Source organism: Lampetra fluviatilis, chromosome 33 (assembly GCF_964198595.1).
Source record: "Lampetra fluviatilis chromosome 33, kcLamFluv1.1, whole genome shotgun sequence".
Lineage (NCBI taxonomy): Eukaryota > Metazoa > Chordata > Hyperoartia > Petromyzontiformes > Petromyzontidae > Lampetra > Lampetra fluviatilis.
The window spans coordinates 625,389-768,294 of record NC_136307.1 but is presented as its reverse complement, the minus strand read 5'-3'; the positions used below and the strand labels follow the sequence as shown (position 1 = coordinate 768,294).

General features: G+C 53.9%; 3 protein-coding genes across 6 annotated transcripts in view; 1 reads left to right on the top strand and 2 right to left on the bottom strand.

Annotated features, from left to right (window-relative positions):
* LOC144943905 (apoptosis-stimulating of p53 protein 1-like) overlaps positions 1-33,395 on the bottom strand; it is a 34,688-nt gene extending 1,293 nt beyond the window's left edge. Inside the window, exons 1-19 of one of the 4 annotated variants that reach the window (XM_078871754.1) lie at positions 33,311-33,395; positions 32,659-32,747; positions 23,513-23,660; positions 22,862-22,984; positions 22,240-22,319; positions 16,835-16,936; positions 15,842-16,043; positions 15,114-15,361; positions 14,128-14,292; positions 13,556-13,868; positions 12,727-12,767; positions 11,510-12,152; positions 11,285-11,405; positions 10,054-10,843; positions 9,521-9,658; positions 8,702-8,835; positions 6,061-6,227; positions 4,247-4,518; positions 1-3,101 (exon numbers count right to left, since the gene is read on the bottom strand). The exon at positions 1-3,101 is cut by the window's left edge and continues 1,293 nt beyond it. In XM_078871754.1, coding sequence (XP_078727880.1) covers positions 3,060-3,101; positions 4,247-4,518; positions 6,061-6,227; positions 8,702-8,835; positions 9,521-9,658; positions 10,054-10,843; positions 11,285-11,405; positions 11,510-12,152; positions 12,727-12,767; positions 13,556-13,868; positions 14,128-14,292; positions 15,114-15,361; positions 15,842-16,043; positions 16,835-16,936; positions 22,240-22,319; positions 22,862-22,984; positions 23,513-23,660; positions 32,659-32,667 — 3,738 coding nt within the window. In that variant the 5' untranslated portion in view covers positions 32,668-32,747; positions 33,311-33,395 and the 3' untranslated portion in view covers positions 1-3,059. Of the gene's footprint in view, positions 3,102-4,246; positions 4,519-6,060; positions 6,228-8,701; positions 8,836-9,520; positions 9,659-10,053; positions 10,851-11,284; positions 11,406-11,509; positions 12,153-12,726; positions 12,768-13,555; positions 13,869-14,127; positions 14,293-15,113; positions 15,362-15,841; positions 16,044-16,834; positions 16,937-22,239; positions 22,320-22,861; positions 22,985-23,512; positions 23,661-32,658; positions 32,748-33,124; positions 33,158-33,310 lie in introns of those variants that run through there. The other 3 variants (XM_078871757.1, XM_078871756.1, XM_078871758.1) reach the window with 3 other exon arrangements.
* A 5,612-nt stretch (positions 33,396-39,007) lies between these two features.
* Positions 39,008-53,413, bottom strand: C33H14orf119 (chromosome 33 C14orf119 homolog). The gene is made up of 2 exons (XM_078871774.1): positions 53,212-53,413; positions 39,008-44,690 (listed from the first exon to the last, which is right to left on the bottom strand). Exon 2 carries the CDS (start codon positions 44,676-44,678, stop codon positions 44,322-44,324), a length of 357 nt encoding a protein of 118 aa, XP_078727900.1. The 5' UTR covers positions 44,679-44,690; positions 53,212-53,413; the 3' UTR covers positions 39,008-44,321.
* Positions 53,414-67,361: 13,948 nt separating this feature from the next.
* LOC144943904 (spectrin beta chain, non-erythrocytic 1-like) lies at positions 67,362-142,070 on the top strand. The gene is made up of 41 exons (XM_078871753.1): positions 67,362-67,678; positions 97,544-97,695; positions 102,387-102,560; positions 103,662-103,753; positions 103,863-103,943; positions 105,222-105,337; positions 105,565-105,677; positions 106,021-106,208; positions 106,845-106,962; positions 107,760-107,918; positions 108,572-108,874; positions 111,531-111,684; positions 112,511-112,764; positions 113,182-113,573; positions 113,678-113,956; positions 114,572-114,709; positions 114,938-115,157; positions 115,569-115,766; positions 117,539-117,637; positions 118,119-118,358; positions 119,069-119,271; positions 119,757-119,847; positions 120,281-120,427; positions 120,690-120,953; positions 121,858-122,112; positions 122,480-122,569; positions 123,682-123,972; positions 124,224-124,354; positions 124,926-125,130; positions 127,304-127,530; positions 128,672-128,822; positions 129,681-129,925; positions 132,957-133,095; positions 133,337-133,421; positions 134,205-134,401; positions 135,148-135,278; positions 135,821-135,884; positions 136,685-136,824; positions 137,529-137,702; positions 138,478-138,520; positions 139,128-142,070. The coding sequence occupies exons 1-41, from the start codon at positions 67,453-67,455 to the stop codon at positions 139,413-139,415; spliced, it is 7,257 nt and encodes a 2,418-aa protein (XP_078727879.1). The 5' UTR covers positions 67,362-67,452; the 3' UTR covers positions 139,416-142,070.
* The last annotated feature ends 836 nt before the right edge of the window (positions 142,071-142,906 follow it).

Sequence of the window (142,906 nt, the reverse complement as noted above, 5' to 3'; positions counted from 1 at the left end):
CTCTCGCTCGCCAGCGAGGGGATGCCGTCGCAATTCGCCGAAGCGCCGACTTGCCGTGCGGCCGAGAGAAAAACCCTCGGGTACAACAGAGCCCTGCGTGCGCGCTTTATCCGTTGGGGATGATGGGTGAAATGAATACCGCTCTGTGGAGTCAACGGTGGCGATGAGACGAAGGAAGTAACCTCTGCTGGTCTGTCGCCCAATTGTTTGCGTGTGCAAAAAGACGTTGGCCTTTCAGAGAGATTCTTACGATGCTTGTTCCACTGTGTAATGTAGTTGAAGAAATTAGATTATTTCGGTGATTTCCGCAGTAATTGCCCGACAGAGAAACTTTACGTTGGGCTGGAACGCTTCTAGAGTCTGCGCCCGAGTTGAGACAAACTGACCTGCCAATCCCAGTGCCCCACGCCACGGGCAAACGCAGACTTGTCATGGCGAGAGCTCCGCTTGCTCCTTACAGAGAACGGAGACGCGAACGTCCGATTTTATAAATCTGTACAATCCACAGAAGACTTACTTCGCTAAATCTTAAACAAAGAGGGTAGTTATTCGTCACTTCAAATCATGCTGTCGAACCTGCTATGTCTCAAATATTGAAAAACCACGCTGGGTCAAAGTACAGAGCAAGAGCTGCTGCTGCTGCACAACACACACTTGTACAAGGTAATAAAAACTCTACAAATCCGGTTATATTTGCAGTTAAATGTAATATCAACGTTTGGAGTGCAAGGGAGGCCTCACAGCCATGAACAGTTTGTCTTAAAGCTGGCCAGAGACTTGCATTGAACTGAAAATGCAACTCTGCAGCCAGGGGCAAGTCGCAGTGACGTGCACGAGGGTGGATATTGGAAAGGTGGCCAGAAGAGGCAGGGCCCAGCACTGCCGCACTGCCGCTACACCATGAGGACTAAATTACTCTGGAGCATGCACACTTTAATATTCCACACGCGCACAGTCTGCACTTTGTCTCATCCGCCCCTTTCTATTGAAACTGGCCTGTCACATCTGTAGTACCATAACTTGATTATACTTGTTATTGCGAGCCATCACAACGCGTTACATTTCGGAAACAAAGCAAACGCAACCCTTGCCGACTGCCACACCTCTGATGCTTCACCCATCTCTCACGCTACGCGGGGGATCACCGAGGTTAATGCTCGTTGCAAGGCTTGGTTTACTATATGTACAAGTGAAAGCACACAGATATAGGAATAGTGTCCTCTATCCAACCCTCGAGGCACAAGTGTATTCTACGTAGCGGCGACGCAATGCGCCTAGCTGCAGTGGTACGTGATTAGAGGTACGAGGAGCACTTGGGACAGCGCTGCACCCCAGTGAGATGAGCTGGAGACAAGACCTCTCCACCGTGTTGCAATAGAATCCCCACCTCAACTCGACACAACCTCTCCACTCTGAAACGGATGAGGAAGTCCCAGCAAGAGACGAGTCCCCTTCTTCGAACTGGGTCCGCGTGCCGGTGCCACGGGGACCATGGCAACGCAGGACCCTGAGGGGTGGCGGTGTTGGCTTGACGGCGGATGATAATGAGGAATCCAGTCGGACAGACACTTCGCCTTCTCGATCATTTAAACATCTGTGACCAATCATGTGGCTCTCCGTGATTCTGAACAGTAAAGCAGCAGAGAACGTAGTCACTGGGGGCTGGGTTTGGGCTGCGCTGTGGCCTGTTGAACTCCGCCGCGCTCTGCGATGGCGGCCTGGCCGAGCAGGCCGCGCTAACAGCAGCATCGTCGCAAATGAACACCACGACACGTGTCAACCTTCCGCCCCGTTCCTCCGCTACGGCATCTCCCGGCGTGCGTGGTGCGGCAGCGTGACCCTTGCAGGGCTGAGCCCTCACGTCAAGCTCCACTCCTTCCCCACGTGCCCCTCTTGTAACCCGTGGCGTACATTACAGCATATGTGAATTGCAGGATATCTATGGTCGTGTTTTTTCATTAAACATTCATATTTTGTCAACGGAAAAATTCTACAAAACCAAAAGCTCAGCACATCACCTTTTGACTATAATTTACATCTACACAACAATGTGTATCGCTACAGAAAGCAAGGTAAACTATTTGGCAGCTACAGTATAAAAGTAACGAGGAAAGGATTCACCCAGTCATATCTACAGGCAGACGAACCGCAATAAAGAGGAGCATGCTCTTGAGTAACAACAAACGTCACGTGCCCAAGGCAACCCCTCCAAACATGAGAATACATCGTTAGCAACCTACACTGACCACCGTGGTGAAGTATGGTTAAATAATCCCTCCAACTGACTTGGCGTGGGAAGACCTATATCCCAAGGACTGACATAAACTGTTTTTTTCACTTATTCGGTGACTGCATTGTCTCCTTCAACAAAACGTGCATACACGTTCAAAGTGACAAGGTCTAGGTAGCTCCCGCCCGCACAGGCGGGATCAGTACCACCAGCCGAGCCTCCCATCCTTATCATTTGAAAGATGTTAATTTGACAAATTCTTGTTCTAGGTCATCAGCCTATCATCCCCTCCGCGGTCTATAAGATAGTACCACTTTGTAACAGAGCTTGTCCTATGGGAAGCTGGCCCCTCCATCACAGGAATGTGGAATTTCCCCCACAATGCACTGGCTGCTGCCAGTGGGGAGGAGCAGCCCACCGCGGTTGTGACCGAGCACGTCGGCCTGTGCGCTGGCGTCACCTGCACTCAGAGCAGAGTCCTGCGAGTAAACACCTACGGGGATTTCCACAGTCGGCTGTCGCTTACACAAAATGTGTTTGGAATGCAGCGGTGAACCCATGCTTTAGGGACGTGTACTCAGGCCGTGTACTCAGGCCATCGACGTCCGCAATGTTTGTGAAAAAACGCCCAAGCAACTGTTGTTAAACAAGCATACACTCCACTTTGACGAGGCGCACACTGCTAGAAAGACACACGCACACTCGAGAATATTTCACTTGAAGCTGCTGCTGCTGCAGGAGAATGACGCTGGCTCTGCAGAGCAACGCAGCCAAATAACCAAACCGCAGGGGCAGGCGTCACAACACCGCGCAGCCGGGCCGGGAGCCGTCACGCCAAACTCCTGCTCTTCGGTTTGATCCGAGGATACAACTGAGACAGACAGACAAACAAAAATGCGTTTCAGAAGAGACACACGGAACTTTAATTTGAGTAACAGCAAGGAATGTGTATTTCACGGTTAGCAACTTTCAATAAAAGTAAGCCTGTTATTTTTACATATTCTCAGGTTTTTTCGGTAAAGTCACGTAGGTAAAAACATTAAAATTAATGAAAGTAAAATAAAACAAAATAAAAATAAAATTCACGACGTTTCGGAGGCAACACAAGTCTCCGTCATCAGGTGGGACCGTCACAGCCGAATTAGCTGCATCACTTGATGCAGCTAACCGAGCACGTCACTTGATGCAGCTAATTCGGCTGTGACGGTCCCACCTGATGACGGAGACTTGTGTTGCCTCTGAAACGTCGTGAATTTTATTTTTGTTTTGTTTTATTTTACTTTCATTAATTTTAATGTTTTTACCTACGTGACTTTACCGAAAAAACCTGAGAATATGAATCATTGCAGTCACGAAAGCTTCAAATCTAGAATTATTTTTACATACTTGAATGTATAGTGTTGGTGGTAGCGATGAGCGTGCGATCTTGTTTTTAGCCTTATAAGGCCAAGATGTGCGTACGATTATAGTTGTAACACCGCTATCATTCACAAATGCACAAGTTAAGTGATGTTTCTTGAGGATACAATATAGCGTCTAGAGCTTCTACACAATAAAGACAGTCACAATTTGTTTTAATTGTTATCTTAGCATGTTTCCAATAGCATAACCAGGTAGGCTTATTTGGAAATGCCTTTCCATTGCTGCAAGATAACAGAGGATGGGTGGAGACTGGCAAAGTCAGGGACCACAAGAACGGCACGCGACTGGTCAACCCGGGTGCCCCATTGATAACAGGTAAAGGTGCAGCGCTGCAATTGCTGCACACGCTACGAGAGGCCACTCTGGAGCGGCCCTGTAGAGGGTGCACCCTTCTCTTCCACGCCGGCCAGGCATCTCAGGAGATGCGCGAGTTACACCACCCTACCCCCACCGCACGCGGCCGCACGGAGGCGGCGGGAGAGATTTTAAGAACCGTGCACCACGGCGTGAACCTGCCGGGCCAACGCATCGAAGCGGCGCCCCCCTCCGGCTTGCACGAGGGACGGAGAAGGCGACCGCGGAGCGCAAACTCACCCCGAGCAGGTTGCGCGGGACGAAGCCCTCGCGCTCCCCGAGGCGCGCCCACCACCACTCCGTCTCCGCGCCGCCACCGTCATCCGCCTCGCCGCCGCCGCCACGGCCGCCGTTGTCGTTGTCGGCGTCGTCGTTGGCGCCGCCGCCGCTCCGGCGCAGCACGCTCAGCGAGTCGCCTTCGCGCACCGCCAGCTCGTCGTCCCGCGTCGCCTCGTAGTCCCACAGCGCAAACACCACGCACTTGTTCATGAGGCCCAGCTTCTCCTGCACGCCTGCAGCGGCACGTGGGGGCACCGAATGTCCGTCATCGCCGAAGATGCGTGTGTGCGTGCGTGGTTGAGCGAGTGTATGTATGTACGTAGAACTTCTTTCGCACCGTACGTAGCCAACCGTGCTCATCGGAGGTGAGGGGGGAATAAATAGGCAGGAGGTGCCGAGGGTTTTGGGGAGCTCGTGGTGTTGAAATCGTGCGTCGTGCTGCAGCTGCCCCTCCTCCGAGGCGAGCTTCTGACTCCACTTGGGTTGTTTTATTTAGAAGGAGCTAAATATTTAAGAAAGTAAGAAAAAATGCTCCCTCAGTTGAAATTGATTCTTATAACCTCACAATACGTGCATCGTATCACGTTGCTGAGAATTAATTATTAAAGATGCATTCTAATTAAGTGGAAATTATATGCCATGTGGATGTTGAACACATCCACATGGCACATTTTAATTATTTCATCTTTAAAAGTTGTAGCCTTAGTTTGATTTAAGTTTCACCTTTGAAAGAACGTTAAATAAAAAGGCAAGTGATTTGGGTCCAAATGAATACTGTTCAACGTGCGCAGGATCACCAAGTCCATGGCCACAACGTTAAAAATACATTCACATTCGAGGGAAAATGTCCACATCATTATAAGCCGACCTCCATGACCTCAAACCTCTCAAAGCAAACCGTAGGGAAAATGGCTTCCTTCTAATTTAGATTGCAAATGATTCACGGGATGCGTCAATACTTTGCATTCACATCTCTTCAGAATACTCCCACAAGGGCAGCGTTTGCTACGTCGTATACTCCGTCAATTCATCAATAATAGATTTCCCTTATGGGCGCATTTTAGTTGGGATATACAGCACACGAGAAGTGTGGTTATGACACAGCTGGATCTCTGCTCGTTTTGACAGGAAAATGTCAGAGCCGGTGGTCCTGCATTAGGTGAAGCGACGCATCCCTCACTGCGCACAGCTCCCACTGCACGTGGGACCACACTCACGAGCGGCGCGTCATGGCAACCGGGTCTCAACCGAGCACCTCCGAGAGGAGTGGAGATGGGCGCAGAGCAGAGATGCGTGGGGTGAGGCGTGGGACGCATCCAGAGGAGGGTGACAAGTCGGGTGAGAGGTGGGTGATGAGAGAAGAGGTGGGCGATGCATGCAGTGAGAGGCGGAGACGCGGCGCTGCAGAGGTGTGGAGTGGTTTCACAGCCTTCCCACATCCCCAGATTTTTTGTGTTTAGTTTGTTGTCCTTCCCCCGCACCTCCAATTAGCACGATTGGCTACGTATGGTGCAAAAGAAGTTCAACATACACACGTACATAGAAAACATAGACACATACGTATATACACACACATTCACACGTATACACACACACACATTCACACGTATACACACACACATTCACACGTATACACACACACACATTCACACGTATACACACACACATTCACACGTATACACACACATTCACACGTATACACACACACACATTCACACGTATACACACACACATTTACACGTATACATAAAGCTGCGGCCCGCGGCCCGCCCTACCGTAGAGGAACTGCGAGCACTGCTGGTACCCCTCCTCCATCTCCTCGCACTTGTCCGCCGCCGTCTCGCTGTCGCTGATGGTGACGGCGAACACGGCCGCCCCGGACTCCACCAGGAACTTGCACAGGTGCACGTTGTTGCACGACGCCGCGCAGTGCAGCGGCGTCCTGTGGACAGGAGGGGGGGCGAGGGACCGACGTCACGCTGCTCGTCACCGAGTTATCGCGCGCCAGTGCGTCACGCACGTGGTGCGTGACTTGATGGTGGCGGGTTTAACGACACATTTATATTAACGCGATTTAACCAAAAAAACCTGTATTATGGATGATACTGGTCGCGACAGCCCACTACGTGTTAAACTGGCGGGAGGCAGGACGATGAGGTTATATACCGGGACTTTTCAATCACCGGTGGTGTAAACATCACCGCTGGGGAGACAAAGGCAGCTGTGGCGTGGCGTTGGCCACATCACGCCCTCGTACACTGTCCGGGCCTTCATATGTGCTCGCTAACGGCACTTGCCCCAGTAGTCTGATAGACAGGGGATCTTTGTCTCTGGGTGGTACGTACTTTTGTGGCATGAAAGAGGAGACTCAAGCCATGTCAAACATTGAAGGGTATCATATCAATTGAGTAAATGTAAAATCTGTAACAAAAACGTTGTGAAATCTGCCTTTTAAACTATAAACGAAACAATTTTTTATATTACCAGGTAAGGCCCACTGAGCTAGACATCTTTCTTTTCAGAAGCAACTTGGTCACAAATGATAGCTCAAGGAAGAGGCTTATCGTGTGGAAATGTATATCAGACAAATACTCTAAACACGTTCCTAAATGTGAAGGGAAAATCTTGAGGACACGGAGAAAAATCCACGCGACCACGGGGAGAACATGCAAATTCCTAATATACAAGCATCAGGATCGGGTAGGAACCCACGACTTCCTGTATTACCAGGAGGTCGTGGGTTCGATCCACCTCGAAGGTGCTGTGACCCACGAGGCAGACCGCCACCATGACAGCTTCTCCCACTCGCTCGGTTCACAAGCACACAAAGCAGCTCCCACAATGCACTGCACGTGCTGACAGAGCCAGGGTATCGGTGCTCCCACTGGCACTTTTTTACTGCCTGCAAGGAAACGTTCGTTGAATTCCACGGCACATTTGGACAAATGTCAATTGTATAATGAAACTACAAGGATGGCGAACCACTGTCATTTATCTATAATGAAAAGAACACGGGGCCGAGGATTGAATACTTGGAGAAATCTTGTTGAATGACAGGGAGGTCTGAAATGGGGTGTCCAGATTTGGCAGGCTGCCTCCCTTACACGCTCTCTTCTAATCTATTATCCTTTCCCCAATAACCGTCCGATTATGCTGCTGGCATCACGCCAAGGGAAGGAAGACATTTCCAATCATGATTCTTGCGGCAGGTGAGAGAATGGCCGAGAAAAAGATGACAGCGCAAAACTACTTGATGAAAGGGCACTTCAGCAAGCCTCCTAATCCACATGACACACCGCTTACATGGCCTGCAAAGAATGTTTGTTGCATGGCCATCAAATATTTTTTTTCTAATTCTCTTAGCCTAAAAGGAAAGCTCTCATGTCGTTGTGTTGACGTGAGCTGGAGACTTGGTGAATGAGAAAAAAAAATACTTTAAAGTCACTATCAGGAGTGGTGTTGTAGCGCTGGAGTGTAATAACATAGTGTGGCTGGCGAATCTTATTTCTAAAAGGGTAGTACTCCTCCAGTAGACACTGAAACTACGAATGAAATACCGGTAAACTACGCCACTGCCCCGACACGTTCTCGCCACGTCCCGAGTCTGGTGAGCACATGCAGTGGTAGCAGCAGCGGTGGCAGCAGTAGCAGCGTTAGCAGCAGCAACAGCGGCAGCAGCAGCAACAGCGGCAGCAGCAGCAGCAGTAACAGCAACAGCGGCAGCAGCAGCAACAACAACAGCGGCAGCAGCGGCGGCAGCAGCGGCAGCACCAACAGCGGCGGCGGCAGCAGCAGCAGCAACGGCAGCAGCGGTAGCGGTAGCAGCAGCGGCAGCAACAGCGGCAGCAACAGCGGCAGCAGCAGCAGCGGCAGCAGCAGCAACAGCAGCGGCAGCGGCAGCAGCGGCAGCGGCAGCAGCGGCAGCGGTAGCGGCAGCGGTAGCAGCAGCAACAGCGGCAGCAACAGCAGCAACAGCGGCAGCAGCGGCAGCAGCGGTAGCAGCAGCGGTAGCAGCAGCAGCAGCGGTAGCAGCAGCGGCAGCAGCGGCAGCAGCAGCGGCAGCAACAGCGGCAGCAACAGCGGCAGCAACAGCGGCAGCAGCAGCAACAGCGGCAGCAGCAGCAGCAGCGGTAGCAGCAGCAACAGCGGCAGCAGCAGCAACAGCGGCAGCAGCAGCAGCAGCGGTAGCAGCAGCAACAGCGGCAGCAGCAGCAACAGCGGCAGCAGCAGCAACAGCGGCAGCAGCAACAGCGGCAGCAGCGGCAGCAGCAGCAGCAACAGCAGCGGCAGCAGCAGCGGCAGCAACAGCAGCAGCAGCAACAGCGGCAACAGCAACAGCAGCAGCAACAGCGGCAGCAACAGCGGCAGCAGCAGCAACCGCAACAGCAGCAGCAGCGCGCAGACCATGCGACTCACCACCCGTCGCTGTCGGCGGCGTTCACGTTCACCGCGGTGTGCACGAGCAGGCGCACGATCTCCATGTGGCCGGCGCACACAGCGTTGTGCAGCGCCGTGATGCCCTCGTCGTTGGGCTGGCTCGCGTCGCGCACCTTCGCTCGCAAACAGGAACAATCGCGAGGGGGGGGGGGGGGCGCTTTCAGTTGGAGCAGCGGACTTCGTTATCGCACGGGATGGCTCCCAATGGCTAATCGGGGTCCAGGAAAAACGCAACTCTTGTCCCCAAATAAGAATTTGTTCACCGTGGGAGAGAAGATCTGAAAGCCCCCTCCGCCCCGCTAAAGCCATGGCAATAAGTGAATCACAACACGAGAAAAGGCTCGAAAACGAACAACACAAATGCACCTCCCATGCCCGAGGGGTTTAACCGGAACACGCAGGCTGTATGTATGTTCAACTTCTTTCGTACCGTAAGTAGCCAAGAGTGCAAATCAGAAGTGCACCGACATCGCAGGGATAAGTTAGCGTACATCTTGATGCTCAGTCAATGGGCACGCGTCGACAGAATCTGCCTCACAAATTCGACTTTCCACAACATTTTTTAACTGCCGGGCTGTGGTACGCAACAAGGCCTGCACAGCATCTCACTACTCCCCGTAGTCAACCAACGTCACAAGACACCACTCTATACGGGAATAGCGCAGATGCGACTTCACATCTTCTGATCGATTCGAAATCCAATTTTCCCCCGGATCTTCTGAAATTTCGCATGAAGCTCGATCGTTTGATTGAATATTTTCTTTTTCAGATGGATGAGGGTCGGAACGACATCCCTACCTCGCACAGGACGCGCTGCACCAGTTCGTAGTCTCCCTCCAGCGCCGCGTCCAGCAGGATGGCCAACGGGTCAAACTTGACGCGCATGCCGTGGCCGATCCGCTCCGAGCCGTTCTTCTTCAGGTTCGTGCGCTTGCCCTGTGGCAGGGACAGAGAAGGTCACCGTCGCCACCCCCGGGCACTCGGAGTACACGGCCAACAACACCGCCACACACAACTGCACCACGCCTCCAATTAACCGCTCCCAGCAACCCATAAAGCCACGTCATACGTAAGCCATAAATGAGAGCTCACGTTAAAGCCATACCATGCTAATTATGTCATGAATGCGTTTTAAAAACACCACTTACGATAATGACTGATGGTACGATAAAGTTGTCTTTATTAAGCGTGCGCATCAATTTTGGATTAATGTGGCATGAATGTGGCACACCGGGGGATTGGGTGGCCATCAGCACCCTTGAGCTAAGACAGCACGAGAGGACAGGGCGGAGGATAACTAAACAGCAACGTCTCCTTGCTCAAAGACTCACCGGTGGCAGAAGAGCTGTGGAGCTAATGATGGTGGGCACCCTCTCCTGCTCCGCCAAGGAAGGGTAGGGTGGTGGCGGCGACATGGGAAAATCGTCGTCCGCCACGTTCCCTACGAACAATCCCCCCACTTGGTGCATCGCCGACACCATCACGTTGTTGTTCTGGTCGTCTTCGGCGACGGAATTTGGCGAAGGCAGGGCGGCCTCTTCTCTGGCCAGCGCCGAGTTCGAGTCCGCCTTGGCACCGGCCCTCTCGAAATTTCCGTTCGCAGCCTCGTCCCCAAAGCGGCCCGGCAAGCGCGCATCTCCCGCGTGGCCCGTCCCCGCGGCGTGGGCCGGGCCGTGCGAGCCATTGGGCGCGTACGCCGGGGGCCACCTGGGCTTGTAGAAGGGCGCGGCGGCGACGCCGGCGCCGGCCGCCGAGCCGTGGGCGGGCGGTGCGGACGCCGTGACGTCGGTGGCCGCCAGCGGGTTGTAGCGCTGGTAGAGGATTTTCTGGACGGCGCCGGGGCCGCCGCTGCCGGCGGGGCCGTCGTCGCAGTCGGTGATGGAGCTGCGCTTCTTGAGCGGCCGCGGCGCGTTGGCCAGCTTCCGCCGCAGCGCTTCCAGGTCGGCCTCGCTCTGGTAGCGCGCCGACGTGGGCAGGGCGTTGAAGGGCAGCAGCTTGGTGGGGCTGAGCGGCCGCGCTGCCGGGGAGACCCCTGCCAAGGCGGCCGTCGCCTCTCCGTCTGACCTCTCCGTGCCTTGATGGCAACCGTAGGAGCTGCCGGAGTTCGACGGGGGAAGTCTGCTGTAACCTGAAATTCACGATAAAATCATTAACAAAAAAACTAAACGAGCGTGGTTTTCCACTGGCTATTTGCCATACCGAGACAGAAAGAAAAATCACGATAAGCTGGCCTCACAATGTATGTATGTTGAACTTCTTTCGCACCATACGTAGCCAAATGTGCTAATGAGAAGTGCACCGACATCACAGGGATAGGTTAGCGCACATTATGCGCTGTCAATAGGCACGATTCGACAGAATCTGCCTCGCAGATTAGACTTTTCACTAAATGTTTCAATTGCCGGGCTGTGGTACGCAAGAAGGCCTACACAGCATCTCACTACTCTCTGTAGTCACCCAACATCTCAAGACACCACTCTTTGTGGGAATAGCACAGATGCGACATCAAAAAAAGTAGTTGTAAAAAATCTGGCTTGGGGCCATGCAGGGCCAGGAGCGAGCCTAATGACGCGTTCGTAGCGAGCGACATCGGTCAGCAGAGAGAGGCCACGGTATCGCCGCGCCATCCATGTGCGCCTCGACTCATTCGCCGCGCGTGACGTCGGCGGCACGGTTTTGGCTTCTGCAATGAAAAAAATAAAAATGCCACGCTGGTCCCGCACGGCCCTGACACGACTCGCTCGTGCAGTGGAAAAAAGAGGCAGCCCATCACACGCGTCGGCTCACCGTTCCCGGTGGTGCCGGAGGACCGGGGGCCGGGCCCACGCCGCAGGCTGAGCGCGTCGAGCACCGCCTGCTGGAAGTTGCGAGGCGGCGGCGCCGCCTGCTGGGTGTACATGGAGTAGATGGAGCTGACCGTCTGCGAGGTGGGAGCCTTGCGAGGGGACTGGGGCTTGTGGGACTGCCCTTGGCCAGACATCGACACGAAGGGCCTGACGGCCGCGGACTGCGGGCAGTGGTGGTGCAAGAGCAGCGAGTCCGCCCCAACGGGGGACGACGGGTTCGAGTGCACGGACAGCGGCGACAGGGGCGACAGGGGCGACATGGGCAGCTCGTCGACCGTGGGCGGCACAGAGATCCGCTGCTGGATGTGGTGCGAGGTGCGCTGCGGTGGGGGCGGGGGCGCTCCACCCTTCGCCTGAGTCCCCACCGTTGACCGCTGCCTGCCCGCGGCAGCGCCGGCGGCCCCGGTGCTCTCCCGCAGGCGAGCTCCGTCCCCCCCCCGCCAGTCTGCGTCCATCCCGTCGCTGCCAGGGCCCGCGGTCGCGCAAGGGCTGTCCAGCGTCTGTTTGCCGGAGTACTGACAGGAAGGCATCTTGGGATTGTCGGAATCGGGCGAGATGGGATTTGTTCTTCCGTTGACGGTCGGCTGCAGAGACAAAATTCTTCATGAAAAAAAACTCCCTTTTCTTTAACCTTGGTTAGAAGAACAACCCCAAGCGCAGACATCGGACAAAACAGTGTGTTCTGATGTTTCACTGGTCTCCACTATCTCCATCTCTGTTACACACCCTCTCACTGCCAATCATCACTTTAACAATGTATCCATGCCCTTCCACAAGCCACCTCATTCTGTGTCCCGCATCTCTTCTCACCCCGGCAGGCACGCGACCCCCCCCCCCCCCATGCGTCTCGTCCTGTGTCCCAGCCCCTCCTCTCTCAAAAGATAAAATAGCGACCGCTTTGCGTAAAGCGATAAGTGGTATTGTCCCGTGGATAAACGTGCTCCTGATAGAGGAATGTGGAATTTCCAGCGCTGTGGAGAGGAGATGAGCACTGCCCCATGCCTGTTTGAGCAGAAACTCAAACGTTGCGGTGTAAGTACCGAGAGTAATCGATGTGTACATGGAGTGTGATGGTGCTTGCACGGTGTGTTAATGGTGTGTTAATGGTGTGTACATGGCGTGTACACGGTGTGTGACCAGTGTGTGATTGGTGTTTACCTGCTCAGTAACATCTTTCTTTTCAGAGGCTGCTGTATTACCTACAGCAACATATAGCACTTTATTAGCACACACTTTATTAGCACACACTTTATTAGAAGGCAAAGAATTTCACCAGAATAAGGAAACAATATTTTACTTGTCGTGCAACCCTGCTTAAGGAAATCGGACAATACTTGGCGTTTATGCTTGGTTCTCAATAATAGTTGGGGGAAAATGTATGTGTTTCTTATTTGCCACAAAACTAAAGAAATCCCAACAGCAAAGTGTGCGTAACCACTTGACCTCATGTAGAATATTCATAGTTCAGTCTTAAAAATCCCCTAACGTCTGAACATACTTCACCGCACTCGTCAATGAGAGTTGCTGGGAATCGAACTCAGGTCACCGAATTCATAGCTCAGTCTGCTAACCATTGTACCACCACTCACAATTTACATATGCACATCTCTCAAAAACTATAAACTGCTGTACTTGCATAAAACAATGAAATAAGCATGCTAGGCATGCTACAATAATCCCCCCCCACGATTCAATGACTGATCACAAGTCAAGTTTGTTGCAACTTCAGTGAAAAAGTCACTCCGAGTTTGTCTCCTGTTGACCCTCTCATTTCTATTATTTCTCATTTGTTCCATCATGGTTCACTACAATACATCGGCGTTGATATATTAACCGTTGTATGTACGCGTGTTGAACTTCTTTCGCACCGTAGGTAGCCAACCGTGCTAAAACCGTTACGTGCCTGCTAACAACCGTTCCCGGGAAAAAAGCAACACCAACCCAGACCAGAATTATTGCAGCAAACCCAAGAGGCTCACGCACTTACCGTTGATTGCCTGGGCCATGGCTGTACCCTGGGGTGAGCTGACGTCTGGACCAGCAGCAGCAGCGGCGTGTCTCAGAGGGGAGCTCGTCTCAACGAGCAAGGAGCTCGGCTTGACCGGCCCGTCCACGGGGGTGCCGCAACCACCGTGCGGGGCTGTGCTCTTCATGGCGCCGTTGGGTTTTGCGGGCACGGCGGGGCCCCGGTGCTGCGCTGCGGCCGCGGCCGCCTGCGACTGTACGATGGGGCCCACGGCCGCCACCCTGCCACCGGTGGCGCTCGCGTGTCTCGGCTGAATCGTGTCTCCGACGTTCACCTGTGCAGAGGAAACGTCAGAGCGACGCGGGCGTCAGTTGTCTGGCAAACGAACGGAGCGCCGGTATTCCTCCGTGAAAATCGCTTGTAAAATTAATGTTCAAGAAATCCACGGCCGTCGGAGCGCTCTCGATGCGTACGCGGCAAGTCCTGCGCGCACACCGCGACCCCATGGCGGTGTCCACGAGCGCAACGCGGCGGGTCGATGGTGGGCAGCGCCGTCCCCGCTGGAGGCCGCGCGGTGCCTGCGGGCGTCTTACGGGAATGTTTTCCTTTTGCTGCGCCGCCGCTTTCTTCGACCGCAGACGCTCGCGCAGCTCGCTGATGCGCCTGTCCATCATGACCACCTCCTGGTTGCGCTTGTTGAGCAGGTCCTTCTGCTGCTGCAGGCGCGAGTTCTGCTCCTGGTTCAGTTTGTTTCTCATCTGCACGGCCAACGGTTACGTTCAATCGTCGACAAAAAACAAGGAGCCCCCGATAGCCTGTTAACACTGTTGGGGAAAGTGCTGTTAGTGAGGACCTGCATGACACACAAGAGGATGGTGTTACCAACACCACGTTGGCCGCCTTTGTCTTCCCAGTGCTGATCTTATACACTGCACAAGGTACTTGTTGAAGGCCGAGTCTGATGTAGCGTGTCAATGGTATTATCTGCGACTGGGAATAGAACTACGTTTGTAGCGCAATGTGTCAAGTACTGCACCTCTGCTCCCCGCACACCCAAATGTGACACTCCCCATAGAAACGGCGCTACGTGCGTCGACATCTGAACAAAGGTTTATACTGCAAACTCTTAGTCCGCTAACTGTACGAGTGTAATTGGCATTCATCCCCATCTCCGATCAGCACAAACACAAAGAGAGCCAGCATCTGACATAAAGTTAAAAAAATACTCTTTTAATCACTGGGGTTGGCAACGGCTCACGCACAACACAGTGCCACCCCCCAGCGGTGTACTCTTACAAGCACCAAGTGCAGACCGACGCGTTTAAACCGAAACATCAACATGCGTGGCTCCAAATAACGATCTCACGTACGTGACGGTGTTTTTTTTCTGGCTCAAAACGGCAACTGCGGGCGATGCGTTTGTGCACTCGATCAATCCCTTTAATGTGCGACTCACGCTCAAGCTCCGGTAAAGGCACAAACAGTTTCTTGACACCGGCTCACGAGGTTGCGTTCGTCGATTTAACGAGGCCTAGAAGTAGTACCCGGCGCAGGAGCCTACGCGTGGGAGTCTCCTCACCTGCAGCTCTCTGGACAGCCTCTCCAGCTCCACGGCGGCCGGCGAGGGCACGTGGCCGGCCTGGCCCACCGCGGCCGCGCCCTGGAACCCTCCCGCCGTGCCGCCGGCCTGGGGGTTCCCCGCCGCCTTGCCGGAGGAAGCGCGCAGTTCGTCGAGCTGACGCGTCAGCTTCTCCACCTTGTGGCTCGCCACGGCCAGCTCCTGCTGCTTCTCTAAGAACAGCGCGTTCACTTGCTCCATCTCCGCCGCTGCGCAACGCCGAAGCGGAGACAAGAATTCCCCCGCGTGGCCTCAAGAGACGGTTGGAGGAAGTGCCGACGGCGCGAAAAGGGGGGGGGCGGCGGTGGCGTTGAGCACAACGAGCCGCCTTTGTCTTCCGATTGAACCCAGCCAGGGTCACATCCCGATTGCCAGTGGTGGGCGTTCACAAGTGGTTGAAACCAGGTAACCGATTCAGCTGGCTTTAGAACTTAGTATGCACAGTTTATGAACAGGGCTCGAGAAGTTGGAGGTATTTCTACAATGTTGACGATGAAAAAAAAAAGAGAGGTAGATTTTTTTTATAATCACGATTTAACCAAACGCGGTAAACTCACGGCCAGCGCGTCATCAATCCCTGCCGGCTGTAACTACCCATTTACACAATGATATGATAATTATATTTCAAGTTTGTAATATAAATTAACCAAAGCTTTAGTCGAAAGAATAACAAATTATTAACAAATTACCGAGGTTCTTGTTGGTGTGACGCGCGTTGTCCGCCTGGCCCTTAGCCGCTCGGATCTTGCGGAGTTTCGCTTCCTGGCTCTCGATCTTCTCCCGCAGGGCTCGCAGCTTCTCGCCGTCAACGCCCGTGCCCCCCGCCGAGTGCTGCTGCTGCTGCTGCTTCTGTCTCGCTTCTTGTTGCTTCAGGTACAGCAGCCTCTGTTCCTGCGGCAAAGGACACGAAAACGCGGATTAGAGGCGACACGGCGTGCTGAAGAAACGCGCTGCGACGTGCAGTTTCTGGGCAATGTTATTGTAGCAGCGTGAACACGAGGAGCCCGGGATGGTAAGACTCCACACCCCGGTGCCAATAACTGTACCAACGTGACCTAGCACAGAGGGTGACATGCTAAAGAAATTATTCACGCGCCTTTGTGAATCCATAAGCCGGCTGAAGGTCGGGCCGGCGGCATTCCGCTCACGCGGGTGGTCTGACCATACTTCACCTCTCTAGTCAGTGTGCGGGTGGTGAAGGGAGGGCACGCAGGACAGGTACAGATATCACTCGCCACCGTTGTTAGCCGTGACCGTGAATCTAGCTCGGGGTTCTAAACTCGGTGCACCGACCCCCGTGCCACCGCTCCCCGTGCGCTGAAGAAGAGCAGGTGAGATCTTGCCGTAAGAGATGTTACGCCAACGCCATGGCAGGAGGGGGGCAGGGGTGGTAACCCTCTCGTGCCAATCATACAACACGGCTCAACACCGACACCACACACTTAAGAATAAAAAGTGAAATGGGATTGGTTGAGAGTCATGGAAAGTTCCAGAAATGACGGCGAGGAGAATAAAAGAAGGGGTAGAAGGGGGTTCCGGTCGGCGCCTGAACAGAGCCATTTCCTGGTGCGTCACGTGCCGAGCAGAAGGCGACGTAACAACGACAGAGGTTCAAAGCTCTCCCGGCTGGAACTCCGATACACGACGAACAACAACCGCTTCACGACGAGCCGCGCTCCTACCTTGGCGACCAACAACTGCTGCTGAGCCTCGATCTGCTGCTGCTGCCTCGTTGCCATCTCCTGCAGCTCCTCCAGCGTGAGCTCCACGCCGGGACTCCCGGCCTAACGCACAGCACACGCGGCACTCAAGTCAGCCGGCGAGTTTTCCTTGAGGGTGTTGCTTGGATGTGGATGTCTAAGGTTGTCATCGCTCGCGTATCACCTGCCACCGATGTTATCCGCGGCTGGGAACTGTACTTGGGGCGACAACACTGTTAACGTAGTGGAATATAATTAGATTTTTGGTAATGTTCACGCATAATTCAAAAAGTTAAGACTGTCCTGACAGCTGATTCAATGGTGCTAGGTCACACACACACACGAGTCTCTGTAATACTTAGCTGTTCCCACGCCCTATAAAAAAACATTGCGTGGTACTGTCGAATGCTTCCACGTGTGTTTGCGCGTGTGACGGCTGTGTTTCGTTAGTGCCAAGCACTTTAGTTACACGACTCTAAATTGAAAGAGGAACGAGAAATAACGCGAAAAATTCAGTTTCGATTTTCACTCGGTGGACATGTCACTATGTATACATGCACAACTTTCCATCGTAAATAACATCAGAGATTAACCCCAGAAAATCCATGTTACAAGCTTCCTATCATCTACACACCTCAAACTATGCACACCTTCCCATTATCTGCGCGCTGCATCGCTCCTCTTATCCAAGCACCGGCGCGGACGGATTCGTCACCGAAACGTGGTCTCCCAGAAATGCCGCACTCATCCCACCGGAGTGACCCAGAAGTAACGGCATCTTCTTACAACCGGCTGAGCCGTTGCACGGAAGAGAGAAAGTGACCCGGAAATTCCAGAAAATTAATCCGGTTATCGTATTATGGAAGCCTTTGCCAAGCGAGTCACCGGGAAGTAGTCTCCCAGAAGCGCGCCGTTCTTCCGAGCAAGCCGCACCTCCACACGGATAACACGAGCGAACCAGTGGTGGTGGCGGGAAAGCTGTTTCATTATCCGTGGCCCCGCACACTTTTTTGGTCGAATAGAGAGAGAAAAAATGCGCGCCTAAACGGGGAAACAGATGTGCTCATCGCACCCCCCGCATCCAAGCCTGACAACAGCAGCGTTGTTGTCATAAGACGTTAATATTGTGGAAGGCTGTAAGAGAACCAGTAAATCTACACTGCACACACGAGGCAAAACATCCATGCAATTTATGAACGTTGAAATTATTTCGCAACGCACGTAGCCAACCGTGCTAATCGGAACTGCAGCCTGGCTCGCCGTGTGAGCAAGCCGCCTCATCACGTGAACGCGCGCACAATACAGCTGGGGATCGTTCACGCATGCAGAAAAGTGATGGTTGCAAGAGGACATCAACTCTCTCAGGGCAAGCACTCAAGAGTCGTAACGGTGACATGTTCGTTCGACCCGCGTCTCTCTCTACTGCCCCCTGTTGGGGGTTCCACGGCATTAAATGGCTCGTACAATGGTCTCGTGATTTGGTGATAACTGCGTCGCAAAGCGGAGCCACAAAACATCATGCGGCCAGCAACGAAAGATGCTGGCCACTTTCAAAGCTGTCATAGATAACGGTGTGACACGTTTCTTGAATTGAGCAAGGTTATTAGAAGAGCCAGGGGGGGGGGGGAATACGATGGGAGGGGAATTCCAAATTCGAGCAGTGCGAGGGAGACGCACAGCGAGAAGTGTTGTCCGTAAATGAGTTGCGCGCGTTACAAGTGGTTTTAGTCTGTGGCTACTCCCAATATTTCTCGCGCCCATAAACTGTCAATACGGCGAGGGCTTCTACTCGGGCTACGGGGTCCACCAGAACTACCACCGGGATGACGAAATGACGAGATCTTCACTCATCTACGTGCGTGTGTGTATGCACACACAGATGCTCGCTCATACACGTGTATGGAGATTTTAACATGGGAATCACCAAAGAAGAATCGCGATTCATGCAGGGATCATTGAGGGTGGAATCGTAGGAATCGACTCAATTCCTGTGGGAATAGCCCCACTTTAGAAATTGTTAAATTAAATTTGTTTTTATTGTGAGCAGAGAGGTCGACTACAAAAGGCCAAACTCGTGGCATCCTGTTAATGAAATTGCTTCCACCACTGCACAACAGAGAAATGTATCGGGACACAACAATGCGCTAAAAGAAAAATCCAATGCCCTTCACTAATGCAGCCAAAAACCCTGTCACAGGCTAAACATGTGTCCAACTATTAATAAACAACAAAGCCCTTTTTCTATGAGCCTGTGTGTGGACAATAGCCGTGGGCTTTGGGCTGAATGAAAGGGGATTTGAAGTTGCTGAATGTCAGAGAGCAAGACGTAAAAGCCAGAGCAAGTTAAATGGAAGTGATGGAGATTTACGGTACCGCCGCGCTGGCTGCAAACAACGCGTGGCAAGCTGCAGAGTGTCAGGAATTCCAAACAATGTTCCTAACGCCGGCGGTCTACATCGACGAGTCTGAGTGTCCAACGCCAACGTGATAATATAATCGCAAGTCGCAGGGATCAACCGCTCATCGGCGTTCATCTCCCGTTTACAGCCCTGAGCCGGTGGTGGAAATTCCTCATTCCTATGGCGGAGGTGAGTCTTTCAATAGGACAGCCACTAGCAACTCTCCCACAATGTGGTACTCGTTTTATCGACTCCAGAGGGATGATGGGCTTAGTCGACCACCACCCGGGATATTAACTCGAAACTTCCATTTGTGAGGCGGTTTGAACCTGGCCAATTCGCTTGCCAATCAGTTGAAAAAATTATCCATAGCTAAACACACACCAAATGGTATGTGGCACTGACTAAACATTAAATGTTACTTTGTCAGGCACTACATTGCTCACGTTTTGCCTCTGAATTGAGCCACAGAAAAATGCAATGAACAAGTTCGAAAATACGCCCTGGAAACACACATGCACAATTCCATTAAACTTCTCATGACCAAAGGGAAAAAAATTCTAAAATGATGCCACAGATGCCTCAGTGATGAGCCCAACGGATTTGACACAGCACGGAGAGTGGCGCGGCACGGCATCCCGACCACCGCAGAGATCGCCCCTGGGCGACCGTGGGCTCGGTCGACCCCTGACCGGGATGTGAACTCGCCAATTCCTGGTTGCAAGTCTGTCGCAGCGCTGTGAACAGCCAAAGCGAAACAGGACGTGGAGAGGCCACGCTGGCAACGGACGTGAAGGCCTCCCGGTCACGGGCCACGACAAGGCCCAACCCCCACCCCTCACCAAACAAGCCAACCAGACGCGAGCTCTACTCCGTGCAGTGAAAAAGAGGTTGTACTGCATACTTGTTCTTTAGCAGAATGCTCACTAAACCTATCCCTGTAGAAACACCACACGCTCCTCTATCCCTTCGTCAACGCCTTCCCCCCCCCTCCCTCTGTGCCGTTCCTTCAGCGCCACCTCTCAACGTCTCCGAGGTCGCGCCGCCCTCCACCGCCCCCTTCCCAAGTGCCCCTTCCCAGGCGCAACCTCCCCAGGCGCTACCTCCCCAGGCGCTACCTCCCCAGGCGCTACCTCCCCAGGCGCTACCTCCCCAGGCGCTACCTCCCCAGGCGCTACCTCCCCAGGCGCTACCTCCCCAGGCGCTACCTTCCTAGGCACTACCTTCCTAGGCCCTACTTTCCCACTCGGCAGGGAACCACTCCACTCCCAAGTTTATCCATTCTTATTGGTCTCGTCTTTACCACCTAGTTTGCATTGTTCCTCAATGTTTCCTGTCTTGTTTGTGTAATTGTGTCCACTCAATATAACCCAAATGTGACATTAGCATGTCATTTTCATGTAATTCAAGGTTTAGGAGAGTGCAATGTTGCATCCCAATTCATGATGAACAAAAGTGCGATCGCATACATTGTAAATAATCGATCCGATGCACGTATGGTGAGCATTAGAATAGATGAATTGTTAGGTGTCTAGGTTTTGACTTCTTCAGGGTTACTTCTTGAGTTATTTCATTGTACTGCAAACTACTTCTCCCCTGAATGCGTGTACTGTGTTATGTTATTGTGCACACGTGCAGAAATGATGCGCTAAGAATATCGCGGCCACTTTAAAAATACCACCCTCCCGAGGGCATGTGCTGCATAGTGTGCGTGGCATTAGCGATCTGACGTGACTTTCAAGACATTAAAGTGCTGTGCATTACATTGTCAGAGACCTGACAAATAAATAACGGCCGGAAATATTTTAGGAAACAGTTACGTAATTAAGATGCAGCGCACACAAAAGAATCATTCACAAGCGTGGCGTCTGACCCGCTTAGAACAGGGCCTGCCATTGAGGCTCCACAACATCACAGCACGCCATTACTCTGGCTACGTCAAGTTGAAACATTTAACCCAGTGGGGTCCTTGAACATGGAAAATACTGGCAGAAAGCATTCCCGGGGGGCTTTAAATGCAGGCTTTGTTTAATACTGGCAAAATAGGAAACAAACAGTCCTCATCCAACGCCAAGTGCTGAACACAGGCTAACACGAGTGACGCAATTGTCACGTGCGTACAGCTACAAAACCTTCATTATTTTACACCAACAACATAACAAGTTACGTGCCCGAATCGGGAATGCCAAACACACGTGTGTACACAATGGAGGAAAAGAGGAAGGCCTTGAGTCTAGACTTGATTAGGGTGCAAGAAGTCGACAGCACGGACCTTGGGGCATGACAGTTCCAGAGTGTGGAGAAGAAGTGACCCTCCCACTCACCGAGTTCCCATGAGTTCAAGCAAAACCTAAACTTTACTGAAAGTTTCTGCAGGTCAGCTGTTAAATCACTGCCTTACGCTTTTAAAATTGGTGATTCAATTTAAAATGAAATTTGCGATGGTAAAGGTGGTAAATGAAGAACAGAACCATGACTCTACATAAGAGAGGCATTGGATTTCAATGGTTTGCACAAATTACGGGTTTCCTGTAGGAGGCACGTGACTGGGAGGTTTTGAGTTGTGTCTTAAATCACAGGGGTTTGCTGATATTGTACTTCAAACAAGTGATATATTTTTTTAGTTTATCATGAAGCATTTGTTAAAAATATATATATACCAATAATTTACTATTCATTTCCCAAGAAACAAATCAAGATGAGTTTCGAAGCGATAGTTATAATGCAGTGAGAAGGTTTGGCGTGGAATGCAGCAAAGCAGAATGAAGAGTTATGAGGCGGCCAAAAAATATCAAATAAATTTTACTATTCTTAAAAGCTAATTTCAGTTCCATTTTTGGAGCTTCAGACAATTAAAAGCAAGGGCATGAGTGTGTAGCTGCAAGCGTGAGCTGTTCGTAGGCACACAAAAGCCGACGTTAATGCCAATAAGCACTACTTACAAAGTCGCGGTCAATTATAAAGTGGCTAAGAACAATACGCGCTTACCCCATTCTCTTGCCGCCGATCGTTTGCGACATTGCTCATGCCATTGCGCCTTCCCGTACCATTTTGGGATCGTGAGCCACCTGCAACACAACAATGAATAAAAAACAATGCATGGATCCTGGAAAGCTTTCCAAAGCGGCCTTAAGAAAAACTATTTCTACGACAAAGCATCAACGCCTACTACCTGCTATGATATACGGATCAGAAACATGGACATTAACAAAGAAAATGGAACAAAAACTGAAATTGTGCAAATAAGCAAGAAGAGATATACGTGCTTGGAATTACACTGAGACACGTTCAAGTAATGTGCACCTCACAACGCTCTAGAATTTGGAACAGCACAGTTTTTGTACGTAGGCACAGGAAACCGCAAACAAGCGAAAAAACAGCCGGAACGGCACTAACCATTTCCCGAGCTCTGTTGTCCTATAATGGGATGTTTGGCCAACTCCATGAATGAGCGTTTACACATGTGGGAAGAAAACCAGAGTAGGCGGAGAAAACCCATCGTGTCGCAGGATCGCGGGAGCTCGCGAGGGCTTGGGGGAGGCCTTCATCCAGCAGTGGACCGATCAAGGCCGATGACGACAATTCTACACCTGGCCGTGTGAGCACAGACCTGGGCCGGTGGTGGTGGTGTCGGTGTCGCTGGCGCGCTGCAGGAAGAAGCGGACCTCGTGCTGCTTGCTCCCCCAGCGCTGCAGCACCTCCAGCATGCGCTCGTTGTCGGGGACCACGCTCTCTGTGGCACGCGGCGACAAAAGGCATCGACGAGCGGTCAGCGACACGGCGTTCCCTCGCTCTGCACGGTCGCAGGAGAGGCGTTACTAAGATGAAGGGGCCCACAAAGCGGAACCGCACGGGACCGCTGCCTGCCGAGTAGCGCGCACAGTACACACACAATGTTGTGCCACGTCCTATCGTGGAGCCGCATATCAGTGAATTCTAAACCACACAGAGCGAATTTTGGGCACAGAAATAGGTGAGCAGCACATGCGCGATATCTCACAAACCGAACCCTTCTTGCCGCAAGGCACGAGGTGTTACCCCTGCGCCACCCTGCCACCCAAAAAATGTAAAAACATACATTTGGATGCAGGTGTACCCACAAACACGAGCCCGTGCATAGACACGAGAGTTTTATACTTACACCGGCACCAAACGGACAACGTACACACGCACGTTGGCAGCATACAATACGGACGCACGTACAGGCACGCAGACACAGCACGCGGGAGTGTCGGCGAGTGTGGCATGGCGAGAAGCGCACCGTGGCCGTGCCACGCTTCCACGAGATGGCACGCGGTGTCCCCCAGGGGACGGCACGCTTCCACCACGTCCTTGCAGGTCATGTCACCCGTGATGGGCACCTCGCTCGCCTGCTGGTCACTTGCACTCAGGAACACGCTCACCATCGTCTGCCAACGGAAGACGACAAACACGGACAAGCGTCATTGACGGAAGGTGCAACCCAAGCGGGCTGAATTTCACCCAGGTACATCCAGGTACGTCCAGGTATGGCTTGGCCACGTACCCTGCAATGCGCGACATGCGAATCGTTAACGGGATGCGGAAACTTTTCTACGTGAAGTCGCGAGCTTCAAGCGGGTGGCTACCTTCAGGCGAGAGATTTGTGAGGCCACTGAGGAGTGAGTTGCAGTAGAAGGTACAGCCCTCGTGAGACCGTGAGCCCCAAGAAACTGTCGGACGTGAGGTGCTCACATTAATTATTAACCCAATTACCACTCACATGGAAACGCTGGATTTGTGATTAGTGGCCAGTTTTGTTTTTTAAATGTTCCTCCAGCTCGAAGGCAAACACAAAAACACGACAAAAATGGATACTTTGTAGACGAATTAGGTCCATTATTTTAATTGCTTCACAAGTCAGTGGGTGAATTAATTAAATTGGCACTTTACTAAGCCTCTTGCGGGCTGACGTTGTCACGTGCCCCCCCCTCCGCCGACCCCCCTCCCCCACGACCCGCGGGGATGGGCGTTGCTGTGGATGTCGCCACGCATGGCCAACTCTCCACGGGGTGCGTCGCGCCTCTCGCTCTCAGCACTTTCCCGTGTATCCATTACCCATTGTGCGACTCTCCACATCCTCGTCTCAGTAACACTCACCTCACCCACCCATACAGCTCGTGGCAAGCACATTCAGCGTCACCCCTATCTCCCCGCCGGTCGTGGACATTCTATCTCGCGTCGCGTGCATCGCTTCAGCTACCCCACCGTGTACCTCTTCACATATCTCACTGCAGCTACGTCTCTCTCGTCTGCGTTCCTCTCATCTCGCTGCGTTCATAGTTCTCTTTGCAACTCTCCGACACCTCTCTCGCCTACATCTCCATTCTCTCATCTCAATGTAACGTGCTGACCCGCGCCCTCCTGGACATCTGTGAACAAAAAGTTTCTTAGCTCATCAGATTCCTCCTCCTGCTGCCGTCTAAATATCCACATCTCTAACCTACAGTGTCTAATCTACGCCGATGTCCCATCGTGCTCGGATTCTCGTCCCACATGTCAACAACTGGGACCTCATGTAGGAAGACAAACGCACTAAAATTACTTCGGTCCAGACTCCTGCCAGAAACCAACTCAGGTGTTTGGTCAAATAGCAAAAGGCGCTGTTTGGTGCACCCATGTAATAATTACCGTTGATAAAAAAAAATACAAGTTAATGTGGGGTGTCCATGAAGGTCGCATCTCCTATTAAATAATTATGGTTATAGAGCAGTTTGAATTTCACGGTTGAAATGTTGGCAACGTAGTCAAGTTACACACAGTACGGGCACTCTGTACTTGCATGTCTCTTTGCCACTAGGTGTCAGACAAGTACCCGCCAGTAAAACGACGTCGCACTCGACATTAACACCGTGACCTTAAAAGGAGAAACATAGATAATAATAGGTGACATTTGGAGCAATGATCCTCCTGCAAAGCACATGGATGGCATCCTTACGAGAGAAAGCACGAGTGATCATTTGCACGCGGAGTTTGAAAGTGTTATCTGTGTGGAACGAGTTTGGGGCCGTCCATAAATGACGTCACGCGATTTTGGCCGATTTTGACCCCCCCCTCCCCCCCTCGTCACACGGCGTCTCAAAAAGTCAGACCCCCCTCAAATATGACGTCACAAATCTCTGCCCCCCCCCAAACCATATTTCCATTTTGAAAATAAAACATGCTTCAAATCGATTTAATCTATTGTCATTGTAGTGCGTATTTAATGTGGCCCTGCACTCTGATGTTGAAGGAGAAAACATGTATTATTGGAAAGCTGAAATTTAGCATAAAATTTACTTGAAAATATTCAACGTCTTACTAAAAATGCAGATGTTCAGAATATGATATTGAAATTATCGTGTGACGTCAAATTTCTCAACCCCCCCCCTCCCCCCCATGTCACACATCGTCACAAATGTCCGACTCCCCTCCCCCACTAGGTGCGTGACGTCATTTATGGACGGCGCCTTTCCCAAAATTACTGTTTGGCAAAACGCCACCAGGACTGCAGAGCTTTGTGCAGTGGTGCATTGTGGGATTTCCCACACCGTGACAATGCGCGTTGGGCAGCACAGAGCAAACCACCGAGCGGTGGGGCCCTGGAGGTTGAGAAATGTGGCCGGCGCTAGGGGGGCGGCTGCCACGGGCCCGGCACCACCTTTTGCCCACCCCTCCCCAATTCTCTCTCCTCTGTAGCCGTGAATCACTGCTACAGTGCCCCCCCCCCCCACACACAGCTCCACTGCCCCCCCCCCATCCAAGAAGAACTGGAGCCGGCCCTAGCGGAAAGAATGATTGGTACAACAACCACACACGACAGCCACATGCTACTGCCACACACCAATTCACAGCTATCTTGATTCCCATTGAAGGGAATCAAGATAGTGTTGATAGGGCTGCACAACAGTTGAGACGCAATAGAATACTGTGCACAGCACACGCCCAGAGCGTGGACACCGTGGACGCAGAGTGAGCGTTGCCGACGGACACTGGTAGAGCGCCACCCTCCTGCAGGCTCTTACTTTAAAAATGCCAGCCCATCAGCGAAATAGCACGACAGAAGCAGGATCTGAGCACAGTTCTGATATAAGCAACACGTGCTTCCATTACATTGGTGGGGAGGGGGGGAAGACAAGGGGGCAACTACTGACACAATCCCCAAATGCTTTGCTTCCAATAGGTGTGCTTATAACCAGGTTCTGGCCGCACGGCCAGATAATACTGGCTCAGGGATGTAAACAAGAGATGGGCACCGCCTCAATGCTCATTTAAGCAGGAACTCACTTTGACTATCTTAGTGAAAGTGGACAAAGGCACTTTAAATGTGCAGTAAGGAGGAGCACATACTGGAAAAATAATGGAATTTGTAGATGTTACACAAAACCCCAATGCCCTTGACAGCGGCATCGCCTCCCTCAAGAATAACTGACAAGAACGGTGACCCCCACACGTCACAACCCAGCGCAATGTGCCCACACGCGCTCCGAGTTAGTAGTCGACATGAATCTCATTCAAGCACCAAATGGAATTTGTCAAACATTTCAAGGCAAGGCCCTTGTGAAAAATGTTCCCGAGACTCGGCGTGGCCCTTCTGGATGAGTAAAAGGCACGATAACAAAATGTATCCCAGTTGCTCCTCCACCAACAACCAGGAGCACATGTACAGAAAACGAGTTCAACCCGCCAGGCAGCACTTGTTGTAGGATTCAAAGCTGTACACCGCAAACAACTAGTTGTTATTATTGTAGTTACTTCGCTTGCTTTTACCAGCAAAGTCTCACGGAGTCTTCAGACACAACTTTAGGAGTCCTGCCGAGATTTTTCAGTCAAGGTTAATGCTACTGCTTCTAGATTTGAAGCATTCATGACTGCAAGGATTCATACTCTTTGGGTTTTTTTCAGTAAAGTCGCGTAGGTAAAAAATCAAATAACACACTTAAGCGGTTGTGCTTTCGCTACGTTATCACCACCTGAAGAAGGACGCTTGTGTTGCGCCCGAAACGTCGTGATTTAATTTAGTTGTTTTCATTCATTTTATTTTTTACCTACGTGACTTTACCGAAAAAAAACAAAGAGAATGTTACTGCTGCTGTGTGTAATCCCAAACGTGCAATTTGCAGGTACATGTTCAGCATTGGGATGTTTGACCAATGGCAGTTAAGTGAAGTCAGGGTTTGTATTATTAGCTACGGGAAGAAACCAGAGAACCCGGAGGGAAGCCATGCAGACACAGGGGGAGCGCGTTCAAACCCCACGCCGAGAGGTGGTGTCAGAGTCAGGGATCGAACTCGGGGGCCTTCTGCTGCTGTGAGGTGCGAGTGTTACCAATGCAGCACGTCCTTGCTGCCCAAATATAGCCAAATCCTACACACAATTCACTCGCCTGACCACAAACAATGCATACCATCCGGACAAGCCTGCCTTCAACTCAAACGCACTGCTACAATAACCTTGTTCTACAGTGCTTATTTTACTACACGTCCAAAATATGTTCTTCTTACTTTGTCAAATGTGAACTGTATACATAAATAAATATCGGGATTGGCTCAGATGACCTGCACTTTGAAGCTATACTAGGTTGAGTGTAATGTCCCAGAATCAATGAAAGTAACATTATGCCAGTGTTAGCATGACCAAGGGCACTACTGCTCAAGGTCTATAGGGCTGTTTTAAGGGCTTCTGCTGATGCGGTTATTCCAAAATCCGTTTTGATGCTGCAGCAGCATGAACGGTCAGTGACTTTGACTTTACAGATTTTCTACAAATCTAATCAAGGAGGTGTATTTTATAAAAGCGGCGGAATGTTGCATCGATTCGTCAAGCAAAATACATCCCGAGGCTCTCGACAAGCCCATCAAATCACGCGCGTGACAGTCGATGTTTTCCCAGCCCTGCAGCCACTAGCGGCGCTACGATTCACTGTAAAACATTTATTGATTCTTGATTAGAATCGTTGCCCTCTGCCCTTGAGATATGTCATTTGGATTCCAATTTTGGCACGATGCAAATGAAATATATTTCTAGGGGGTAAAATGCAACATTGCTTTGAGGTTTAAGTGAGTTTGATAAATACTGTACAATCTTTGATGGTAACTTATGGCACGTGCGGCAATGTTACTTTGAACTATCGTACAAAACTTTCGAGTACAATACAATGTTGCATCGTTGGATATGTAAAAAGGTAGGATATGTGAACATCTATAATATAGATACAATTACCCTCTACACAAACGCTGCACTTAAATGTGATGAAAAATGAATCTGGGCAGACCTGGGAAAGTTTCCCAACGACAACATTTAAAAATTGTGTAATCTTTCATAAACACATAATTTTTTGTTATTCCAAAAGAAATCCAAACGCCACAGTGCGGTTTGGCGGCTACACGGCGCCCAACGCCCCCTCCTCAAGGACCCGAGGGTCACATAGCCACTCCTCCATTACGCAGAGCGCGTAGTCTGTCCTGTGAACTCGCACCGTACAGCTGAAGCCCTATGCATATTAGTGTGCATCGCATTTTAATATCATACATAATTCATATCTTTTGCACGTATAAAATGCCCACCACGCAGAGTACCTGGAGCCCTGGTCACCCTGAATCTTGACGATTCACCGAATTGCCGGGGTGGTCAGAGGGGTGGAGTGTTCCACCACCGTCAAGAATGCACATCATCATCATCTAATGCCTGCAGAGGTCATGCGAACCAATCGCATACAATATATATTGTATTGAGAATTATCAATTCCTACACATACCATTTCATGCATATACTGTGACCACAGGAATCGATTTTAGTCGACGAGTTGGCGGATAGCGCTTTACGTGCGCAGAAAGGACTCGCGCGTGTCGGCGAGACAGTTTGAGAGTTAGTTCGACATCACAAAATAGCACGAAGACAGTCATTGCTCCATCACCTCCCCCTCTACCGCTCTATCAACCTCTATTACTGCCCACTGCCATAAACGAGAAGCTTTTCAACAAGAATATCCATTAAGCCGCTGAACAAAGTAAAACAGCAGCTGGATGGAGACAAGTGAAAAACAAGGCCAAATAGGGATACTTAGGGAAAATCAACACATATTATTGAATGTGGATCGGGATTTTTAAAAGTTGACATTTATGAAAAAAAGAGCAGGTTGAAAAGTTTTTGCGAAGTTAATTTCATAACAAAAGGCAACGTAGATAATTTTACTAAAGTAATCTGTTAACAACTGTTAAAAAACTAAATCCACAGCAGGACAATGAGGCCTGGCTGGGAGTGTGGGGGATGGAGTCTTGGGCGAGGAATTGCCCGAGTGATTTAGCAGATGTGAGACGGGTCGCGGGGAATGAGACGCTGAGTGAAGGACAACAGAGAGACAAAGACACACGGAAGCACAGAAGTGGAACGACGAGAATGGAACGTGACAAGGAAATGCAGCGAAGCAGATACACAGTGACGGACAGAAATGCCTGCCTAGCTCTTGAGATTTTAACAATGATTGGGTGCATTCATTGTAATTTGATCGTAGGAAAAACTACAATCACTTTGGTCACCCTTTCTTATTATAACATCACATTCTCAAAAATCGAATGATAATGATTCGACCGTCAAAACATATGACGCTTTTTAATTAACATTTTCCAACCAGGCTGACAGTGCAGGCATTGTGTTTGACTATGAGAGCTGTGAATATTACAATTGTTGATTAACTCATGCAAATGTCGAGTAACTTCTCACTTAACGTGGCCATTCAGAAAGGATATTGAATATCTCCACGGCAATACCCGCAAAGAGTTTGACGAACAATGCGCCACGCTAACCACCCCCCGAGGAGACGAGTAAAAACATGAAGCTGCTTTTGGATGGCAACAAAGAATGCCGCTCATCTTTCTGCAGACCCCTTTCAACCACCCATGGCTCCGAATCTCTCCCATGAGCACGCATGCATTTATCCCTTACAGCCAGCATGCCTGGCTTACATCAGCATAAACCACAGGACTCCGCCACACAGGATCAAGGATAAAAGGACTGCTGCTCTTTCAATATCGCGTGGTTAAGCATAAATTGTCATTAGGCAGCAAATCTAATCAGTCATGGAAAAAATACAACGTGGATTTGCAATCTGCTCGAAGCTACAGTTGTCGCTACACTATTACAGTTCTGCATTCAGGAAACAAGTTGGGTGCTCAAAACATCTGATGACTTCTGACCTTTCCCTCTTCCCCAGTTGGGCGACAATAGCCTCGTCACCTACAATATTCACATGACACAAAACCCTCGACATCTTCACTACGCCGCCACAAACAACATCCTCAGAGGCCTTCGTGTTCCTCTCCCTATAGACCTTAACTGTATTATCATTGACACCTCATTCTCTGATAGAAACCTATCTAAATCCGTGTGTCTTAATGCAGAGTCTATCCTGGCTGTCTCTTATCTCATTAATTAGACCATCGCCTCCCTTTGCCTCTTCATCTTCCGTTGCTTATGGGTGCCCACAATAAACTTTGGTGAGTTTTTCGCAAACTCTGTGTTCAGCGGCGGCATTTCACAACTTTGTCCAGATGACGAGTCCATTCAAGAATTTCTCCCACATATGAAGTGATTTACCAAAGTCAACAAAAAACATTTCCTGATAGAATTAAATCAAAAGCCGTATTGATGAATCCACCCTGCCTATCTCTCATCCCCCATCATCACTCCACTGCCTCCCTCCTTTACCTCTGCCAGGTCTGTCACACTGCCACATTATTCCACCCGTTGATCCACTTGTGATACGCGCCTCTCCGTCTCGCACATCGGCAACGAAGCGCATGACTTCATCCTTCAAGCTCCGAACCCGTAAACTCTGCAACTCATTTCCCCTTGCCGTCTGTCCGCCCGATGACAACGTGTGGGCGTTAAGGTCTCACGTCACCCCCCCCCCGACACTCGACATCTGCGTTGCTCACAATGGTTATGGTTCATCGTAGGTCCAGTTGCTCTACTTAGTGAACATTTTTTTATATATATAATGGCGTGCAAAATAATACAAGGAGGCATGGCATGGGACATTTCTCGTGCCGCTCTTGGCGTGTTTGAGAAGTTGCTTCAGTTTCATACTCCTAGGTTTTTTCGGTAAAGTCACGTAGGTAAAAAATAAATAAAAACGTGACTTTACCGAAAAAACCTAAGAGTATGAATCCTTGCAGTCACGAAAGCTTCAAATCTAGAATTGCTTCAGTTTGGCTGTTGGAGCCTTTGGCATTTACACTGAACCTTAAGAACCCTAATTATGGTCTGGTGTGACTCGAGGAATCTGCAGCGGTCCTCAGTTCATCAACACACCGCTGACATCAGGACGAGCTTACATCAGGACGAGCGCAATGAAAACACACGAACACAATGCAGTCTACAAACGACCCAAAAAAAACTATTATAGACACGATGTATAATGATCGTCTTCTTTGGCTTTAAAATAATTATGTTTTATTAAAAAGGTGATTTAAAGTTTCACGTTGTGGTTTTAAATACAACTCCTGGGTCACTTGGTAGCTTGGCTGATGCATACTGCGATGACACCCGCAAGAAAGAGCGTGGTGGCACTCATCATCCCTCAGCCAGTGCTGGAAACTCCACATTCATATGGCAGGGGCGAGTCTTATCATGGGATGCCTGTTGACAGATTTCCACTCAAAACCTATGCCATTCCTATACTGTAGTGGGTAAGCTACGAGCAAAAATGGTACGGCAACATTACTCAGAGTTCGTGACTTGCCAAACGTTTGTGTTGGGGGGGAATTTCCCCTCCCCCACCTGTGGGTCTCAGCCCCAAAGCAAGGGCAGGAGGTGAAGCAGAGTGGACGGGACAGGGTCTCAAACCATCACCGCCGTGACATAGTGGCGCAAGCGTGCAGTGTGACGCACCCCCCACACAGCAAGGGCTCAGGGCACGCGATGGCGTGACCCAAATCCGTGAACGCCACGACAATCACCACCACCACCCACGGCACATCACCAACGCGCTTTCTCCTCCCAGCCGTAGCCGGCAGTAGATCACACAGCAGCAGCGTCCAACACGTGCCCTGACCGTCTCCCACCGACGGCTCTGTTAGCCCTTCCCACCCCGGCTGCCTCAGTAACCCGGCTCTCTCCATTCCACTGCACAGACACACACACAGACAGACACACACACACACAGACACAGACACACACAGACAGACACACACAGACAGACACACACAGACAGACACACACACAGACAGACACTCCCCTCACCTACCTCACCTACACTCAGGTCGCCTGCTACCCTCCCAGCCTGCTCGGGTTGTAGGGCTCCAGGAACACGCGACGGCGGCGGTGGCTGTCGAGGTGGCCCCGCGGGGCGATGCTGGGGGAGGTTTACGTGGTGGTGGTGGGGGTGGTTGGCCTCTCTGCACCGCTCACCGGCATCATGGTCGCCTCGGCCGATGGGTTTCCAAGCTCGCTCGCTCCCTCCTCCTGCTGCTGCTGCTCCTCTCTCCTCGCACTTTCTCCTGGCCACGCAACACGGCGAACGGTAACAACATAAACACCACGACACAGACACACACAGCGACACACACACAGACACACACACAGACACACACACACCGCGACACACAGACACACACACACCGCGACACACTCGTAGTCGTCACCGCACACACAGAGGGTGACCACGGCGCTGGTCGCCGTTGACCTCTCGTGGCGCGGGAACCGCTCTCGCCATCCGAAGCAGCAGAACACCGCGCAACCACCACCACGACCACCACCACCACCACGACCACCACCACCACCACGACCACCACCACCACCATCATCATGGTCACGAGCAGCAGCTCCCACGCGTGCTGCGAACAAAGCGCGGCGTGCGTGCGGGCTACCCACGGACCCCTCGTGTTGTTGCCATCTTTGTTGCTGCTGCTGCCCCACTACTACAGCCCAGGCGCTGCGTCGCACTTCGTGTCCCCCTCCTCCTCGTCCTCGTCTTGTGCCCAAGTCTCCCGCCGAGTGGACGGGGAGCGCGGGCTACGGGTGGCGTCGTAGGCGCCCGGGCCGGGAGTGCAGGGAGGCTCACCTGGCACCGCCGGTCTCGCTCCTGCCGCTGCTGCTGCTGCTGCCGCGGGGGTCGCCCCGGGGTCTGTCGCGATCGCCGCTGCCGCTGGAGGCTCGGCCTGGGGTGAGGGGGTGGGGGGAGGGGGCGTTGGTGGGCGGGGCTTTGTGCGAAGAGTGGGCGGGGCCTGTATGTGTAGGGGGCGGGGTCTGCGTGGGAGATAGGGGGTGGGGGCTGTGTGAGTGCGGGGGGGAGGGTTGTGTGAGAGGGGGGGGGCTGTGAGAGACGGGGGGCTGTGTGAGAGGGGGGGCTGTGTGAGAGGGGGGGGCTGTGTGAGAGGGGGGTGTGAGAGGGGGGGGGGCTCTGTGAGAGGGGGGGGGTGGCTGTGTGGCTGGGCGAGTCCTGCCCCGCGAGCTGCGTGGAGTAGGAGTCTGCAGCAAGAGAAGGCGGAGTCAGTGTGAGGGGGTGGGGCCTGTGCGGCGAGAAGGCGGGGCTGCGTGACGTAACTGCCCGTGTGGGTGAGGTGGAGGAGGGGGGATGGAGAGGAGGAATCGACGGCTCGGATCGAGTCCCCGGATCGCGAGCCCCACGTGAACCTCGCCTGTGACTTGAGGCTTCCTCTATGTTGAACTTCTTTCGCACCCTACATAATCAACCGTGCTAATCAGAAGGAGACTCTAATTTACTTACTTATCCAGGAGAGCCCACACTGAGTCGTAAGAGTCTTTGCAGGAGGGTCCTACTACATTGGGTGTTGACTTGAATGGCTTTACGAGTGAGAGAAACCCCAGAGCCCCCGGAGAAAAGCACACGCGGAAGGTGGCAACAACAACAACTCCATCCCCGTACAGATGGACACAGATGGCGCATCGTCCACTTGCTGTACTGCCATCTGGCGCGAGCCATCTCGACGCTCACGGTGCTGGATTAGAGGCCACATTCCAGCCGTGGAGTGTGGGAACCAGCGAGACACGCGTTAGACGAGACGGTGCAGAGGGCAGGCAGCTCGGGCACGCAAAGCAGCAGAGACAGAACAGAGATACGGTACATGCAAGACGACACGGGGAATCAGTACAGACGAGGTTACACGTTAGATGTGGTGTACAACACAGGGGCAGTACAGACAGTGCGCACGAGACGAGAGAGACGGAGAGACGAGCGAGACAAACACCGCAGAGCAGACAGACGCCGACACGCACGGCACAGTCGACTTCTGAATAGAGAGGCGGCTCCTCCCCGTGTCGCTGGGGGGTTAATCGCTACCCCCTAAGCCGAGGAGGGGATCAGACTGCGAGAGAGGGAGGGTGGGATAGGGGTGTAGGGGAGAGTCTCGTGGGGATGGGAGGAGGCGGTGACGGGTGAGGATGAATGCAAGGGGAGGAGACGGGATGGTGAGTCGAGTGGGTGTCAGGCAGACTTGTTTATCGGGAGATGTGACCAGGCTTGCCATCTATCTACTGCTGGATGAGTGCAGATGCAGATTTAACAACAACAAAAAACAGAGCGCTCTCCTGCCTCAAAAGCAGATGAACATGATTGTTCAACATGATTGAACATGATGGTTCGCCTGCTCAGTCTTTCCCATGAGCATGGACTGGGATGCCCTCTCTCCCACCATCGCCACGTCACGAGCTGCCGGCACCGCAGAGGGCCTGGGTTCAAATCCGGGCAGCAGCTGCCAATGCTTAAACCAGACAGTGATCAATGACTGCACAAAATCACGTTGTGGGGTTGTACTTACTTTATTTGGCTCAATTCCAGCTCTAAGAATAAAAAATATAAACTTCCAGTTCTGAGAATAAAAAATATATAAAGTATATGAATTATATATTGGGTTGACTGTCATGGGACAAACAATCTGATAGCAAGGCGCTGTGGGAAAGTGCTCCCCACTGTGTAAAGGGTTGAAAGGACACTTGTGGATTTTCGGAAACCCTTTGAAAAATCCCTTGTCCGACTCGTTCCATAATCCGCGGGGTGCGGTGCTCTGAGCTCTCCGGATGGAATATGCACCGCATTACGTGACGCCAACGGCAAAAATGAAATGAATTTGGAAGAAAGACCAACACAAATGATGTGCCACACTGGCAGCACCCCCTCGTATCCAGAGTGGGACCAAAAGCGGAGGGCACTGCCCCAGCAGCAGAGTAAATGTGCCAGCAGCGGCAATTCAAGGGGTGCTCTGATTAATTCGAGGGGCACCAATATTCACATTCTCAAAGGAGATTCCATTTAAGAACACACCTTGGAGGTCCCATGTACACTGTACATCTGTTGTGTGATCTGCCCAAGGGAAGGTGGTGGTAATGATTGGTGGCATTAATGGCATTACCGATCATTTACATTTTAAACTTGAACCTCTCCTACCACCCGGGGGTGGGGGGCTCTGAATTGAGATGTGGGGCGGCACTGCACTTGATTAGTAGGGGGTGGGACTCTTCCACAGATGCCTCCTCTTACAATCACTACCACAACTCCCCGTACGATGTACACCAGTTGACATTTGCAGATAATGACGCAGTGCTCCATTTATGCATCTCCGTACATTTGTATGGGCCTGGTAATGTCACATTGACCAATAGAAGTTGTTCCCCCCGGTAACGCAATCGTTGTAATTCAGCAGATGGTTTTATACGAGCTGGACTGAGGGCAATGGCCAAGGCAGCCGGCGTGCGAAACCCAATCTCACTCGACGGGAAGCAATCCCAACCACGCACTCCCCGCTGTCGTCGCTTGCGAGGCTACGCCACTACGTCGTGCACCGGCCGTGAAATGTTATTGCTCCGCTTGGGAGAGGGAGAGTCTCCGTTGCACATTGCAGGGAAGCAGCAACACGATAGCCGACCCCAGTCGCCGCGCACACAGACGGAACAGCTGAACCTCAGAGCGCGAGCGGGGAGATGGTGAGTCGGGCAGGGATTCTTTTATCGCTTGTGGGGAAAGGTCGCCGAAAAAGGGGTAGAAAGAGAGCGCAACTGCATTGAAGTATGAAGAAGGACCATTGCCCGAAACGTCGCCTATTTTATGTTTGCTTTTAAGGCCACGATGTTGTCTATGGACGTGTTGAGTGTTTGTGTTCATTGTGCTTTGTGCACCACTGCCTTTGCAACAGCATCACCAAATAGTTTGCTATAGATCGCAATGGGACTCGGGATGGGGAACAATTTGTTTGAAGCAACCTTTAATTTAGAAGAAGATGAAGGTGCAGCCCTGCAGTTGTTTGCGAATGCCACTGCTGGCAAAGTACCTCCACTCGAGGGAGTTCTAGAGATCTCCTCTACAGGGTATTTGGCCTATTTAATGTCGGTCAGATGTCTTGTAAGAGATGGGAGGGGAGTACCCACTGGAGATGATTTAGCAGTGAGAAGAGTATTAGAGAAGAGAGATGGAGAAGAGAGCTGACGACGGAGCCGTGGGGAGCACTGGAGCTAAAATAGATCGATAGATATTGTAAGAAGTCATAGGAGCAGAACTGGGTATTCATTCATTTAAATATTTTAACCCGAAACGAGATACAGCGCATATCTCTAACGTTTAACATACAACAACATTGATGAGCAATGAAAGATTAATAAGCAAATAAGCACAAACAAATAAAATGTGAACACTATTACTGCAGTTAAATCACGGACGTTCAAAGTGCAGGATGTTGTATGTTTCGTGCAGGGTCACCTCTCATCTGTAATCGTCATCGGTCTGACATTACGGTCACACGGTGTTGTGGCAGAGGGCTCAGAGGTTGCCAAAGTTAACATCCCAGATGGGAGTGTGACGGCCCATCTGCCCTCTGAGGTCAGATGTCAACAACGGTTACTCGATGGAGAGACCAGAGGAATGCGTAATGTCCACCATTGGCTTTGGGCTGAGAATCAAGGCCAGCACGGCCTAATCCTTGGTTGAGCCTGGGATACTGAGACTAATGTTGACTCGTTTTCACGAGCGTTCCACATCTTCAAAGTTAAACAACACCACGCACACCCACACACATGCGTTTAAGTGCATTAGCTGTGGAGATGCAAGTCCACTAAAGTAGTGCGCATGTATCGTCACGTGTGTTGTCACGTGTGTGCACACGTTGCAGGTGTGACTCACGTTATGGCTGTTTTCATGCTACAAACACGAGGTTGTGTTCTGTCACCAACATTTAAGTCCATCGACCGTGAGGCCTTCTCAACAAAAGTTTTTCCATCAGCCATTGCCCCCCACCGCCCTCCTGCCTTCACCAACGCCCAAGCATGATCGAGCAACCCGCAATACCGATACGGCGTGAGGAGTCCTTCATCCAGCAGTGGATTGATTAGAGGGTTGTAAACTTGTCAATACTGTAGCTCCATCCATCGGTCAAACTCCTTTTTTCCGTCTTCCGTGTTGCTCGGTATGCGTGTATCATCTGAGCAGCAGGGCCGACCCTTGACCTTGCCTCGTTATCAATCAGCCTTCCATAACGTTATCTGAACCACATGGGAATCCCACGTGTGCGGCCTTGGAAAGCCGCACAACTCAAGTGATAAACAAACCAAAAGTCGGCACCGCATCGTAGCAGAGACGCCATCGAGTCGGTTCGCATCAGAACCGATTCTTATATTATCTATTATCGTTCACGGTATTGACTACTTAAACACCGTAATCGGAGAGCCTAGGGGTTTATGGGTCCAAAGGCCCGAAATATCAAGTGGCCAGCAAAAAAGAGCACTCGGCGTTGTAACAGATCCACGGGAACACGTTTCTTGACTTGAGCAAGGCAAGCGACACTGCACCACGTACTCCCCCTGCTCATCCCTCCTCTGCCACGCTGCTCTAACGATCTCCAACTCACGGCTGCATCGCCTTACTTTGTAGTCATACAATGTCGGCTCTGTAATGTTACACTGGGCTAAGATATTTCTTCCACGGCTGCCAACCTTAAATACACGTTGTATGATTATTATTTAAGGTTGGAAGCCACGGTAGAAACAACGTTGACCAGTGTATTCATTACAAAGCCACCATTGTACGATGGGACACAAATGCAACCTCACGTGCTTTGTGACGTCAAAGGCTACGACGTTGAGCGATTCCACGAGACGGCTGTCCGGCCAGGTGTGCGTCACGTGACCACAGTGACTCGACGGCTGTTGCATGTTGGGCTCGCGCAGGACCCGTCGCGAGAAGGAGCGGAGTGGCAGTCGAAGGGGGAATCGTGCCCGAGAGGATGTCAGGGCACCACCTGTTAATTGGATTGTGGATTAAAAAAATCTATTAATGTCAATGACATCTGGGCCTGGCCTTTGTGGACTATGAAAACGCATTTTAACTCGGTGAAAATTGGTGTAGCCTTCCAAGCTCTCACAAGACAAGGTCAAATATATATTTAAATATAATAATACCATTTACAAAAACGGAACGGGCAAATTTAGATTGGATGAAGAAAGTATATGTACTAAGATATGTATTAAAACAGGAGTGGAGCATGGTGGCATGTTCCCACCAAGGCTATTCACAGCAAAATAAAGAGGATGTTTGCTGATAAATGTAGAAACAAAGGCATAAACATAAATGTAGAAATTAATAACCATCTCAGATTTGGTATGGGCATAGTCATTATAGCAACCAATCAAAAATTATTACAGGAAATTATTGCAGGTTATTTTAAAAGCAGATACCAGTAAATTGGAAAGGCATTCAAGAAATTATGACAATTACTCGTACGACTGAAAAAAAGTCTGCACTTTAATACATGGAATGGTGTGTGTAAATATATCACAGAGGTCAATGGCAGATCTGTATATAACCAAACATTTTATTTAGCTCAACAGAACTGCTTAATCTATGCAAGTATATTACAGGTAACAGGCGATGACAATGGAGAGTCTGTACCGTGGAGAATACCAAGCCACACAGCCATGTTCCACAATGTCCGTCTGGGGTATCAATAATGCACGCCTTCCTATATATGGAAACACTTGTAGCCCATACATGAATCAGTCTTAACTTAATTGAATGAAATGGCATGGCCACGTGAAGGCAAATGCACTGATGCGCATGAGGCTAGCGTGATAAAGGCTACAAATTGGAGTGTTAGAAGAAAACACGTTGGAATAAATCTCGGCATTTTTAATGCAACATTTTTTAAGTGTTAAATCTTAATGGATCACAAATGGACGGCAGTGAACGTACCGTTACGCACAAGTGGTCATACATTAGATGTCTACTTTCATTTCATTTTATCAAAACATAAAACATGTCCTCGATAAGCCAAGAGGGATCCACACCAGTTGCAGATTGTTTCAGAGCGAGCACCGGAATTCATCTGGAACAAAACCCTGAACTCGGAGTGCGGGACCCCCGGCCCTCCGCGAGGCCCCCCGTGGACCTCATCTGGCCCGTGACTACGACTGCCACGGCCTGTGGGCCACACGAGGCCTACAAATTTGACGTGTCGCGCAAATGAAATCCATCCGTCACCGCAAACATCTCAGCTACACTAATCGGGTACTAGAGGGGACGAATTTTGACCCGGCAACATCGCGTTTCTTAATGCATCACGCTCAGTAACTTGTGTCGCTGGAGTAACGTTATTTCTTTTCGTTCTCATTGGATAACGACGCGAGGGTTTATGTGCATGTGTGGTTGCCCACCAAAGATATGAAAGTTATATTTGGCCCTCAGTGAGGAGAATCTGCATCAGCCGGTACCGAAAACTCCAAAAGGACTCGGACACTGTTCCCATGAGCAGCCATTCGGTTCAGAAAGGTACGTACTGATGATACTGCATCATTGTTCAAAAGTATTTGGTTTGTGCATACAGTTGTACACTAAACCGTGAACAGGAATCCTGCGAGTGCTCGTGCAGTCAGAACCATGGCTCTAGTCTGGTAGACATCAATCGGTCAGCTCAATAGCACGGAGGCAGATGTCGTCTGAAACACATTTCAGGAAAGAGTAAATAAAATACAAATACTTTTTCTTCGTAACATTTGAAAAACACGTTAAACCGCCCCAAAAATGCTCACGCTTTCTAAGAAATGAGCAATAATGGATAAAATAATCAACCATTGCATTTTAAGATGATGCATGCACCTGGTTGCATGTGTAAGAATCGATGTACTTCGATGAACACGTGCTGTTGTCGGGGTGGAACAGTGGTGCAGCGGTTAGCACGCTGCCCAATGAACCCGGCAAGACCAAGCTCGATTTCCGGCCATGGCGATGACGACGAGTGGCGAGTGAGATCTGAACCGGTCCTGCCGCCCCCCCCCCCCACCCTTTCACCAACTCACTCACCGGTGTGCCGATGGTCAAAACAACCCCAATGAGTGATATGGCACGGAGAAGCATTTATCCAGTAGATTCCCGAAGGGCTGTAAAGGATAATTATGAACGGTATTGCTGATCTATGTAATCGGTTCACATGACGCCTGCGGCCCCGGGGACCGATTCTTTAAAAAAAATTGCGACATTCCATCGAATCCACTGCAGGGTGAATCGTTACACTCATTTCTCACCAGATGAACCGAATTAATTTAATATATTGTTCATGCTTGGAGAATACGTTCATGATAAACATACATCCAACCATTCTTTTGTATCATCAAAATTAGCCATGGTCAAGCCACTGTTGGATGAAGGCCTCCCAAGCTGCTGGCACCTGTCAAGATCCTGCGGTATAACAATCTACCCAGCACCTGCGCACGAACTCATTTCATTACTCCATCTCTGCAATGGATGGACGTCTTATCTGATCATTTGTATCACATCAGGAAATTCAGTCAAAAGTTTACTTTATTAATCGTGCACGTATGAGTTAACTGCAACACAATGTGTGCACTGCTAATACAGTAGTTACTCTCTAGACAGATTAAAAAGAACTCTGATCTCTGATAAGATTCATTTTCAGTTTTCTACGTGTCGACACTTTAGCCATTCCACTGTTGTGTCACGGTTTATGAGATTTGCATTCCTTGTAAAAAAAATCCAGCGATCTCTAAAATATCAATCTGAAAACCGCCAGTGAAAGTGGTTCCCGGCCACATTTCTGAAACAAAACCACTTCCCACCAATAAGTAACGTTTGCCACATGTACCATGGGAAGTGTATAACGACAAAAAAAGATGTAAACACAGAGGGTCTAATCTTCCCATCAGTGCCACTACACAGAGTTGTCACGAACCTCGCCGTGTGCCAGATGCAATTTAAGGATGGATGCTTTTATCCTGCGTGTTTAAACTGTATGTAAGTGGTGCATTCTGGGTTATTTGCAACATAAATGTGTGGGGGTGCACACGCTCACAGAAATGCATCTATGCACTCTCATGGCATTGTCTCAGTGTTTCACGGAAATAATTTGGATTGTGTGCATTGGTGCAAGCGTCCTGCACATTCCACGCACAAATGTACGTACACCAGGGATGTGTTCTCAATGAATAAAAAAAAAAACTAGAAAATCAGGCCTAAATGTATATTTTTTTGGAATTTTGAATCAATCTAAAAACCGAAAATTACATCGCTGGTATGGTATCTTTCGCACGATTTTTCCGGCATAAGAGGTGTCGCACGGTATTGAGTGATATCACCATTGTAGTGCAAATACATTTCACGTTACTACAGAGTGCAAATGATCCGAAAGTCCCAAAAAAATCTCATTGTGTTTAAATATCCCAACAAAAATTATCTGAAACTCATCCCTAATGTATACACTTGTGTTTGGATCAAAGATTTATGTTGGAAGCACCCTAAAATTGTATCTCATCACCCAGAAACACAAATCCTGCACTGTGCATTGCGCACTATGATGGAAAGTTCAAACACTCTACGTTTGTTTAAACATCAGTCACGCGACAAAACTTACCGCGTTAAAATGTGGGATTACACAATACTCTAATGAGAAAAGAAATGTAATTTTTGTTTCACTCACACATGCGCACGCAAGCACGTTAACAACGGAACGTTCGCGCGAAGAAGAGCTGTTTACCAACTTAACGTCACGAAACAAAATTGACGATTGCTTAGCAAGGTGGCCGTTTTTCCGAGCGTAGAGGCCCCGACGGGATGGGGAGAAGCGACGACGCAGTCCACTCGAGCCACACGGCGCACCTCCGATTAGCACGGGTGGCTACGTACGGTGCGAAGGAAGTTCAACATGCGTACATACGGTGCACTCCACGATCACTACCGGAGCCGCACTCATTGCCCATTTTCCGTTTTCTCACACACGAGCAAATAACACGCACGCACGCACTGCTGGTGACGTAGAAAACTCAAACGTTGCGCAAACCCGCTTTACATTTCTCAAGTCCAGTGTCCAAGGTCACGCCTCTTGTCTGACCCTTGTGGGCGATGGAACAGCGCACCGGTGGCAAGGTGGGTTTGTGCGATTAAGTCACACGAAGCTCTTGCGAATGCATCGCTGATATTCCACAAACTATCTCATCGGGATTATTATTCATTTTGAATTTCATAACGTAAAAAAAAGTTCGTAGCACCTGTGTAAGGCTTAACTGTTCAATGAAATCCGCGTGAACTACAATCTGCACGTGGATATGGCAAACGTGAAGTGCATAATCCTTGGTATAATGGGGAGGGCACACCACGAGTCAGTAAGGGGCTGTTGTCTTTCGCCGCTTCAGTTTAAGGTGTCACAGTCATGTAAACTGACTTGAATAAATGCACTCTCAAGTTAAACGAGGGTTGATATTTCGTGAGAGTAAGGAACTTTTTTAAAATTCACAACACAACGACGAGCCGGCGCGGATCTGATGGCAAAGCTTTGCCGCGGTATTGCCGATTCCCCAACTATAACTACCAGCACGACCGATGCACGTCTGTCACCGTGACGCTGACGTGAAGGCTCCGTCACGGAGGAGCGCCGGTTGGGCACGCAGCAATACGTAGTCATGCCCCAAGCCGGACCTCGGCATCGTCCGAGCCACGGGCACCTTCCATGGCACGCTCTGGTGACGTTCTGCCGGGGCCAACACTGCGGCCAGCACGGGGGTCAATGTTTAAAACGCCCGCGACGTCCCGAACTCCAACTCGCCGTCGCTCAGCCTGGGTCAATTCCTCCAATGTCTGTGCCTTAAGTTGGGATTGCTGTTGTTGGGATTGCTGTTGTCAGGGTTGCTGCCGTTCCAATATCCGTTCCTTCATGCTCGTTTCGTTTGACCCACGTTCACTCCCGTCCCCCCCCTCCCCATAACGCGGTGGGCAAGCCGCCTAAAATCTCAGCGGCCTATGTCTTCTTTCCCTTCGATCGCGATCCTGGCTTCATGCTCAAATGGACAGGTTCACTTCGGCCACCCTAGGGACGACTGCTGCGGCACCTGGGCAGCTGTGTGACACTGTGCGGGGTTTCTGCGCCACAACCGATTGAGTGACGTGCTGCAGACAAGCGGCGCAGCTCCGAGCACATGTTCATCGGTACCAGGGAGTCTGATCAACGCTTTCAGTGAGCACCCTGTGTAGACCACTTTTATATTATACCGACAGGCAGCGGTGGATTGCTCTATCGATTCATCGATGAATATCATATCGATTTTGAATGTAAGGGGATCACATCGCCCCTGCAGCCACTAGAGGCGCTACCACTCACCGTAATGTGAAAAAAATATCGATTGCAAATCAACAATTCCTTGAATCGCCATGGCAGGGGATGGGGGGAGATCATTTTGCCAGGGATTTGTTTACACAGAAAAAAATATATTTCATGCTGCCAAGGCCTATTATTTTACATTGACAGCCAGTAAGGGTCTGTAAAGTGCACGCAGTTTGCTAAGCATACACTCCTGCAGCAATATAACCAACACATGGCACAAACATCCTGTTCTTGTTGCTGCTGTCGTCAGCCTGGAACTTCCCAGCTGGGGCAAGGCCCTCGCCCACAGGCACCTTGCAAACAACCTCCCCACCCCCCCCCCACGCGGGAGACCAATTTCACGAGAAACGAACCGGATCTGCGGAATCACCGATTCTCTCCCTAACTGCACCGACCGCATTTGTCCCGCTCCGCGAACGCGCGTTGAGATGGAGTGCCCCCCCCCCCCCCCCGCGAGGCGCCGCGCTACGGCTGGCAGCTGGTGGCGGCGACCTCCTGGTAGAAGCGCGCCACGAAGCCGGCGTCAGCCTGCTCCAGGCGGTTGAGGAAGCCGTTGCGCTCGTCCTCGCTCCAGCTCTCGAACCACTGCGTCCACAGGCGCAGCTGGCACTCGAAGATGCTGGGCGCGCGGTCCGACACGCCGAGCGCCTGCAGCCCGTCGAGCAGCGCGCACAGCTTCCCCGGCGTCGCCTTGAGCACGAGGTCGCGCAGAAAGCGCTCGCGCTGCGGGCCGCTCCAGCTCTCGTACCAGTGCAGCACGCACTTCACCTCCTGCGCCGTGATGTACGACGTGATGGCCGCGGCCTCGTCCTCCTCCGACATGGCCACCGGCACCTGGGAGCGCGTGCGAACGAACGCAATCAAACATCACAACGACAACGATAACAATAACACGAGATGACCGTTAACGTCCTTGCGCAGAATATAAGCAAACAACGTCAATAAACAGACAAATCGCCACCTTCACGGATCTGTTCCTCCATGAAAAAAAATATTTAAGTATTTTTTTGAACACCCTATCAGCCACATGGCCTTCTGAGAGTTGTTTTTTTTCAGCAGCATCAGCTCAACACAAGTAAACTGTGAACCGGTTCCAACATTCAGCGTCTCATCAGCAGTGAGGCTCGTTTGAACCAATGCTGGTGAACTGCCAGATGTTTAGGCAAAGGCCCTCTCTGTTACATATGGGTCCTCAAAACAATACTTGCGTTTTTTTTACACGGAGGGACAGAAGTGGGAAGGAGCCGAATAGTCAGCTTATTTATTTTGTTACTTATATTCCCCATAGTTGCACTCATGATTAACTGCGTTACAAATACAGTAGTTGAGTCACAGTTGCGTGCAGACATTTTTATATGGTTGCTTTCAGCCCAACGGTATATGCTCTAAACAACTCGATTGAAACCCAGTCTTCAAGATGCACCCGCCGAGTGAACAACGGAGAAGAGGGCGCATCTTACAATCCGGAGAAGACCGAGTCTGTGCCCCGTCACGGCTGATGGGCCGCACCTCACAAGTCTGATTGTCCGAATGTCTGCCAAACCCACGCAAGCAGCACCAACTGCTCCGTGAACAGGCAATATAAATTAAATTACAGGTTGATTAAAAATAACAGCAGCTTTTTCTTACAGTCACCGAGAGAGCTTGCCATTGCGCATGACTGGTGTTAGTCATTTACAGAGAGAGTTGAATAGTTTTGGTTTGGGAGGGTTGGTGGTCAGATGATGGATTTCGACAAGCTGCTATTCGTCATCTGCATTTGGATTTATTTTAAGGCATACCAGGAGTCTCGACATTGTTTATTAAATTATTAAAATTAATGTGTTGAGATGCCAGCCGTATATGACATCAACAGGGTTATACACAGGGCTTTAATTCTCACCGCATATTTCCTGGGTTGCTGGTAGACTGGAGATGGCTCATGACTTAGAGCCACAGCGAGAAGAATGGCGGATGCAGTGTGCCAGGTATAATAGTAGTAATATTACTATTATAGAAATGCCGTTCAAGGGACAAATTCTGGTAAAATGCTACTAGGGACTCGAGATTTTAAAAACGTCAAGAGGTCATCATGGCCAACGCCACCAAGCCACCAGGGCCACCGTACCTCATCACCGCTCTCATCTGGCAGAGCCTATGACAGAGTTAACACCCAACCCCATAAGTCTGCTCTTACCACACCCCACCATCTGGCTTTAGGTCCACCCTTTGGGTTTTCCCCACTGCGTTGCCGGTCTCGGTAGCCTTCCATTTCCCTTTCTGCACATTTTTCCCTATCGGCAGCAATCTCCTCTTCCGCATTACGTTCACAATTTTTCTCTATCGTATTATAGTTTTTACTTTCAAGTAGCTTAACCCGTCCTCCCAGGAATTTCATAGCATTCTCGGCATGCACCTAAGATCAAAGGGCCAAAGCTTATTTTATAGGCGTTTTAGAGAAGGGCAATCTCTCTGGCCTGTGGAGCCGGTGGATACAGAGCGGAACGTAAACAGACATTTAAAGACAAGAGTGCCTCGAACGTTTACGAGTAATTAAGGCACCAGGCCCCGTCACACCACACTCCCCCAATGGCCCCTCTTCCTGTATTGCTGTAGCTGACTTCCCCAGTGCTCCATCTCGAGTCGGGGTGTCAAACACACGGCCCGCAGGCCGCACCCAGCTCACCAAGAGCCTTCCTCTGGCCTGCCACGTGTTTTAATAAATAAAAAAATTCAAACTTTCTACTCAAATACAACCTGAACTTAAACCAGCCATTGAAACGGGGGATTTGGCGTGCCCTGTCGCAAAATAAAAAAGTTATTTTCCCACGCTTTCGGGTTCTGAATCGGAAAATGAATACCATATTATTTTGCTTTTCATTTTCATCGGCCAAACTGTGTGACCCACAGGAGGTGCATTTGAATCCAAACTGGCCTGCTATCCAATGAAATCATCGCTGCCACGCAGGGACATACATACAACAATGTGAAGGGTCAGTCTGAAATATGAACCTTACACGAGGAGGCTGGGTGACTCAGAGGTCAGGGCGCTGAGCTGGCAACCACAGATACCCAGAGTTAGAATCCAGGCAGCTGCCTGTCATTAAATTAGGTTTGCATGTCTAGAGTTGATTGTCTCAGCCTGGCCACCAATGACTGCACACAAAAAGCCAACACAGTAAACTTGGTTCTGCGCTTAATTTGGCTGAATTCCAGCTCTAAGAATAGAAAATAACGGGTTGAATGTAATTTGTTAAACGTGTTTGTGGTGAGTAAGAAAGTGCTGCCTCCTACTGCGTTCATCATAAGTCATTTGCAGTGATCTCAATGGTGGCTCTGTCATATCCACTTCCATGGACTGCACTGCTCTGTGAGAGATCCGAAGGATACCTCATCTTATGATGACACGCAGAGCATCGTCAGAATGATTATATTTTATTGTTATTTATGATTATGCTCGTTTACCCAGGAAAACCTCACTGAGTCTCAAGACTTTTTTTCAGAACGGTCCTGCCAAGTTTTCACAGTATGGGGGCGATGTTGCCACTGTGTGTAATGCCAATTGAGTCAGGAACGTATTGCTGAGGCGTGAGTGTTACCGCTGCCCCCCACTGCCCATACATTTTTTTGTAGAAAAGCAAAACATTTTTTCGTAAAAATGTGAACCTGACAAGCATACACATGCATGACCAGCAGCGAATTTCCATGCAATCAGACACCGACCACTACATCATTAATCAAGACCACCTCCCCAATCTGTATCACCACTGTTGTTGTATCTGCCCCCCCCGCCAACCCCCACGCAGCAATCGAAGGAGCGGGTATATTTTTGTCAAGGTCATCTCACCGCTTCAAAAATATAATTTTAAATACTTTTTTTCAAGGTCAGAGCGATTTCAGGGCTGCCAGAATGCGGACAGCTCGCTCGCGAAGGATGCAGCCCCTGCAAGCCCGACGTGTGAGCTCATTCATGCCGCCCTGTCGGCTGGTGCCGCCCCACTTGCTCCACTTGCCTTACCCACGTTCTGAAACGTCTGCAGACGCACTGCCCTTTTGAGCACGACTTGACGTACGTGTGAGATACTTTCCCGCACCAAACCTCGCTTGCCCGGTGTCTCCTCCTGCCCCCTTGTGCCGTGCCCAGCGCTAAGTTGCTTGTGAGCAACCAGGCGTTGCCGCTGCTCCGACTCGTGCCGTGCAGCTCTTTAGTGAACCAAATCCGTTTTGTTCTTTGTCGTTATAACATTCTTACCCGCCCCGACTGGATGTGTGAAAAAGAGCTTTATAGCTCATCGGATTCCTCCAGTGTAAATAAATATTCGGATTCTTATTCTGAACCTGCTGCTCGATGAAGGCCACCATGCGGGTCATCGGGATCATTTTACCAAACTTCACCCGGCTAGTCAGAGCTAGTCGGTGAAGTTGGGACACACATATTTTCGAACACAGTACAGTACAAACTTCAAATCTAGATAGTACAGTACAATGGATTTTTTCTGCACTGCCCTCTACTGAAAATGTAATACAACGCCTGTTTTAAGTACAGTGGGTCCCATCTGAGCACTATCCAGGCTCACACCTGCTTAGCTTCCAAGAGTAAAGGAGATCAGGCGCATTCCGAATGATTTGGTCATGGGCCCTACTTCCACAATAGAATGATTGAGCTTTAAAAGCCATGCTTTTTCATGGAAAACTACATCTTCAAGAGATTAATGAATTCATAAAACACTGCTGAACTATGATGAGCATAGATATGGATGGCTGTAGTCTATACCACCACCGAATGCTGCAGGTTCTGTTTAACAGTGTACGCACTGCTGGTAATCAGTTAAAACCAGTTCGAGTTTACTTTATTTGAACAAGAGTTGTCGGGAAATTAGAGGTTTGCCGAGGGCCATGGGTTGATGGGTACCTTATTCTGGCGAACAACACCTGCCAAGTTGATGATTTACCTGTCTATTAAACTCTAACACTTTATAGCCAGCGTATATAAATGGTGCAGTGCTCAGCGTACTTTGCAATGAACTTGGCGGTCCAACTTTTGATTCCGGGCCACAGCTGGTTTCATTTGCGAGTGATATCGAAACCGATTCTGGGCCTCCCTCTTCACCAACCCGCACTGACCAGTGTGGTGAAGTATGGTTAAACAATCCCACGACCAACATGGTGTGGGTAGGACTTCATCCAACAGAAGAGATTGACACAGGGATACAAACTATTTTTACTTTATATACAATATGCTTATCTACAACTTTTGCTACTCAATAAGGGTTGCTCATCATGATAATCTTCCAGTTATCCACAGACTAAAAATGACATTTTAGAGGAAGATGGTTGCAGACCCACCAGAGTATAAGAGTCACCGTGCCTATGATGTTACACGCAAGATAGTATTTTCGTTTGGCACGTCACAGTGCGTGCGCGGGGCACGCGTGACATGACATATGCCAAAATGTTAGCGGCGGGTCAGGGTGACTTCAAGAATAGTTGGGCGTAGTTGTTTGGACATGAGTTTACTCACAAAATCGCACACGTGAGGCAAGGCTGGACTCAAACGCTCTACGGTTTGCGGACGTATGAGACCACATTAAGTTTTTCATTTACATATTCTTAGAGTTGGAACACAAACGGTTCCCACCAGAGAGACACGAAGCTGAGGGATGAACACACTCAGGAACTCTGGGCTGCGCCGAATTTGGCTCCTGCACAGAAAGTATTTATAAAGGACCTGGCTGGGTGGGTCAGGGACCTTTCCCTGTGTTGTTAGCGAGCACTTAGAAGCTGGGTTAGGCTCCAGGCCGCCCCCAGTGATTGAATCGGGTTTCCAAGGGTGGCGAGTTGACGTCTCAACCCACTCACTCACAACAGCCTAAAAACTAAAAAAATATAGCTGATGGCCACTGACAGATGTAAATTCTAATGGCATCATGGAACAGCTATGAAGAGCAAATGTGGCACATAGTTGCACTAAAGCTTACAATTAGAAAAAAACACGAACATTTAAAATAATCAAATTTGGAGCCCATATTTGTTTATCATAAATTCTAACTTTCTAAACGGCTCAGGCTAAACACGCACAATAAATGATCCCCATCACCAGTGAACCAAGTCAGTCGTCTTTTATGGAGTGTGACACTAAAGCTGCCTGCTTTCCAGTTACAAATATGAAATGTGGTTTGTCGCTCGACTCAGCATAATCCAACGCTGAGGATTACACATTTTGATTGCATTGGGATGCCAAGAACGCGGAGGAGAAAAGCGGCGCATAGACCGAGTGTGGAGAAGAGGAAACTGAAGGGACTTCACAAGTAGTTCAGTGGTGTCATCTTCCAAGGCCATTCTCCGACACCACGTGGCACACTGCTCCCTCCTAGACACGGTGTCGATAGTCCAACTGGAATTCGAGCGAAAGAAAGGAAGACCAAAAGGTGCGCACGTCTTCATATAAACCAGTTAGTAAAGCAGTTAGTAAAGCAGTTAGTAAAGCAGTTAGTAAAGCAGTTAGTAAAGCAGTTAGTAAACCATGACCTGCTGCAGGTTCTGTGATATCCCCTTCACATGTGTTTCTGTCGTCGCGATTGTGTAGTCGAAGACGTCTGTCACATTTCTATCAGGGCCCCATGGTGTACAGTGCAGTCTCTAACTACCGTTCACGCAATCTCTCCCTCGCTCTCTCGCTGCTGTGAAGGAGGGCCATTGCCCGAAACTCCGTCTCTATCACCGCTGCACGTGATTGCCTTCGTCGGGGCAGCGTTATCGACGAATGCGTTGCCGCCGCGTTGCCATCTCGTTGTGCCTGGCCGCGTGGCGCGACGTTGAAAGTGCTCGACTCACAATTGGAACGTCGGACATCCCGCCCCGGGGGTCACGTCAACGTCCTTCCAGCGTCAAAATAACTAAATAACTTGGGGGGGTGGCCCCACTTTGTCGGAAGTGCCCATCCGGTCTCCCTCTGCGTGTAAAATCGAGGCCACGCCGCGGGGTCAAGCGACACCGTCGACGCAAGAGAGGCAACTTCGGCGGCGAGAGATCGGCGCGCTTGTGCGAGCGTCGTTGCCGTCCCTGGGCTCACGTGGCACGAGGGGGGAGTTGGATTTTGGCGAGGACCGCGTTGCCGTGGAAACCCATCGCGGCGACATTTACCCGCTTGTGACGTCACGAGACAGCGGCCGGCACGTGGAGTGACGTCACTTGGCGTCAACATGTGGAACACCACGAATAAGATTCTAGCTGGAAAGAGCACAGAACACATCTGGAGGATTTAGGTAACAAAGCAATTTCGCAATGTCTCCTTCATTTCTAGATTTGAAGCATTTCACATGAAGCATTTCACATGAAAACAAAGGCATTGTTTGTTTACAAAGCCCATTGGCCACGCGGCCTCTGAGAGTGGGTAATCTCAGCAGCAGCAGCAGGACGTGCGCTCCCAAAACGACCACGGGGCTGATGGGACGTGTAAAACACCCTTGTTTTGTCTCTGCGGAGACATCAGAATATGTATTTATACTGGAGGAACCCGATTGAGATATAAAACTCGTTTTCACAGACAGATGTATGGAGCCGTCCGTCCGTCCGTCTGTGTTGTTCCTTAGTCTAAAATATAATCACCTATTGACGACCTTGCACTTTGTTTAAACAATTAATAAACATTGTCCGGGGGTTAGAAATCTGGACCAAATCTCAGTGGCCGTGCACACGAGGCCGTAGAGAGACACAGATGCTCGGATAAGACAACAGCCCGATTCTGGTAGCTGCGGTAGCGGTGGCGATGATGGTGGTGGTGGTGGTGAAAGTGATGCTGGTAGTAGTTGCTGGTCGTGGTGATGATGATAACAGTGATTATGATGGCGGTGGTGGTGGTGCTGATGGCGATGATAATGGTGGTGGTTGTTATAGTGAACATGGCAATGATGGTAGATGTGGTGATAATGATAGATGTGGTGATAATGACGATGGTGGATGTGGTGATGATGGTGGATGTGGTGATGATGGTGGATGTGGTGATGATGGTGGTGGTGGATGTGGTGATGATGATGGTGGTGGATGTGGTGATGATGATGGTGGTGGATGTGGTGATGATGGTGGATGTGGTGATGATGGTGGATGTGGTGGTAATGACGATGGTGGATGTGGTGATGATGGTGGATGTGGTGATGATGGTGGTGGTGGATGTGGTGATGATGATGGTGGTGGATGTGGTGATGGTGGATGAGGTGATGACGGTGGATGTGGTGATGATGGTGGTGGTGGATGTGGTGATGGTGGATGAGGTAATGACGGTGGATGTGGTGATGATGGTGATGGTGGATGTGGTGATGATGGTGGTGGTGGATGTGGTGATGGTGGATGAGGTGATGACGGTGGATGTGGTGATGATGGTGGTGGTGGATGTGGTGATGGTGGATGTGGTGATGATGGTGGTGGTGGATGTGGTGATGGTGGATGAGGTGATGATGGTGGTGGTGGATGTGGTGATGGTGGATGTGGTGATGATGGTGGATGTGGTGATGGTGGATGTGGTGATGGTGGATGTGGTGATGATGGTGGTGGTGGATGTGGTGATGATGGTGGTGGATGTGGTGATGGTGGATGAGGTGATGACGGTGGATGTGGTGATAATGGTGGTGGTGGATGTGGTGATGGTGGATGAGGTGATGACGGTGGATGTGGTGATGATGGTGGTGGTGGATGTGGTGATGGTGGATGAGGTGATGATGGTGGTGGTGGATGTGGTGATGGTGGATGAGGTGATGACGGTGGTGGTGGATGTGGTGATGGTGGATGAGGTGATGACGGTGGATGTGGTGATGATGGTGGTGGATGTGGTGATGGTGGATGAGGTGATGATGGTGGTGGATGTGGTGATGGTGGATGAGGTAATGACGGTGGATGTGGTGATGGTGGTGGATGTGGTAATGACGATGGTGGATGTGGTGGTTGATGATGATGGTGGATGTGGTGATGACTATGGTGATGATGGTGATAATAACGATGGTGGATGTGGTGATGATGGTGGTGATGATGATGATGTTGTTGACTCGTCCTCGCCTCAGGCGACCGCCCACCGAGCTGCAGCTGTCTCCATGGGCCTCACGCACGCGGAGCCATCGCCTCGCCTCGGTTACATAACGCGGCCCAGCGGCCACCACAGCGGCCACCACGACACCTGCCCACACCTCTCTCCACACACACACCCCTCCGTCTCCACCACTACCATCTACCTCACTCTGTCCATCTCCCCCCCCCTCCTCGTCCCCTCTCTCCCATCTCCCTCAACATCTCCACTTCTCTCTCTCTCTCTCGCTCCATCCCTCTCCCCGTCTCTCCCAGCCAGCCGTGTCCACACCCTCGGCTCGCCGCGGACGAGCGCCATCACCTCGACGGGGCAGGCGGTCTCCTCGACTCCCCCTCCCTGCTTCACGCTGCTGCTGCTGCCGATGTCGCCTCGACTGCCGCTCCACCGCCGCCGCTGCTGCTGCTGCTGAGAGGAGCCCTGAGGACTGCGCCTCACGCCGCCCTTCGGACTCGCGCCGCCTCCATCGCCTCCTCCATCGCCTCCGCCACTGCCCCCACTCCCATCCCCCTTGACTCCCCCCCCACACCCCCAGCTCCCGCTCCCCCCCGGATGTTCCGGGCTGCGGGGGAACTGCTGCGATCAGAGGCGCACGCCGGGGAGCAGCAGTACACACACAGCACACACACACACAGCACACACACACACAGCACACACACACACAGCACACACACAACACAGTACACACACACCCAGCACACACACACACAACACACAGTACACACACACAGCACACACACACAGCATACACACAGTACACACACAACACACAGTACACACAGTACACACACAGCACACACACACAACACACAGTACACAAACAGTACACACACACAGCACACACACACACAACACAGTACACATACACACACTACCAACAGTACACACACAACACAGTACACACAACACACACAACACACAGTACACACACACAACACACACACAGCACATAGTACACACACAACACACAGTACACACACCACACAGCACGTGTGCCGAACTGGCAGACACGAGTCCCAAGCGACCTTAACGGGAGAAAACTCCTTAGAAAAGTTTTTTTTTAAATAACGCTTTTATCCACAACTTCGTTTAACTCACGGTCGAGAAGTACGTCAATGATGCGAAACCTGCTCCCACATCAACGCTGACTTGAATTGGTTATTGAATTAATTGGTTATTGAATTAATTGGTTATTGAGACACGTGGCGACTGCTTCTTGGGCGAGCCGATTCTAGAGTTTAGGGACCGCGGCGTTTTTGACCTACACAAAAATATATAATTAATAAGGCGTCCATACAACATGTTAATTGCTTTAAAGTAACGAATTAATTGATTAATTGATACCGATTTTGATACAGGCATGCATTGTCACCGGATTTGAGTACGTGTGCAACATTTGGAATTGATTGGACAACAGGAAGTAGACTAACTTTTAATTGCAAGATTTGACCCACGACACAGTTTTCAAGTTAAGTAAAACCGCTGAAAATAGACACCTCAAAGTGCCGCTCACCGACATGCGGCATGCGACGTGCAACAGACGACACACTGACGCCGCTGCAAGCACCACGATGATGCGCGTCAAAGTCTCCTCTCGTGAAATCCGTGAACACAGTTTATTGTGCGTGCGGGACAGCCCAGGGGACACAGCCCAGCGTGGGATATCTTCCGAGTTGTGTCCTGAATTTTGCCTTTACCGTGTTATAAGACGCACTTCCATGCCTTTAAAAATCTACTTTGGGAGCGCGTCGCGTAATGGATTCGGCGTGTGACCGGGTTTGTGTAACTTATTGACACCAGGCACAAGTTCGGAGTGCGTCTTATTTTCCGGATAATTTAAAACTTTAAAATTGCTTGATTGCTGTACATAACTCATTATTGGCCTTACGCAACTCACAAACACCGAGACTCTGTCCCTGGAAGATTTATAGTTTTCCAATGAGCAACGTTATCTGAAGACAACATTCCTGGATAAGTCGGGACGGGTGGCAACCCCACGGTGCTGGCAACGTCACCCCACAGACGGAGCGGTGCGTGCCCAGCTCCCTGTGACGTCACGCGGGTTATATAATGACGCGCCCGAGCGTTCACGAGCAGTGACATCATCGGAGCTCCATTCCCTTGAACGGAGAGCGGTGGTGCAGTCGTTACCACCCTGCGCTTTAAACCGGACGATATGACTTTGATTCCGTCTAACATCAGTGGCTATTGATGTCTGAACCAATTCTGGTGCTTTCTTCCCTTCACTCACCGACTCGCACTGCCCACCCCAGTAGACACACCAACGTTGGGTCAACGTTGGTATATGATCGGAATCGGCGGCCCAACACTCCATGCTTACTGGGCAGCGATGGTGACCAAGTGTGGTCAAACAGCCCCCCGTGACCCGAGACGACTCGGGGAGAACCTTCGTTCAGCAGTGGATTGACAGAGTGCTGCATCCGTATTGTGCCAGTGGTGTGTATAGGGGGCAGCTAGGTTCAGAAGAAGATCCTGGGGGGGGGGGGGGGTCTCACACTGTCCGCGGACTGCGGTTGTTGTTTTTGTACCGAGACCCTGGGGTTGCGTGCGGCTCAAGAGGCAGCCCGCATCTCGCTGCACTGTCGCGGCCTCGCGAGTGAATCTCACGCCACCTGGCGGCTCCTGTGGCCCGTCGCTTGGCTGAGCCGCAGTGACCCCGGCGAGAGGCGCGGCTGTGAGGTCAAACAATTCCGTGGCCAAGTGGAGAAGCTCTCTTACCCAACAGTGGGTTGAGTTGAGAAGGCGATCCGTGTGTAACTCGAGGTCCCGAAAACTCGCGTAGAGATGATCTGGTGAATGTTAGTGTCAAATTGTGTTGTTAGGAATTTACCGCACAGAAAACAGGCCAAATTAATCGTATTTTATATAGCATTTTATATAACACCATATTCCAAGGCTCTTTACGGCAATTATATATTTGTACATACAATTATAGTGGTTCAGATAAATAGTTATTAAAAGTTGTGGTATAATTATGGTTACAGAGCGCGTTCACCGTGGAGATGGAGCAACGAGCTGACATGCAGGAGCCACAATGGATCGTGGGCTCGATGTACAGCGGGAGGTTGCTTTCATCCAGCTGTGGATACCTCGTGGCCGACGACGAATAAAGCTGCCATTGAAAAGGGGGTTGAATAAAGGCCGGTGAACAACTCGCGAGCACCGCCAGGCACCAACGGTGGCCTGGGATCAGTGGGCTCGTGGCCAAGAAGCCAAGCGAGTCGTGGGCGGGCACTGCACACATCCACGCGCATGCACACGGCCATCACGGCCATCCCTGCCGCTGCAATAGGAGAGGGGCGGTCTAGCGCACAATGCGGCAGTGTGGAGCAGTCGCTTCGCGACTCGCGCCACGGCTTCCCAGGCACGGGGTGGGAGGGAGTGGCGTGGTGGGGGGGGCATTAGCATGGGAAGCTGCGCGCCCGGCTTTACAGCTGTGGACGCCGGGGCTGAGAAGCCAAGAAGCAACCGGCGAGCCAGAAGGGGTCCCTGGCGGAGCGCCAGAGTCGCGGGGGTCGCGGGGAGGGTTTAGGGTCGGTGAGGGGTGGGGGGCCCTCAGGGTGACTGCCCGTCTCGTTGACTGTGGGCAGGGCTCGTACTGGTGCCTGGTCATCGAGTCGAGATTAGGGGAGTAGGGCTGGAGCGTCTGCGTGGCTGGTCACCCAACACCTTGGGGCATCTCTGGGTGGCTGCGTTGGGGCTCGCTGCGCCCGCGGGAGGCTGCAGCAGTCGCCCCGCGTGAAGCGCCGCCGAGGGATGGGGCGCGCGTGAGGCCGGGCTCGGGGTGGAGGGGGGGAGGAGGGGGAGGACCACGCCAGGCAGCTCCCTCCCTCCCTCGCTCTCTCACTCTGAGCTGTAAAGTGCGAGCACACGCACAGGCAAGATCACACGCACAAAGACAAAGATCCCTCTTGCAGACTTCACAAACTGTTGGGACAAGTGCTGTTAGCAAGGAGCACAAATGAAGGCTGGTACGGTACACGAGGGGGTGGGTGGCCAGCACCACGCCCGACCGCCTTTGTCTCTCCAGTGGCGATGTTTACACAACGCACCAGGTCCTCATTTGAGACTGAGTCGACCTCGGAGAGGTCCAGGATGGGTTCAACTAATCGTCACTGCTGTTGGCCGAGAGCGGGAATCGAACTGAGGTCGCGGTGTTCGTAACGCAGCGCGCTGACCGCTACACCACCGCTCCCCACACACACAGACACGCTCACACGCACGCACGCGAAAAGACTAAGATATCATCTGCATATCCTGTCGGGGCAAGTGCTGTTTGCGAGCACCCTATTAAAGCCTCCACGGCGCACAAATGCGTGGTGTGACCAGCACACTCACGCATTCACACACACTCACACATTCACACACATTCACACACGCACATTCACACACTCACTCACGCACTCACGCCCAGCTCATTCACTAAGCAATGCTGCGCACGTCCCAGCCCTCAGCGGGAGTCGTGGCTGTGAATCCGCCTCCCCCTCGCCTCCTCCGCCTTTGTGCGCCTGGGTGCTGCGCCACTCCCCTCGCTGCCTGTCCAAGTGCATGGCGAGCGAGTCCGCGTGTTCTCAGCAGCAGCAGCAGGAGCTGCAGCAGGAGGAGCTGCAGGAGCTGCGCAGTGAGTGCCGTGGCTGTCAGAGTCTCGGGGAAGCGGCGCGCGGTGCTGTGCCCCCCCGCACCCACGCCGCGTGTCCAGGGGGTGCGTTTCGCGATTGCTTTAACGAGCCGGATGACGCTGGGATAGTGGGAATCGGCCCGTCCATTAATACAATCTTTTGTTGAGCTCAAGGACAGAGGGAGGGAGAGGGGGGGTGGAGCGGCAGGGCGGGGGAGCAGAGGGAGGAGAGAGGGAGGGGGCAGTGGGGAGGAGGAGGAGGGATGAGGATACAGAGCGCACGGCTGCATCCCGCATCCTCCTCATCTCCGTCAACTTCGATCATTGCGTTCGAACGGAACTCGGCGCGGACGGCAGGACGAGCAGGTTGGTCATGGCGCGCTCTGTGCAATGTAACGAGCTGAGAGCGAGAGGTGCTGGACGTGTCGCATCTCTCGTCCGCTTACTCCCTCTTGTTATTGACGACGCATGCAGCGACGCGACGGGCCGAGCTGCGGCTCCCTCAGCACCGCACGCAGCCATTTGCGCGCCTGCTGCTGCTGCGGCTGCTGCTGCTGGTGCTGCTGCTAGTCGTGGTGGTGGTGCTGGTGGTGGTGTGTCCGCGATGCGTGCTGCGTGCGTGCTTTGGTGATCCGTGGTGGTGAGCTGTGGCGAGCGGTGAAATCCGTGGTGAGCCGAAGTAAGCTGTTGGATATATTTTTTACCCTTTTCAAGGCAGTGTTATTGACGAATGCGTTGAGGTTTTTTGTAGTGAGTTTGTGATGAGCCGTGGTGAGGCTATGGTGAGATGCGAGGGCTGTAGTGAGCCGTGGTGATGTCGCACGGCGCCGTTGCTGCGTGTATGTGTGCTTCTGCCAGGGACAGCGGGTGGCCGCTGCTGTTATATTTTTAAATCGGCAAATGCGCTCCTGCAGTGAAACCGCTAATCGAGTAAAAGGGCAGCGGTCCCACCATTCGCCTGCAGCACATCCCTGCTGCGAGCCAGCCCTGGTCGTGCTGATCATTTAAATGCGCAAGGGGAAGAGGAGACGTTTGTGAAATTATCCCAACTGCGCCATCCGCGCCATCAAATCGGCTCTCCCCCGCCGTTGACAGAATCACCACCTCGCGCACAGGCGCGCGACGATATTCACATATCGTCGGCACAGCGCGGCCGTGGGTCCCCCCCCCCCCCCGCCGTGCCCAGGGCGTTGTTGCCGGCAGCGCCAGCGCGCAGCTCCACGCCGCGCGGCGCTCCCTCTGAGGGGGGGGGGCAGGGGGGGGGGGTATTCCGTGTGCTTCATGTTGACCGTTTTGGTGCATAATTGTGCGTGAGATTGGATCGCGATTGAGCTATCGAGCATTGTTAAGAATGGTCATCGTGCATTATTTCCGACGGCAATTGCGCGCGAGTGCCTATCACGGTCGTCACTGTCGTGGCGTCACTGCCTGAGTGAGAGATGCGGTGGTGGTGGTGCTGGTGCCGCGGGGATGATTCGGGCCCGGATGCACTCTGATAAATGCAGACCCCGCCTTGTGCTCCCCGTACTGCCCAGGCGCCAGCTTTCCCCACACGCACTCTACAGCAAAGCCACATCACTCACCGCCACCACCATCATCATCAGCAGCAGCGACAGCCGTGGTCAAACCCCCGCTGGATGAAGGCCTCTCCCGAACCCGTCGCCATCACTCACGACCCTGCGATGTAAAACTCCTCCTCTCACCTACAAGCTGACGTCCTCTCGGACGCGTTCCATTCCCTGGCTGCCAGTCCGCTATTATTATTATTGGGCATCATCGCATCGAGCAACGTGGCCTGCCCAAATCTACATTGCTTACATATACGCAACTATTCCCACCTCTAGCAGTGGATATATAACGGAGACCATACTTGTAGATACGAAGTCGAGCATCCCAATGCATACATCGTACCGATATTTGTCAACGGCATTTTGAAAACGAGCACTACGCACGAAACGTCGTGTGCATTTGTTTACACCGCTTCTGCGCGCACACGTCACAGCCGTCACGTCGGAGGAGGCCGAGCCCCCCCTCCCAGATCCTTTCACCCCCCCCTCGCCCCTACCTTTTAAATTCGTATCGTCAAGTCAAGACATGTTGGTACGAAAATGAGTACGATTAAGCGATGGGCGTCGCAGCCCGAAGTCGTACTCGGGGGGGGGGGGGGGGGGTACAGCCAGAGCGGGGTCCGCGACAGACGCACGCAGATCGCACTCTTGCTCGTTCCGTTCGCGTTTAACCTTGACCGTGTCCCCCCCCGACCCCCCGTTAGGCAAGGTCAAGCCACACAGCCGTTGTTGTACGCCCAACGCTTTGACACTTCAGTGTTCTTTATGCGATCATCTTTAAATGTGTAAAATGTTTAAGAGCATCGAGGCACGTCCAGGGAGACGTCTCGCGGGAACAGAAAATATCAAGGGATGTTGCTGAAGAAACTGATCCCAGACGGTTGGGTTAGGGGGGGTGGAGGGGGGAATTCGCAGCGTGTGTTTTATAATGCTGCATATCTCCCGATCATGACTGGAATCCATCCGCGATGATTGGATGAGTTGCAGGCATCGTTCATTCACTCCGCACGCATTAAGCGGGGATGGTTATTGCAGCGATCAATTACAACGCACGTGCTGCACTGAGTAGGGAAATGCGCCGGCAGTGCATGCTGCACAGAGCCTCACGTGCAGCACGCAGACACAGCGGAGCGCATCGCCGATCTGCACTCTGCCCTGCCAGGCATGCAATGCGTGCGCGCGTGCGCCTGCATAGTATTTCGTGACAAAATTCAATAATTATTATTATAGCTGTACAATAAACATCGTGGTAGAGGCTGTGTGAGTGGCTTCGCTCGCAGTGCCGTCCCACTTCCCGGGTGGCATTGATTTTGTGCTCTACTTACAGAGCACAGCCGTCCAGTGGCCCAGCCACCAGCCGCATCCTGACAGCGACACCACTGTTATTCCAGTTTATATGTTAATGGTCAGCTGTCTCAAACAATACATTACTGTTATGTCAAAATTTTCCCATTTCTTCCAAAAAGCAATCGATGGGAGTAGACCGTGAGATTTCTCGGTGTCCGACTGGGAATGTCCCTGAGTGATGTCCGCATTGTTATCCAGGAACCAACAGCACGACGAACCATACTTCAGCAACACCACACTCCACTCGCCATCACCACATATCCACTGCGGGATGTAGGTATCTGCAAGCCATGATTGCCATCTCCCGCCACCGTGTGATGCAACAAATCCATCGTGCCTGCACATGCGATGATGCCAATGCTCCGTCTCTCCTCTTGGGCCTGCAGTCTTGAACATCGGCCACTCTCCCTTCAGGCGACGGGTCCTGCCCAAGTGCCAGGAGCAGTGCCGGATGAAGCTCAGTGCGGGGCCTGTAGCATACGTTATTAAGGGGCCCGAAATAATAGATAAAAACAAATATTAAAACACAAATATTTAACTTGCATAGCAAAGTTATTGTATTTTTCCATTTGCAATACAGGCCAGATAATACGACAAATCGCTAACCTTAAACACCCAGTCGTTCATAAAAGTTGAAGGCAGTAGAGTGCTATAGTAATAGAGCAAGTGCAGAATCACTGAAATTGATAGCTGGAAAGCATTTAGCGCGAAGCCCTTGAGAGTGCGGGGCCCGTAGTAGCTACTCCATATGTAGTAGCTACTACGTGTGTAGTAGCTACTACATGTGTAGCTATTTGTGCTACTACGATAATCCGGAACTGCCCAGTAGCTTAATGAGCGTGGGGGGAAGAAGGTGCCTTGCACCCCCCCCCCGCCCCCAGGTGGCTAAAACTACGAGTTGGAGCCCCCTCGACAACCACCATGAGATTTGTTTTCAACAACAGTGTAAACTAACACGTAAAATATGATGTCTTTAAGTGATGAAGCAAGAGGAGCAACTACATTTCGTCTCGGTGCGACCGTGCGAGACAAATCAAATATTGGGTGCCCCACGTGACCGATTGCTGCGCCCCCTGAGCTGATAACGTCGTCGTTACTACGTCACTGATGACGTCGTCGTTACTATGCCACTCAACACATTCGGAGGGAGCTGGTAGGAACGTTGGGTTGCTGGGTCAATGGCCAGGGTCAACGGTGGCGTGGTGTATTCCGCAAATATGCCCGACTGTGAGGGCGGGCACAAGCCGGCGTGAGTAGGTTAAACGTTGAGTTTTATAAGGGCACCACGGGGTGACCAGCCTCTCCCCACTCAGCACCACCCTCTCCACCCAGCCCCACCATTTTTTGATTCACGACGGACGGACGGACACAATAATCCCCTGTGGGCTGGTTCCTACCAGTATAGCGTCATCGTGACTACGCCACTGAACTCGCCCACGCGCTTCTCTTCACGGTCCACGCGGTGCCGTCGTCCCGACAACGCGGCCGTGTGCAGCGCCACGAGTGAATGTTCTGAGCAACGGGGCCTCGCCTCGTTCCGGCTCCTCTCCATCCACCGTCGCCAACTCCACTCCCTGAAATCGATTTTTTTATTTCAACCCCCAAAGCTCTACCGCGTCGCGCCCACGGGTTTGGGCGCTCGCGAGGGTGAGGGAGGACATCTCGCAGGAATGGTGGAGAGGATTGTTCTGTCGTTAGCCTCTCGTATGTAGCTGCTTGCGGCTTGCATTCACAATCACATCCCCACTGATGCTCTCCGTCGGCAGAATTCGCGTGTATCTGCTGCAAAGCTTAGACAAATGTGATGTCTGCCAATTTCGAGCTGACCAATTGTGGCGATTGGACGTTTGTTGTCCATGCTTAGTGCGACTGGGCGGCCGAGCCATTGTGAGTGTGCGTGTGATTTGTGAGCAGGTTGTCGAGCGGTTGCTAGGCAAGCCAGTCTCCATGGATGTTCAAGCGGCTCTCTCTCTCCCTGTGTTGTCGTGACCGCGATGGTACCCGCGCCCTCCTGCCATCTCTCCCGAAATACTGCCAGCGTGATGTAGGACGTCTTCACATCACCCGTTGGTGACGTTACAATGTTTTGTTTTACATGACCACATTACCTCGAAGGTCAATTCCAAACGAGGTTAGTATTTTTTGTCATTATACCAAACTCTGAAAACGCCGGACTCGACCTTCCCTTCAAAGCAAACCTCCCCAATGCGCTCAGCTCGGCCGCTCGTCCACACCCACTGCGCTGGCGGGGAGGGAGCGGCATCGTGAAACAAGAGAAGGCCTGCACTTCGTCGAGGGACTGGGAGTGAATTTTGGTGGTGGAGGGACACGGGTGTTTGGCATTTTCCGCCGCCAGCAGGGATAATCGATGCGGGTGAAAGCAAAGATATAAAGTCATAAACTGACAATAACGTGGACGTGCGTTTCAGCAGAATTCTATTCTGTGTCCCCGCATATGAAATATAAGCATGTTTTAGTCCCATTGGCTTTCCAGACCAATATTCCAGATCAATATTGTTGACAGGAGCAACCTCTGAACCGGGTTCAACCTTCTGGGTGTCGTCAGCATGGTGAGGCTTGTTAAACAAAGGCTGCTGCCGGGGTAGGGCTGGCTCGATGAGCGATGTGTAGTCAACCCTCGGCGAGAAAGAACAACGCTCCTCGCCGCTGGGTTCCCCGTGGGGGCGGCCTGGCCTCAGCTGAAGGGACCAGGGCTGCGGGATCAGATGGACGACGCGCAGGGCGCGGGTAGCGGTGCCTCGCCCTCGGCAGAGGAGCGGTGCACAGAGGCTGCGGTGGCGAGGCGGTCATCAGCACGTCCACTTTCCTGACACAGAGCAACTACGCAGCCGCAGCTGCTGCTGCTGCTGCACATGGGACCCCAATAAAACATCTGAAGCAATCAAGAAGAAATACTACTAATGGACAGAGAGCCCTGATGGGTTTTTTTATGGTATGATAAAACATTATTTTGCAAGCAATATTTAAATGAAGAATAATACGAACATAAATTATTCATAATCCTGTTAAATCCATTATTATTAGGACATTGTATATGATGTATTGATACATTGGCGTTTTACAAGGAAACGAAAACACAACAAGGCGCCGAGGCTGTGGTACCTCGTCTTGTGTGTTTGACCCCGTTCCAAGCGTCATATTGACCTCACTTGCCCAGGTGCAATGGAGGCTGCCATATCAATTGGAAGCTCGTAGCTGTCTGTTTCAAGGGCCATGTTTATTTATTTAGTATTAACATTGAGAAAGAATATCCAATGATTCCAAACAGGATTGTATTTTACATAAATCTATTTTGCTGTGCAAGCATGCCATTGCTAGTAGTGCTTGTGCAATGTGTTAAAACAGTGATATTTTTCTACGAATCAAACATTATGCAAGCGGTTATTTATTTATTTCCCCATTAAAGTACTGTACAGTGCCGTGATTAATAAAGTATCAATATGGGTGTGTGGGAGGCATTTTTGAAGGTGCAATATTTGTAACAAGTTGCAATGGGGGCCCAGGTCGCGTAGCCAAAGGAGGGCTGGGGGTGGGGGGGGCTCGGATGCTGATGAGGGGGGGGGGGCAAAAACCATGCAGCCCCCCCCCCCCACTCTGCGAGATCGCCCGCCCCATGCCCCCCCCCCCTCCCCCCCGTGTGCAAAAAGAGACCCCCTCGTGGACACCGTGGACGCATCGCACGTCACGCCAATTGAGGCCACTCCGTTTGTGTGCTGCTGTTATGCAACGTGTGGGGAGAGCGTTGCGTGCTTAGGAGGTGTGCATGGACGAAGTTAGAATCAACCTTTGCACAATTCCCAAGTAAGATTTAACAATAACAATTGCAATATAACATTTGCAACGCGATTAGCTTTTTCTTGTCAAACAATGTCGCGTGGTCCCCTGTACAGCAGCAGCAGCAGCACGCGTGGTCGCCTGGGTCATTCCCCGCACACACGGGCGGGAGGCGACCTTGGGCGTGTCTCGCGTCCCCGGCGTGGAAGCTGGCAGCGATCGCGCCGAGCACTTCGTGTGATGCGGCTGCTATTTTACACAAACGTCCGATAAATGATTTAAATCCTGGGTCCACAGCAGTGACTGTGTCTCGCCGTGATTCTGAAGTGGGAACCGTTAGCCTGTAAGCTTACCCCCTTTTACTGAGCGCTGAACCGTGAATTATTCGCCTGTCCTTCCGAAAAGCTCCATCACGTACGCCATCAGTTCGCGATCAGCAAGGCGGCTCTAATGGTAATGAGCTGTCATTGTGTGAACACAGTACTGTACATCTGCCTGGTCATATCGGGAGTGACGCTGGTGGTGTCGGGGGTGAGGCTGGTGATGTAGGGGGTGATAGAGGGGGTGATGGAGGGGGTGGTGTAGGGGGTGATGTAGGGGGTGATGTAGGGGGTGGTGTAGGGGGTGATGTAGGGGGTGGTGTAGGGAGTGAGGCTGGTGATGTCGTTTCCCGGATGTTGGCAGTAGGTGGCGACGTTGAACCAAATCCGAAGTGAAAATGGTCGCTGCTGTTTCACGACTGCCGCTGCAGTCGAGATGCCCATCGCGCGCCATGCAATGAGAGCGCTGCGGTGCTCCACCTTGTCGTCGCAGTCACCTTCAGGGGTTGACACATATATATTTAACAATCTATGAGTATTACACCACGCAGGGTGTAACGCTCGGCACAGTGGACTTACAATCACGAGGTTGCGGGTTAGATTCGATCTCACGACGAGGCAGTCGAGTCGATGGACACGTTTCATGACCCCCCCCCCCCCGGCGCTGTCCACTCAGCACCAGCAGCGCAATTGGATTCACCGGCTTTACTGTCAGGGCGTGTGTGGTGGGGTAAAATCCATGCAAGAAATCCGGCCAACGGGGAAGAGTAGGCCAACTACCTTATAGAGGGGCTCTCGAGAGCTCCCTCTCGTGGAGGTCTTTTCGTCAGCAGAAATTACCAAATATTGACAAATATTCTCTCTTTGGAACTTGAATGACTTGAAAAGTTACGGGTCGGTTTCCATTGGTTGTTGAACCCTTGTCGAAATGAGCTAAGTTCACCCGTTACCACAATCCATTAGTGCTCCCAAGTGTTGCAGATTGGACTAAATGAGTGGCTTTACATTTACCATCTTGAGTAACTACTCAGTTCCCATTACGGCTGACTGTTTCCCATCCTGGAATGGATTTCTTGATATTTAATATGCCGTTCGATCGATTTGCTGCCAGCGCCACTTGATGGGGCACTGAGGAGCCTCGTCGGATGTCCAGAGTGGACTCTCAGCGCGATTTTGTGTTGGAGATTTACGAGGCCCCTCCGTGACAACGCCAGATGCTCGCATTTACGATAACCCAGGAGACGGCTTGAGATTGAATCGCCATGAAACTTTCAAAAAGAAAATGTCAATCACCGCAAAAAAATTAACAAAGTTAAGTCTGCAAAGGGGACAAATGGAGTGACGTGGGTTTATATATCTTGTACATAACAGCGTTGAAAATAGCTAGAGGACGTCACACTTCTTTTGAACACATCACAAAGGAAACCAGCACCATATTGAGGAAAGATTACACAAGTGAATTTATAAAAATGTATACAATTTCATTCCGCGTGTGCTATGGACGTCATGCCATGAGCAGTGTAAGCATTCGTGTTTGGGAACAGCCCACGAAAGTAGATATCACAGAACTACGACTGACATTCCTCCACGTGACCTCTCTGGTTCACACAATAAAGGGCGGTGCTTTCCCACCCACTGTACGGATCAGAGCAATGTTTGTCACATCGTAGTGAAATCGATATTTTAACTCTCAGAGCTAGAATTTATCCAAGATAAGTGCAGAACCACATATAACGTGATGGTTTTTTTTAGTCATTGGTGACCACCTGAGAATACTGTCTATCTTAATTACAGGCAGCTGCCTGGAGTCTCACCCAGGCTTTCAGCGGTGCCAGCTCAGCACCCTGACCTCTGAACCACCCACACTCCCTTGGAGGTTTGATTTCTTCACTGCGCTCATTCCCCAGGCTAGTAGTGCATTGTGTACATTCGACGAATTCTCACGATTCTGGATGACACTTTTAAACACGCGCCGATGTATCGCCGCGGTTTGGGACACGCATCCAGCACGGCATCTCGAGTATGGTCGTCACTCGGACGTGACGCTTACAACACTTGGATTGTGTAACATGGCGCGGTGCACATGGATAGTTCTACACTCTGGTTAAATATTAAATGTACAGAACAAAGCCACCCCGCAGTGTCTTGTTCAGTCAGTGGTCCTCTGATATTAGGTTGCATAACCATTTTACTTTCATCATTACAGTCTCTTGCAGTAAGAATGGTTTCATTTTCTGCCAAACGATGCCTCTGGGTCGTGGGCGACATGACACCAAATATGAATGTCCGCGTCTTCGCACTCGCTCTCAACGCCAGATTTTTTTTTTATTTTTTGCTTAAAATCTCTTCGACCAATTGTATCCAGAATGTGCTCTGAGCATTGTGTCATGAGATGAACGGAGAGCAGTGCATCACCACGTGTTCGCGGTGGTTGAACTAGAATCGAGGGACCGCTTGTCCACACTCGGGGCTGCAGCAGCTTCCCACCGGCGTCGTCGCAAACCCTTCCCAGTCTTGCGATGCAACAATCCACCGGGCGCCTGTACCCTCCTAGCTGATCTCAGCGTTCCGTCTACCCTGGCGGACGCAATTAAAGACCCGTCCCTTTATTTGGCTGCCGCTCCCTTGATGGTTTCATCCTTCAGCAGCAGCCATCGCCTCTCCTAGCGACGTGCCCCGTCCCAGGGTCTGTCCCCGGCACGTGATTGTCGCGTCTCGTGAGTTCAGTTTGCTTGACGAGGCGTCGCCGCGGTTCGCGTGCGCTTGGCGTGTTCCCTCGCAGAGCGCGCGTTGAGCGCGCCGCCGAGAGGGGACGAAGCAGCGAGTGCGGGGACGAGGCAGCTGCCGGGAGGGTGCCGCCTGGAGACAGGGAGACATGTCCGCGTCTTCTCCCGTCCCGGAGAGCGAGGGCGGCGTTGGGGGGCGCGAGGCCGGCAAGCGCGCCTGCGTCATGCTCACCACCGTGTCGGTGGGCAACAGCAGCAGCAGCAACAACGGCAACAACGGCAACAACGGGCGCTGGGAGCTGAACGAGGAGGACCGGGAGAACGAGAACAGCACGTCGAGGCTGTACGAGCGCTCGCGCATCCGCGCCCTCGCAGGTACGGCCACGCGGCACGGCCACGTGGCACGGCCACGCGGCACGGCCACGCGGCACGGCCACGCGGCACGGCCACGCGGCACCCCTGTGGCCTCGCGGCACGGCCACGCGGCACCCCCGTGGCCACGTGGCACGGCGACGCGGCACCCTCGCGGCCACGCGGCGCCGTCGCGTAGCCATCGGGGGTGCCCTACCGCAGGGCCCCTCCAGGCGCACTGCATGGGAGGCATCGTGGGAATTTTAAGTGGTGGTGATGATGATGCTCCTAAATATTTCACTTGCCATGTTAATGTTGGGCTTTCCTGCTGATTATTATTGTACATAGAGATGGGAAACAGTGGGCTCTGGCCAATAAAGAGGAGCTTCTGCACAAGTGAGCGAATATTCACTCACTACCCATGTGACTCGATGCATTGTGGATCGAGTCAGATGATTAGCCTGCCTCTTGATCGGCTCACCTGGGTTCTTGTGGAGGATGTGATTCACCACCCCCACCCTGGTTTGAATTCAGACATGCAGTACACGATATTGCCCAGCAGGGGCGATCTCTCACTGGTGATCATGGATTTATAAGGATGCATTGTAAATGTTTGCTTTTGATTGAATAAGCGACAGATGTGCGTTCCCTTTCCCCATGAGCCACCATCGAATGTTCATTGTGCAATAGGGGACATCATTAAACGTCGCCATTGGCGAATGTGTAATTAGATAGGCAGGTAAGAGCCACTGCTCTCGATTAATTGGATGATGTAAAGCCTTGATTCCAGAGCCTGGAATCAGCCCGTCGGTTTGCCATTATTGAATGTATAGGGGAAGAAACCCCCATTAGAACAATAACGACGAACGGGAGTCTAATATCCCGTGGCGCTGGAAGATCTGCCCACACTTCTCTATCCAGCTGGTTGCCACATAACCGCACATCGCACACAAACGCAGTGCCTTGTTGTGGCGCGTTATGGGTCAACTCATGCACAAGCAGAACTTCTGTGCCGCTGCATATGAATGTAAATGTTTTTAGGTAACGGCCTCTTGGCTTCCCACACCAATATCACCCAGCGGCATCTGTTTCATCAAGACGACACTGCACTGGGATGGGCGCTCTGCGCGTGTGGTTGCCCTGACAGCTCACGTGCTTATCACTGAACATTCTCTGCGGGCAGCAGCAGCACTGCCGCCTGTATGCCAGGCCACGGGTCGCTCAGTCTCCCGTCGTGTGGCCGACAGAGTGATGCTGCAGTGTCTGTGGCACTTCAATATCAGTGCACTCGTAGATCGGTGTGACTATATCCATGACGCCGTCGTGTGATCGGTCTCAAAGGTTAAGGTGCAGCCCCGTAACTGCTGGCTCGCGCCACCGCTAATGGAAGGGCCTCCATGAGAGGCAGATTTAGAGAGTCCAACTAGACTCGAGAGGGTCCTTCGGCCTATTCTCCCACGCTGGCCGGAACGTCTTGGAGGAGTAAAAAGGCTTATGTATACTACAATAAGTCTAAATGACAAACAAAAATGTAATGCAATAATCCCTCAGGTCCAATCTATCAGAGGGCCCTCCCCGTTAACAGGACGCCACGTGGGGCTGGAAGCTGCCTCGCTACGAGGGCTGTCGCTGAACCTCGTTCAGGAGCGTTCCACCAGCGTGACCCCGGCTCTGCAACTGAACCAGACCACACGCGGCTTGCGATAACACCTTGCGGCAAAGCCAAAGTCGCGCTCCCAGACAGCCCCCCCCCCTGCCCCCTCACCACGCAACGTGTCGTTATGAGATGTCCACGCGTTAGCTTCGCGTCGCACACACAAACTGGCTTATACAATGTTGGCGTATTGCCCGGCGTGCAGGATATGCAGGCATTGCTGGTTAACATCGACATTACGATCAGTAACGGCCTCGAGTGCCAGGCAGCGCGAGCAGCACTCCGGGTCTGTCTGGGCTCAACGCATCGAGGGGCCTGGCTGACTCACAGCCCAGCCGGATTGGTTTTCTCAGTAAAACCGACTCACGGTGGCATACTTCGCGGGGATTGTTCGCTGGGAAGCAGAACCACTCTAGCCACCGGTTGGCTTTTATCGCGACCCTTCTAAGAGCCATCGAGGGCGCTGTGACATCGCGAATGGAGTATTTGGTTGCTACTATCAATGCTCACGTGTGATGATAAGTTCAGCTACTGTGACGATGAGCTATCGTGTCACGTGTGGCCAGGCTGGCTCTGTAAAAGAGCTCATTTCGCTCAGTGGCCCTTACCTGCTAAAATGAACAACATATCTATAGAGTCTAGTTTCAGTCCCTCACGCTCCTCCCTGCTCGACCTGAGCTAGCCCCCTAATCTTGAGACCTCTCCGCACCTCCGCGGTCAGACCACCCCCATTTCCAGCCTCGGCGACTTCCTTGTTGCAGCGAGCAGCAGCCGCGTTTTGCCCCCCCCCCCCGGTGGGCCCCACGTGGCCCACTCCACACTCGCTCTGACCGCTGTTATTCGGACAGGAAGCGTGCGGCTCGAGCGATAACGGCGGTGGTTCGAGCGCGCGCCATCTGCACTCGACAGAGCTGGCCGCTACCGAGAGAGCAAACGACGACGTGGGTGCTGCTCAAACATTCCCAGGGCCAGCCGTTGGTCACGCCGACTTTATTTAGAATTTCTGAGACGGCAGAAGAGCCTCGCCACGAAATGGAAAGTGTGATCGTTGATGTGTTGTCAGCTTTATTTGACCAAATAATCGTTAATTAAAATTGTGCATGGAAATCTTTGTTGATTATAAATGTATTTCCGTGTTTTTTTCCATGATTTGTGTGTGCTCTACTCTGTAATATGCTACAAAGGCGCAATCTTGCAGTTCATTGGGGTTACAGACATAAAAGTGTCGTTTGTACAGCAGGCTTCTCAGAGAACGTGGTAGTTTGGCTTGACACTGAACGGTAGTAATGTTTGAGAGTATACCCAGACTCGTCCCTGCTTAGCTTCATTTGCTTTATTCAATCTGGATGGGACAGGAGTCCGGTATAGCCTCTACATTGTTACCACAACGCCTCCTACTGATGTCAAAATAGTTGCAATGGGTCGTTTTGTCACCTTGATATCGCCCCGTTGCCAATCACTCGGCCCAATGACTATCAGAGGGGCTCCGTCACCCCCGTCGCCTCGTCCCACTGTGAATCCACTCCCAGCACCAGCGCGTGTGTGTGGACACTGCTCGTGACCGGGTCGCCTGGAATGCACTCGGCATCCTCACATCTCGCATGCCAAGCAGGCTGGAGCCTGTACAGTGCTTGGATGGGTAATCACCTTGTGCATAACAGGTGCTATAGGCTGCTGCGGGGCTCCATGATAGGCATCAGAGCGCAGTGAGGAAATAATACATTTATTGTGCTGTACTTATACGCTCCCGTGCCTATGCTCCTCACTGTAACTAACCCTCATTAACCGGCATGGCGAAGTATGGTTATATAACCCCCACGACCTACACGCTGTGGCGACTCCCTCATCCAGCAGTGGATTTACAAAAGGGCCATGGACATTCGTGTCTACTGAACCTTGTCCATGGATCCCTGCGGGGATGACGGTCCCAGTAGGTAGCGGGTTCGCACTGCCCCACACCAAGCCTCATTCTGTTCACATTCCTGTCCACGTCTTTGAGCAGCAATTCCTGGATCAGCGAGACAACTCATAACCAGACATGCGCACGAGCAGCGGATATGAGAATCATTACAAGGATAATTGCTTCGTTAAATTATGCAGCTGGTCAGTCCGACAGATATGTTAATAAGCCCTTGTTGGCACCAGGAAAATGCTGCAGATCTGCTTAGTATTCTGGGCCGTCAGTCACGTTAACACCAAAACAAAATTGTGACTGAGCAATGCGGTACAAATGTGCTGCAATCAAATTGGGATAATCATAACGTCCTTCGTAAGCGTGACGGGGAACAGAAGAGCGATGTCCTAACGTCCGAACTCACGGCTGTGGACAGGTTTTTGCGCACCACGGATCTCTCATTTGTTGCTCTCCATTTGGTCAAATGAAAGGAGAAGATGGTCTTTGTTCACACGAGATGGAGACATTACGATTGTGATCAGGAATGATGAATCGATTGGTTCCCTACGCTTACGATGCATGCATCTTATTGTGTGTTTAGGAATTCATTTTCTACCATTAGTGGTCGCTTATATGCAAATTACATGCAAATGGTGCATTCAGGGTCATTGAGTAAACAAAAATGCCCCAGTGAGACTGAACAAACGATGATCGATACAAATGAGGTGGTAAAAATGAGAAAACATAATTACAGTGTTCTGAAATGTAATCGTGACTCGTGACGATGAATTGAATGTGGGGTGGGTGAACCGTGACATATGCCGACCGTGGTGCAGCCCTGCAATTCCTTGCTCAGGCCACTGCTGGCAGAAGGTCTGCGCTCTGATAATCTCTCGAGAGCCCATTGAGAGAAAACTTACCACTCGATGGTCTGATCAAGTTTAACATTTGAAGCGTGAACATTTACCAACATGAAGTACGGCACACGTTTGTATGAAGCAAACTCTCATCAAGTGACGGTGAGGTTGAGTTTGTGTGTCATTTTATTTCTGCCTGGGTGGTTTGAGTCATGGGTAGGATGTGGCGTGACCATGGATCGGTGTTAAATTGTACCATGGCTTCCCAAACGACCTCTCTCCCGAACAAAGACAAAGATCCCCCGTATAGCCTTAACATACTTTGGGTAAGTGTTGTTAGCGAGCACCTATGAAGGCCGGAACGGTACACGAGGGGGTGGGTGGCCAGCACCACGCCTGACCGCCTTTGTCTCCCCAGTGGTGATATTTATACACCGCAACAGGTACTCATTTGAGACTGAGTCGACCTAGGTGGTGCAGTAATCTTCGCGCTGCGCTGTGAGCCCAGACCATAAAGTTAAATTCCCAGCTACGGATAGCTGCAGTGGAGAGTGATATTTGATCCGGTCCCGGTTTTCACCAACTAAAACTATTAACTAAAACTATTACTGAGAATTTTTTATTTTACCAGGTAAGGTTCACTGAGCTATACAGCTCTTTTTCAGAAGCGACCTGGACACAAATACTAGCTCAGCGAAGTGGCTTATCATGTGGACAATTATAGCAGCCAAATACTCTAAACGCACGTCTCTAAATGTGGAGGGAAATAGCGGCGGAACTGGAGAAAATTCCACGCGACCACGGGGAGAGAGACACGCAAACTCTAAATACACAGCAGCAGGCGCCAGGGTGGGGATCGAACCCAGGACCTCCTGTACACCAGGCGAGGGAGTTAACATCTCATAGCCACCGTGACGCCCACTCACACGCACAACAAACAACCTCCATGAGGTTGTGAGTTCAAATCCCAATCACGGGTCAAATCAGCCCATCACTCCTACGGGGTACATAAATGAGTACTGAAACACTGCAACATCATGGCTGATGACAGTGGTGATGATGTTTTTATTGTAACGTTTTGAGCATGCGTGCAGCCCTTTTAAAATAAACTGCTGGTTATGGGGATTGTTTGACCATACTTTGACTATACTTCACCACTCTAGTCAGTGCGAGTTGGTGAAGGTGGGGGCGAGGGTGGAGGGCGTGTGTGCCTAGGACCGGTTAGTATAAATATCACTCTCCGCTGATGTTCGCCAGGAATCGAACTCGGGTCGCTGGGTTCATGGCGCAGCTTACTAACTCCCGTGCCGACGAACACAAGCAAGACACTGGGCATCACCCCTCTGCACTGATGCGCAATTAATTCCCAGCGTCACTCCCGTGCGTGTCACAACAGCCTCGGGAAACCGCACGGGCGCTGCGTTTACACGCAAATTAGCATCGCTCGCGGTCGCATGGATGGCGGCGTGCTTTTAGTTCGCTTCTTTGAAAAGCTAAAGAAAGTAACATTTCGATTGTGTTTGTTAGAAAGTTAACGCGTCGTATACGCCGAGTGGTTGGTTGGTCTACGACAGCGCGCATTAAGCGCTGTTTCACTCGCAAAGTGACCTTGGCTGGAATGCGATTTATAGTCGGAGTGCTGCTGGTTGCAGTTACGTGCATGGCAAACCGTGAATTTATTCCGTAAATAATCCATACTTCCGAATACGATCATTACCTTCAAAGCAACACGCCACGTTGATTACACTACACGAGGATTAATCTGAGACTGCCTAATTTGTGGAGCTGTATGTTTTATTCTACTTTGCTTGAAATAACATTTAACGCTCGGCTGTACAAACTATTGCTCCATACGCACAGAGCGCGCGCTTCCATTCAAATGAGATGTTTTAAGGATGGTTCCACCCAGTTCTATGCCTGCGCTTTCAGAATCTTTATTTAGACCGGATCAACCTGACCTGGAGTGCAGTGAAACATTCCACTGTTGTTCTTTCATGCAGTATCTACATTCGAACTTGACCTTATATTATCAATTACTTTAAAACGGATGTTTCACGAGCGCCAGCCTAAGGAGGGACATTGCCCCCGAACTTTGCAAGATCTTAAGACGCTCCGGAGAGGAAGGCGCACCCCCCACACTTGTGCTCGGTGTCAATAAAGTTATACAAATCTGGCCACACACACACACAGACAAACGCACACACACACACAGACAAACGCACACACACACACACCGGATTATGAGACCCACCCCCAGTGTTATCTTTAAAATGTTAAGGGGAAAAGTGCAGCTTATAATCTGGAGTATTCATACGTCAATAGGTGACACGTGGGGCAATGGACCTTGGGCGCAGCAGAGACGTGAGGGAGAGCCATTGCCCAAGATGCTGCCCATGAAATAATGTTTCCACTTTCGGGTGGCGTCATTGGCGTCATTGACGGATGCGTTGAGTCTTTGTGGAGCCTGTGCTTGCTCAGCACTGCCAGTGCAGGCCACTCCGCCGCGCCTCCACTCACGACATGGGCCGTGGTGCGTGGTGGTGCACCGGCCCGCACGGACAATGCGGCAGCACTCACCCCTCGCAAACCGGCGGCTCGCGGGCAATGGTGAAGCGGAGCACGCTCTCAACGTGAATTGAAACATTAGAGGCATTGTACATATCTGTGATGTGGACGCAGAATCCACGATGACAGTAATATAATGGTTGTCAATGTGTCCCAACTATAGAATGCACACGTGAACAGAGTACAATCAAATTCGCGTGGGTGCCTGTAAGAGAATAGGAGTCATAAAATAAACCTTATTGGCTTTCCGAGTTATTTTTCCCCAGTGCATGTGTGTGTGCGTTTGTGTATGTGTGTATGTCTGTATGTGTGTGGAGTGGTAATGTGGTGGTGAGCGTAATGTGTCAATAACCTGGCGATCTGAGTTCTATTATGGACCACGGCTAACATCAGTAACGAGTGATATATGCAACTGACCTGGGTCTTCCCTAGATCAACCCAGCCTTAAATGAGTGCATACTGCTGTGCTGACATCAGCACTGGGGAGACAAAGGTGGCCGTGGCTGTTGTTGGGGTAAGGTTACACGATTCCAATTTAAATAAATATTATTTTCTGTGTACGGACGACGTTGATAGCGCCTCGATTGTGCGTTGACCTCATGGCAGACGCCTGAGGAGTGTGGACCACGTGGGCCATTCTCGCCGAGACACGCGGCGCAGTTCGGTGCCGGCCTGGCCTGGCAAAGCCCGATTCATCGCACCGGCCTGGCCCGCTCTTCCATGACTGTGGGAGCGTGGCGAGGGGGGCGATCGGCAGGGCGTGGGCAGGTTCCACGAACATTTCTGGGTGGCTCGATGTTGTGGGCAAGAGCTGTTCACACACATTGTTGGGACCACGGCGCCGAGTTGTAGCGAAGTGAATGAAAAGCTCTGGATAATTATTCACTCGCATATAATTTACTGGGAACAACAAGTAATTGTCGATGCAATTACTGCTGCACAGTGATTTGCACACAATGCTTATGTAACCGTTAAACATAGCCCACAGCTCTCAAATATTAAAGTAGTAATTAGAGTGGAGCTCTGCAACATGCAACATTGTTCAGTTCTTCTTTCATGTTGCACATTCGTAACAACAGGATGATGATGTTGTTGTTGTTTGACTCTGAGCGCACGCCACATCTCATTGCTACGTCGCGGCGCTCTAGACGAGGGGGTGGAACGCATCTGAGAGGAGCGAACGCCGAGCAGCTTGAGCGATGACATCGGCTCGCACGCCGCTACCAGGCGGATCTAAACATCGCAGAACCGTCAGAGATGGCGACAGCTTAAAGAGACCTTCATCCAGCAGTGGAATAAGCGTGGCTGATGGAGATGATGAGATTAATAAAACCGTCACCGAGATCGGTGACCCTTAGGTTCGTTATATAAATCAGCAACAATGTTGATCTGGCTTTACGTGGAGAAAAAACACGCGTGTATCGAATAATGAGCATGTGAAGTCGTGGTGATGGAGGCGGTGTGGAGCAGCCTCGCGCTGCCAGGCCAAGGGGCTGGCGTGCCGTGCCTGGGCTTGCAGGGCGCAGTCGCCCCCGTTCCTCATACCTGCCACACGTGTTTTTACAAGAGCCGACACCTGGCGTCCCCTCCCCCACAGCCTGCAGCCAACTCGCCGTCTCCCCACCACCCACCCCCCCCTGGCCTTCCCTCTCGCCCTCTCCGCACGCCACACTCAGGAGCTGCTGCGCCTCCACTCTCGGCTGCCCTCTTGCATACAACCGCACCCCTCGCTGGCTCGAAGCTCCGGTAGATCCACTTCAGCGGACCAACCCTGAGGACTCCACGCTGAGCCGCAATCAACACAGATCCCACTCGCATTTCCCACGCCTCATTCTGCAGATGTGAGAATGTTCCCGAGCGCGCTTCACTCGCTCGGCGCTAATCCGCGTGCGGGGTGTTGGATTAAGGGAGCAATGAGTTGTGTGCGCGGTCGTCTCTGTCCACCGACATTTAGCCGGGGATTCTTGGTGGGAGTAATTCTGTCACGGCACGGCAGGTTGCCAGTGGAACTCGGGGAGCGGGAGCACGCGACGTGCACGAGCGAAGTCGATGTGTCCTGTGGAGACAGACGCTGGGCCACGCGGTGTCCATCACGGGGGGTCCATCACGGGGTCCATCACGGGGGGTCCATCACGGGGTCCATCACGGGGGTCCATCACGGGGTCCATCACGGGGTGTCCATCACGGTGTCCATCACGGGGTCCATCACAGGGGTCCATCACGGGGGCCCATCACTGGGGTCCATCACGGGGGCCCATCACTGGGGTCCACCACGGGGCCCATCACGGGGGGTCCACCACGGGGCCCATCACGGGGTTCGGGCGACTGACTGGGAGCGCCGGCCCAGGGTGCTGGTCCCGGCTGTGCCGTGATGGGGCTCTCTCCTTTCTCCCCCTCCCCCCTTCCCATCTACGCGGATTTTGTTGTCAACCTTCGTAGAAACATCTTCAGATGCGGTTGCATTCATCGGCGCGATACATTTACATCGGCGGTGGCGTTTGTTGTTGTTGTTTGCGCGAGGAGCCTCTGAGTGGTTTTGTAAATCCGTAGCTTTTGGTGTCTGCCGTTCTCTCCAACCGAGTGGCCGCACATTTTCCACTGCAGACCAGCCCCAGACATATTTCTCTGTCAGCACTCGGTCTGTTATCCAAACTGTGCAGTCGACCGGCACGACACCGGTCCCAGATCTTTTTTGCAACTCGATTCCTGCCCCCCGACCGCAGGAACCAATTCTCGGGCCGTCCCGGGTGAATCCGGACAGGTGGCAGCCCCACCCTGCAGGACTGTGCGGTGGATGCGATTGCCATGCCAACATTGAAACATTGCCCCTTGCATTACCTGCACAGCACCGGGTGCTGGATTTGCAGTGTTTTAATGTTTCTATGTGTAACGTCACAATAACTGTTAATGCGAATAACGAAATAGGTATTTGCAAGAAAACAATATTAGTTACGTTCATAGGGCGCTTGCCGAAATGCATCAGCATCTCAAGCGCCTCCCGTCTCATCTCAACCGCTCGAAGGGCACCCCCAGTGGCAGCTTTCCCGTGCAGCGCAAGGCGACCACTCGGCACTGGCCCTGCCAGTAGCGGGCGGTTATTGCGATGTGTAGACCCCTTTGAGTCATTTGTCCAGTTGACTTATGGGAAGGCAACGTGGAGCGTTCACTCGTAGGAGACGCTAGAAGCAATTGTCGGCTCAATTGACGTTGTGCCGGCTCCGTAATGCACCGGGCATTGTGACGTCAGCGCAACTCCCGCCGTGCGAGGCTCCGTTTGAATGTCACACCAAGAGAAGATTCACGCCAGAGAGAAGATTCACGCGGACCGAAATAGCCGTCCTGTGTGCTGGGAACTAATCGTGGTTTGCGAGTGCATCGTCCCCTACAGCTGTAGGCGCACTAGCAACAGGAACTTGTAATGAGTGAATGCGTCAGGCGAGGCGTCACGTTGACGCAGCAGTTCACTCCGACGGCTCCCGCCAGATTCCCGCAGTCCCCGTGCGCTCTGTCGCGCCTCAAGATCGACGCCCGCGTAGCGACGCCGCCTCCGGAGTGGCCCCTTCCTCACAGAACCATCGCGTCCCGCCACCGCCGCCGCCGTCGTCACAGCGATCGTGAACCCGGCGCCTCGCTGCGCGCTTCCTCATTCCGCCAGCAAGTTGCTGCCACAATGAAGCGATGTCGCCCCGTCCGCCTGCAGCTGACGCTGCTCCAGATTCGTCAGGACGATGTGGCCGGCATTTGTCGCGATTCCCCATGTTGATCCCGAGATGCGTCGTGCAATCGTCGCCCTGTCCTTGCGCATAGAACATGTTTTCGCATGGCTACTCGGAGCTCTTCCAGGTGGTCCGGCCAGTGTGGACGAGTAGGCCAAATACCGTCTAGAGGGGCTAGAGCTCTCTCTCCCTCTCCAGTGGAGGCCCTTCTGCCTGCAGCAGCAGCGGTGCGAGCGAGCCGGGCTCGCGGAGGGAGTGAACCCGCGCCTGCCGCGTGCCGCAGGAGCGAGCGCGCGGGTCGTGGGTCGCGCTTCCAGTTACACCCAAAATCGGTGCCAAGCCTCCGATTTTATTCACGCCGTGCTTTTGATGAAGGCGCATCGATCGCCATAACCCTCCTCGCAAGAGTAATTTGAATGGCACGCCACTATTTTGTATGCCTGGCCGTATTTATTTTCGCGCCGATTAACTCGCCTATGCGAACTGACCCTTGAGGCACAGGGTGAGAGCTGTGAGTTGGCGTTGCGATTCCAGTGAAGAGAGCCGAGCGAGACCGCGAGAGCCCGCGGGGAGCGGCGTCTCGCGTCCTCCGACTCCGCGTCGCATCAGCCGCTCGCACGCCGCAGCCCTCGGCTCTGCGACCCCATTCCAAGCACGCGCTCGACAGTCGCTTTGATGGAACGATTCGAAGCGCAGCACTCTTGCTGCATCATAGACGCTTCTGTACAGCTGTTGGTGACTGGGTCCAGGCTCTGTGGTGATGCGCTGGTTGTCACTGCCTTGACCACGGCAAGGACGTCACGCCGCCTCCGTCAAGACGGCACTCTGAGACGAGCGTCGCGCTGTCCGGCACAGCCAACTCCAAGGATTGGTGCTATTAGGTCACCTGTAGTTCGCCGTGTTTAATAATGTAACCATCGAGTGCTGGGAAGTAACGCAGGTCAATATTACATACCCCCCCCCCCCCCCCATAGGTGAGGGTTTATTGTTTGAACGATGAAAAGTTCACGGCGTTGTCACTCGAAGTCGACATCAGGCCCTGCCACGCTCGCTTGTCCCCCAGCACCTTTGATTTCATCATCACCATCATCATCACCATTGCCACCATCGCCACGTCGTCGTCGTCATCATCGTGAGCCGGGCATGGTGGTGCACGCCCGTAATCGGTGCTCCAGGAGTGGAATGTGCAGAGATCATCGCGCGTGGGGCTGCCAACTTGCTGGGCAATCACGTGACGTGACACCCAGCAGGTTGCTGACATACCTGTGGGAACATTGGATCTTTTATATATTTGCAATGTGGGAATGTGTTGTTGTTGTTGTTGTTGACAACGTACACATTATGAGCTTGTATAATAAATATACGGTATTACGTAGTTACTATTTGTTGCAGGACAGTTGTGTAAACGTTGGCAAATGAAATACATGAGTCATTGAAACTGCCTTTGGGAATATAAACTTTAAAATATAGAGGTGATTTCACATTGCAAAATCAAACTGGGTTATTTTTTTGTGTACGTGCCATGAAAGCACGAAGTTTCAAGTTCTGCTTGCGACCGATGTTGTCCTTCCCCCGCACCTCCGATTAGCACGGGCGGCCACGTGCGGCGCAAAAGAAGTTCAACGTAGACACGCGTGTGTCCGGTCAGCGTTTGACTACGTCCCCTGTAGCGCTCTCTCTAGCGGCGCCCCCCTACCGCTAGCGGTGGAGTGAGCAGGGCATTGCAGGGCTGCACCTCTACCCTCTTCCAACTTTAGCAACAGCATCAACGAGCTGATGTTGTTGCTAAAGTCAAGACGTGCTTGGGAAGGGACGAGCCACAGCGCCACGCCCTGCCCCGCAGACAGGCACACGGCAGCAGCGACATCAACAGAAGCGACATCAACAGCGAGAGACGCAACAGAAATATCGGCAGGAAAGTAGCAGCAGGTGCAGCAGCAGCGGCAACAAAGGTAGCAGCAGCAGCAGCAACGAGGAGAGAGCAGTGGTAGCAGCAGCAGCAACGAGGAGAGCAGTGGTAGGAACAGCAGCAGCAAGGAGGAGAGCAGTGGTAGGAACAGCAGCAGCAAGGAGGAGAGCAGTGGTAGGAACAGCAGCAGCAAGGAGGAGAGCAGTGGTAGGAACAGCAGCAGCAAGGAGGAGAGCAGTGGTAGGAACAGCAGCAGCAAGGTAGAAGCAGGTGCAGCAGCAGCAGCAGGAGGAGACCACAGGCCGCGTTCCACGCGGCGTGGAACGCGGAGCGCGGCCGGGCGTGGCTCTGCGTGGCGAGGCGGCCCCCTGTCACCCCCCCCCCACTGCGCGCACGATCCGAGTGAGACCCCCCCCCCCCCGTGACACAGCCAGCCGGACCCGCCCCGTGGGCTCAGCGAGGCAGGCGGGGGTCCTGCTGCTGCTGCTGAGTGAGGTGAGCAGCACGCAGGAGGCTGCTGCTGCTGGAGCACAGGGACACGTGTTGGCAAGCACCGAGGAGTTGCTGGGCGAGACGAAGATTTACAGGGTGCTGACTTGTTGTGTTCCAACCTGCGGGGATTTTGAGGGTTCCCCTCCCCCCTCCGCCCGCATTTGAGTTTGTGGCGGAGAGTTGTGAAGTTGTCGCGCACGGGGAGCCCCGCGCGTGGGTGCAAGTCGGCAGCGAGAAAAGTCGAAGTCGCGAGAAGAGGCGGCCGGATTGAGATCCACCCGGATTGAGATCCACCCGGATTGAGATCCACCCGGATTGCACCGAGGAGAAGTATCGCCACCTGGCCGGATTTACCTGCGCGCCCTCATGGCCGAGAGCGACGTCTCCGTCCTCAAGTCCCCGACTTTTTCCGGGCGGAACTCCCCCGCCAGCTACCCCGGGGCCCCCCAGTTCAGCTACTCGCAACTCGAGGAGCGCTTCAAGCAGCTCCAAGGTACCGTGCAGCCCCCCCCCCCTCTCTCGCGTGCGGCAGTACTCCAGTGCTGTGTGTATCACGACTACGGCATTGTATACTGTAGGTGTTGTATAATGTAGGTATTGTATAATGTAGGTATTGTATACTGTAGGTGTTGTATACTATGGGTGTTGTATACTGTAGGTGTTGTATACTGTCGGTGTTGTATACTGTGGGTAAAGGTGCAGCCCTGAAATGCCCTGCTCACGCCACTGCTGGCGGAACGTCCCGCACGAGAGGAAGGTGGCGGAAGAGAGGCCACCCTCCCCATGGAGGGCAAATTTGGTCCGCTCTGGCTTAGTGGCCAGGTGCCTTGGGAAGAGTTGTGACTACCCCCCACTCCCCCCACCACACACTCCCCCACATTCCCCCCCACACACTCACTCCCCCCCCACACTCACTCCCCCCCCACACATTCACACTGTTGGGGCGACATGCGGGCAGGGGGGGGGTAAGACATGTGCGCGATTTTGTAATTGCCGCGCCGAGAGACCCTCGTGATCACAAGTTCAGTTTGCTTCACATCCCACCGCCAGTCGACGATGATCACACGGTCGACGCACTGCAGCACAGTGCTCAGTCAGCGCGCTTGCGGGCGGGGTGGAGCGGTGGCGCAGTGGTTAGCACGCACTGCCCCCTCGACACAGCCGTGGTGTGAACCCGGACTCGCGAGTTCGACTCCGGGCTACGGCTGCCACAGGGTGGGGGGGCAGTGATGATGATGTGTGAAGAACCACCGGCTTCGGACGCCATTCTCCAACATTCGACCAACCCGCACTGACCAGCGTGGTGAAGTATGGTGAAACAATCCCCCCCCCCTCATGAGACTAACACAGCATGGTAGATGGGGGAGGCCTTCATCCACCACTGGGCCATACATTATTGTTTTATTTGTACACGGAGTGGCGAAAACTATCCAAGATTGACCTTTCAGAAAGCAACCGCGAACACCCTAAATGTGCGCATGCGTACAGCCACACAGCACGTGTACAGCCAGCCATGCAGCACGTGTACAGCCAGCCACGCAGCACGTGTACAACCAGCCACGCAGCACGTGTACAACCAGCCACGCAGCACGTGTACAGCCAGCCACGCAGCACGTGTACAACCAGCCACGCAGCACGTGTACAGCCAGCCACGCAGCACGTGTACAACCAGCCACGCAGCACGTGTACAACCAGCCACGCAGCACGTGTACAACCAGCCACGCAGCACGTGTACAACCAGCCACGCAGCACGTGTACAGCCAGCCACGCAGCACGTGTACAGCCAGCCACGCAGCACGTGGGCCACAGAGTCTCGACTCCAGTGGGCTCGTGACCCGCGCGTTCTCTTGACCCGTGGCCATTCGCACCGCGCGCACCGCGCGCGGCGACGCCGCTGGGTCTCCCCGCCAGGGCAGCGCGCGTCTCGCTTGATTCTCTCGAGGGCCGCAGGCCACGCCCTGCTGATGAGACTCGGGGCAGACGAAACCGGGCCCATTCAGGATCTGCTTGCTTTGTTACACATTCTTCTGCAACATCGCGTGTGTCAGCAATGCGACTGTCGGGACCTTGAGTGCCACTTTATTTTGACGCGATGAAGACGGACCTTTGTCTCTTCTTGAATACAGCGGAGTATACGCACTCGTGAGAAGCGACGGTGATGAAGTTGGAGCGGTGGCGCAGTGGTTAGCGCACTGGCACTTCAAACCTTGGGTCAGCCGAGTTATAACCCCACCGACCTTCATTAACCCGCACTGACCAGCGTGGTGAAGTATGGTCAAACAACCCCCGCCATAGCGCGAGGAAGCCACACGCCTGAATCTACAAGTGGATTGCGGAAGGGAGGCTGTTTGTTGTTGGACGCTGTGTTAAATACTCGCAGAGTAAAGTGTTCGTGTGGACCCCGTGTGTGCGAGGCGTGATGAAAGTATCTCTGGCTGCTAGTGTGGGGCACGTGTACAACATTACTCCCGCCGTAGCTTTACCGTTGACCTCGGCCACGTGTTCGATCAATTTCTAATGACATGGTCATGAGGAACACGACACTCTGTGGGTGATGCGCTTGCAGGGCCGCCCATTGGGGGTGCGGGGCCGCGCCCCACCCCCGCATCCTCCTTAAAACTAAATCGGAAGTATTGCATCTGATATCGTGACGGCGAAGCGTGATGCCCCCCCCCCACCCCCCAAAGCGTGGGGCCCCGGGCGGTCGCCCCGATTCGCCGTACTGGCACCATGTAGGTGTTGTGCTTTAAGTGCAGGGTGATTCTGTGACGGATCTAATATGCCACTAAAATAAGAATATACATTACAGAGAGAGCAAAATTATATCTCAAAGCCTCTGCACAACTCCCGTCACTCTCACGACAATGAATATGTTCACACTCGTCTATGTGAGATATGGAGCCATCAATTATGTAAATCAATCGCTTGCCTCCGAGAGGAAAGCGAGCGCGCCATTCCTCGGCTGTGGTTCTGAATAAGCGATCTGCTGGATGACTGTAGCGGGTTGTGTACCTTTGGTGAATGATTTCAGGTGGGAACGAGTGTACACTACATATTCCAGTAGCCCTAAATTACCGTGATTTATAACGATTCAAAATGAATGTCATCCCTACATCCCCCCCCCCCTTGTGCAGAGGCCACGTGGGCACCTCTGTGTGGTGTCCTGTCACATGCTGCCCACCTGGGGTGGCGCCGCTGTGTGTGAGGAATCTCCTCCTCCCCCTCTGCTGCCCCTCTGCTGCCCCTAGTGGCTGTGAATTCCTTCCCACGGCCATCCGTGCTGTCCACTCCCATTTTCTTTCGTCAAATCCAGGATCAACACTTTTTTCCGTCCGCTTGTGAATGGCTTCTTGAGATAAATATACCCCGCTGTTTCTGGACAGCGCCTCGAGACGGAGTTACAGACACAAAAATAAATGACACTTGTATCGGTGCATGGACTTCATGGGGAGAGGAGGAGGCAGCTCTGTGATCATGGATGAGAAATTGCAACGATCCGTGAGTCTCAGGCCATGTGCAGGGTCCACGTTTCATTTGTTGACCGTGTTACTTAGGAATTGTGCAATTTAAATACTGCACGGCGTACGGCTTCCGCGGGAGACGTCGGACCGAGAGTCATTCCGCGGTCCGTGGCTCGCCAGTCGCGTGTCTCTGTGTCGCCAGAGTGGCCCCACTGCCCACGCTCGGTGGCTCTCTCGAGGTGCCCACCCGGGCGTTTGCCAGCCGGGTCCACCGGCGGTCTCTGCGCCCGCGTCGTGACGCTCCAGGTTTTTGTGCCGAGCCGTGTTCTGCCACAGTTCCGGTCGTGTTGCCGGTTCCGTTGCAGCCGGAAGGTTTTCCCTGATTTTTGGAACGCTGAAAAGGCAATAGGTAGTGGGGGGAAATCACATTATAGAATTACCTGTTTAATTTAAATCACTCTGTGAGGCAAACACAATATCGAGGTGGTCACGTACGTAAGGTCAAGTACGTGACCATAGCAGGAGTCGTTGCCTCGAAGGGATGGAGGCCGGTGGTCGAGACTCACGACGGAATGGCAGTCAAAGGAAGACACGTCCACTGTGCAGAGTGGACGGTGACATCGGCTCATGTGCGGGACTAGGATTGGTTGTTGTATCGCGGGATCTACGAGCGATGGTGATGGCTTGGAGAAAAGCCTCAAGTTCAAACAGCACACACGTGTAAAAAGCAGAAAACTTATGTGTCTATGCAAAACCATCAGCAGTTCCTGAAGAAGCGCATTGTGCATAAATTTGGAAAGCCTTTATCGAGTACCACCGCAAATAGTTTATTGTCGAGTGGGAAAACCCTGCCAGGCCTGGCAGACTGCAGTGCTTGGGAAGCGTGGTGGCGGTGGTGGTGGTGTTAGTGGTGGTGTTGGTGGTATTGGTGGTGGTGGTGGTGTTGTTGGTGGTGGTGTTGGTGGTGGTGATGGTGTTGGTGGTGGTGGTGTTGGTGGTATTGGTGTTGGTGGTGGCGGTGTTGGTGGTGTTGGTGGAGGTGGTGTTGGTAGTGTTGGTAGTGTTGGTGGTGGTATCGCTGGAATTGTCCACGGTGACCCCTTGAACCTCGGTGCCACCCCAGGGAGGTGCCTCTGATTGCGAAGCAAATGGGAGGCACTGCTCTTAGATCACATTTTCAAACGCAAAAACGAAAAGCCATGCAATACATCCGTTATGAAAATGTCATTGTGACAATATTTCCCCATACAACTTTACCGGTAGTAAATCAAAAAGCAAAAGTGCAAAATGATTAATATGAACATTTTCTGATCTCTTGTCTGCAAAGCGAGTTTGCTTTACCAAGGAAACGTGCTGATAAGTAATTGGCCTGATAGGCTTCCAGACTAAAAACCCAAACATCGCGGCTCCTGGCTGGGACATTCCGCCTCGTAGACACCGGCAGAACCATCCACCGCGTCATGAGAACATCACCAGGCCAATGCGGACATCCCCGTGGTGCCTAGAACATCACAGACAGGCAACCATTGTGCGGTTGTGGCCACGCGACCCAAACTCTGAAACACAGAGTCAACAACTGTCATCTGTGCTCTCCCGAAGCGCACTTGTGGGAGCAAACCTCGACGATGACATTTAGCTCCTGGACAGATCGCCAAGCGCACATTGGAACAGAATCGGCCCGATCGGCAGTTAAGCCCCCACCCCCCCTCGTCGCCATCGACTCTGCTACATGCGCGTTGCACCTCTTTGGCACCGTACGTAGCCAACCGTGCGAGTTGGAGGTGTGGGGGCAAGGACAACGAGTTCTTTACGAGCGCTTGCGCCTGTTAACGAGGATCGCAAATGCCTCGCTCTGGCCGTGCGTCGGCGCAGAGCCGCGTGGAGTCGGCGTGGCCGCCCCCGCTGCCGCCGCCGCTGCGCTGTGCTCTTCTCATTGTCCGCGAGCCGTGGGCACGGACGCGCTTCCCACAACAGCTGATTGTGCACATTTTCTGCAGGGATGGAGTTTGTGTTTTGCGAGCGGTTGGAAATTGGAATGTGGAACAACAGCGAGCAATACCACAGATCATCATTTTGAGTTGAAATCGCCATTTGTTCATTCGTGGTCACTGAGACGGGAGAAATGCCCAGCACTGATTCTCTTTATGGGTGCAAGCCTGCGTCAGATGGCCAACAGTAGCACGCTGCATTATTTTTGCATCAGTTTTTTTGAAAAATAGATGAACTAATTACAACTGTGAACAATACAACAACACGAGTTGATTCAGCGGTGTCATTCAGAGGGATGGAAGTGCCTACGGTCGGCAAAGTGCTGCACTGATTGGCTGCTGCTGCTGCACATTTTGTGAGTGGTTGTGGGGCACGTGCGCCTAAGAAGCAAGTGGGTCAGACTCGTCTAAGGCGATGGCAAACTCTCTCCTCTGTTCGTCTGTGAAGACGACGACGACGGCGGCTGGGCCGAGATGCGAGCGACTTGTCGATGAGGAGCGAGACTCGGGGTTGAGCCCAGGCGGCTCTCATTTGCGCTGGCTGAGTTCTCTGCGACGCGAACAGAGACCCACGCCCTCAAATCAAAGTGCTTCATTTGAGTGTCGACAGGGTGATCTGTACATAGATACCCCACTAAAATAACAAGGAGATATTACACGGATAACAATATTTAGTTTGAAAGCCTCTACATGCAGTATCTCTCGCCAAACTCGCCGATTACATCAGTCAACATTCTCCTCTCTAAGATATCGAGCCATCGTTAACGGCACAGCAAATATTCTACTGTTGAGAATCAAGTCAGAGAGAGGATCATTAGAAATCATTGGGAAATCTGTAAATGGATCACCATCTGCGTGCTTTTTTTTAATTGCCCACTGGATTGCATGAGAAACGCGACGTTGTTGTTTTTGTTGTGGGGTAATTCGAGTCAGCAGCATGAATACAAATTGAGGTTCCATGAAACCCGACGCCTCGTGTTTCCAACGGCAACCCGCATCCTTGCCATCGACAGCCCCGACCTCGCCTTCTCGCCGCATGAAAACAACCGCCCAGCGAGCGCGCCACGTGTGTGATGGCTCACGAGGGTGCCACGTGTGTGCTGGCTCACGAGGGTGCCACGTGTGTGATGGCTCGCGAGGGTGCCACGTGTGTGATGGCTCGTGAGGGTGCCACGTGTGTGATGGCTCGCGAGGGTGCCACGTGTGTGATGGCTCGTGAGGGTGCCACGTGTGTGATGGCTCGTGAGGTGCCACGTGTGTGATGGTTCACCAGGTGCCACGTGTGTGATGGCTCACGAGGGTGCCACGTGTGTGATGGCTCGTGAGGGTGCCACGTGTGTGATGGTTCACCAGGTGCCACGTGTGTGCTGGCTCACGAGGGTGCCACGTGTGTGATGGCTCGTGAGGGTGCCACGTGTGTGATGGCTCGTGAGGGTGCCACGTGTGTGATGGTTCACCAGGTGCCACGTGTGTGCTGGCTCACGAGGGTGCCACGTGTGTGCTGGCTCACGAGGGTGCCACGTGTGTGATGGCTCGCGAGGGTGCCACGTGTGTGATGGTTCACCAGATGCCACGTGTGTGATGGCTCGTGAGGGTGCCACGTGTGTGATGGCTTACGAGGTGCCACGTGTGTGATGGCTCGTGAGGGTGCCACGTGTGTGATGGTTCACCAGGTGCCACGTGTGTGCTGGCTCACGAGGGTGCCACGTGTGTGCTGGCTCACGAGGGTGCCACGTGTGTGATGGCTCGCGAGGGTGCCACGTGTGTGATGGCTCACCAGGTGCCACGTGTGTGATGGCTCGTGAGGGTGCCACGTGTGTGATGGCTCACGAGGTGCCACGTGTGTGATGGCTTACGAGGTGCCACGTGTGTGATGGCTCGCGAGAGAGCAGCGCGTGCGGATGCGTCCCCAAGCGTCGTCCCCGCGAGCCGCGCTGCGTCAGGACGCGGGCCGATTGCGCGTCGGCGGAGAGGAGAGAGGGCGATTGTGGGGCTCGGCGTGGACGTGGAGCTCGTTGGGAGTGGAGGGGGTGACTCTCCTGGATGGGGGTAGGGGGGGATGGGGAGCCTGGCCCCGCGTGATGTTCCACGAGCATTTGCTGAACTGAAAGGCCACTTAATGAAGGTTGGCTTAAACCGATGTCATCATCATCAGGCATGATATCTCTACTGCTGGATGAAGGCTCCTCCAAGCTGTCGCCATCTACGGGTGAACCGATCTAATGGCTCCGTGTCTGTGATGGGCGCCCTCTCTGCGTGTTCGCTACTTTAGCTGCCACTCCGTAGTTAGTCTCGACCACCGACCATCTCCCCTTGCAGTGACGTGTCCTGCTCAAGCCCTCTCACCATCCCTAACGATCGATACGATGTCTCTCACTGGCAAACGTTCTGCGACCCGTACGTTCCTCTTTCTGTGGTCCCGAGCACGTACCTGCTCCACGCTTGTTCGCGGAGTTTCCACGTTTCTGATGCACGTTGTCCACCACGTTGTCTTCAACTTGGACACCGCGGTGCAATGATTCCGTTACTTTTGTGAATGCCTCCGAATGGGGCGTGAAGTGTCTCGCTTTCTACAGCCCGAGTGACGCTGTTCTCAGCGCTGTCGGCAGCTCTGAGTCCGTGGCGGAAATTCAATACTCGGAGGACTTATCTTGGAGGCCAGCCTCCCCAGGGAACAACCACTTTCGACTTGCCACAAAGCGGTACTTGCTTTATTCATCCTAGAGGGGCAACGGGTTGATGCAGGCCCCCGACTGGGATTTAAACTCGCGGTCTCATTAAAGAAAATTCTTAATCTCTCACTAAAGGAGAAACATATATCGGCAGGGCTCTGCTCTGTGCCTCCACGTATACATACAACACATTTGTAGTCTAATGGTCTATGAACTTTCTGGACCAATATATCCTGCGGCATTTGTTTGAGGAAGAAAACCGGACCGGTTTCAACAGAAGCGGAGCTTGGCTCACTCGTGTGACGGTCAGCAGAATGCGGTCGCAGATAACATCAGTTGCCCTAACATTGTCTAAAGCAGCAGTTTTTAACGGGTAGGGTCAATAGTTATTGGCTTTGTACAATTCTGCATTCATATCGAATGCATGAATTATTATTCCAGCACTTGCTGGGATACCGATGGTGTGGACGGGAGGGTTCGCCATTGCACCGATCGGCCCACACACTCCCCATATCGTGTACGTTACAGATAACCCCCAATACGAACCTAACCCAACCCAACCCAACCCTAACCCAACCCTAACCTAACCCTAACCTAACCTAACCCAACCCTAACCTAACCCTAACCCAACCCTAACCCAATACAAACCCAACCCTAACCTAATACAAACCCAACCTTAACCCAACCCTAACCTAACCTAACCCTAACCTAACCCTAACCTAACCCTAACCTAACCCTAACCCAACCCTAACCCAATACGAACCCAACCCTAACCCAACCCTAACCCAACCCTAACCCAACCCTAACCCAACCCTAACCCAACCCTAACCCAACCCTAACCCAATACGAACCTAACCCTAACCTAACCTTAACCTATCCTTAACCCAACCCTAACCTAACCCTAACCTAACCCTAACCTAACCCAACCCTAACCTAACCCTAACCTATCCCTAACCCAACCCTAACCTAACCCTAAACTAACCCTAACCTATCCCTAACCCAACCCTAACCTAACCCTACTCTCACAGTACCCATGCACAGTTTCTTTTGGGACTTGTCGATCATTTATGTCTTCTGGCCCTCTCTGATTGCCACATTTATACCACCTGGTCGTGGTGAGTCAGACGAGAGCAGATTGGAGTTCTTCTTGACAGGTGCAGGGGGGTGAGGGTTAATAAACATTCCCCATTGCTTCAACTGAAAATAAACCCCAGGGTTAATTCGAGACCTTTGCAAATGTGACGCCCTCTGCCCGCATTTACTTGAATAAGAAGATATCTGGTGCAGTTCCTTCTCGCTATTTAGTTGCTATTTAGCAGCGTACGTGTCCTTCGCGTATTAGCGACAAAAGGTCGACGGCGGAGCGTTGACACATCGGCCTTGTGCAAGCGCCTCTCTTGTGTAATTGTCGACAACGAGCGTGCTCCCCGCGATAGCGGTCGTGGCGACGCGTAACGGCTTCCGCCGATTACGCGCTTTACCGAGCCGACGAGCACTCAAGATCGCGCTTCATCTTTGGCAAGAGTGAAGGCGCCCGCCAAGGCCAAGTCGGTGAACGGGGAGGAGTTTGGAAACACTCTCCGCCCACATTCCTGGCTTCACGTTTTTTTCAAATTCAGAAATGCATTCTCGAGAGAGGACCTCTCTTTGTTTTGCACAAGTTAAAATATCCACCTTGCGATGATTGTTGCCACTCCGGTTTGCTCATTAAATGATGTTCGTCCCGTACCTCCGATTAGCACGGTTGGCTATGTACGGTGCGAAAGAAATTCAACATACGTACAAGTGAACAGAAGCTGCAGCGACAGTATGCTCTCGATTCTATGAGCAACTTCAGTTGTTTAAAGTGCGATAAGCTAAAGGGGCACAGGCAGTTCTACGATGTAAACTTACATTTCAGACACTTCAATGGCGTGGCGGTGATCATGGGTATCAGCATGAAGTGGATATTGACTTGGGCAGAGTGCGAACCCATCAGGACTGTCACTCAGACAGAAAACTGTTGTCCACCTTTCTTGCAGAGGGAGACATGTTCACAATATATCGCGGTGTCAACGGTACTCAGACGCACTGATTATGTCATCCACGCAGGGATGGTGCGTTGAGGTTAGTGTTTGTGAAATTACCGACTCATTCCATAAATGAAGCCACATTTAATTTTTAATAAAATTGCGGATACTTCCCGTCCTGTGTTGGCTGGCTGTGAAGTCTCCTAATGCGGACGACTGCCCGCGGCGCGCTAGGAAATCACCGGTCCCTCTCCCTCCCAAGCCGGTGGGAGAAATTCCACATTAATGTGGCGGAGGCAAGTCCGTCCGTAGCCTGACCACGGTTGACTTTACACCAAACTCGTGAGGTCGGCCCCACGAGTGGGTGAGGGGCGGCCCTCTCTGCGAGTTGACCCCTGGGGCCCTGCCCGCTGCACAAGCCGGATGCTGTGCACACGCTGTGGCGAGCTCTTCTGCGGCCGTGTCGCTGGGTTCTTAGTCAGAAATGTAAACACATGAGATATGGTCAGGCCATCGTGTTATATGTTCAGGCTATTAATACATGACACACGACGTTCGTAACGTACTGGTTTAGCGCGCAGTGTGTTTGGTGGGAGTCTCGCGTGAGTGGGCGTGACGATCTCACGACGGCTCCCCCGCTTACTTCGACTTACGATCATCTTTATCTTACAACATTTAGTTTTGTGCTGCAATCGTTGCCTGCGGACTTGAGACAGATCTCAAGATCGTTTGTCTGTACTCGGGCCTCGAGATGATGGGTACCGATTGCACAACAGCTGCAGCACGAGGACGATGACAGAAGACGATGGTGTTTGGTTGACGACACGGAGTATGATGCCGCTGGCGACATCGGTGTCGCGAGCGTGTCGCGCCAAATCCATCCTCTTATCCGTGATTATTGTGGATAATTTGCATGCGTAAGTTGTTATACGCATCAGAAAAAAAACTCGTAAACCGATCTTCCCCGTGTTTTGCTTTGTCGTAAGTCATTCTATACTCGGGCGCCGAGATTGCCTCGTACAGTATCCCAGGCAGTGGCTACAGTTTGCCGCACAACCTTTTCTCCACGATGGGGTATCCACACTTCACCGCGGCTGATGCGTTCATTTCTTCCAGGTGTGGCTTGTGTCGCTTTTACTTTGGCAACAAACTTTTGTTAATGAGCAGATACACGCGCTGCGTTCCCTTTCACGTGGCGCTCGCATTGCTGCGGTGTTGACACAACTCGGAGAACCTCGAGATCCGATATTCCATTACTCTGGCTGCCGCACGTCAGCTGCCACCGATTTCCAATTGGCAGCCAGTCGATCTGTTGCCAAAGTGTGCGGGGTATTGGAGAGTCGGCCTCGACAAGGGAGTGGTGATCATCTGTCCACGCCACCCGCCGCTCCATCCTGGTGCTGTTCCCTCTGCGGCGGCACTTGCACCCTGACACACACCCGGCGTGGACGCGTTCGGGAGCGGCGGTGGTGCGGTGGTCAACGCAATCGGGGTAATCCGCGAGCGGAAATACATTCCCGGCCATGGCCAACGTCGGTGGAGAATAGCATCTGAACCGGCCTGAGCGCCCCCCCCCCCCCCCCCATGGCCAGGGTGGTGAAGTATGGTCCAACAGCCTCTAAAACTGACACGGCATGAGAAGGCCGTTGCCCAGCGGTGATAGACAGAGCGCTGTACAATATGTTGTATTAGTAACCCCAATTACACCATGGGTAGACCCTTATCCAGCGGTGGATTGACTAAAGAGCCGTGTGTGCACACACGTGAGCTGGTGTACATGATGCAGCTGTATTACCATCGGGGGGTAGGGTCCCAAGCAGGAGGGAGTGGGTGAAGTTGGAGCGCGGGGACGACATGGGGCCCCAGGACGGAGGTGGGGAGATAAGCCAACAGTTGGGCCCTAGATTCCCAACTGAATAATTCACAACAACAACATCAGCAGCAGTGGCAGCGGCAGCGGCCGTGATTTATCCACTGCCGGGTGAAGGCCCTCAAGCCGTGACCTTTTCTCACGGTCAGATCTCACTGGCCAGCTGATGTCAGCCGTGGTCAGGAATCGAACCCAGCTCGTTATTGAAATAGATGCGCGTTTTGAGTTTTAATGTCAATAAAATAAAACCCGAAATATCCTTCATGGGATTGATTGGGTCTACATGAAGTAATCACTGCCATGTTTCCCTTGTAGAAAAAGAGACGTTTTGGTGTGAGTGGTCTCTCTTCTGCTTACCAATGAAGCCACAGGCGGAGTTGGACTTCTATATTTGGGGGGGGGAGCGGGGTTCGCTTTGTCCCTCACTTTAGGAATCGCGGCTGCATATAATTTAAATTTTATCTTAATGTTAAACTACTGAAAATATATTGATAATGGTGTATTGATAAAGGTGTACAGTTTGGGGGGCGTTGCCCCCCCCCCGTGCCCCCCACAAACTCCACCCATGAATGAAGCACACACTTTCACGCAGCAGCAGAAGTCATCGTCACCGTCACACTGCCGCTGCTGCTGCTATGCCGCTTTGATGTTTGCCTGCCGCGCCGCGCCCAGCCGTGCGCCCTGCAAGCCCAGACAGCTGTCCCCGGCGGTGTTCGCCTGCCGGCTCCGCATCCACCAGTCGCGTCGTCGTGCGGACCGCGGCCGCTCCTGCGGCTCGCGTGCCGCTTGCCAGTCGGGGCGCTGCGCACGGATCCCGTCGCGTCGGGAGGGACCACGACCTCTGCGACTGCAGAAGTCGAACTTGGCTCGCGAGCGCCACCGTCATCGAGGCGGGAGTCCCAACGAGGTCACGGACTTCCCTCACCGAAGGTTATTCACGGCGACGTTTGAAGATTGGCGGCGGGGGACATTCGATTCTCCGAATCAGCCTCGGTCCAGACGGGACCGAGGCACACGGACGGCAGCGTACAACTCGCAGCAGCAGGGCACAACGGAGAGTTACGGAAAAAGTTCAAAATATAAACTCCCGGCAGCATTGAGGCAGCATCCAGAGTGGGCTGCGGGCGTCGACGCTTCTTCTGGACTCGTGCTCTCCACGGCCATTCCACGGATGACACGAGTCGGCCGGAATGAGCGACAAGCCGCTGCTGTCATCCGCAGGTGTCCACGCGAATAAGACGAGTTTTATTATTAGCAGATACAAGGACCCACCAACACAGACCCCCCCCCCCCCCCCACATATAACTGCGGATCAGAGGCGTCCTCCACTGTATCTCTGTAGTGCTCGTGCCAAGTGCTCGCCATGTCGATTGCTCGCCGTGTGGAATCTCCGTGGACCTCATCAAAACACACTGCTGCTGCTGCCAGCTGCCTGCGCCGCGTGGCGTCGTGGACGGTGACGACGACGATGATGTCATGGTGGTGCTGGTGTTGTGTCCGTCGTGATGTGTCATCATCACCTCATCGTGCCGTAGCCTTGCCACTTCAAACTGAACAGCTGTTGTTGGGAACAGTCAAATTGACGTATTGGCATCAGCTGATGTACGATTATTTAATAAAATAGGGAATGTTCTGTGCAGTTAAAAGTAGTTTTAAAACCGCATTGTGTGATTTAAACATGACTGTTTAACATATTTACGTAAATAGCTCAATATGTTACACTTATTAAAAGTTATTGCGCTTGGACAGGACACGTCACTCGAAGGGATGGTGGCTGCTGGCTAAGAGTTATGGTGGGAGTGGCAGCCAATGAATGGAGCGGGGAAGATGGAGCGATAGCATCAGTCTGTAGGCAGAGGCTCAGTGTGAATTATTGCATCGTATGATCACGCGGAGCCGGCAGCTATGGGAGAGAGGCCTTCACCCAGCAGCAGATTGAGCATCAATGCAGTATGGAGTCTGTTGCCTCAGGGCTTGGCTGGTGATGAGTGTCACAGTAAAATAAATCTTCCAAAACGAACACTTTCTTGGAATTAATGTTTTACCTGAGAAACAGGATCCAAGTTATAGAGAAGAGTAAGGCCTGTAGAGTCGTCATGGTAACAGTGGATACTTTATATAAATGACAAAATTGAGCCCCCCCCCCCCCTTCATTGCAACAGGATCTGGCGGCAACATGAATCGAGAGAGAGTTTGCCAGGGCCGCTCCGGCACACAGGACGGCGGCTGAGGCAATGCCCCAGCTTAGTCGCAGAGTCTACACGTGCAGTGTAGGGTCACGGGGGGGTCACTAACCTGGCTGTGTCTGCAGTCACGGCCGTTGAAACAACACACAGCGGCGTGTGCGCAACCTCTCAGCCTTATCCAAACCACCGGCTCAGAAGAACTGCACGTGTGGGCACGTCGGAGTCGAGAACCACCGACTGGAAGAGGAAGTGCGGCCGTCCCACGAGTAGCGTCTCGAGTGACTGCGATGCTCCTTGACGGGAACTTTATTAATCCACCGCTGGATGGAGGCCCCCCTACGCCCCGTGTTTGACCATATTTATATTTCACTGCGATGGTCAGTGCAGGCTGATGAAGCAGAGAGGCCACAGGCCCGGTTCACTTGTTGCTGGGCATTGAACGTTGGCCGTGGCCGGGAATCCGAGTCGGGTCGCTGGTTTCGTAGCACCACGCGCTAGCAACTTCGCCACCGCGCCAACTTGACTGTATAATAGGAAGGCTGTGTTTGTCGTGGTTATCAATATTTATTCTACCTGACATCATTAGCACCCGTCCATGCCAATTTGTGCGACATCACAGACCAAGTGCGGAATTTGAAGCTGACCTCACCTCGCGCCGACGCGAGCTGCGGTCCGTACCGTGCGTTGTCCGACGTTTCACTCCACATGCTGGGAGCTTATTTGGGAGATATTCACAGCACAGCCTCGTAGCACCGACACAGGCCGCCTCGCCTTCCCCCCCCCCCGCCCCCCCGCGCCACGAGAGTCGTGGGGACGATGAACCGATGGCATCTCCCCCGCCGCAAGCGGTCTCCCCTGCCACAGCAGGAGCCCCCTGCCGTGTGACTCACCCTGCAGCTGCTGCTGCTGCAAGCCGCATTGGCGAGACGCCGCGTGCCGGAGGGGACCGTCCCGACGGCACGGCACAGATCCCGGGCTCGTCTTCGTGACTGCAGGCACAGCCCCCTGCCGCTTCGCTTCTACCACGTGCGGGACGGGCGTTGTGCAAAGCTCAGAGCGCGCCACGGCACCGTTGTTCACGGTTGTTCACGGTTGTTCACGGTTGTTCACGGTTGTTCATGGTTGTTCACGGTTATTCACGGTTGTTCACGGTTGTTCACGGTTGTTCACGGTTGTTCATGGTTGTTCACGGTTATTCACGGTTGTTCACGGTTGTTCACGGTTGTTCATGGGCAGTGGTGGCGTCGTGGTTTGCGCGCTGCACTCTGAACTCGGCAAGCTGCGTTCGGTGGTGAGATGGTGGTGTGGAGGCCACCCTGGACAGGACCTTCAGTAGCACGGCTGGCGACGTTCCGTGCGAAAGAAGTTCAACGTCCATAAAGACGGTGTGTAGACTGCGCTGTAACAACCCGACTAACCGACTAGGCACGGGCAAGCCTTCATCCAGCAGTGGGTTGGTCAAGGGTTGTACATTATTCACTTTCGTGGGTGTTGTGTGAATGTGATGACAGTGTCCAGAGCAGCCAAGCAAATCGCTGTGCTGCTGAGCACAGGGCCTGGCAGTGTTGCATGGCAATGATGGCGCTGGAATCGAGATGTGCAGTTTAGAGTTGAGCATTGTGACCGAAGCGGCTAAGAGTTGGGTGTTGACTATTGCCATCATCGGCAGGTTGTCCTTCCCTTCATCATCATCATCAATTCATCGTCAGCATCATTATCGGAGCTCGGTGCCCATAAGAAGAATAATATTGTCGAGGATAAAGGGAAGCTTCATGGCTGCAGATAATAAAGCGACAGGTAATGGGGGTTTATTACATCATCATCGTCACCGTCATCTGTGAGCATAGCATTTACACTGTACATGATTCAAATTGGCCTCTGCGATTGGCTCACATTGCACGTGAAAAGGCTGAGGCAACCCGAATAATGAGGAAACCTGCTCATTAACCTCTGACAGGTAAATCCAGCGTAGTGGCACGTTCATGCTTTCATCCGTGATGATCGTGGCGTTGAAGGTGTCATTAGCGTCAACCTCACTGATGTCTAAGCGCATCGCAAACCCCAGCATTGCACAACTCCTAGACACGTTGTGGAAATGGATCGTGGTTTGTGTCCTAGGGAATTGTGGGTAACACCAACCGATACTCGTCCACGAGTTCTTTCTACTTGAGGCGTCAAGCGATGTGCAGTGAAATCATCGTATTGCGCGAAATCATTTTCCAGACGAGCGGGTGGTTATCTCTGAGAACAGGGTGAGACCTCCACTGATCTGCAGCTGCTGGTTGGAGAGAGGTTTTCTCCGATGGACGAGACTAGTTATGGAGTGACAGCCAAAGGAGGGAATGCACTCGACACGAAGACCGCCGCAAAGGTTGAGCGATGAGGTCGGGTCTTGGGCAGGTGCGAGATGAACGATGACGGTCATGTGCGATGCCGACGGCCCGGCGCTGCCTTTACCCAGCAGTGGATAGACCACGGCCGGCGATGACGACGGGCGACGAGCGCGACGAGTCGGAGCCCACGGCGCGTTGGCACCCCGCGGTGACGCCCCCCTGTGGCCCCCTGTGCCCCCCTGTGCCACCCTGTGTCCCCCTGTGCCCCCCTGCGTGTGTGCAGACGAGCGTGAGGCCGTGCAGAAGAAGACGTTCACCAAGTGGGTGAACTCGCACCTGGCGCGCGTGTCCTGCCGCATCAGCGACCTCTACACGGACCTCCGCGATGGACGCATGCTCATCAAGCTGCTGGAGGTGCTCTCCGGGGAGACGCTGGTACGTCCTCGCGCTCGCCTCTTTACACCGCCACCGCCTCCGCTGGTGCGCTCGCTCATGCCGAGATCGCAGCGGCGCTGTCCAACCGGACGCTGGTTACCCCGCACGGTTTCCTCTACTTGAAGATCGTTAGACTTGTTACGCACCCTCCTCTTGCACACTAATCCCAACGCTCTGCCGTGTAACGCAGCACAAACTGCATCTGAGTGGCATTCGCCGATTTAATTTGTTTAACATCACCGAAGCTCAGCGACTCTCGGCGTCCCATCCCCCGACGAAGCAGACTTCACCGTCCCTGTCCTGTCGACGGCATCGCAGCGCCGCCGCTTCCCGCCGTGATGACATCCCAGCCACCGTGGGGGGCCTCGCGTTGCCACGGTTACCGTGGACTCGTGGCAGCGCTCACCTGGCCCCCTACGGGAGGGTGTTTGTGTTTCATTAATAACGCCGCTACTGGGGCGGGGGGGGGTGAAGATACATGGCTCGGTTCAACACGGTCCAACGCAATTTGGGTTTACATAGCGGTGTGTAAATGTGACAGCCGCATCTCCAGATGCTGTATGGAAACAACCGTTTGTTTTTTCATCGATTTTCGTCATAAAAAAGAGAGTTCAAATCGTGCGATTAACTCGACCGTACTTGCGATTTTAATGTAATTAAGATCAGTTTACATTCTGATCAGCTAATTGAACCGTGTATGGTTATCCTGTTACGATCATACAATGGCAAAACATAAGTATTGTCACTTGTTTTGGCGGCGGAGTATAGCAGAGGCTGCGTCCTGAATGTGAACTTGGCCTGTGCATCGTTGCGATGATTCCAGGACGTCTCCCCGTCTCCTTTGTTGCTTCCCATGCACAGGAGAGGCATTTTACTCCAACAGCAATAATCCCTGACCTCCAAACTCTGGGCGTGCCAGCTCCCACAGGGACGTGGGTTCCACACAGGGACGCTCCGCTCACAGTGAGCAGACCTTGCATCTGCGTGGCGTGGCCCAAACGCCGCGCACTTCGAATGGACCCTCTTGAAAACGAGTCTTGAGACTCGGGCAGGCGCTCATAAAGGGGTCACTGTAGTCTGTCAAGTGGAATGTCAATATGTCTTGCTGTAGGCGACTGGACATGTAATGGTGGTATGTCACTTTAAATTGTGGGTGTGGGGCATTCTCTGTCTCTGGCCAACGATACTCGTGCTTTCCCTCCCTCCCTCCCACCTCACCCCACCCACCTCACCCCACCAACCTCACCCCACCCACCTGACCCCACCCATCCACCCTTCACGGCAGTGCTCTTTGTTTGATTTCATCTCAAGGTGAGCCACAGATATGTATTATCCACACAAGGGATTCCGCCAATTATCGTGGCTAATCCTGGCCGTCCTGCTCACACGCACGTGCGTCCATGTCTACGCACTGATACACCCGAACGGACGTCCCACCTGTGCAGTCGTGGAAGTACAGTTTACCTGTTATACCTGTTTGCTGGAAGAGGCATCATGTGTCCCGGGGGATCCGTGGATTCTCACACTATCTGGAAAAGCAATTTCAGCTGTCCACAAGTCAGAGCAGGCACAGTGCACTCGCAGACAGCCGTCGTGTTCAAGCTGATGGCACCCACCAGTCGTCCCGCCTCCGATTACCACGGTTGGCTACGTACGTTCAACATACACACACACACATTCAACACACACAGACACATATATTCAACAATGAGTCATGTCAACACACTGCACGGAGGACGCTGCCGTGGGGTGATGGTCAGCACACGGGACTTGCAATCCAGAGGTCAGAGGTCAGATTCCATCTCCCTGCGTGGTAGTTGAAACCAACTGCGCGGGTTTTTCTGAAATGAACCCACTCCGCCTGTCCACCCAGCGGTGCTATGGGCTCACCACGGGGATGTCGCGTGCGGTCGGGTGAAGTGTGGCTACTCCCACCTCTTCCGAGGCATCTGGCCATCATCAGAGAGCAGGCCAAGTATTACTGCGAGGGGCCTTATAGAGGAGGCCCCTTCTACCAGCCGTGGTGTGAGCGAGCAGTTGCAGAGCTGCACCTTTGCCAAAGCTCACGGCACGTGGTGCCACATGGCGTCCTACAGCACGACCTTTATCTGATGACCATGATTATATAAATTATCACCATCATCATCATTCCTGCTTTATCTGTTCTGCCTGGAAACCATCCATTACCAGATAACTGACACCAAGTGAGAAGCACATTGGAGATATCTCGAGAAATTGTCACGGCGTTGATGACCGCCGCCACCCCTTGTGCACCTATTCTACGTTCCTGCGAGCGCAGAGAATGTTGGCAAGGTGCGGATTGTTTATCGCCCTGTGCAAAGATGCCTCGCTCGAGCGTTCCAGTCGAGGCGTCTCTATCACCGGAGACGATCCGTCGACGTTGCTTGCGACGAGCAGAAGGTGTCGGCGGTGCGCGAGGCACCGCCGTGTCCGTGCTGCAACGCGCCACTCGCCTGCGCTCACAGCGAGCATGACGATGGTGGTGGCGGTGGTGGTGCATCGTGTGCACGGCAGAGCAGCGCGGCACCGCACGCGAGACGCTCGCACACCGACGCGTCGTGCACAATGGACGGTGTGTTTGTGGACGTGCGGGTTCGTGCGAAGGAGGAGTGGGGTGGGGGCAAGGGCATGGGTGATGGGGGGGGGCAAGGGCATGGGTGATGGGGGGGGCAAGGGCATGGGTGATGGGGGGGGGGCATGGGTGATGGGGGGGGCAAGGGCATGGGGGATGGTGGGGGACAAGGGCATGGGTGATGGGGGGGGGCAAAGGCATGGGTGATGGGGGGGGGGCAAGGGCATGGGGGATGGGGGATGGGGGGGGCAAGGGCATGGGTGATGGGGGGGGGCAAGGGCATGGGGGATGGGGGGGGGCAAGGGCATGGGGGATGGGGGGGTCATGGGTGATGGGGGTGGGGGGCATTCATCCGCTCGCTCACGAGGCCTGGAACGGCGCTGGTCCCCGCGCACGACACGTACAGTGCGTTACAGAGTTGTGTCACGCGCAGCCCTCGGGCTGAATTGTTGCATAGTTGCAATGAAAAGCGCCGCCCCGGTAAGGCGACACGTTGACGAGAGAGGTGAGAGCGATACATAGAAAAACAAAGAGGGGCGAGCAGGTTTCTGCAATCTGCGGACGGATCCACGCGTGGGGCAAGCAGGGTGTCTCTGCCTTTTGTCGGCTGTCGCGTATCAAACCCCAGCGCCGCCGGCCACGGCGCCGGCATCGCTGCAGCCTGAGCAGCCCACGCGAGCCTTGCCTGAACAGCCCACGCGAGCCTTGCCTGAGCAGCCCACGCGAGCCTTGCCTGAGCAGCCCACGCGAGCCTTGCCTGAGCAGCCCACGCGAGCCTTGCCTGAGCAGCCCACGCGAGCCTTGCCTGAGCAGCCCACGCGAGCCTTGCCTGAGCTTGCAGCTCGGAGCGAGAAGAGCCGCCTGGCGTGACCACGCGGGGTGCGAGCACGCCCCCGGCGTCTCCCTCTCTCTCCGGAGGGGTAATTTGGCCAAATCGTCGTGTGGGAAGTGCGAGCGGAGGCAACGACGCTTACGCTCGCGGTACACAAACCGAGTCCTCGTCTCACGTGACATGTTTTAGAAAGTATTGAATTAAGTGCCATTATTTTTTTACAATTCAATGCACATTTCACCTACAAACTAATGGAGCAGACAAGACAGAACATACGAGGCAGACGGTAGACGAAAGGCGGACCACAAAAACAAGAGCGAATCGATTCTTGAATCAAATGGGGACCTCATTTGATTCAAGAGCCCAGTGAATGGGGTCTCACGCCCAGGCTAACTAATCTCACGCCGCCCGCCCGGCCGGCCACTCTCAGACTTCAGCCACGCCGAGGTGCCCATTAACTCGCCACAAGTGGTCGCCCGGCATGTCCACTTATCGTTGTACATTACTGCTGCGCTGCCGCGGGTCGCGCGAGATGAACAGCGTCGCCGCGTTCACCTGCGGTTCGGTCCGGGAGCGCTCAAGTCAAGAAGTCACTTTTCCCGTGAGCAACTCCCATCGCTCGCGCGCGTGGGTGGCCAGCACCCGGAGGCCGGGTAGACGAGCGTAACCATGGAGAGTAACCATGGAGAGTAACCATGGAACGTAACCAAGGAGCGTAACCAAGGAGCGTAACCAAGGAGCGTAACCAAGTAGCGTAACCAAGGAGCGTAACCAAGGAGCGTAACGAGGAACACAAACCTGTCAATCCCTTATCGGTGCTCTACCTCAGCACAGACCAACTCAGACCTTATTGGTCACCCCGTGCCCCTTGTAAATCTCAACGTTCATCCGACAAAGCGCCATCACGAGCGAGAAGCACAAACAAATAGACAAAAAAAATGTGCGCATATTGAAACGGCTGTACGCCGTATGGACCTGAGAACTCAACTTCCCTGTACAAGAATACAGCTAAACCGTATGGGTTGACAGGTGAGAGGAGCATAACCAGGTGCATGACACAAGGCAGCTCCTCAGCTTTCGCCGCGTCTTACCACAGTAATAAATGTGCACGCGGCTGTACCGCGCGAGGAAGTTCCCGGCACGTGGAGCAAAACGTTGGACGTCGCGCCGAACAGCGCGCGGTCCGTACGGTGCAACCCGAACGCGCAACGAGAGAGCCGTGTGACCGTCCCTGAGGCCTCTCCCACCGCTTCGCTGTGTCCCCAGCCCAAGCCCACACGTGGCAAGATGCGCATCCACTGTCTGGAGAACGTGGACAAGGCGCTGCAGTTCCTCAAGGAGCAGAAGGTGCACCTGGAGAACATGGGCTCGCACGACATCGTCGATGGCAACCACCGCCTCATTCTGGGCCTCATCTGGACCATCATCCTGCGATTCCAGGTATCGGCATCGCCACCCAGCAACCAGTCATCGCGCCACGTCTGCTGTACCGCTCGCTATGCCTGCGTTTGTGGGATGGTCAGGAACGCATCCCTCTGTTTCGGACCGATCCGAATGTTTGGTGCCGCAGCAAGCGACTTCACTTTCACGGCATCATCTCCCTGACCGTCCCAAAGTAACTCGCTTGTGCGGCGGGCTGACCTGTGAGCCTCTTCAGATTAGGAGCGAGCAAGGTTTATCCACAGCACTTCGTGGATTAAATAAATAAATAACAAATATTGAGCTAAATTTATAAGGTGAAAATGTAACCCACATTCCGCACCGTGGGGAATTGGTATCAGCAGTTGTGTTGCTAAAGTAATTATTTTGCAAGTCTTCTTATAAAGACGTAATTTTCACCAGATTACCTGACACAACATCTCCAGGTATTCCCAGCCGGCACGCGGCACCTCCTCGCTGCGTGGCAGAGTGGTTGTGTCGAAGCACATCCACTGCACCGCTGCCAGGCCGGTGTGACAACGTGGCGTGCTCACTGCCTCCGCGTCGTCTGGCGTGCGGGCTCGAGCAGGCTGCTGTGAATGTTGGTGTCGGTGTTGGTGGCATGTAACATGAGTGTTGGAGCTGTGCAAGATTTGTGGGAAGTTGGCAAATTGCTTTTGAGTCTCTGAGTGGGCAGTGCACTCTGGGAGGCTCGCGTGCCTTGTCAATGATAGATGTTTGCTGCTTCGCTATGGGAATATTTTTTTAAAAAGCAGTTAAATTCAAGTAAAACTCATAAGTACATGAGGTATTCCTGCCATTACAGTCACGCAAAAGGATCACAAAGGGGCTATGCATCTCCGACATCGACGGCAGTAATCAGGCACTAGAGGGTGATGTTGCCGTGGCTTTCCAATTGAGTAATTTGCAGGACATTTTTCAAATTTGAATCTTGATATCTGCACTCATAGCCTACCATAATTTGAATAAAGTAACGGGGTTTTTCAACGTCCACTGCGACGCAGACTTGCAATGTCTCTCTTTTAGAAAGCATTGTATTCCCTTGTTTTTAATGCGGCCGAGTTGGTGTCCTGTTAAGTGCCTCATCGTTCCGCTGCACAGATCCAGGACATCAGTGTGCAGACGGAGGACAGCAAGGAGACCCGCTCTGCCAAGGACGCGCTGCTGCTGTGGTGCCAGATGAAGACGGCGGGGTGAGTGAGGACGTCGTCTCCTCGTTGCTTGGTCGTTTTTTTGTATTTGATCTCGGTGCCATTGGGAGCGTTCATGTCGATGCTGGCTTACGTTCGATATTGCTTTCAGCTACGCCAACGTGAACGTCCACAACTTCACGACCAGCTGGAGGGACGGTCTGGCTTTCAACGCCGTCATTCACAAGCACCGGTAGGGCGCCCTCGGTGGCACGCGGCGCTCGGCGGCTCCTGCGATACGCCACGGGAGCTTCTCTCATTTCCCCCCGTTTTGTTTGTTAGCGCTCAGAGCAAATTGGCCATTGTAGGGACGTGAACGCACTTCCCTCGGATGTTTCCTGCATTCGCGGGCTGCCCTCCCGAATCCATAGTTGTACTCCGCTTCTGTGTTCCCGCGTCTGTGTGCTGCCCCGCCCTCCCCAACCCGCACGGTCAGACAACCCCCACGAGCCGCACGTTGCGTGTGGGTGGCCCTCATCCGGCGGTGGATTGAGATTGGGCTGTGCTCGTGTTGATGAATGGCCTCCATTGAGGCCGAGGCTTGGCTTGGGGCGTGGTGTCACCGGAGACGCCATTCAGCGGCGTGTCCTCGCTCCTCAGTAGGAACCATTCGCACCAAAATGTCCCCAAGCTGATCGGCGGGTAGATGGCAGAAAGGTGACAAGGGGGACAATGTGAGGAGGGTGACAAGCGGACTATTTTTACCCCTGAAAGTGTGTTGTCTTTGTGCTGTTCGCATTTTGCCGTACTCTGGTTTCAATGACGATGCGTACATATTCAGAGCATATGTTTGCATGTTCACCACAGGTACGTGTGGTTCATGCAGACATGATTCCTTGCAAAAGGTTTATATTTTGTGTTTGAACATCTTAACGCCTGTTTTATTGCCAGAAAGGGTAAAACCTGTTCTTACTTTTTCATATTTTGATACTGGCAAGAAAGGTCCCATTTTATTTTTATCCCCTCCGTGCAATGAAAGATTGTCACGCAAACCAGTCCAGCGGCACGGTTTGCAACGTTGGATTGTGAAACCTTCCCATCCCCATCTTGGACGATCGTCCAAGATGTCAGTGCCTTCATACGCGGCGTGATCCATTGGTAGATGTGCCATTCATTTCTAATGACCCTCTGACTCTCTTTTTCGATAGGGCATTAAACACTGTGTTGGGAAAAGCCACGGCACCGCATCTTGTTCAGGCGATTTACCTCTTCAGGGTTTTATTTCGTTTCATTCGTCGAGGATTCGTTAAGGGTTGGGTTTATTTCCTGTTAAGCGCTGCGAGGCGTGAATGGCGCTGCATGAAATAAAGAGTTGTAGTTCGGAGCGCCGTGGCCGGAGCTCTCTGTGATGATCGTTCGTGTCGACGGGCGGCCCCTACGCTGACGACCGCGCTCATGAGTGGCATCGGTGACAGTCTGCCGAGCTTGCGACCACGACGACCACGACGCTGCTGCCGCCCTCGCCCCGCAGGCCGGACCTGGTGGACTTCGAGAAGCTGAAGAAGTCGAACGCGCAGCACAACCTACAGCACGCGTTCAACGCGGCCGAGCAGCACCTGGGGGTCACCAAGCTGCTCGACCCCGAAGGTGAGGAGGAGCGCGGCTGAAGGATGCGTTCAGGAGGTCCGGGTCTGATGATCGGACTCACGGTGATATGGATTGAGATGTCACCTGGTGGAGCTCGGGTCGCTGTCCCGCACGTAGCCGACCGTGCTAATCGACACTGGCCTGTGTCGGATCATCTAATTGTTTGTCTGTAATGGGAGAAATTTGTCCGTGTTTACGTTTGTGCGTGAACGTTTTGTCGGCGGCAGACGTGAGCGTGGACCAGCCGGACGAGAAGTCCATCATCACCTACGTGGTCTCCTTCTACCACTACTTCTCCAAGATGAAGGCCCTGGCCGTCGAGGGCAAGCGCATCGGGAAGGTGAGGACACCTCCTCGCGTCCCTCCGCTCCGCCGCACGACCGAGCCGGCCCGGCGCAGACTCGGGTGGCACCGAGTCGTTTTTCCACTGCAGGACCGGAACACCGAATGCCGTGATCATCGTTAGCCTCAACCCCTGGCCCCGCTTGAAGCCAGCGCATCGTGAGGGTCCCGCGCCGGCTCGGCCCGGCTGTGCCAGCAGGAAAGGGGAATTGTTTGTCGTTGAGTCGGAGCAGCACGGTTACCGCGCGCACCTCTCGGAGCAACCGACGTCCCCGATAGCGGGGACGCCCCGGGAGACGATCGCGGGGGTCGAGCGTCGTCTTGTTCGCCGCGGGGCGCAGGTGCTGGAGAGCGCCATCGAGGCGGAGCGCATGGTGGAGCGCTACGAGTCGCTGGCATCGGAGCTCCTCGAGTGGATCGGCGGCACCATCGCGGCGCTCAACAGCCGCGACTTCCCCAACTCGCTGGTGGGCGTCCAGCAGCAGCTGCACGCCTTCAGCAGCTACCGCACCGTCGAGAAGCCGCCCAAGTGAGAGTCGCACGCGCGCACACGCAAATAGATGCGCACGCAAGCCAGCGTACATAAAGACCCCCCAGAGAAGCCTGCAAAACAGACTGTTGGGGCAAGTGCTGTTAGCGAGCAGCACCTATGAAGGCCGTCACGGCACACGAGGAGGTGGGTGGCCAACACAACGCCCGGCTGCCTTTGTCTCTCCAGTGGCGATGTTGACACACTGCGCCAGGTACTCATTGGCCCAGGACTGGTTCAGATAATCGTCACTGGTGTTGGCCGTGAGCGGGAATCGATCTCGGGTCGTCGGGTTCGTAGCGCAGCGTAGCGCTAACCACTACACTACCGCTTCCCCAGCGTGCACACAACAACAACAACAACCGCCATTCGCCACTAAGTGGCGGTGACGTCACCACGACGCTTGTGCCAGGCGTACACACACACATACGCGTATGGCAGCCATTGTATGTATACACACACCGCTGGAGGGGAGGTGATGCGAATTCATCGGCATCATCATCATCGGCCGCGTCGTGCTCCGCGTGACTTGCAGGGGGTTTCCCGCCTTCACCATTCGCATTTGCCGGAGACGGCGACGGATCCGCTGGGACGTTTCGGGAGTTGTTTTGTGACGGCGCGTGCCCCTCTCTCCAGGTTCACGGAGAAAGGAAACCTGGAGGTTCTGCTCTTCACCATCCAGAGCAAGATGAGGGCCAACAACCAGAAGGTGTACACGCCGCGCGAGGGGAAGCTCGTGGCGGAGATCAACAGGGTACGTGCGTGCGGACGTGGACGCGTGTTGACGGGGAGAGGGGAGCGCCTCCCTCGCGGCCGCACAAGGAGACGGCGAAGTCGGACCTCGCTCGCACGCGCGCTGACTCGGAACGTTTGAAACCGACTCATTGGCAGTGGCGCACACAAGCACAGATAACAATATTGAAGGCATTCGTCTGTGACGCTGCCCTGTAAAGGAACGATGTATAACAGGCGATGTTTCAGAAACACCGGGCCTTCTCCTTTCACATCGTGGATCCAGCTGTGATGAGCCCCGGTTTCCCCAGCTCCTTGTGATTAAATGATGAAGCTCGTGACCAATCGGCATGTTGTGAGAAACGTCTTCTCCACTGATTGTTGGGAGGGAAGAAATGGCCGCATTTGTAGATGGATTCGCTGATTTTCTCCGAATTTAGCGAAAGTGGTCGTTATCATTAAACCAAAGTGGCTTTTGCCGGATCTACGTGTGACCGCACCTCAAGTCGCCAAACAGAAACCGTGGCCTTGTTTTAGCGAGAAAAAGCAGTCGGCCAGAGGCGGGGGATACACAAAGGTTTTAAACTTGGATATGAACAGGGGTAGGGAATTAGCAGCATGGATGGACAGTGGAACGGAGTTCTGGACTATTGAGCGACCTCCAACTAAAGCAAAGGTTTGACTGGGGAGCTTTCATTGCTGGAGCAGAGAGTTCCCTGGAGAGGGGGGCGTGCGGGGTGGTAGAGTTGGATGAGAGGGGAGAGGTGTGTGTGTGCGTGTGCGCGTGTGTGTGTGCGTGTGTGCGTGCGCCGCTCGCAGGCGTGGGAGCGGCTGGAGAAGGCGGAGCACGGGCGCGAGCTGGCGCTGCGTGAGGAGCTCATCCGCCAGGAGAAGCTGGAGCAGCTGGCGCGCCGCTTCGACCGCAAGGCGGCGATGCGCGAGACCTGGCTGGCGGAGAACCAGCGGCTCGTCATGCAGGCAAGGCCAGCCCCCCTCCACCCCCCATGCACAGGCCCCAAGGCCCAGCAGCACGCCAGCAGCTGACAGCGCACCGCGAAGATGAGAGTCAACGCGTGTCTTGAATTGAGCAGGGTTTTTGGAGCTTACGACCTTGCCATACACGAAGACGTTTGTGATGTGATGGTTGGTACATTACATGTCAACTTGTTTGGTGTTTGTGTTATTTAGCATGGGCACACGTTTTGTATGTGTATGTTGACCTTCTTCCGCACCGTACGTAGCCAACCATGCTAATTGGACGTGCGGGGGAAGGACAACAAAACTAAACACAAAAAGCAGTTCTAAATAAATGAGTTTTACATCTAGATGATTTAAAAGTGGACAGCTCCAGTGGCTTCCTAATATCAGAAGGAAGAGCGTTCCAGACGGCCGCAGAAGCGCATCTGAAAGCGCGCGATGCGGTGACCACCGTCTTTGTTCGAAAACCACCGCAAGGATGACCGGAGTTCGAGCGAACCAACGAGAGGGACGGAGAGAGGGCAACTCGTGGCTCATTCTTCCGAACCGGCGATCGCTACCCGCCCGTCAATCCCGCGCCGTCTGACCGCGCCAGCGCGACGCGATGCCCGTCGCGTGACCTCTCGCGTTGCCCGCCCCCCTCCCCCGCGCAGGACAACTTCGGCGCGGACCTGGCGGCGGTGGAGGCGGCCACGAAGAAGCACGAGGCGATCGAGACGGACATGGCGGCGTACGAGGGGCGCGTGCGCGCCGTGGAGGGCGTGGCGCGCGAGCTGGAGGCGGAGAGCTACCACGAGGTGGCGCGCGTGACGCGGCGCCGCGACGGCGTGCTGCAGCTGTGGCGCCGTCTGCAGGAGCTGCTGGCGGCGCGGCGCACGCGGCTGGAGATGACGCTGGCGCTGCAGCGAGCCTTCCACGAGATGCTCTACACCGGCGCCTGGATGGACGAGATGAAGGTCGGTGTGCGTGTGTGAAGCACGGGGAGCGGTAGTGGAGCGGGAGTGGAGCGGGAGTGGAGCGGTAGGGGAGCGGGAGTGGAGCGGTAGGGGAGCGGGAGTGGAGCGGTAGTGGAGCGGTAGGGGAGCGGGAGTGGAGCGGGAGTGGAGCGGTAGGGGAGCGGGAGTGGAGCGGTAGGGGAGCGGGAGTGGAGCGGGAGTGGAGCGGGAGTGGAGCGGTAGTGGAGCGGTAGTGGAGCGGGAGTGGAGCGGGAGTGGAGCGGTAGTGGAGCGGTAGGGGAGCGGGAGTGGAGCGGGAGTGGAGCGGTAGTGGAGCGGGAGTGGAGCGGGAGTGGAGCGGGAGTGGAGCGGGAGTGGAGCGGGAGTGGAGCGGGAATGGAGCGGTAGTGGAGCGGGAGTGGAGCGGGAGTGGAGCGGGAGTGGAGCGGGAGTGGAGCGGGAGTGGAGCGGTAGGGGAGCGGGAGTGGAGCGGGAGTGGAGCGGTAGTGGAGCGGTAGGGGAGCGGGAGTGGAGCGGGAGTGGAGCGGTAGTGGAGCGGGAGTGGAGCGGGAGTGGAGCGGGAGTGGAGCGGTAGGGGAGCGGGAGTGGAGCGGGAGTGGAGCGGTAGTGGAGCGGGAGTGGAGCGGTAGTGGAGCGGGAGTGGAGCGGTAGTGGAGCGGTAGGGGAGCGGGAGTGGAGCGGGAGTGGAGCGGTAGTGGAGCGGGAGTGGAGCGGGAGTGGAGCGGTAGTGGAGCGGGAGTGGAGCGGGAGTGGAGCGGTAGGGGAGCGGGAGTGGAGCGGGAGTGGAGCGGTAGTGGAGCGGGAGTGGAGCGGTAGTGGAGCGGGAGTGGAGCGGGAGTGGAGCGGGAGTGGAGCGGGAGTGGAGCGGGAGTGGAGCGGGAGTGGAGCGGTAGTGGAGCGGGAGTGGAGCGGGAGTGGAGCGGGAGTGGAGCGGTAGTGGAGCGGTAGTGGAGCGGGAGTGGAGCGGTAGTGGAGCGGGAGTGGAGCGGGAGTGGAGCGGGAGTGGAGCGGGAGTGGAGCGGTAGTGGAGCGGGAGTGGAGCGGGAGTGGAGCGGTAGTGGAGCGGGAGTGGAGCGGGAGTGGAGCGGTAGGGGAGCGGGAGTGGAGCGGGAGTGGAGCGGGAGTGGAGCGGTAGTGGAGCGGTAGTGGAGCGGGAGTGGAGCGGGAGTGGAGCGGTAGGGGAGCGGTAGTGGAGCGGGAGTGGAGCGGGAGTGGAGCGGGAGTGGAGCGGTAGGGGAGCGGTAGTGGAGCGGGAGTGGAGCGGTAGTGGAGCGGGAGTGGAGCGGGAGTGGAGCGGGAGTGGAGCGGTAGGGGAGCGGGAGTGGAGCGGGAGTGGAGCGGGAGTGGAGCGGGAGTGGAGCGGGAGTGGAGCGGTAGTGGAGCGGTAGTGGAGCGGGAGTGGAGCGGGAGTGGAGCGGGAGTGGAGCGGTAGTGGAGCGGGAGTGCAGCGGTAGTGGAGCGGTAGTGGAGCGGGAGTGGAGCGGGAGTGGAGCGGGAGTGGAGCGGTAGGGGAGCGGTAGTGGAGCGGTAGGGGAGCGGTAGTGGAGCGGGAGTGGAGCGGTAGTGGAGCGGGAGTGGAGCGGGAGTGGAGCGGGAGTGGAGCGGTAGTGGAGCGGTAGTGGAGCGGTAGGGGAGTGGGAGTGGAGCGGTAGGGGAGCGGTAGTGGAGCGGGAGTGGAGCGGTAGTGGAGCGGTAGTGGAGCGGTAGGGGAGCGGGAGTGGAGCGGTAGGGGAGCGGTAGTGGAGCGGGAGTGGAGCGGTAGTGGAGCGGGAGTGGAGCGGTAGGGGAGCGGGAGTGGAGCGGGAGTGGAGCGGGAGTGGAGCGGGAGTGGAGCGGTAGTGGAGCGGGAGTGGAGCGGTAGTGGAGCGGGAGTGGAGCGGGAGTGGAGCGGTAGGGGAGCGGTAGTGGAGCGGGAGTGGAGCGGTAGTGGAGCGGGAGTGGAGCGGTAGTGGAGCGGGAGTGGAGCGGTAGGGGAGCGGGAGTGGAGCGGGAGTGGAGCGGTAGTGGAGCGGGAGTGGAGCGGTAGGGGAGCGGGAGTGGAGCGGTAGTGGAGCGGGAGTGGAGCGGGAGTGGAGCGGGAGTGGAGCGGTTAGCGTGTCGATTCCTGCTCACGGTCATCATCGGTGATGATTATCTGAACCGGTCCTAGGCTTCCCCTTGGTCGACTCAGCCTCAAATAAGTACCTGGTATAGTATGTAAACATCGCCACTGGGGAGACAAAGGTGGTCGGGTGTGGTGCTTGCCACGCACCCTCTCGTGTACCGTTCTGGCCTTCATAGGTGCTCTTATTTTATTATAGCTTTGAAAATGAAAAATATAATTTTGAGTCTCGTGCAGTGAAGATTGCTCACTGTAGCCAGACTGGTGGGAAAGTGCTGCCCCCTCGCGTGCGAGTCAGAGGTCACTTGAAGGGATCTCAGACACTGGTGATGCACTGCCCTGCGATGCTGTTGTTATTACTACTACTAACACGGTTTGTTTCACCAGCAAAGCCTCACCGAGTCTCCTTCAGCGGGCTCCCGCTATTTGTCCCTTGTCACGGTTACCGTTGAGATGACGTTGGGGAATCGCATGACACGGCGCGGAGAAGCAACTCGCGTGTGCGCGGCATTGAGAGGGCGCGCGTGACTCTGGTGCGTGCGGCGCGGCGTGCAGCTGCGCCTGCTGTCGCAGGAGTGTGGGAAGCACCTGCTGGGCGTGGAGGACCTCCTGCAGAAGCACGCCCTCGTGGAGGCCGACGTGGCCGCGCAGGCCGACCGCGTGAAGGCCGTCAATGCGGCCGCCCTGCGGTTCGCCGAAGAGGTGGACGGTGCGTACCCACGCGAGCGTCAACCCGCAGGTGCGCGCGTATACCCGTCTGTACGTACCCACAGGAGCGCTCGTCCAGGCCGCCACCAGTGGCACTACGTGTTCACCTGCGGTACAATAGCAGAGACACGCAGTGACTTAGTGAATCAGAATCTGTATTGATACTGGAGGAATCCGATGAGCTACAAAACTTTTTTTCAACAGGTGTCTAGTAGCGGCGGGTCAGAACGTTACAACAATAAACAACACAAAAAGACGATATGAGTGCAAAGTTTATGAAAGGTAAACAAATCACTTTAAAAAATAAAACTAAACAAAATGTGTTATCTTACTAGGTAAAGCCCACTCAGCTATTATCTTATTTTTTAGAAGCAATCTGGCCACAAATGATAGTACAGCAGAGTGGCTTATCACGTGGTTTCAGAAGTGGCAAAGAATAAGGGAGGGCTCGGTAATAATGATGTAGCCACGAGGTCTTCTACCTGGCCAGACCAACGAGCGTGGTTAAGAAAGTCATTCGTACAATCTCCAGGAATGACGCAGCGTGTGGAGTCCTTCTCCATCCAGCAGCGGATCGAGGAAGCGTTATACTATCCCTTGTTAACGACACGCAAACGAGTCGTTGGCGTGCTTCTCATTAAAATAATCGCCACGCGAACGAATCCCGTCCCCTCGCAGTCGAGGCCGTTGCGATTAAAACAGAAGGACAAAAGTAAAAATCCTCCACGGGTGATGGCTCAGCCCATCGCCTCTCAGGCGAGTGCGACGAGCAGCACCTCGCGTGAAGTTGACGGTGGCCGTGCGACGGGTGGATTTGCGTCTCTCAGGCTACAGGCCGTGCGACCCCGAGGTGGCGAGCGAGCGAGCGGGGCAGCTGGAGGCGTCCTACGCGGAGCTGTGCGCGCTGTGCGCGGCACGGCGCGCACGCCTCGAGCAGGCTCGCGCCCTGCACCTCTTCCTGTGGGAAGCCGAGGAGGTGGAGGCCTGGGTGCGGCAGGTGGAGCCCCTCCTCGCCAGCGAGGACGCCGGCCACGACCTGGCGGCCGTGCTGCGCCTGCTGGCTCGGCACCGCGCATTCGAGGTGAGGACGCTCTGAGGGGTGATGCGCGAGTCAGAGCCGGAGCCAGCCGTGATGTTGCTGAAGAGTTTCGTGTTTGATTCTCGACGTTGTTTATAGGCGCTCACAGTTTCCCGCTACGTTACAAATGTTCGGTTCTTCATCGCTATGTTTTCTCATGTATGGATCTTCTCTGGGGACTTAGGTTTCCTCCCACTTACATTTGTGTATTTGTGTATATTTGCAAAAAGATTACATGAACATGGTTATCATCAGCATCTTACCTGAACCGCGAGGAGGTCAAGAGTTCTGAACTAAAATTAACTCTTACGTGAATTAATTTCCTCCTTCTCTCCTTTGGCAATCCTGTCTCCCCGCACCTCTCCCTCCGGTCCCTCTCCCCGCCCCTTGCCGCATGCCCCCCGGCTCCGCCACGGGCAGGACGAGCTGAGCGGCCGCCGGGCCCAGCTGCAGCAGACGCTGCGCCTGGGCGAGGCGGCCGCGGCGGCGCTGGCGCCCCGCCTGGCCGACGCCGCCGCCTCCGAGGAGGAGAAGCGCGAGGCGGAGCGCGACGCGCAGGCGGCCCGCGCTCGCTCCGCCGAGCTCGAGAAGCTGTGGGCCGCGCTGGAGCTGGCGGCGTCGCGCAGAGCCGAGCGCCTGCGGGCCTCCGAGGCGCTGCACCAGCTGCTGTCGGACTCGGCCGACGTCGAGGCCTGGGCCCGGGACGCGGCGCTGCTGGTGGCGGCCGGCGGCGACGTGGGCAACGACGAGTTCTCCACGCAGGCGCTCGCGCGCAAGCACCGCGACGTCGTGGAGGAGATCGAGGGATACAGGTGCGGCGACGGCGGCGCGCCGGCGGGCCGCCCCGACTCGAAGCGCGATCGTCCGCCGCGGGTGGCGCGAGCGCGACTGACGAGGCCGCGTTTGTCCCGCGCAGGCCGGTGATCGACTCGCTGCGGGAGCAGGCGGCGGCGCTGCCCGCGAGCCTCGCGGAGCCGGCCGGCGTGCGGGAGCGGCTGCGGCGCCTGGAGGACGCGTACGGCGAGCTGGCGGCGCTGGCAGCCGAGCGCGGCCGCCGCCTGCAGGACGCGCTGGCGCTCTACACCATCCACAGCGAGACGGCCGCCTGCCTGCTCTGGCTCGACGAGAAGAGCCAGTGGCTCGACGCGCTGGACATTCCAGAGAAGCTGGAGGACCTGGAGGTCGTTCAGCACCGGTGAGACCACCGCGGCCCATGGGGATCTTGGCTCTGTAAAGTAAATAGAATTAAGAAATTATTATTGTAAAATGACTGCGATTATAATACGTACTCTTTACCCTGAATTTCACAGAAATAGTGGGGGTGAATGTTATAATCCGGTCGCTGTGTGTGTGAGATTTGCAACTTTATTGACACTGGGCACAAGTTTTAGGGTGCGTCTTCCTTTCCGGAGCACTTTCTGGCACTGCTGGCAACCTGGGTGTGGGATTTGTCTGCACGTGATTAAACTGGGCTCGCAATTGGTAGTGAGTTGGTCGTCTCCGCCTACTCACAATGTGTACTAGTTTTTATTTTGGACTTTATTTGACCACATTTCTACAATATTGGTTGGACCATCGTACTGCTGGTGGTTTGGAAAGTGCTGCCCCTAAGTCGTGGATAAGAGGTCATTTCAACAGTTTTCAGAAGTAGTTCTGTGATATCTCCTTCCGTGGGCCGCTCTCTTAACGTGGGGAAAAGGGCTGCTCTGCTGGAAATGTTGTCTCTCATCTTCCTGCAAATCGGACGGCGTTGGGGCAAAAGGCAAAGGGGCACAGCTTACGCACAATCCCACATTGTGCTTGCCGGCAGGTTTGAGAGCCTGGAGCCCGAGATGAACGGCCTGGCGTCGCGCGTCGCCGTGGTCAATCAGCTGGCCCGGCAGCTGCTGGGGTCAGGGCACGCCAGCGAGGACGACATCAAGGCCAAGCAGGACCTCCTGAACGCCAGGTGACGCCGCACCCCCCACGGGCGCCGAGGGGAACGTGTCGGTGATGGGGCTTGGCCTACCCGAGGCTGCCCTGGGACTCGTTGGAGCCGAGTCCTGGTGGCTTCCACGCTGCGACGTGGTGCTGCTCCCTCCTGCTGCGTCTCCCGCGTTTCCCTTCCCCCACCCGCCGATCGCAGCTTGTGGTCGCTCGGTTGATAGATCGACTTCATCGACAAATCGTCCCGCAGGTGGAGCGAGTTCCGGGAGCTGGCGGAGAGCAAGAAGGAGGCGCTGCAGGCGCAGCTAACGCTGCAGAGCTTCCAGCTGGAGTGCCACGAGACGCAGGCGTGGATCCGCGAGAAGACGCGTCTCATCGAGTCCACGCAGGGCCTGGGCAACGACCTAGCCGGTGTCATGGCGCTGCAGCGCAAGCTGTCCGGCATGGAGCGAGACTTGGCTGCCATAGAGGCACGCACCCTACACACACACACCCTACACACACACACCCTACACACACACCCTACACACACACACCCTACACACACACACTACACACACACACACTACACACACACACACTACACACACACCCTACACACACACACCCTACACACCATACACATCATACACACATGTGCAACGCAATTAAAGATACGTCAAGATCTGTTTGTTTATACATTTATTCTCCATTTAAATAGCCATTTAGACATGTAACACATGCAGCTCTTGAAGATGCATTTTTAAAACAGTTAATATAATTTGTATAACTTTTTATAAAACTTCAGTACTTAGCATTTCCATAAACATTACAAATGAACACACATGACTGGTGACGATGTTTATTATTGCGTACTGCGCCCCGCGCCCCCTGCCCTGCAGGTGAAGGTGGGGGACCTGCAGGGCGAGGCGGAGCGGCTGGCGCAGCGCCACCCGGAGAGCGCCGGCGCCGTGCGTGGCCAGCTGGCCGACACGGCGGCCGTGTGGGGCGCCTTGCGCGGCACGCTGCGCGCCCGCGAGGACTCCCTCGGCGAGGCCTCCAAGCTGCAGAAGTTCCTGCAGGACGTCGACGACTTCCAGGTCGGGCCCTGACCGCGTCGCCGGCCGCTCCGGTCGGTTGCGTGGGGCGTGACGGTGACCGCCCCGAACGCCCCACCTCCCGAAGGCAGGAAACCCTCTCGAGCCGCGCCCACGTTGCCGAGGCTGATACGGCCGGTCGGGGTCACGAACCCCTCGCATGTCGCTGACAAATGCCTTCCTTCGGGCCGTTCGTGTACCGGTTCCTAGAGCTCGTTTCGCGCGCCGCTCGAGAAAGCCTCCGGACGGTAGCTGCATTCCGCCGCTGCGTGATGCGCACGCCACATCGTGCATCGCGTCGCTTAGCAACGGCGAGGCGTATACGTTTATCGGCTTTGAGGTCAAATGACGTCCGCTTTGGCATTTGAAGGCGGCTTTAAGTTGAAAGCGGCGGTGACTTCAAATGAACACGGCGTGGAGCGGCTCGCGGCGTCGCGTGCGGCAGAGTTGGCGGCGTCTCCCGCCGACGTCACGGCCGCCGCACACTGCACGGCCGTTGTTCAGGATGGCGTCGGCGCGGCCGCGAGAATCGGAAGAAGTAACAAGGAGCCCCTTGACGGCGGCGAGGAATTTACTGGAAGGTCGTAGTGAGGGGCGCACGCGGGGAGATTTGTGGTGGCATTTTGGTCTCTTAAGAAAGAGGCACGGGATGAGGTCGGCTCGTGTCCGGGCGCTACGTCGATTCGTAGCAGCATCGTCATGGCAATGCTGGGTATGGTGACGGCTTGGGGTGCTCCTCATTCAGCAGTCGGTAGGTCTTGCCTGGTGATTCTGATGATTTGGTGCACAGTTTAGGAAGTGACACAAGTATTTATGTCAAGCAAAGCAAACTATTACAAAAAAAAACTCGTGTGTCTACAGTATGAGGCCGAACAGAGATTGGATTGTGTGCATCATTTGGTCAACACGTGTTAACAAGTGACAAGAATTATATTGACCTCATTCATTCCTGAAATGTGATTGACTAAGTTATAAATGTTTTATACAACAGCCATGAAATGAGGCCTCATGGTTGGTATTTTGACGGTGATGCCTACCGTATTCTCCGGATTATCCACTTTTTCTCCGTGGGTTTTAAAGCAAGAGCTGAGATTTTGTCTGATTAACCAGTTGGTGTTCATGAGGCCAGAGTTGTCTATCTTTATTGACACCGTGTACAAGTCAACAACTTTATTGCCCCTACGGCCACTTCCACCGTGATTACGGCGATCTCACCGCTTTATTTTCCAGCGTCCCCTCTATTTTTTATGTTTTACACCCTTGGGTTTCCACTTGCCCGGTACATCGTGGGTTCCAGAATCATTATTGTTCATTTTCAAAATGACCACTACGTTTGGGGCGCTTTTTGCTTTCCGGAGTTTCTTACAATCCGCAGAATACGGTGAATTCTTGGCTCCAGAAATCATAAATTTGTGTGGCAGTTGAAACAGGAAGCACGTTTCTCACAGCCCCCTCTACATCTTGTCCACCCGGCAGAACAAACGGCTACACCGCGGCCGGTCGATCGTCAGATTATGTGTGGTGGGCCAAAGTGTGGGTTACTCCGACCCCGTTAAAGACATCTGACTCGTGTGGAAGAGTAGGCAACAATACCCTGCGTAGATGGCCTCGAGAGCTCCCTCCAGTGGAAGCCCTTCCGCCAGCAGTGGCGTGAGCAAGACACTGCAGGGCCGCGCCTTTGCCTTTCTGAGCTCCGCACCACAGGGAATGGAGGCTGCGTCGCACCTTGTGTGTGCGTGCGTCTGCTGAGCGGCGCGCGTCTTCTCCGGGTGCAGGCTTGGCTCTCCAAAACCCAGAAGGCCGTGGCGTCGGAGGACGTTCCCAGCACCCTCCCCGAGGCTGAGAAGCTCCTGGCGCAGCATGAAGCGATCAAGGTGGGCCTCGCCGCACCTCGTCCACTCACGAGGCCACCGTCTCCTCACGATGGCAGCGGCGCCTGTTCCGAGCGCCCCTCCTCGTAGCCAAAACAAAAGTGTCTCACTGCTGATGGAGTGCCTTTTTTTGGTACCTTGTACTGAGATGTTGAGAATGTAATAGGATTACCTTTTTAAGTTGATTTTTTAAATAAAAAATATTCGTTGGAACATTGCTGAATGCTGCATTTTATTTATACAAAGGGAATGTTTTTTTTTCATTTAAATGCTCTATAGTGTAATTTCTAGACAATTTTTACTATGAATTACATCCTACTTAACGATAGATGCTTCAATTCGTCAGAGAAATCTGTTGCTTTAAATAAATTATAGATGGTCGGGACACAAAAGATATAGTGGCGGTCGAATGACCCGGAAGCAGCAGCGACGATCCCACCTAGAGAGGAGGTGGCAATGCCGTCTGTCACCTTTCTGCCCACAGAACGAGATCAGCAACTACAGCGAGGACCACCGGCGCATGCGGGAGATGGGCGAAGAGGTGACGCGCGACCAGAGCGACCCGCAGCACGTGTTCCTGCGCCAGCGGCTGCAGGCCCTGCACACCGGCTGGGCCGAGCTGCACAGCATGTGGGACAACCGGCGGGCGCTGCTGGCCGCGTGCCACGCGCACCTCGCCTTCGCGCGCGACGCTCGCCAGGCCGACGGCGTTCTCAGCAACCAGGTTCGTGCTCTCTCCTCTCTCTCCTCTCTCTCCTCTCTCTCCTCTCTCTTTCCTCTCTCTCCTCTCTCTCTCTTTCCTCTCTTTCGCGCGCAGCGCCGGTGACAGCGACGCAGAGAGAGAGTTCGTGTCGTGTCTCTGTTCTTCCTCCTCCGTTGAAGGAGCGCAGACCACAGCACGGTCGGGCGGGAGACGGTGGCCTCCTCACGGTGGCTCCACTCGTTGCTCGTTCGCGCATTACCGCAAACACAACCGATACCGTCATCGAGGCGGAGTGGACGTGTGTGCGTGATGGCGCCCATCGTGCCTCGCGCCGCTTGTTACCACCACGCCGCTTGGATAGTGCTCCCAGCACTCGTCCCTCTGTATCCAACCAGCATGCATGTTTCCTGTTTGGATGGGTATTCCGATCATTGTTAGTAAGTGTTGGATTTGAAGTTTTGTGACGTCCCAGGCAATTATCCTCTGGCTGCTGGAGAGAGGGAGCGTCTCCCTGTCCGACTCTTCGAATGTGCGCTTTGTTCCTTTCTTGTAGCTGCCACTTGGAGTAGATCCACGTGTGCCCCTGTGCCTTCAGAGACGCACCAGGAGCGTGCCGTAGAAGTCAAACTGGGGAACTCGTCGGCTGCTCGCCGCGCGTTTGTTCCGTTGGACGCTGGGCTCACTTGCGGCGGTGCCGGCTCTGTCCGCGCGCATTTCCCTGACTCCCGCAGGAGTACGCGCTGAGCCGCGTGGAGATGCCGGCGACGCTGCAGTCCGCCGAGGAAGCCATCAAGAAGCACGAGGCGCTGACCACCAGCATGGAGGCCAATGACGAGAAGGTCGGCAGCGTGCTGGACACGGGGAGGAAGCTGGTCGGCGAGGGGAACTTCAACGCTGACAAGATCCAAGAGAAGATGGATTCCATCAGCGAGAGGCGAGTGGCCTCGCCGAGGCGACGCCGGGCTTTGTTGTTTTTCAAGGCGAGGCCGGGACGCTTGAGGCGTTCGAGGAGTCGTCTCGCCTTTCGTTTCTCAGTCCGTCTTTGCAAAAGAGAGAAATTTATTTGTTTTGAGTGGCAGTGCGTCGGATGTACGTACGTATGTTGGACCTCTTTTGCACCGTACGTAGCCAGCCGTGCTAATCAGAGGTGCGGATGACATTAGCGCTGCCTTCTTTGTGAAACGCCTCGTCACACGGCTGACCGCTGCTGCCGAGCGTTGGCAGCAGCCAGGGCCTTCGCTTGCGCCATTGCGCTGCTGCTGCTCCATGTTGAGGTGTTTGCTGCCGCACGGGGCTCATGTAAAGCGCGGCAACGGTGCTGTCACAGTGATCATGCCCGATCGTGTAGCTTATGATTTTGCGGCGCGTGTTGGTTACGATGACGACGGTGACGATGGTGACGATGGTGATGTTGTGCAGGCGTGAGAAGAACCAGGCAGCAGCAGCAGACCTCCTGGGCCGTTTGAGGGACAACCGGGACCTACAGAAGTTCCTGCAAGATTGCCAGGAGGTCAGTCAACGGATCTTTGCCGTTCATTCGAGGGACTGACGTTGAGTTGTAACTGGGCGGTACGCCGCCTCCTTCGCATGTCGACCTGTCCCTCTCCCTGCCTCCTCTCCTCTCCCCTCCACCGGCACATCCCTCCTGTGTTAGTTCATTGAGAATCTTCGTTATCAATTTCCACCTTGAACATTCTTTACACAACATGGAACTTCTAAACTGAGGCCAGAAATCGATATATGTGTCGTAGTTAACCATTCTCGCTTCGTTGCAGCAACACAATCACAAGACTCAACCCCTCCAACCTTCACGCGCAACATTTGCTCCTTCCAGCCTGATTTTTGTAGACCGTTCGATGGTTCCGGTTTTAACTGCGCGCCCGTTGCCATCGCCTCGCTGACCGGAGAGCCGTGAATGACGCTGCATTCCCGGTGCCTTGCAGCTGAGCCTGTGGATGAACGAGAAGATGCTGACGGCGCAGGACATGTCGTACGACGAGGCCAGGAACCTCCACTCCAAGTGGCAGAAGCACCAGGCCTTCATGGCGGAGCTGGCCTCCAACAAGGAGTGGCTGGACAAGATCAAGAAGGTGTGCGTGCTTCTCTGGAACGTTCGGCTCTGGAATGTTCTGGAACGTGCGCTCCGGAACGTGCGCTGAGATCTGATGAAATTGGGCACATTCCGGGTGATTTGGTCACAGGCAACTTAGTGATGAACAGAGTATTAAGATGTTATAATGGCATCTGGTGGTGTTCATAATATTGGTGGTTATATGGCAATGGTTTAAGTAATGTTGAATCAACAACTTGCTTCGTGATGCAAACCGGCGCGCATTCCATGCGGCACGGCAGGAGGGGGAGCAACTGATCCGGGACAAGCCGGAGACAGAGGGCATCGTGCAGGAGAAGCTCTCGGAGCTGGGCACCGTGTGGGACCGCCTGGAGAGCACCACGCAGCTCAAGGCCCAGCGGCTCTTCGACGCGAACCGCGCCGAGCTCTTCACGCAGAGCTGCGCCGACATCAACATGTGGCTCGCCGAGCTGGAGACACAGATCACGTCCGAGGACCACGGCAGCGACCTCACCAGCGTCAACATCCTGCTCAAGAAGCAGCAGGTGGGCGCGACCGGAGCGCGGAATCACAGACATGCGAGCTCGCGGGGAAGGGATCGCCACCGCTGTGCCGTGTTTCTGAAGTGCAACGTTCCACCAGCAGCACCAGGCACAAGTGGCATTCAGCGGTGCAGATACAGGCCACTGCTACTGCTGCAGGCCACTGCTACTGCTGCAGGCCACTGCTACTGCTACAGGCCACTGCTACTGCTGCAGGTCACTGCTACTGCTGCAGGCCACTGCTACTGCTGCAGGCCACTGCTACTGCTGCAGGCCACTGCTACTGCTGCAGGTCACTGCTACAGATACAGGCCACTGCTACTGCTGCAGGCCACTGCTACTGCTGCAGGTCACTGCTACTGCTGCAGGCCACTGCTACTGCTACAGGCCACTGCTACTGCTGCAGGCCACTGCTACAGATACAGGCCACTGCTACTGCTGCAGGCCACTGCTACTGCTACAGGCCACTGCTGCAAGGTACTCGGCAACACGAAGCAGAGAGAGGCTTCATTACAGGCTTCTTATTTCACAGACTCGTGGGCCTGTGCTTGCTCCTCTCTCAGTCTGGACCCTCACCTGGTAGCAGTTTAATAATAATTCACAGCCTCCTTCGTTACGCCATTGCTTGGTGAAGGCCCTGCCACGTCACGTCGGTTGCGGGGGTTGTTTGACCATACTTGACCACGCTGGACAGTGTGGGTTTGTGAAGGTTGTGGGGGGGGTTGCATATCTCTCGCCTGCTGGGTTCTGAGCGCAGTGCGCACGAACCGCCCCGCCTCTGCGCCCCTGATACCGATCTGCGTGGTCGCAAATAGCCGTACGACGAGCGACGATTCGCCGCCCCCCTCGCGGTGGCCGCAACGTGTCCTCCACGCTCCTAACCCCCTCCCACCGCGTGCCGCCTCAGCTGCTGGAGAAGCAGATGGAGGTGCGCGAGAAGGAGGTGCGCGAGCTGCAGGACCAGGTGCTCGTGCTGCGGCAGGAGCAGCTCAAGGAGGGCGCGGGCGGCCCGGGGGAGGGCGGGGAGGAGGAGGTGGACGGCATGCGCGCCAGCGTGGAGGGCCGCTTCAAGCAGGTGACGCAGCCGCTGGAGGAGCGCCGCCTCAAGCTGCTGGCGTCCAAGGAGGTTCACCAGTTCACCCGCGACCTCGAGGACGAGATCGTGAGTCGGCCACGCAACCCTCGCCGCGAGCCCCGGCACGGTCCACCCGAACCACCGTGCGGCCAACCCCATCCCTAACCATAGCCCTGGCTAACCACGTGGCCCCTCCTAACCTTGGCACGTTCGACCCCAACCCCACCCGGCACAGCGCCACGCTTGACCCTCCGCACTCGGCCGCGCGCCGTCGCGTCCCCTCCATCGCCATCTCTGTCGCGATGGCTCCGACCCCTCGGCGCGCCAGCGAGGGCGACGGCAGGCGAGGGGAGCGGTGCCCACTGGTGAGCGCGGGGGGCCTGACGCCAATTAGCGTGCGTGACGTTGCGTGTGTCTCACATGTCACGTGTCGTGTGCCGTGTGTCGCCCGCAGCTCTGGGTGGAGGAGCGGCTGCCTCTGGCCACGTCCACGGATCACGGCAACAGCCTGCAGTCGGTGCAGCTGCTCGTCCAGAAGAACCAGGTGAAGAGTCGCATCGTCACCCGTGCCGGAGATGGCCTGGAACGCTTTGCGTTGACACCCGCACACCGGGGCTGCTGTGACGCGCAGCTCCTAAAGGGTGAACGCTCAGGGGTTGCCATGAACGATATTCTGCGAGGAACAAACGCTATCGTCATGTGATAATGGTGATATGATGATGTTCAGTCGCTTGTCAATGCACTGTTGCACGAGGACCTCCCCATGCCGTGTCGGTCATTAGGGGTCGTTTGACCATACTTCACCACGCAGGTTAGTGCGGGTTTTTGAAAGGAGAACCCAGGACCGGTACAGATATCACTCACCGCTGATGTTTGCCAGGGTCGAGAATCCAACTCAGGTCACCCGGATCGTAGTGGACAGATGCATGCTGGGAATTACATTGATAGACCGAAGGAGGAGCATTGCAGCTGGTAAGGGAGGTGAGATTTGGGCCGCAGGACGCGTCACGGCTCAGAGGGGCGATGATGGCCGACGGTTGAGACTAACGACGGAGCGGCAGCCAGGGGATGAGTCCGAGAGGACGTCCACCGAGAAGATGGAGCAATGAACTCGGCTCGTGTGTAGGTGCCAGGGGGGAGGTGGCGGTTACTTGGGGAGACCTTCAACCAGCAGTGGATCGACCATGATGGATAATAAATTAAGCTAATTGCGTCACTATCCGTGTGTAGTTGCTTCAATTAAAAGTCTTAAAAGTGCTCAATTGAAGGCAGCATGGGTTCTCTTACCTTGCTGATCATGTCAAGCAGCATAACCCATCGCGCAACTCCGGTCATCCCCTTCGCAGCTTACGGCTGGCCATAAAAACAAAGTCGGTCACCGCGTCGCGCCCTTTCAGATGCGCTTCTGCGGCCGTCTAGAGCGCTCTTCTGATATTTGGAAGCCACTGGAGGCTATGCACTTTGAAATCATCATCTGGATTGAAAACTCATTTCTTTAGAACTGCTTTTTGTGTTTTAGTTTGTTGTCCTTTCCCCGCACCTCCGATTGGCACGGTCGGCTACGCATGGCGCATCTTAAATATGCTGTTTGTAGGTCATCGAGTTTTCCAAACAAACCTGCGACGTCTCCGCTGTTGCCGCCACCGCCGTGTGCAGAATCTGCAGAAGGAGATGGCGGGGCACGAGCCGCGCGTGCACGAGGTGTGCGAGCGCGGCGAGGCACTGGCAGAGCGCGGCCTGGGCGAGGGCGGCGCCGAGGCGGGCGCCGCGGCGCGCCGCCTGGGGGAGCTGCGGGCGCTGTGGGGCCGCCTGCGCGACGAGGCGGGGGCACGGAGCGCGCGCCTCCACGAGGCCCACCGCGCGCAGCGGTACTACTTCGACGTGGCGGAGGCCGAGTCGTGGATGAGCGAGCAGGAGCTCTACATGATCGCCGAGGAGAAAGTGAAGGTGACTCTCGCGGGCGCCTCCAGCGGCTGTGGCGAGCGCCGGCTGTGCGCGCCGCTGCCTCCGTTCGGCATCGATGCAGCGGATTGACTGCGAATGGGGAGGACCTGCCTGTTGGTGGCATTTTTAGATGGAAATTTGTTTAATTTATTTCTCTTCTTGCTTTGCTGGGTCCCTAGCGGTCCCTCCTCTGTGTCACGTTGTGGTCGTTGTTGAACGACGATGGTGCTGATGCCTGCTTGGCGTGATGTCAGGATGAGCAGAGCGCACTGGCCCTGGTGAAGAAGCACGCCATCATGGAGCAGGGGGTGGAGGATTACGCCAACGTCATCCGGCAGCTGGCTGAGACCAGTCGCAGCCTGGTGGCAGACTCGCACCCCGAGAGGTTTGCTCGCTCGCACGCCCACACGCTCAACAGCCATCGCTTCAACTCACCATGAGCTCATTCGCGATAAATCTAAGAATTTTATTTTACATAAATAATAATTGTGAAACTGAACTGTAAGAGGGGTGTTGCCTGCTGTCGTCCATGCTATGGACGCAATCTCAGGAGTTGTGCAAGGTTACAATTTAGATTTAGCGCGCTGGGCTTGGACTCGCCGCGTCGCTGTCAGGGTTGGGTGTCCGGCGGTGGAGACGCGAGACGGAGACTGCCAGAGGAGCGAACGTCCACTTGGGGATGTCCACCAGGGAGATGAAGCGTGGCAGGCACCGTGGGATTGAGGGGGGTGGCTACGGCTTGGGGAGGCCTTCATTCAGCAGTGAACAGACCATGGCTGGTGATGGTGGTCCGTGTAGGTGATAGGCATGGTGATATCTGGTGCTGCCAGCAACTCTTCATTTTCTACTGTGGCGGATCTCTGTAAATGAGTCTGACAAATCGCAAGGATCATTAGAAACAGTTGGTTTATTCCACGCTAACGTCGCCGCCACCGCCGCTCGCTTGCGTCCCTCAGCGACCGGATCCTGCTGCGGCAGTCGCAGGCGGACAAGCAGTACGCCAGCCTCAAGGACCTGGCGGAGGAGCGACGCGGGAAACTGTCCGAAAAGCACGGCCTCTTCCAGCTGAGCCGCGAGGTGGAGGAGCTGGAGCAGTGGATCGCCGAGCGGGAGGTGGTGGCCTCCTCGCACGAGCTGGGCCAGGACTACGAGCACGTCACCGTGAGTCCGTCACCTTCCCCCCCCCCCACCCCCAGGTCACCGTGAGTCTGCCACCCCCACCGAGGCACCGTGAGTCCGCTTCATCAACCCAATTGGTGAAGCGTCTATAACATTGATAATTTCTTTCCCAAACTACAGTCCTTCCACATGCGATGCCAAAGACGCCTTCTTGGCATCCGATGGTTCGACTTTGTCTTAAATGTCACCGTTGCATCTGCGACCGGTCTCCTAGCGATCGAGAGCTTAGCTCGAGAGAGAAGGCTGTCACTTTGTGGACAGCGTTGCCCTTCTTGATGCACACTTCGGTTGGCTGTCTACGTTCGAAGTGAGAACTGCGACCTCAAAGGAATGCCCCCCCCACCCTGATTCGTGGATCGAACGCCGGTGTGGCAGCGAGAGACGTTGATGCGAATGCTGTCGCAAGAGGGTCACGCCTTTGGCGCACAGCGCTCCTTCGCTGACTATGCGCGAGGGCTTCACAATCATTCAGCAATTTCAAGTGAAATCGAAAAACTTACCTTTTTAAACTTGCTTTTACTTAAGATGATTTTATAGTGTTCTTTTTTTTAATATGCCTTCGATAGCAATTTATTATAATGCAATTTTGTTTGTATGGAAATTGCTTTTATTGTTCTTGCGTTTTAGTCTTTCAACAATGTTTTCTTTAATCTGTACAGCACTTTGAATTGCATATTTTGCACGACATAGTGCTCGAGAAATAAAGGCTCGATTGATTGATTGATGAACCCTGTGCTGGCACCCTGCCACCGTTCCTCTGAGCAACACAGAGTTAGTTCCAAAGCAATCCCAACGCTCTCTTACAGAGACACTCGCCCTTGAACTGGCCATGCTCCCGAGCCAGATGTCATCTCGAGTTTTCCAGCCTCTGTAGATTTTTTCCACATGCCTGTAGATGTACACAGGTCTATCTAATTCCAGTGCAGGTGACATCCAATCCTACCACAATACAGCCCCGTGTCCATCACTTCCGTTCTGCTCCGTGTAATGGAATCTATAATCAATGTTCAGCTTTCTGCGATTGCTTGGGTCATCATCCCGGCTTCTTGGTGACAATCAATATAGTATTTGACATTGACACTGCATTGCCGTCCTCGTGATAATTAAAAGTGTACAACCCTTTCTCAATCCACTACGAGATAAAGAGCTCGCAATGCTGTGTCAGCCGTGCGCGTTGTTTAAACATACTTCACCATTCCGGTCAGTGCTCGTGAGTGAATGGGCGAGCTCATGACCAGGTCAGATATAATCCGCTCCTGACGTCAGCTGTGGCAGGGATTTCAACGTAGGTCGCCGGGCTCCCAGCGCAGTGCGCACAGCGCTGAGCCACCACTCCCTCGAAGTAAAGGATACATTGGTAGATTGTAAAATATTTAGAGTTAATCTGCTCATAAGCGTTGTGCCTTCACATAGGGGGCAGAGAGTGAAGTAAATTATTTATATTGCCAATTTTTATCCCTTGGTGAACTCTGATGGCATTAATGGCATTAATGGCATTGGCCATGATGACCTCTTGACCTTCTCCAATATAAACACTGTTTCATTCCTATTCGTTTCATTCGTGTCATGGCTACTCAGGAGGATACTGCGTGAGAGGAGACAGATCTCACCTCAGCACATGAACTCAAACTGGGACTAAAAGTTACACAGTCCGTGGTCACGCCAGCACAGTCTGTTAGAGCTCAGCTGTTCTGCTTCGTAGTTTGCCAATTCTCATGGCCGCCACCAGAGGGATTGTATCGTGCGTCTCGGATCATGCGCGCTGCTGTCTTGCGCTGCGTTTGAATGTCAGAGGTTCCCGTTGTCAGCAGTTGCTGTGAATTTGGACTGTGCAAAGGCGTCTCCATCAGCCTTCGCCTCTTAATGTCACGTGATCCATCTAGCCTACCACGAAGTTAGTGGGTTATTGATAAATAGCAATAATAATTTACATTTTTAAGGTGCATTTCATCCGTGGATCCCAATGGGGATCTCCGGATAAAATGCAGCAAGTCGACTAATAAGAACATTAATTGTAGCGGTAACGGTTGAAAGAGAATCCTGAGCACAAGGCCCATGGCCAAACCATGGACTGCGTGGAGTCGATTACTAACCCGGCCTTGAAGTGTACGTTAATGACGTCTGCGCGTCGCTCCGTCACTCCGTCCGTGCGCAGCTCCTGGAGGAGCGGTTCGCGGAGTTTGCGCGGGAGACGGCGGCGACGGGCCACGAGCGCGTGAGCGGCGTCATGGCGGCCGCCGACGTGGTCATCGCCGGCGGCAATGCCGAGTCGGCGGCGGCGGCCGCCGAGTGGAAGGACACGCTGGCCGAGGGCTGGGCCGAGCTGCTCGAGCTCATGGAGACGCGGGCGCAGATGCTCGCCGCCTCGCGCCGGCTGCACAGGTCCTGCCCACCCGCTCACCTGCTCGCCTACTCACCCACTCGCTCGCCTACTCACCCACTTACCTACCTGCTCACCTACTCACCCACTCGCTCGCCTACTCACCTACTCACCCACTCGCTCGCCTACTCACCTACTCACCCACTCGCTCGCCTGCTCGCCTACTCACCCACTCGCTCGCCTGCTCGCCTACTCACCCACTCGCTCACCTACTCACCTACTCACCCACTCGCTCGCCTACTCACCTACTCACCCACTCGCTCGCCTACTCACCTACCCGCTCGCCTACTCACCTACTCACCCACTCGCTCGCCTACTCACCTACTCACCCACTCGCTCGCCTACTCACCTACTCACCCACTCGCTCGCCTGCTCACCTACTCACCCACTCGCTCGCCTACTCACCTACTCGCTCGCCTACTCACCCACTCGCTCACCTACTCACCCACTCACTCGCCTACTCACCTACTCACCCACTTACCTACCTGCTTACCTGCTCCCCCGCTCACTCGCTCACTCATCCACTCAGCCACTTGCCCACACATTCACTCGCTCCCCTAAACATCCTATTGCAGGACCCTCCTGCTAAAATAATTGGCGTTTTGGTCATAGCACGAGAGATGGTGGTGCTACTGCCGTGGTATCATGCTGAACACACTAGACTTGCAATCCAGAGGTCGCAAGTTTTTTTTATATGTGTATGTATTTTGGACTTCTATCGCACTGTGCGTCGAAAACCGTGTTAATCCTCTGTCCACCCATATGTATGATTGAGTACACCATAGTTAGTAATCAGCAGGTCACGTGTGGTGGGGTCAAATGTGGGTAATCCCACTTTCAAAGACCACATCTCCGATTAGCACTTGGCTACGTGCGGTGCGAGAAAACTGCAACATACATGCGTACGTACAAAGATGTCTGGCCATTGCGAAAAAGTAGGCCAAATACCCTCTACTGGGTCACTCTAGAGCTCCCTCCAGCAGAGGCCCTTCCGCCAGCAGCGGAGCGAGCGATTGCAGGGCGGCAGCATTACCTTTGACCTTTATCGTCGTGAGAGAGACGGAGACTCGTCCCCGCTCGTCGTGGCCGGGGGCCGTGCGGTGCGTGACGACGGCCGCGTGCTGCTGCTGCTGCCGCCGCCAGGTTCGTGCACGACGCGCGCGAGGTGCTGGGGCGCGTGCGCGAGAAGCAGCAGCTGCTGCCCGACGAGCTCGCGCGGGACCTCATCTCCGTGGAGAGCCAGCAGAGGGCCCACGCCGCCTTCGAGACCGACGTGCAGGCCTTCGGCACGCAGGTGGGGGGGGGGGGTTGGCGCCGGCGTCGTAGCCTCGGTCCGAGCGCGCCGCTGAGCAAACGCTCCTGAAGTCCGCATGAACACGGCGCAACGTAACGACTCGTTTCTCTCACCGTGTAACACAAACTCGTTATGCATTGCCGTGGGGCATTGTGGGCAAAATCAAATATGTGTTTTAGTCCATCAGCCTATTGACTTTCCAGTCAAATAGTATGCAACAACATTTGTTTAAGCAAGCACACCCTAAAGTGGGTTTGTTGTGTAGGCGCATTACTACGTAGGCTGTGTGCCCTTACAATCAGTGTTTAGCATGCAACCACAATGCGATGGTGATGTCACAACAATAATATATCCTGAAGCTTGCATATGGTTGGATCAGAGGTCGGCAACCAAAATAACAACAAGAGCCATATTTTTTCGAATTAGGTAAAAAAACCTCTATTTCAAGAGCCGCAATGCAATTTGAATACAAGACGGCGGCCCTTAACGAATAACGTCACGAAGCAGTCCATAAAGAGCCACCGCGTGCGGCTCCAGACCAGCAGGTTGCCGACCCCTGGGCTGGACGAATAGCAAATTGTGTAGGAGTACGGGGTGGTGGGGCGGTGGGGCGGTGGCCCAGTGGTGGCCCAGCGGTGGCCCAGCAGTGGCCCAGCGGTGACGCTTGTTGTCGAGCTTCGCAGTTCAAATCCAGTGGCCGTCCCGACCGATGTCGGGGCGGCCACCAATTTTCAAAGGAACCAGAGCAATCGACCAGTTGATGAATTGACTTCACCGCCTCATCGTCCCGGCGGTGATGACGACCCGGAGGCCTCGCGTGGGGCGGTGCTCATGCGACGTCGTCTCGTCGCCGTGCAGGTGACGGCGCTCCAGGAGTCGGCGCGCGGCCTGCAGGAATCGTACGCGGGGGACAAGGCGGAGGAGATCCACCAGAGGGAGCGGGAGGCCGTGAGCGCCTGGGAGGGGCTGCTGGCGGCGTGTGCCACGCGCCGCCAGCTGCTCTCCGACACGTGGGAGAAGTGCCGCTTCTTCAGCGCTGCCCGCGACCTCCTGCTGTGGATGGAGGGCATCGAGAGGCAGATGGAGGCTCAGGAGAAGCCAAGGTCTGAGGATTTACGTTTTTTTACACAGATATCCCAATTGCGTTATCGATGTGGGATTGGTGCGACGCTCCGTGTTGGAGACCGTTTTGCGGAAGTGGATAGAGCAGAGCTACCTCTGAGATCATTTAAAAATGCGTTCTGGAGTCTTGAGGAGAAAAGGCCGTGCTTCTGGGTGATGCCGGCTGAGACCGTGAGTGCCACACGACCGAGAGACTCGCAATGCCACGGGGTCTTAGGGACCTCATCGCCCACCTCATCCGGAAATGAGGGTCACGTCGAGGATGAAGCACCCGTCAATTATTCGTAATGCAATTGAAGCTGATTTGTTGACGTGTAATGCTCAAAGATGGAGGCATTCCTGATGGAAATTGATGCAGATTATTACCCCCATGGAAAGGCTCTCTTTTGATGCCACTCTTGATAATATTTTCTACCGATAGAAAGATCATGCAATTGTTTGTCATGTTGGGTCAGTTACACTGCGATTGACAAATGTTGCCATAAAAGTACCTTACATTTCAACCTCTAAATCGATCTGCAGTGCATGAATCTATAAAGGATACGTTAACAGATGTTGTTTACCTCGGAACTGCCATTGGCCTTGCACCTTCCGCTCCGACCTCGTTAAAATTCTTCTGCTGTCACATCAGGTCGCCGAAGACAGTTAATTCGCAACCACAAATCTGAATTTGTATTTCTACTGGAGGAATCTGATGAGCTATAAAACTCTTTTCACAGATGTCCAGTAGGGGCGGGGCAGAAGGTTACAATAAGAAACAAAAACACGATAGGAGTGCAAAGTATACGAGTGGGAAGCAAATTACTTGTTTTTATTTGACCAGTTGAAGCCCACTGAGCTATTAGCTTCTTTTTCAGAATCGACCAGCGCACAAATTCTATCTCAACCAAGTGGGTTATCATGTGGATATTGATCGCAGCCAAATAATCGAAACGCGTTTTTCTAAACGTGGAGGGAAAAACCCCGGAGGACCCGGAGGGGGAAAAAAAATCCAAAAGCAGAAATTGACGAAAGATGTGACTCCGGCGAGGGCTCCGGCTGACAAGGACGTTTACCGTGGCGGAGACGGCCTCAGGGGTCAGCGCCCCCCACGACACGGCGAGCCCTCCCAGCCCTCCCGGCCCTCGGCGCCGAGCTGCACGGCACCTGATGATCGGCTGCAGCCGGGGGCGTGGAGTTCGTCAATATTGATGGCAGGCTGCCTCGAAGCACACGCTCCCTCGCGGGGGGATTACACATTCACCTTCTCCGCTGTTCGGCAAATTGCCGCGATTTGTATTCCCGCTTCTATTCTCGTATCTCCCTGTGGCGCTGCAGGGCTCTGCTTGCATAATGACACTACTGTATTCCCCACGTTATAAGACCCTCTGGAAAATCAGACGCACCCCAAACTTTTTGACCCCGGTGTCGGCACAGTTATACAAATCTGGTCACATGCACACAAGACAAGACAAAGATCCCCCCCCGTGTAGCCTTAACAGACTGTAGGGGCAAGTGCTGTTAGCGAGTGGCACCTATGAAGGCTGGAACGGCACACGAGGGGGTGGGTGGCCATTACCACGCCCGACCGCCTTTGTCTCCCTGAGGCTGAGTCGACCTAGGGGAGGCCCAGGACCGGTTTAGATAATCGTCACTGGTGTTGGCCGTGAGCGGGAATCGAACCCGGGTCGCCAGGGTCATAGCGCAGCGTAGCGCTAACCGGCTACACTACCGCTCCCCACCTGACTGATACACACACGCACATACCTCCCGGATTATAACAGCACTCGCAACTTCAGCTTAAATTACAGGGGGCGAAATGTAGAGAAACGAGTTGTGGTAGTCACGTAGAGATGTTAGAAAAGTAGGGATGCAGATCTCATCAGCAGCAGCAGCTGCTCACGCGAGGGAGTGGTGGATGGGGGATATTTCGCAATGATAGAGGGCGGAGGGTCCTGTAGAAGGGGAGAGGGTTAGCGGAGAGCGAGTGCTTGGGATAAACGATAGCGCCAAGAGTAAAGACGCTTTCTGCAAGCTGGCTGCAGGATCGTGGGATGCACACATTTGAGATGGAGTCTGCGGAGAAGAACTTAACTGCCGCTGTTGCGATGCCCACAGGCGTCCCCGCGTATCTAGCGGTGAAAATGGGAGCGTGGCTGTCGGCCCGGATAATGGAAGGTTCCAATAGCCGATACAGCAGCGGTCTCGCAGGCATGTGAGCGGGCAGGCGTACTGGCCACAGTCTCGCGACTGTTGGTCACGTCGCCTGATTGTCACTGATCTCTCCATGCCAGTGTAAGGGCGCACCTCGTTTCCACTGGCACGTTCAAGCCCATGCCAAGGCCGTGCCGAGCCAGCCCTGCACGGCTCGAGGAGGGGGGGAGCCAGGCTGTTTTTCCATTGCACGAGCTGTGCCGTGCCACTGACCTCACGCACAACGAACTAAAATGATTAACCCCGTGCCGGGCCCTGCTTAACCCTGAGCCAGGTTCAGGCTTCTTGTGAGGCCAGTTTGCATTTTGGTTCTGGCTTGGCTGAGCACGTCGCCAGCGGAACTCCACCAGTGCCGTGAGGGCTCTGGGCTGGCGTGGCTCCGATGTGCCGGGAGACGGCACATGCTACCCAGCGTTGTTTCGAGCAATTTTGAATGTCTGAAATTTTCACCGATAAATTCTCTGCTCCCGGGAAACGATTTATATGAGGGGGGGAGGGGGTACGAATTACGACGAATGACGTTCACGAGACGGCGCAGGAGGCCGGAGTGAACGAGTGAAGTTACTGACACACGAGCATGTGTGCGTGTGTGCGTGCGCGTGTGCGTGTGTGTGTGTGTGCGTGCGCGTGTATGTGTGTGCGCGTGTGTGTGCGTGCGTGCGTGTGTGTGTGCGTGCGTGTGTGTGTGTGCGTGCGCGTGTGTGTGTGCGTGCGTGTGCGTGTGTGCGCGCGTGTGTGCGTGCGTGTGCGTGCGTGCGTGCGCGTGTGTGTGCGTGCGTGCGCGTGTGTGTGCGTGTGTGCGTCTCGTCATGCGCCCAGGGACGTTTCCTCTGCCGAGCTGCACATCACCAACCACCAGGGCGTCAAGGCCGAGATGGACGCGCGTAACGACAGCTTCGTCGCCGTGGTGGAGATGGGGCAGTCGCTGCTCGACCGCGGGCACTACGCCTCCGACGAGGTACCGCCACCGGCGCACCCAGTGTCTCAGAAGAATTAAACAATCGACGATAATCACAATTTGACGATATTTTGAAAGACAAAAAACAGACGATGGTTAATGAGAATATTATTTCGCGAGCTACGTCGTGGGATCGCCATCACCGTCACGACTCCAGTGCCAATATTCACCATGTTCCACCGCACACTCGAGAAAGCTGCTGCTGCTGCTGCCGCCATTGTTATTGTTGTTGTTGATGCAGATTGAGGAGAAGCTGGAGCAGCTGAAGGGCAAGCGGAAGGGCATGGTCTTGCACTGGGAGGATCGCGCCGAGTGGCTCAAGCTCAGTAAGCGAGCCTCCCTCCCTCCCTCCCTCATGTCCCTTGTAGCCGTTGCTCTGGATGATCACAGGATGTGTGGGCTGCGAAGTGTTAACTATTTAAATATGGTCATTTTGTCCATGCTCATTATCAGATTTTACTGTCTTAAAGAAAACTAAAGAAACAAATATTCCTTGCATTCGCCTTTCAACAAGTCCGTTTCGAGCATTGCCGGAACCCGGTGTCGCGGGAAGGTTCCATGGCAGCGGTCGTGACCGCACGACGTCTGTGCAGCAGCGCAGAGTGGCGGGTGTCGGGGGCAGGCCGTGCGGTCTCTGATATCGCTGCAGGGGAGTCAATACCCTCATCGTCACCCAACAAGCCGAGGTCCCTCACCTCGTGGATGAAGGCCTCTGCAAGCCCTCACCTTAGGGACATTTATTATTAAACGCGTAATATATTTATAACATTCGGCTGTGATGGGGATGGATATAAAATCACCTCTGTCTGTCCGTCTACGTGTTCCTCTGTCCGTTTGTAATGAGGGGTCACAATAACGCTCCTAAAGATAATCCAGCATCAGTGAAACGTGAGTTGCTATCCGGGGCAGAGCTGCTGTCCGAGCCCCGTGGTCTCAGCATGAATATAAATCGAATAATGAAATACTTCCGAGGACAAACGCTCGTTGGAAGGCTGTGCGCGTGAGCGCTGCGTGCGTCCGTGTGTGCGCTGCGTGCGTGCGTGTGTGCGCTGCGTGCGTGCGTGCGCGTGTGCGCTGCGTGCGTGCGTGCGTGTGTGCGCTGCGTGCAGTGCTGGAGGTGCACCAGTTTGCGAGGGACGCCGGCGTGGCGGAGGCCTGGCTGCTGGCGCAGGAGCCGCACGTCACGTGCCAGGAGTTTGGGGAGAGCGCAGACGAGGTGGACGAGCTGCTCAAGCGGCAGGAGGCCTTCGAGAAGTCGGCCGGCACCTGGGAGGAGCGCATCGCGCTGCTCGAGAGGCTGACCACTGTGTGTGCTCGCTCGCACGCACACCGACACACGCGCACACCGACACACGCACACAGACACACGCACACCGACACACGCACACCGACACACGCACACACACGGATATGCACACGCCGACACACATACGGATACACGAACACACATGCACCAACAAAGACACGTACACCGACACACAGAGACACACACACACGCGCGGATACACACACAGACGGATACAAGACCTTGTTTGCCTCACCGCCTCTCGCCATCGTGGCCAAAGCCGCCGATGGCACCGCCCCTCCGTCAAATCTCGCAGCTCCTGCGCGGTCGACAGGCGGCCTCCAAGGTCTCCGCTAACAAGCCTCCCCCATCTGGCCTTAGCTCTTGTCTCGCAGAGACCCCCACAATGCCCGTCTCCCCCACCCTGGACGCGTCCCACCCAGCGTAACAATCTATGCCGAATCACGTCCACAGCCGTCGCCTGCCCTCTTCTCCTCGGGACTCTGCGTCGCTTCTCCTGCACCGTCACGGAATTCCCAGCGTCCGTGTCGGACTCCTGCGCTCGAACGCCGACAACTTATTTTCGAGTCGCCGAGCGTCCTGCTCCTCTCTGATCCCCACAGTGACACGGATAGAGCACCCGTGCCTCCATTACCACACTCGGACTCATCTCTCTTCTCTTACGTGGTGGTTTCCGTAGCCCCCACGACTCTCACCACTCAGATCTGCGCGCGGTCGTCCGTGTCCCCGTGTGTCTGGCGGCACAGCTGGAGGTCCGCGAGCACAAGCGGCGGGAGGCGCGCTTGGCGGAGGAGAGGCGCCAAGAGCAGCTGAAGCGCGAGCGCCAGGAGAAGGAGGAGGAGGAGGAGGCGCGGCGGGCAGCAGAGCAGGAGGAGAGGTTAGAGAGAGAGGGGAGCTTCCCCGGGCTCGCGCAGGACTAGGGGACGAGGCCCCACACGCGTCGAGCGCAACTACGCCACGAGGCTTTGTCCCAGTTACAAGACTTCTTGAGACTTCACCGCTGCTCAGCTCCCCATTGGTTGCCTCGGGTTTGCCGCATTGGTCACGGCACTGACCTTGCCACGCACGGCTGTTAGAAAATGGAATTCAATGTATTACATTGTGTATATTACCGTTCTTTAACTTTTTGTCAAGGTACGATTGGAATGTGATTTACTCAGAGGAATGGCGTCAGGTTATTTATGTATTTGTCAAGAAAGAAGTCATTTACCAAGATGGGTAACTCTAAAACGAATTTGCAATGCATTTGATCAGCGCTTGGTGACATTGTAACGATTTGGCTGTGACACGATCAACAATGTCCGTCTCTTTCAATCTGGACTGCGTATTGAGCGTGCGACTGTCTGCGTTAGAGACTCGTGCGGCTTCCTTGACGATCGCGTACCTCGCCGTGATGCTATCATTTCTATTTTTTTGCAGGGAAAAAGAGTTAATGGAACAGACTGTGCAGAATGGTATCCCGTCTGATCAAGAGTCCCCGAAGGTGGGGCGTCGCTCGCACCCGGCTTGTTTTGTGTCGCGCGAATGCGTCCGTGTGGCACGCCACGTGGGATGTCTCGGGGTCTCCGAGTGCACAGCACTGGGGTCAGTCGTCCTCATCCTGCGATTCACGTCACACGCTTCCTCAGCGGCTAACGCGTTGCTGCTGTGCTACGGAAGAGGTCGCTGGGCTCCCTGTTCACCAACGTTTGTCCCGTTTCATGTACCTATCTTGAACTTCTTTTGCACCATACATAGCCAACTGTGCTAATTGGAGGTACAGGGAAAGGATAACAACCTAAACACACAAAAAGCGGTTTCGAAAGAAACTAGTTTTCAAGCTAGATGATTTAAAAGTGCATAGCTCCAGTGGCTTCCTCATATCGGAAGGAAGAGCGTTCCAGACGGCCGCAGAAGCGCCTCTGAAAGCGCGCGACACGGTGACCGTCTTTGTTCGACGGTCATCCGATGAGCGGGGGATGACCTCTATCCCACAAACGTTGACGCCCCAATTACACGTGGAGCACGTGGAGCACGTGGAGCCGAGTGTGGTCAGAGGCCAGACTGTGACCACGCTGTCGATGGTGTGCCAGAGCAGTCGGATGAATCCCGGTCGACAGTCTGCTCGCTCCATCGTCGTTACGGTGTTCACATTCACGGTTGGCCATAGGAATGTCATTCCCACCACTGGTTCAAAACGGCCAACAGAGATGAAAACTGCCCAACCATTAATCGAGCAGTGGATCTATTTTACACGCTCGGTTGGCGCTCGGCTCACGCTCGTCGTTGTGCGTCGCCTCGCAGGCCAACGGAGAGGACGCGAAGGAGGCGGACGGCAGCGCCGTGCCAACGGCCGCGGACGAGGTGCAGCCCGCCACGCTCAAGGAGGGCTCCCTGCACCGCAAGCACGAGCTCGATGCCAACGGGAAGAAGGCCTCCAGCAGGTGACCCGGCGCACGCGCTCACGAGAGGCCCAGTGTGCCGCCGTCACGCTCGGCGCTCCTCTTCAGCTGCTGCGCTCCCGCGCCCAGCCCGACGCACCGCTTTCTCCCCACGTATCAACGTGTTCACGAAGTTCAGAGGAATCCAAGGGATATAAAAGTCGGGCCTCGGTGTGAAATTTTGGAAAATCCAAGAATGTTTTAATATCAGATTGTTCTTAAAGTGTGACGTCGCAGGAAATGGTGGCACCCTATTTTCCCGAGCAATAGTGAAGTTGCGTTGCTTCGGATGACGTCACTTTTGTAACAACGTAGACGCGTTAAATTATTACTCAATTTTAAAAAAAAGAGATCCAAACTATTTCTAAAAATCTGAAAACCTAATAATTTTAAGTTAAAAACTCATCCCAAGTACGGCAGCGCCAGGGAGGAGAAGTCAGGGAAGAGAAGTCCAATTCGGCTAGCAGCTGCACACGAACTGATTTCATGATTCCATCTCTGCGGCAGACGTTCTCCCGCGCGTGTTCCCGCATTCGTCTGCCATTCCATCGGTAGTCTCGGCCACTGGCTCTCTCGCCCCTTCCAGCGACGCTTCCCGTGTTTTTCCGAGCCCGCCACACGTAGCCGCTTTGCCTTGCCGAGCAGTACCGAGCCACAGGGACGAGGCAGCGACGGTTGGACCCTCGCTTGTGGTGTGTGACCGGCAGGTCCTGGAACACGGTGTTCTGCAAGCTCACGGACCTCGGCCTGGGCTTCTACAAGGACAACAAGAGCGCCGCCGCGGGGGCTCTGTACCACAACGAGCCCCCCCTGCCCCTCGCCGGCGCCGCCTGCGAGGTGGCCTCCGACTACAAGAAGAGGAAGCACGTCTTCAAGCTGCAGTGAGTCTGCCGCGCGCCCGCGGAGGGAAGGCTTGCTGTGGCTGCCGCATGCACGGTACCCGTAAGAGGCGGTACAGCAAGTAGGTTCTCCCGTCGTGCGCATTTGGTTGTTTTGGAAATGGCCAAACATCCCAAAGCTCAGGGTCTTCTGAAGGCCCTTAAACTCTGTGAGGCTGTACTTGGTTTATCTTCGGCAGCGAGGGAACGCAACTGAAGTTCAACTTTTAATGTGCACGGCGGCACGCGGCCGCAGCGCACTGGCGAGCACACCGAACCGGTTCGGTCTCCCGGCGCGGCAGTCGAATCACCGAGGAATGCTTTCCAATATCCACCCGCTCCCCCCCGTCCACCCGGCAGCACGCGTGGGGCTGTCGCAGACGGTCTGTCGGCAGGCCGCGTGTGACGCAGTGAAGTGCGGCCATGCGCACCTCTCCCTAGATGCCTGGCCAGCGTGGGAGCGTCGGCGTTGGCACCGCGTCCCGTGTAGCGTCACACCGGAACAACCGCCCTGTACCGTCACACCGGAACAACCGCCCTGTACCGTGTAGCGTCACACCGGAACAACCGCCCTGTACCGTGTAGCGTCACACCGGAACAACCGTCCTGTGTCGTGTAGCGTCACACCGGAACAACCGTTCAGATGTTAGCGACAGAGGACGACATTCCAGCTTGTGAACAAGGTAGATAGATCTGTCGACGCGTGTTCACGAAGGGTGCAGATGCTGTCTCTGTGTGTGACGACGGTAAGCGAGCGCGTGGCTGGTTGTCTTGCCAGGCTTGCGGACGGGAGTGAATACCTGTTTCAAGCCAAGGACGACGTAAGTCTCCACCCACACGCTGCCCCACACACCCCACACACCCCACGCACCCCACACCCCCCACACCCCCCACACACCCCACACCCCCCACACACCCCACACACCCCACACCCCCCACACCCCCCACACACCCCACACACATCTCCCCCCTGTGCGCGAGAATGGTTTTAGTTAAACGCTGCCCACGCGTCGCGATGAATCACCGCGTATATCCACGCGTGTGTGCATGGAATATGTCGCTATTCAACAATCGCTTATTGTGATTCCCAATGCATGCAGACTTAGATTATTGAACGACACACGCATATCGTAAACCCTTGTTAATTCGACACATATGGGGCTCTGGCCTTGCTAAAGCATCCAATATTCCATATTATCTACAATGGAACTAGTGCCTCTTGCCCCAATATTTTTTAAAGTTGTTTTCCAAACTCTTCACACACCATACACATCGACACACCCGCATCCATTCTATCCAGGTTTTACTGTATATATGTAGCAACGAAATCTGGAGCACGACACGCAGAAGCGCACTTGGATCACAAGCGCCCGAAGGGAAACAGTTGCGGGCTGAGCGTCTCTGACCGCACCGTCGCGTTTCCCCCAGGACGAGATGAACGCCTGGATCCAGAGCATCTGTGGGAACGGGATGGGTTCGGGGAGCGCGAGCGGCGTGGGGATGGGGGGCAGCGCCAGCGCCAGCGGGCTGCCCAGCGGCGGCGGCGGGGACACGGCGAGCCTCGGCGGTGGGGAGCCGCAGCAGCAGCAGCAGCAGTCGCCTGCTGCCGTGGTGCTGCGCCGCAAGCCGACGTCGCCGGGCTCGGCCGCCAGCGACACGACGAGCCCGAGCCGCAAGAGCGAGAAGCGCTTCAGCTTCTTCGGGAAGAAAAAGTAAACGGAGAGCCGGCGGGGAGGAGAGAAACATTTTGGATACCTAGCCAGTAGAGACGGAATGTTAGACGAGAAGAATAGAAATAGAACGGCGTTGCTACTAGCATTTGTTTCGATGGCATATCCCGCGCCCGCTAAGCACTAGAACACAGCTGTTGGTGTGCCCGGTAGTCGTGGAGCGAGAGATGGTGAGGGTGTAACAACCCTGCTAGCCCTAACTTCGTTACCCGTAACCTTAATTGCTCGATTGACCTGGAGATGACATTCTAGTTAAATACGGGGGCATCGTTCCTCGCCGACTCCTTGCGGATCTGCCACTACTTAGGGGCTGTTGTAGGGTCCGAACATCTCCCTTGTAAAGAGCAAGTTGTCGAGTAACAAATGCGTAATGTTCACATTAACTTTGTAATCCATGTGCAGTGTACGTGGCATGTGGGGACATCTTAAGGGCGGGGGGGGGGGCGCAGGGCGGCACTCGAGGTAGTGGTTGTGTATCTCTGCGGGTGGCAGCGAGAGCGTGGATAGAGGACGTGCCAGAGTGGTGGGGGGCGAGGCGATGAGGTCGTGGGTTCGCGTGTGACACTACGGTACCACTGATCCTGGGTACTTTTTTTTGCCCCCCCCCCCCCCCCATACACTGCGGGGCCATCAGTGCAGAGGAAGGCGTGGGCGGAGTGCAGCAACTCGTCCTTTGTTTTGGGGGGGGGGGGGGGATTTTATTTTTCCCTTTTTAAAAATCGTGAAACCAAAACGCCGCATGCTGTGGGCCCCGGTGAGAGTCCACGCCGGGTCTCGCTCGGAGCGAGCAAAGTAGAAGCAACACGAAATATGCATTTCGAACAACCCAACTCAAATTATTATCGACCATTTTAGCACGTGGCTATATAAGCTGAGCTGCCTTTGATGTTATGCAAATACACAAGTTCCAGACATTATATTCGGTTGTAGATTTGTGCAAATAGTTAATTTTTTATTAGAGTCTGATCTCAAATGCTCTTTTTTTTAGACGTAGGTCGGGATCTCACCGTCGGTCGGGGGTCACTTTAAGATCCTGTGAATTGCCCCGCCGGTCTCCTCCAGCAGCTCTTATAGCCAAGTGCCGTGATGTGGCACGGCCACTGCTACCATTTTTTTGGCCTTGTGCCCAATATGGCCATTGCTTATTTTTTCTTTCCTTATTGAAATTACAAAGTTTTTCGTGTACAGGAATAATGGAATGTGTATGTTGTTAGAGGGAGAGAGAGAGAGCTGAAGATAAAGAAAGGATTAAGTGACATTGATGAGCGGGAGAGGCAGAACTAGTAACCAACTGTTAGTGTTTGTAAACAAACTTTATGGGGTTAAATTCATAATATAAAAAAACTAGTTTGTGTATGTGTGCTTTAACTGTAAGGTGCATTAATGTATGCATTCCGTGTGTGTTAGCGGGTAAGGGGGAACCGCCGCTCTTGCCTAGCAAGCCCCTGCGCTGTTCCACTCCCGTGGACGAGTGCTTCTGTCGGCTTGATGCGCTTTCTAACGTCGGCTCAGAGTAGAAGAAGAAGCGTTCCATCGAGCGCGGCATTGGGACGCGCTCCGCGCGATCCTCTAGGGGAGGGGGCAGTGGTGGGGGGGACGTCCCCGTGGGAGCGCCGGGTCGTCGTCCCATCTGCGAGGCGCCGCCCGTCCCGGTGCAGCGCTCGTTCCGGTCGGGGGTTCACGCGCAGGGCAGCGGCGGCCTGGACGGTGACCGGGGTGTCGCCCTGCGTGGTGGCCCGTAGGTTTCGATGCGAGGAGAGCTTTTTTTGCTTCTAGAAAGAATATGCAGTTTAATCAATAAAAACGCGAAACGTGCGCTGACATTAAAGCCCCAGTGTGCAGAGCTTTAGCAGATGTGCTTGTGCCACTTTTAACACGTTTTAACCTCAACACGTGAATATCATTAAAGGTAAAATTTTAGAACATCGTTTTAAATTAAGACGTAGTTAAGTTTCGAGAAAACTTTTTTTACGACAGTCTAAACGGCTGCGACTAGATGCACCTCTGCGCTTGTGCCAAGGTCTCGCGTTGTCGCTCGTGGCGGCGGCGGCGGTGGTGCTGCTGCTGCTGCTGCGGGGTCTGGTGCCGACTTCCCCACGGGGCAGCCGCAGAACCCCTGGGACTCTGTAGGAGCAGCGGGGCCATGAGATGGGGAGGGGAGCGAGGGGGGGAGAGGAGGAGGGGGTGATGTCGCCAGGGCTTCGCTTCTAGCCGAATCTTTCCGGGGCGCTGGGAGGACCCGGCAGGTGTCACAAACCTGGCAGTAGCCACAAGACGTCGCGCAGTAGTGCACTGGATGTGGTGTGCCGGGCGCGGGACGTGTTTTCCGGAGTCGGAGCCCCCGGACAGCTCCGGCTGAATCCCTTGAGCACGGCCACCCTGGGAGGATTGAGGCCCCGAATCCCCCATCCCGAGTCTCGCAGCGACACGAACCAGGGCGTCCTCCTGTCTCTCTGCTGGGGCTTTAAGCGCTGCCCGTAGTTCAAGAGCAAATTGCGCGCTTCTCTCACCGCTGGCCGCGACCTGCGGCTGTCGGCAGGGAGTTCATGCATTGCCGCCGGCATGGTAACCCTTCGTGCGTGGTGTCTGTGCTACACAAGGAGTCTGCGTGAGCAGTCGTGTTAATAAAAACTAAAACTGACCGTGACGACGATTCCCGCTTCCTTGACGAGTGGCGTGGCGGGGGTCACGGTGGGGGGGGGGGGGTGGGGGGAGCTGCGGCGGGGGGCGAGTGGCTGATGTTGACGGTCCCCCCGTGTTGGTCGCCGCTGGGCGAGGAAGTCGGACCACTGGGGGGGTTCGTCGGGCAGCGCGCGAGCCGCCGCTGCTTCGATCTCAGCGGCAGGTGGAGACGCCGTCGTGAGCAGCAGCAGCAGCAGGTTTCCGCGGGCAGCCAAGAGGTGAACGTTCCGATTCGGGACGCTGAATTTTGGAGCGGCGGGTGCAGAAGGCGCTGTTGACGACGCGTGAGCCGTGCCCGTTCATCCACGGGACCCTCGCCGTGACATAGGATGCTACAAGTAGCGACAGTGCGGCGGCTCTCGACAGATGGTGGCGGCGTTGTCACGTGGGTACCTGCCATGCGACACGACCCCACAAAACCCGCGTGTGGCCCATTCGTCTCGACGCCGGGCGAGATGGATCGTTATCGTGACAGCAACTGATGTAGCAGGGCTCCTACAGCCACTCCACATGGCCCTCCCTCCCTCCCGTGCTGTGCACCACCAGCCCCGTGTGGCCTTCTGTTGAGGACGCTCAACCCGGCCACATTGTGCACATTCACTCAGCGTGGGGGGTGGGAAAATCCAGCAGTGAATAGGACATGGATGATGATGATGATAACGACTGGTAACCCGTGAGAAATCATTGCAGGTGCTGGGGAGAAGGCGGCTGTTCAGGGAGCCCGCGTGCTGCCGGGGGATTGTGCGGCGCGGAGAGACGCGGGCACAGCGAGGCTCCGCACGTGGAGTCTCTCCG

Bases quoted from the DNA above. Each gene is read 5' to 3' on its own strand.
- LOC144943904 (XM_078871753.1), top strand. From the start codon at position 67,453: ATGTCCGCGTCTTCTCCCGTCCCGGAGAGCGAGGGCGGCGTTGGGGGG. The intron at 113,957-114,571 runs GTGAGACCACCG...GCTTGCCGGCAG, and splicing joins CTGGAGGTCGTTCAGCACCG to GTTTGAGAGCCTGGAGCCCG. The intron at 123,973-124,223 runs GTGACTCTCGCG...GCGTGATGTCAG, and splicing joins TCGCCGAGGAGAAAGTGAAG to GATGAGCAGAGCGCACTGGC.
- C33H14orf119 (XM_078871774.1), bottom strand. From the start codon at position 44,678: ATGTCGGAGGAGGACGAGGCCGCGGCCATCACGTCGTACATCACGGCG.